The following is a 121,896-nucleotide window of genomic DNA, read 5'->3' on the forward strand; positions in this document are numbered from 1 at the left end:
GGTCTGCAAATGGGCTCAAGTCCAGAAACTGGACAAGGAGTTACATTTTTCTTTTTTTAATCGGGAGGCTGGCACTTAGGTTCCTGATGTCCATTCTGGACCTCTTTGCACAGATTGAGCAGGGCGTGCATCAGCTACCACCTGTTTCATCCCGGGGACAGCCTGTGCTGTCACTGGCTTCGGTGTGGCCTCGCTGCAGCCAGGCCACGCTCTGACCCGGCCACTCATGACGGTAACTGTGTCTGCCTCGCTTCTGGTGCGTAAATGTCCCCACTAGACCTGTGGGGTGTGGGGTTCTCTTGTCCTCAAGGCTGTCAGTGACCCACATGCCATGAGAGCCTCTCCCGCCTCCGTCCTGACTGCAGGCGTGAGGCGGCGGAGGCCTCTCTGTGCCGGACCCTGGGTGGGGTGAGCGGTGTGTCCGTGGGACCCTCCCGAAGAACACCACCCTCTTCCACCTTTTTCAGGCCTCACATAGCCCACTCCGTGCAGCACGCCCTCTTTGCAGAGCCTTTTGCCACCACCGAACACGAAAATTCTGGCATTTCTCAAAGCATGGGCTGTTGCTCCCCCCACACTTCTAGGGCCCATCCTATGGTGTTGTTACACCACCCCCGTAGGCCTTGCTGGGACACTGAATCCTGTATCCCAGGAAGATGCTCTCACATTGATACGCCCACCCACCCATTTTAACCTCATGGGCCTACCCAGCCCACCCCCGCCCGACTTCGGGCCCAGTACCTTCAGAATCCAGTCCCACCGGTGCTCTCCTGGCCCTTGCCAGTACCTGTGGGTGACAGGTGCTGTAGCTCCTTTCCTTTCCTACCAGAGGCAGCTCCTCCTTAGCCCAGTTTATGTTGCGACTTGATCTCTAACTATAGGTCTAGTGACCAGAAGGCGAGGTGAGGGCAGACCCCAGAGGGGCTGCACACTGCCTTGCAGGGCAGAGACCTGGCATTTCCCCAAGGAACCTGGGGGGCATTAACCCTTAATAGGGGAGAGTGGGCCACCTCTGTAGGCTCAGAGGGATCAAGGCAATCTAGGGATTTACAACTCAGGGTGCATCAACTCAGGCGCCCCATCAGAAATGTTCAGGGTGCCATTCTGTGCAAACCAGACTGTGCCCTTGGCACAGCAGAGCTGCTTAGGCCGAGTTTACCTTTCCTTGGAACTTGGCTGCTCCGAGGTCATCAGCTTTGTCCACCCTCCCACTACAGCCCCCCGAGGACCCCCTTCCGTGCAACCTCAGGCCTTCCGGCATCCACACTCAGCCTTCTCACTGCTCTCCATCTTCTGTGCCTTTCTCAAAGTGCTGGTCAGTTTTGGGGGGTGGCCACTAATTCTGTAGGTTTGCTTTTCCCCGATGTCTCTCTGGCACCTGAACACACTGGCCTCAGCCCCGAGTGTCCTCTCACGGGCAGGCCGTCCCTTGCCAACGGGGAACGTTTGAACAACGCATGGTCATCCTGTAACAGGGGCTACCTGTGCACCCCTGCCACTGTGGCTCAGCAGAGGGGGTGGAGGATCCTGCTTCACAGTGCCCCCCACCCACCCCCTGCACCTGCCTGCTCTGGGGCCTCCCCACTCACTGCCTGCCGAGGTGTGGGGCTCCCTGGGGAGAACTCCTTGGCACCAAAGTGGTTGTGAGGCCGGCTCCCAGGACCTACTTGTGGAACGGATGGGAGGAAAGCAGGACTGGGCAGAGGAGAAGCTGGGCTCTGATGCTGTGTCAGTTTTCTGCTGCTGCTACAACACATTATCACAAACGTAAGTGTCTTAAAACAATACGAATTTCTTGCCTTGCTCTTCTGGAGATCAGAAATCTAAAATGGGCTGTATTCCCTCTGGAGGCTCTAGGAAGAACGTGTTTCCTTGCCTTTTCCCATTTCTAGGGGTTTCCTCTTCCCTTGGTCCGTGGCTCCTTTCTTCCTTCACTCTGGCCTCTGCTTCCCTGGTGCGGTCTTCTCTCTGGCCCTGACCTGCTGCCCTTCTCCACGAGGACCCTGGTGACTGCGTTGTGCCCGCCTGGATAATCCTGGGTAACCGCCGCACCTCCTGGTCCCCAGCCATATCCGAAAAACCCCTCTCGACATGTGAGCTAACATGCCCATAAATTCTGGGGATTAAGACGTGGGCATCTTCAGGCAGTGGTTGTGCCTTCTACCATGTGTAGCTCGGAAGCTGGGTGGCCCTCCAGAATGGCTGGGGGAGGACACCGGCTCTTCTCCTTCCACGGGGGTGAGTCGCTGGGTGTGGCGGACCCTGAGTGAGCAGCGAGGGCAGTCCCTTGAGAGGGCTGGCCCCAAAGAACACTGGGCCGGCCACCGGCAGGGACTGGCCATCTTTCTTTCCTGAAGGGGTCTGGGTGGCATGTGGCACCCACCACATTCCCTCTGCTTCGACCCAGCAGCCTTCCTCCACCCCTCACCTGGCCACCGTTTCTTTTACCCCAGGACATTTGCACATGCTCTCCCCTCACCCTCGGTGTCCTCCTGTATGAGGAGCCCTGGTTCTCAGCTGGGAGAACACGTGTGCCATCCTCTCATGTCCTCAGTGCCTAGTACATGCCTGGCACCCATGGCCACTCAGAAAATGTGAAATGGAGGCCAGCTCTGGCCTCCTTGCCTCATTATGGACCTTTTTTGACACAGGAGGTATCCCTCCTCCCCTTCGGTGGCTCCCACTGTTTTCAGCACTAGAGCCGATCTCCTCATCATTGCCCACGAGGTCCTGCTGGACTGGGCATCTGTCACCCCTGTACCCTGCACACAGTGTGGCAGGCGTCTACTCCGTGTCTTGCATGGTGCCCTGGGCTCCGGCCGGCTCCAGCTCCGGGGTGGCCCTGAGGCACGTCCTTGGAGCCAGCCCTGTAAGGTCGCGTGTCCTTAGGTCCTCGGGTCCTCAGCACCCAGTTGCCCACAGCCCCACCCTGTGCCCCACCTCGGTGCCACCCCCCTTGGTTCGGTTAAGACCCAGTTAGGCAGCAGCCCCGACTGCAATCCCATGGGGAGCCCAACACCTGAAAAATGATGGCGGGCCCTTGTCCCATGCCATTAATCCTCCTGTGACTGAGGCCTTTCCCCCGGGTGGGCACGGGGCCAGGGTGACTGATGGTACCTGCTCCGCCTGTGAGGACTTTGGCCAGTGGGAGCCTTGGACGGCATTTCCCTGGTGCAATGCTGCGTGGAGATTAATGACCCCGAGCTGGGGGCTCTGGGTGCGAAGGGCCTGAGTGAGGCAGGGCCTGGATGGCTGGGGCTGCCGGGCTTGACTCCCCGCTGCCCAGGCTGCCCCGCCTGGCCCCTTCTAGGGGCTGGGCTGCAGGTTCTGCACCTTTACCCAGGTTCCCTGGATCTCCCAGAACTGGTTGCCTCGGCCTCACGCCTGAAACCTCAAACACAAATAATTTTCAATTTGCCTGGGAGTTTCAATCGCACAATCCAATGTTAAATAATAGATTAGATGCCTCAGGGAGAGAAACAGGATTTAAGAAGAAGAAATAAATAAAAGGAAAAGTAAAATTCAGCACATCGGCTCAGAGAGTAAGAATGCAGCTTTCGCTCCTGGCCTGCGTTCGCCCACCCTGCCCCATCCTGCCCTGCGAGTTCTCTTCCCTGGGTCTGTGGGAATTGCCCTTTGTGTGCCTGGGCCTGTCTCCCCAGGAGCGGGTTCCAGGCCGAAGGAGTCCTGGGCTCCACCCCCACCCTCCTGCGCCAACCTCTGCACCCCAAGGAGACGCCTGCTTGTAGCCCTGGCAACCGTCACATGCCCGGGCTGACAGGCGGACCCAGACACGGGCAGGTGCGGGAGTCACAGAGCACAGTCAGGCTGGGCCAGTGGCCAGGCAGGTGAGTGGGCGGGCTGTAGGCGTGGCCTGTGCGGCTGGGTTCCGCAGAGGTGCAGGGGGACGGTGTTTTCGGACCCCAGAGCAGTCTGAAGAGAATGTGTCCATGGCACATGACCTGTCTACAAGGTCTGTAACTGAGGTCCTCTATGTCCAGTGACCTTTTCTTCTGTCCATCCTGTCCACCCTCTCCTCCTCCACCACAGTCTGCCCTTGTCACTCCAGGAAGCCACCCCCTGTCCAAGTCCCCAGATTCCCAACTCCCACCTTCCCTCTGCCCATCAGCCCCTCCTGTGCTATTGCCCCTCCTTCCCATGGGCCACCGTTTTTCTGTCCCCTCCCTCCTTTTTCCACACACGCCTAGGCGGAGCCCAGCTCTGGCCTTCTTCTCTGGGCTGCTGGAGAAGCAGGAGGGCACACTGGAAGCACCAGGGCCAAACTGTCAGGGTTTGAATCTTGGAACATCCTCTTAATAGCTGTGTGAGTTTGGGAAAATCACTTCACCTCCTGTGTCTCAGTTTCCTCATCTGTACAAAATGGGGAGGATATAATTGTATCTGTCTTACAGGAGTGCGATGAGTATTAAGATAATATATGTGAAATGTTTCGAACAGAACCTGATAAACCAACAAATACCATGATTCTTATTGCTTTGGGAGCCTAGGCAGGAGACAAAATGGCTGGGTTGAGATGTAGGAACTGGCACCCTGACTGCTGTGGCTCAGTGGGTTGGGCACCGTCCCACAGACCGAATGGTACTTGGTTTGATTCCTGGCCAGGGCACATGCCTGGGCTGCAGGTTCAGTCCCCCGGTTGGGGGTATGCAAGAGACAACCAATCTCACATCAATGTTTCCCTCTCTTTCTCCCTTTCTTTCTCTCTCTTTAAAAATAAGCACACAAAATCTTTAAAAATAAAAGACATGGGCCCTGGAGGGGGAGAAAAGGATTCTGTTATGGGCAGAGAGAATGACATGAGCAAGAATGGGGTAAGAGATGGAGGGGATGTGAGGCTGAAGCTTTTTCTTGTTTGAAGACGGGCCCCAATGGGAGAGTCTAATGACCCAGCAGCGTGTGAGTGAGGTTCTTGAGGAGGAGGCTTAGGGCTGGGGGTCCGAGAGGAAGTGGAGGGCTGACCCCCGGAAGGGCATCGCGGGAGACGGGAACAGGGGGCAGTGCTGACAGAAGGAGCATAATTCTGACATAAGACAGTGAGGGGCTTTCTGGCCCTTCCCTTTTATTTCACTGCGGCCAGAAATACACCATTAGCTGTGCACCTTTCTGGGACGTCTGTGTGAGTGTGTGGATGTGTGTCTCTCTGTTTCCACGTGCATCTAGGGCTGTGTGGTGTGTCACAAGTGTGTGTGTGTGCTGGCATGTATGTTTGTGCCTATGAGCCCGTGAATGTGCCTCTGGGTCTGGATGTGTTTGTGAGGATGGGTGTGTCCTGAGTGTGTGTGTGGGCATGTCTAGTGTGCCCGTGCCTGTGTCCGGTGTGTGCGAGTTGTGGCTGCGGTCACAGAAGGCCTGCTGTCACCCTCGTGCGGAGTGGCGGACAAGTGCTGGCAGCTATTGATGGCTCTGTGAAGCGTGTGGTCACGAGTGTGAGAAAAGTCCAGTGAGCCCATGCCCCCTGCAGCGTGGGAGGCAGGCTGGAGGGGTTGGCTGGGTCGGGGCTGGCCAAGTGAGCGGACAGAAGGGGCAGTGCCCAAGGTCGGGTTGCACCCCCAGTCTAAGAAGACAGCTCCAGTGATGGTGGCTCCCCACACAGCCCTGGTGACCCTTGGCTCTTCCATGCACTGTGTCCTCCTTGCTAACCAGTTCGTTCTTGCAAGGCATTCCTGGGATGCTTGAGCTCTCACAGGGCGCATGTAAGGGGTAAGGTCTGCTGAGAATATTTGGGGGCTTGGTGTTAGGGCAGGCGGGTCCCCTGGGGCTGGTGGGTTTCCGAATGACCTCCAGGGCCTGCCAGAGACAGCTGGAGCGGCAGGGCGCCAGTGAACCCATGGCTGAGAGGGAGGAGGGTAGGAGACCGCCAACTGGTGTGGGTCTGGGGATGCTCCGCCCCGCATGGCGCTGCACACAGTTGGGGTGTTGCTGCCACCTTGTGGTCGGGCCGGGGATACCCAGGCCGGTGCTCAGGATCGAGGACTTAGCATCCCCTGGTGGCCAAGCAGTGTCTACGCCAGTGGAAGCCTGATCCCTGCCTCCCGACGTGCAGCTCTGGGTCCTGCTGCGAGTGGTGGAGTGAGGAGGAGACGCCAGGCGGAAATTCCCTTAGTGAGCCCTGCGTGTTCTCTGAAGAGGATGAACTCAGAGGAGATGGGGAGAGGGAGAGGAGTCCCCTGCTGGGCCCAGGGCTCACCTGAGTCTCTTGTGCCCCACTCCCACCAAGGGGGTGGGGGACAACTGGGAAGATGGAATTGGCAAATGGGAGGGGAGAGGGTGCTGAAGGACTGTTCCCTCATCCACTGCCTGCCCACCTCTGTCCTGGCCCTCCACGTGGGAGGTCAAGCCAGTGGGGACAGTGGGGAGTAGAAGGGTTTGGCTGTGTCTTGGGGGTCAGAGGTGACTGAAGCTCATATCTGACCACCTTGCTGAACCTCAAAAGTCATCTCCCGAGAGGACTTCAGGCCTCCTGGGGCTTGCAGGCCTCCAGGAGGACCCTGGGCCCGTTCTCTCCACCACTCGGGGAGCCAGGCTGGCGTCTGGGGAGGTCTGAGCTGCTCTGAGCCCACAGGGCTGGCAGGGGCTTCACGTGGGCCGCCCCAGAGCCCCCATTTGGAGGACTGAGCTGGGGAAGGCTGCTCGGGGTCAGTGGTTATTTCCCCAACTTGGTGGGCCTGTCTGACCTCTGGGATGATCCTGTGGGACCTTATGGGGTCCCTGACCCAGAGAGCCCCTCCCTCCAGACTATACCCACAAAGTACGGAGCAGATGAAATAGGGCCAGGACAGACCTCATGAGGTAGTTGCAGAGAGGAGGGGGACTGTCCACCATCCCCCCAACCCTGACACATTCTACAGGCTCACACATGTACACACCGCCTCTCCCCAGACACAGATACCCACTTACACCCCCTCACACACACGGACAGAGATGCACATGCTCAGCCCCACAGCCAGGCATCTACACAGAAACACATGTAGATGCACATGCCCAGAGACACACCACTCATGCAGACACCACCTTTACACAGACTCACACGCTTACCCACCTGCCTAGAAACACACACACACACACACACACACACACTCTCTTTCCTGGGTGGCAGTTCAGTCCGCTATCTCCAAGCCCTAGGGCCATATAAGGCTTGAGGCTGGGGTTGGGACTGGAGCTGAGTCTAAAACCACCTCAGTGAACTCAGGCAGCATGAGGTCTCAGGACTGGGCCTCTGGAGGTCATGCTGGGGGCATACGGGTGGTCCTGGTCATTGCCTGGACCATGTCACCTGCCATCACCACCCAGAAGGAAAATTCCCTCTCTGATGGATGTGTTGTGCATGTCTACCTGCCCAGCCCAGGTCTGGTTGTCTCTGAGAGACTACCCGCAACACACACACACACACACACACACACACACTCACATCCACACTCAGACTTTGGGATGATTGCACAGGGCAGTCCTGACTGTGTCTGAGCTGCAGGCAGCTCCAGCTGGGCTTCTAGGTGTCCCCCTTGCTGAGCAGTTGGCCACAGACCCCGCCTCAGGCTCCACTGAATGTGTCCGGGACTAGAGACACTGTCCGCACTGCACTCCCTCTCACCCCGTGAGCCCACAGCCGGGGGCAGCTACGTCACCAGCCCTCCCTGCCTGCTCTCATGGCCCTGGCCCTGGCCCTGGCCCTCTGAGCTGCTCGCACCTGCCACCCCACTGTGCACACTGGACAGCCTCTCAGGCTCTGGTCACAGACTCCTCCTGCCACTCTGGGTGCCTCTGTCAGGTGGCCCAGGCCACTGCAGCTGGAACTGTGCTCAAGTTCTTGGATGCATGTGGCCCGAACAGGCAGGTGGCAGCCTCAACTCCTTGCTCCACATTTACCAGTTTCCAGAGCCCATGGCAGAGAAAAAGGGAGATGGAGCTGCTCGCACCAATGCAAGCTTGGCTGGGATCCAGCAGCATGTCCCACCTCGGAGACCACAGTGCCTCCTCCTCAGGGTCCACTGCATCTTCCCTAGCAAGTGGGCATAGACGGAGAGCAATCCCCTGGGAGAGATCCGCAGACAGACCGCAGGGGGACCAAGGAGGGCACATAGCAGATTCTTGGGAGACACAGGCTAGCAGAGAAATGAGACCCAAAGTAGGAGGGCAGACAGACAGAGATAGAGCCCCAGAAACAGTCAGGCAGCACGTCCCACTACAAACAAGACCCCCAAACAGCCACTGTTACACCCACACTCAAAGCTCCAACGAGAACTTTCTACAAGACCTTTCTGGAATTACACTGGCTTTTGGAGAAGTTTCCTCTGCATGTCCCCACCCTCTCCCAGAGCTGGTTCACCCAGGGGCAGACAATCCAGACAACTTCGAGGTGGCTTTGCCAGGTGAGTGGAGCCAGGCATTGAGGGCAGGGTCAGAGGTTCTGCAGAGAACAGCGTTGGTCCAAAGCCCCACTGAGCCCAGAGGTTTGGAAAGCCAGGGATGGCATCACTCGCTGCCCAACAGTGCCACACCCACTGGGAGCCCCGTACAGGGCAACACGGAGCCCAGTGGCAGCCCCAGGTGGCAGCTTGCTTGCCTAAAGAGCTCATCACTACTCTGGTGGTCCTCAGAGGGCCCCCACAAAGAGCACTGATGAGAAGAGACCCCAAATGGGCCTCCATGGGGACAGGTCTATCTTTTTCAGGATGAGGGTGCTGGTACTGAGACAGGAGGACCCAGTTAACTGAGTCCTGGCCTCAGAGGTCCCGAATGGAAGCCACTGGGTTCCCTGCTCCCATCAAACACCGGCCACTCCTGCCCTGGATTTCCGGGCAGCCCAGCCTGCAGGAGCCTGGCTCTGGCTGCTCTGGGGAGGGAGAAAGAGCCCTAGACAGCAGCAGGAAGGGGCCAGGTGTTCCCACACCGACACACAGAGTGTAGACACTGCTGCTCTGGAAACCATGTGCTTTATTTGGAACCTCATTCCAAGGGAACCTCCTCCTGGGTCATAGAAAAGCTGCAAACCATTTGGTTTGGTACAAGGCAATGGCCAAGGGACTGTAGGAAATCCCTTACCGCTGGGCCCTCCTCTGCTGGGCCTCAGGCTTCCCTGGTCATCCTGACTCTCAGCAGAGCTGCGTGTGGGCAGCTGGGGCTCCTGGGGTATCCAGCTTACGCACCCCCTCTTGTAAACCCCTCAGCCAAGGAGCAAGGAAGTAGCTATGAAACTCAGGCCAGGGTCCCCAACCAAGGCTTGGGCCCCTGTCCCCCACCAAAGGCCTGCGCCAGCCACAGTGCCTTCTGTCCTCAGGGCCCAGGTGCTCTGGGCGCATCTAGGCTCCTGGCTGAGGAACCCCACCCTGGGGACAGGTGAGTAGGTGGGCAAGGCGCCCACACCCCGCCGCTGGCCGTCAGTACAGGTCAGCGAAGGGCTTGGAGTAGTTGAACATCAGGTAGTCCATGTAGTAGAAGTCGTAGGCGCGCTGCCGCTGCGGGGCCGAGAGCTGCGCGAAGTACTGGCGGGTGATCCGCGCGGTGGTCCGCGCCTCCTGCGAGTGCCGGTCCTTGAACTGCGGGAAGGTCAGGTTCTGCGGCGCGTGGACGAGGCGCAGGAAGAAGTTGGCATCATCCTCCATGCTCTCGAACTTGCCCACAAAGTCATAGTCGATGAGACAGGGGCTGCAGAGCCGGCTGACGTGGTCCCAGTGGATGTCCATGCCCACCGGCCGGTGCACGTCCAGCAGGTACTGGACGAACTCCGGGAAGCGCACGCCGGAGCCCGTCCGAAGGGCCTCCCGGGAGGCGTTGGCCCGGTACCGCGCCAGGATGGCCTTGCCAAAGACGGGGTGATAGTAGCTGTTAGGGTGCTCAAACTTGTCGCGGAAGGCGGAGACCAGCCTCTCGAAGGGCTCGCGGACGAAGAGCATCTTGGTGTAGGTGCTGAGGCGGTGCAGGATGCCCTGGCGGTCGAAGGTGTCCAGCCGCTTAAGGGCGCTGCTGTAGTGGACGGTGTTGTGCTGGATGTCGGCGGTGGACGAAGCCAGCCCGGCCAGCACCATGAGCACCCGCTTCCAGTTGGAGCAGCCAGCCTTGGGCACCTCGCAGTACAGCACACGGTGGCGGTCCTCCACGAAGATGCGGGACACGTGGCGGGGCATGACCGCCCTGCGGCTGCTGCTTGCACGGTACTTGGCGCAGGCCTCCCACATCACCCGCTTGCGCTCCTGCTGCCTCTGGTGCAGGCTGACCCAGTGGCCATCCAGGGCCAGGGCTGCTGTCCGGACAAAGGCACTGGCCGAGCTGTTGGCCGCGATGGCCACTGCAGCTGGCATTTTCTTGATAAGCAGCCGGCGGCGGCGCTGCCTTGGTCTCAGACGGGCCCCCAGGTGTGCTTGAAGTTGGCCAGGCACCAGCGGGTTGAGGCCTCTGGGTGCTGGGCCGGGCACGTCTCGGATGACCCTCTCTGCGGGGGCCTTAAAGTCGCCATCCTGGGAACTGCCTGGTGGGAAGTCCTGGAACAAGAAGAAAAATGGTTATACTAGGGTGGACAGGTCAGCTGGGTCCTGAGGGTCACACAGGCAAGAGCCTTGCCATGGCCGAGGTCACTGCCCCCTCTGTGACCCGAGTTTTTCCTAGACGAGGGAGAGCGAGACAGGCTGACCCTGCAGGACGTGACCTCCCTGGCCCAGCCCTGCCCTCGCCCAGCCCTTGCAGTCCCCCTTCTCTCAGCTGGCCACGTCTGTGGTGCAAATGCCATTTTGCCCACTAGATGGCGGAGGCCTCCCAGGAAGCTGGGCCTGGCGAGGAGAGAGCAGGGTGCGATGCTGATGGCTTGGGGGAGGCTGGCTCAGATTTACTGAGTCAATTAGCGCACTCCAAACAGGAAATTCACGGGCCCACAGCCTCGATCTTTGTTCCCAAGGCTGGTGGGAAGGACCGGACGCATTTTTCTTTCCAAGAATGGATTTAATGTGAGCTCCAAATTTTCTTCCCTGCCTTCACCAACTTTCCCCAGGCTGCCTGTGCTGAGATTTATCTGACTCTTAGCACTCACATTGTGGGGCTGCTGTAGCCTGATGTTGAACTTTACACCTGAAAAGAAAACAGAGAGGACAGTATTAGCGGTGGGAGAACCACGTGGTCCCCAGGGAACTGCTTATGGCCTCTTGACTGTGGGCCCCGGTAGGGAGGGCACTCCGGGCAGGCTCTGTAGAAAGGCAGTTGGGGTGGGGGGGGAGGCACCGCTCAGTATGAGCACCCCCTCCCCTATCCACATGGAAAATGGTGGTGCGGAAAAGACGGCCCCTGCCTGCCTGCCTGCGGATGCTCGTTTCTCAGTGTCTCGGCTCCTGAGGTGACCTGGAAGGCCTGGCCAGGTGTCCTGCTCCAGTGTGCCCACACACCAGCCCAGTGGAGCAGCCAGGAACCTACAGCCCAGTCCCCCCCCGCCACACACACACACGGTCATCAAACCATCGGGGAGAGGACACTGGAATGTTCTGTCCATGCTCTCTCAGTGCCCTGTCAGCCCTGCAGTTGGTGTGGACTCTCCGTGTTGAAAAATGACACACTGGCACCCACGCCTTGGCACACACCAGGCCTGGGACTGGGACCCTTTGTTCCCCGTGAACTGGGGCCTCCCCACTCACTCTGCAAAGCTCCCTGACTCAGCCACCCACTTTGTGGTTTTGGCCTCTCAGCTGGTGCTGGAGCTCCAGGCGTGAGCTGACCACATCCTGCTCTCTCCCAAAGGGCTGAGCAGAGCCCAGGCAGAGGGTCCAGGGGACACTCGCTGGTGACTGTGGGAAGGTGGAGAGGGATCAGTGCATCACTGGCCACACTCCAGAATGTCCCTCTGCTCCCAGGGTGGCCCTGTGCCTGGGCTGGGGCTGGGCTCAGCCAGTATAACAAGCACCAGGGAGGCAAACCTTTGGCAGAGGACATGACTCTGCCTCACACCTGGTTCGGTCTGTTTTGGGGAATGTCCTGGGAGGACAAGGGGGTTTCTTTTGGGAATTTATTTAGGGGTCTGGGCCTCCTTCCCCCGTCCCTGCCTGGCCATTGAGGCATCAGGGGCTCTTCCTGCTCCTGTGCCACGTGACTGGCTTCTGCTCCGAGGCTTTGCCAAAAGCCAGTCACAATCTTGAACCAACCACCCTTTGAACAAGTGGAGAGCTAGGGCTCACAGCTGACATGGTGGGGCTTGGTGTCTGACCGTACCTGACTGAGTTCTGGAGGCCCTGCCTTCCCCTGCTGTCTGTGTACTTGGCAGAGGTCCAGTGGCTGGAGCCCGGCTGGCAAGGGGACATCTAGGTCCTCTGCCCCTGACCCAGGAACTCCAGTGATTTCTCTGTGAAGCCCAGTTGTACAGGTTCAGCCACTGCTATGGCCCTGGCTTCATCCTGGTCACTCTGAAGATGTACCCACACACCTCCTTCATTCATCAGCAATTGACCAGGGGACACCTGAGGTTACCCTGGTCTGGGAAGCCTGAGCCTGCTGGGCTTTTCTCAAGTCTCAAGAGAGAGGGGATGAAGGAAGAACTTGGGCACACCACATCTTTCTAGGGCTGCAGTGTTATTCTCTGGTCCTTTTGGGCTCGAAACAGGGGTGTGCCCTTCTGTGGGCAGAGGACAGAGTGTCCACACCTTCCTGAGCACTCTCAAGGTTATGTGCATCTATGTGTGAGGTGGGTGGGCTCGGAAACAGGCCTCCTGGACTTTTCCATGGAGGTTGAGGGGAAGCTCCGCATGGAGCTGTTTGCACCCCGAGGGTGTGGGATGTGTGCAGGGTGTGCCTGACCATGAGGAGGAGCCTTTAGAATGGAGCCTTCTGAGCCTGGAGCCTGCTTCCTTCCAGCGCCCCCCCCCCCCCCCCCCCGCCCCTCCTCCTCTTCACGGCAGCCACCCTCAGTGGGAGCTTCTCGAGCTCATTTTTTTCTGGCATGTGCAGCTTCCTCCACAGACAATGATCACAGGTCCCTTTTCCAGAAGGGACCTGCCACACACTCAGTTTTCCTCCACGCTGCTGGGTTTCCTTAATTATTTTCTTCTGGTGGCGGCAGCTGGCTCTGCTAAATCACCTCTCCTCCTCAGAATTTCAGACGCAGGAATTTACTCTGCTTGTCAATCCTGTCAGCTTGTCAAGGTGCAGTGGCGCTTATTTATAGTCATTTTCTGGAGCACGTGAGTCCTGCCAGACTCACCCAAAGTGGGGCTGAGGAGCCGCTTACCAAAGGCGTCCTGCCATCAGGCACAGCCGGATGATGGTGTGTTTATTGGGGTCACAGCCCCTACGGTCGTGACCTCCCATCTGCACTGGCCCCACAGCCTGGAGGGGGGTGGGCTGGGGGCCAGTCCCACCCGATCTGTGCAGACCCGACAGGAGTTTCCAAGGCTGGCCCGTGCGGAGGCTGGTGGGCCCAGAGCCCTGGGCATGGGCTGAAGAGAAAGTTCTAGCTGGGCTGAGCCCAGCCCTGGGCGAGTCTCCTGACCTTTTGGCCACTTCTGTTTAACAAAGCCAACCTGGCTGCAAGTCCCTCCATTGAAAAGAAAAGTCATCGTATGGGGAGACTGAATTTGCCACAGGCTGCATGATCCCCGCCCTTAACCTTATGGCAGCCTGTTGGGCAATGACTGCCCCTGACCCACGTGGCCACTTTGAGCACAGACAGGATTTTAACAAAGGAAATGTAATGAGCTCTCCCCATCACCAGAGGCCCCATGTCCCTGCTTCTTGCATGGAGGGATGCTGCTCTCCACACACTGCTTGCACAAAGGCTGAAGCAAAGACCGCCCCAGCTCTGAGCAAGGGGAGGCCAGAGCCTTGTTGTGTCCTTGAGGCTGGGGTCTGTGTGTCCCGCAGTGGGCTGCACTTCAGGACCACGGACAGCTCTCTGGGAGCCCAGACAAGGCAGCTAAGAGCCCTGCCACAGAGGAAAGTGGTGTCACCAAGTCACCAGAATTGGTGCCATGAGGGACTTCTGGGGTACTTGGCCTCAATATATCCACAGCCAGCCCCTCCCAAACCCCAGAAGAAACAATCTAGATAAAAATAGGGGGCTTCCTGAGCAACACAAGCCGTGACCTCTCATCCATCCAATGTCTCACCAATGTCGCCAATGCCACCATGCACATCCCATCTTGCCCACCCCCACCCTGGGACTGGGACTCCCAAGGCCAGTCACATACATGCCACTTTCAGTGTCTGAGCTACCTGTCCCCTCCTTTCTTTTCCTTCCTTCCTTCCTTCCTTCCTTCCTTCCTTCCCTCCTCTTAATCTTCACCCGAGGATATTTTTTATTGATTTTACAGAGAGAGGGAGAGAAACATTGATGTGAGAAAGAATCCATCAATCAGTTGCCTCCCATATGTGCTCCAACTGGGGACTGAACCCACACACTAGGCATGTGCCATGACCGAGGATCGAACCTACAATCTTTTGGTGTATGGGAGAATGATCCAACTAACTGAGCCACCTGGTCAGGGCCATTTCCTCCTTTCAACATGATGTGAACAGTCTTTAAGGGAGCCCCATCCCCTTGCACTTTGGTAAAAATAAACAACCGCTTCCCCTTTCTGGACAGACGGCATCCAGAGAGTGGCTGGAATACACACAACACACCGAAAGTGAGCATCGGGGAGGATAAACCAGGTGTGAGTTATTGGGACTGCCCCCTGTGCTCTGCACTGTGAACCCTTCACAGGTTTTCTTCTGAGTCTTTGGGTGAGAAGCCTCCTGGTTACCTGCCACGGGGAGGCAAGGGCTAAGGAGAGGGCTTCACTGGCAATGGAAGCTGTTGGAGGGGAGGGTCCCTTGCCCACTCCTATTCCAGTCACAGGAGGGAGGCCTGCTGGGTTCGACTCAAGAGCCCCAAATCCTTGATGCCCAGAACCCACTGGAGATGGGGGATGAGGATCACCAGCCTTTTAGTCTGTTGGTGTAGACAAGTGACCCCGACATGGGTCAAACCAGGACCCACGTGCCCGCGAAGAGCTAGAAGTGGCTCCCGAGCCCATGGTTGGTCATGTTTAAGGTGAGTGACTCTGTTCTGGTTGCTTAAGTCCCAGCTGCAGGCCCTGGCAGGCAGTGGGGGGAGGGCCCTGCTTCTCCGGACACTGTGGGTTGGGGGCAGGCAAGGCCCTGCCGAAGGGCCAGACCCACAGAGAGGAGCAGAGATGGGAGAGAACTGACGGGGCCAGAGGAGCCACCATGCACGGTGTAAGTGTGAGGTCCTTGCACTGTGTGGACTTTCAGACTCACGGTTTTTGGATCTCTGGAGCCTTCCGGAACCGAGCTGCCTTTTCTGTGTCCTACATCTTCTCATGGTTGAGCCTGTGTGGCCACATCCACCTGTGTCATCTACCCACATGCCCACTTAGGCTGCCCCTCAGGCCAGGAACCGTCCAGAGGTTTCAGGCTGGCCTGAGTCAGGGAAGACCCTTGAAGGTGAGGTGCCCACTGCGTCTTGGCTCTCCCAAGGGCGAAATCTTGAGTCCAAGCTTTGGTCCCACCCCAGACTTCCTCGCAGTTGTTGGGACAAAAACCAGTGTGCAGCTCTCTGCCTTCCACACCCCTGTTAGAAAGCAGCAGCTCCTGCACCCTGCAACATGTGTGCTGTGCAAAAGGCCTCCTGCATGGGGCGCCCCGAAACATGTTCATCAGTGTGTGGGACTCACACGGTGGTGATGAGCCCCAGGGTGTGACGCCAGGGTGCCGGCAGGAGAAAGCACAGCCAGGGCGGGTGTTCTGCCCTTGGGGGAGACAGCCTTGAGGGAACTGCCAGGCCCCACTCCATAGGAGTATGGGAGGCTTCTGAATGACAGCCTGTTATTAGTCAGAGAAGCAGCCAATAGGATGTATACATTCAACAGTGGGGGAGGGATTTATTTTCAGGAATTGGATCCTGTAATTGCAGGGCTGGCAAGTCCGAAACCTGCAGGGCAGGCCAAGGCTGGAGACCCAGGGGGGCGCTGATGCTGCAGCCTGAGTCGGGACAGAATCCTCCTTCCTCGCTGACCTCAGTCTTTCCTCCCAGCTGACTGGATGAGGCTGACCCCTTCACAGAAGGTGATCTGCTTGACTCAAAGTCTACCGATTTAAATGTCAGTCACATCTTTAAAATGCCTCCATAGTCACATTTATACTGGTGTTTGACCAAACATCTGGGTGCCGTGGCCTGCCTAACACAAAAATTAAGCATCACAGAGGTGTTTGAGTTTCCTGGGGCCACTGTGACAAACGACCACAAATCCAGCAGCTTACAGCAGCAAAAATGTATTCTCTCTGGAGGCCAGCTGTCTGAAGTCGAGATGTCACCAGAGCTCTCTCTCTGAAGCCTCTTCTAGCTTCTGGCAGCCCCAGATGTTCCTTGGTTTGTGGTAATTGAAGCCCAGTGTCTGCCTCTGTCTTCACGTGGTTGTCTTCCCTAATGACCTCATCTTAACTCGATTACACCCGCAAAGACCCTATAAAGCCACATTCCCAGGTCCCAGGGTTGGGACTTCAGTGTATTTTGGGGGATTCAACTTGTAACAGGGGGCGATGTGACTGCAGGGGGCTCTAAGAGCACTCTGGAGGCAGGGCAGCCGTGGCCTGCAGAAAGTGAGGATGTGTTGCCGCTGTGGGGCTGGTCTGCATCACCAGTGGTGTGAGACTGTGTTAGTTCTCGTGTTCTCGGGGAGCGACGGTGTCGGTCCACCTGTGTCCAGACAGAGGCTGGCACAATGCCTGGCACACGGCAGGGGCTCAATAAATGCTTGTGGAAAAACTGATGCTGCCAGGACTGAGGGCTGGGCCTGGAGGTGAGGGTGGGCACTGGGTTCCTCCTGCAGAAGGCGGGCCCCGGGTTCTGGCTGGAGTCCACCAACCCTGGGCAGGGACTTCTCTGGCTTGGACTGGCAGGCTGGGAAGGGTCTGCACGCCCAGATGGCAGCTGCCCGCCAAGGGGCTGGATGCGGACAGGAGCTGCCCCAGCTGAAGGTCTGTCCACCTGACCCCGGCCGTGTGGTCAGAACTACGACACACCCAGCTGGCTGCCTCCCAGGCCACCTGTGGGGCGAGGGCCGGAGCCTGGTGCTGGGCACGGAGCCTCCTGGTGGCCACGCCCCGCTGGCTCTTCTCCCAGCAGTCCGGGTGGTGCCCTTTGGAGGGGCACTTCCCAGCGTCTGCCTCTGACTGTCTCATTGGGAGCTTCTCCCTTCTCCTGGGCAGATTGTTAATTTATGCAGATCAGATGCAAAACTAAAGTTTAAACACACTCAGCAATTAGAGGGCAGCCTGGGCTCAAGGCACAGAATTCAAATGGAAGAAGCCTTACCAAAGGGCCTTAAATTCTCACTTGTGTTCACAGGAAAGTCCAACTCATTAGTCTCTTTGCTGAGGCCCCCGCCACACCCCAGAGACCAGCCTCTGTCACAGCCATGCCCGCCCTGTTGCCCCAGGCAGTGGGGCTGCCCCGGACAAAGGCACTGGCTGCTCCTGGAGTACAAAGGCAGCCCTGCAGACCTGAGGGGAAGGTGGGAGTCTGGCCAGACGTGCTCCTGGGCAGGGCAGTGGGTGGCCCTGCAGGGCCCTCTCCTCTTGCCTCAGCCCCTGTGGGTGGGTTTCTTCCAGTTGCTCCGAGAAAACCAAACCCATGGTGGGGTCACACAGTGACCCCTGATCCCTTCGCCTGAAGACTCCACTCTGAGTCATAGCTTTTAAAAAGGGGTTAATATATTTTTAAAGAAAGGGTAGAGAGAAAGACAGACAGACCTGGGACAAGTCCTTGACTTCGCTGAATCTAGTTGCCTCATCTGTAAAACAGGACAAAAAATACCCATCGTGCAGGTCTGCAAATGTGCAGATGAAGTGATGCCCAGTGCTGGGCACCGAGAGCCCAGGGGACGGAACGGCAGCTGCACTTCTGGTGCTCCTGGCACCTGCCACGTCCTGCAGAGCGCGGGGGCTCCAGGACCAGTGTGAGTGGTGAGGGGGTGGGCGCGGGAATCTTCCCGTCTCGGGCTGACAGGCCCCTGACAGCTCCAGCCGCTACTTGTTTTGTTTAGCAGTTCCATTCCCTCGCTTCCGTGATTAGGATTCACGATTCAACTGGGTAGTTCCCTGTCAGCTCAGCCTGGGCTGCGAATTCCCTTGGAGCTGTCAGGGTGGCACACTGGAGCTGCCTGTCAGTCAACCAGCCAGCCAGCCAGCCAGTTAGCCGCTCTTCGCACCCAGCAGCTGTCCTGCCCCTCCCCACCCACTCACGGCCCGACATTTGGTGGGTGCGGGGGTGTCCTTGAGCATCCTCCGTGTGCCCGCCTGTCCACAAGAGAGGGGTCCTCAGCTCCTGCTTTGAAGCTGCCCTGTGAGAGCCTGGGGTGATGATAGCCGCCGTGGTCGGTGTGTATGCGGCCCCAGCACACACGTGCGGTGCACTGCGCTGCACACCCACAGGTGCACGTTGCATGGAACGGGACTTAGTGACGTCTTGCCCTGTGTTCCACTGTGCTCACTAAAGGGATGTGTCCCACCACTCTGCACCACACGTGTGTGTGCTTCCTGCTATGTGCTGTGGATGTGCCGGGTGGGGAGTTGTGTGTGTGTCCATGTCAGTGTGTGGTTCCTGTGAGTACATGCCTTTTCTGCCCATTGTGTACCCTTCAGCACACGTGGTCCGGAAGCACGAGCGGGAGCTAGTGCAGGCCGCTGCAGATGGGAAAGAACTCACCAGCAAGGCCACGGTTCCCCTGGCGGCCCGATCGCTGCCTCCCCCAGTCCGTTGGCAGCAAGGACACCAGGCGGCAGCAGTCATTCTGCCCAGCACGAGTTGCCCCTTCACTCCAGAGCACCTGCAGGCGCCGGGCAGTGTCTCAGGCACATGTGACGGTGTCTTGGCCCCCCATGAGGCAGGGAACCCCATGGCACCCCTGCTCTCATGGGGTTCCCAGTCTGCCAAAGCAAGGAGGCACCGGACGGCAATCCCAAGCACGGTGGCAGCAAAGGAGGACAGGGCAGGCGGCGTGGCCTGGGGGACTGTCAGCAGCCGAGGGCAGCAGGACAGGGTTCCCTGAGGTCGGGACTTGGTGGTCTCGTGCCTCCAGTGCAGGGCTCCTGGAACAAAGGCGTGCAGAGACTGGAGGGTGTCGGGAAATGGCAGGACCACGGGAGCTGGCGGGGGCCAGTGCACGAAGAGCCTCGTGGTCCTGGCAAAGGCCCTGGATCCTATCTCCTAAGGTCCAGGGGGAGCCTAGAAGGACTTCAGCTGGAAGTTATTTTGAATTTAAGCACCTTTCTGAGATGAAGAGCTGAAGACAGAAGCAGGGCAGCTAGTCAGTGAACATTGACATCGTCCAGGCAGCGGCCATCCGGGGCCTGGACCCGGGGACTGAGGGCAGAACTCGGAGGAAGGCAGGAAGTGCATTTCCAGAGGGATAGTCAGCAGGGGGCTGTGCTGGAAGAGGCGTGACGACTGGCCCCCTGGGTGACACGGAGCAGCCTCATTTGGGGTGTGTGCTGATTCCTGTGGTGTGTGCGCTCATCACGGCAGGTTCCAAGCTGCTCATGTGAATGTGGAGCTGGGCCCTGTGGGCTGGCAGGAGCCGGCTCCCGCCCCCGCTGCGCAGCCGGACCTGGGCTGCCTGCGAGCGGGATGAGGGAGACGCTGGTCTCTGACTTGAACAGTGCATGGACGCCGGTGCCACTGCCTGCAAAGCAGCGCAGACCGTCCTTAAGTTTGAGGTGCCTGTGGGCCTCCCAATTTAGGCGCCCCCAGGGCATGTGGCAGACGGGGGTAAACATATGTGCCCAGGAACTCGTTCCACTGCCTGAGGCCCTCTGGGGCCCAGTGAGAGTGCGGGACCAGCACTTGTCACAGGAGAGAACACAGAACCGAGGCAGCCAATTACCTGAAGCCCGGGCAGCAGGCCTGGCCCGAGTCCTGCCTTTGTCCGGAGCCCACGGGGAGGCCTGGCATCCGCTCTGAGCAGCTGAGGCCAGTCAGAGGGGACGGACGTAACAACTCCTCCTGTCTGCCTGTCGGGGCACCTAGTGACCGCTCTCCGGCCAGCTCTGCAGCAAGCGGTCTAATTTGGCTTAAACATTGGTGAATTCCCGGCGGGGGTGGGGGGGTGGGGAGGCGGTTACTGAGGAATAAGAATGAGTGAGTCACGCTGGAGCCGGAGGCAGTGGTGGCCCCACCGGAGGGCTGCCTGTGTTCAGGAGACGCGCCAGCAGCGCCGACCGGCCCAGCCTCGTGACAGGCACTTCTTTCTTGGAACGGAGTCAGGCTGTTGGAGGCCACCAGCGGGGCAGCCTCATTACCGAGGTGGCCCGGCCACGAGATAAAGATCAGCTCAGCTCTAGCCGGCTTCAGGATGAGTCGTTCTGGCTGAGGCGTCAATTACTGAGCTGGCCTGTGGCTGTCAGCACGGTCACAGCTGTTGCCTGCGATACCCTGAAGAGCCACAAAAGCAAATCTGTCCTAGCTGATGCTTCCTTAAAGTGTCCACATCCCCGACCTGCTGCGGGGGCCCCTCTCTCCTGAGGAAGGCCCCCAGGGTCCCCTGGGGAGTCAGGCTCCTGTTAAGGGCTGCCTGGGGGCTCAGGGATGGATGCACTAGTCCTTATCAAACAGCCCCAAATGGCTGTGCCCCAGTGGTCACCACTGTCCACTGATCGTATCCCAGTGCTTGGCAGCAGAGCACCCTGGCCCTACTCAAGCACCACGGACGGGCAGCTGCACTGCAGGGATCATCCTGTGTGCTCAGAGCAGAGCAGGACCTCTGACGACTCCCGGTGGAAACGGCAAGACTGGAGGTGCCTGCAGCACCCAGGAGCCCTGACAGTCAGTCCAGTTCTGCACCGCAGGCCTGGACAGCTGCAACGCAGCTGAAAAGAGAGCTAACACTCTGAAGGCAAGGCCTTGAAGCTGCAGTTGGGTCCAGCCAAGAACTGGGCCACCAGCAGCTCAGAAAGCCTCTGGTCTAAGAATTTTCCCAGCTTCTCCAAGGGTAAGGCCCAGAGTATAGACGTGCATCCTGGCCTTTGTAGGGGCTGCTGTGGGGACACTGCCTTCCCCTGACATCTGCCCAAGGCTCACGTCCTCCTGCAGGGGCTATGCACCCAGCCCGTGGCTCGTGAATGGTGCCCCGTCCCCGGGTGCCTTCTCCGTGGCTGAGAAAAGGGGGCAGAGGCGAGGAGCCTGCAGGCTGCACACTCAAAGGTCTCTCTGGAGGTGGCCGGGAGGTGGCCTGGAGAAGAGTCAGGCCTAAAGGAAGGGGAAACAGGCTAGGGTTCTTACATCCTGCGGTAGGTGAGGAATGGTGGGCCTGAACTCGGGGAGGGCAGGGAGAGGAGGCAGAGGAGGGCAGATTCTGCAGAATGACCCCATGCAGGGCTGGGGGCTCATGGACTCAGAGGTCCACCCGGTGAGGTGAGGGAATGTCTGCCCCCCCACCCTGCTGCTGTCTGAGGGAGGTCGGGGGAGGGAGGGGCTGGTGGGGAGCCGCTCCCACGCTGGGTTTGGCCATAGGAACCAGAGGCACAGACCTGCGGCTGGGAGCTCGCAGCTGGAAGCAGTACCGAGTGTGGGGAAAACAGTGTCCAGACACCACCCACGCAACCCAGCCCTGTGACCTCCAGCTTCCCTGGCCCGCACTGCAAAACAGCACCCTCATTAACTGTGCACAAGAATAAGAAGTAGGAGCAAACGCTGGAAATGTCATCCAGAATTTTCACAGTTGTCATGTGGACTCAGAATTGCCAGGCTAAGGCAACCCCTCCATGGAGATGCCCAGCCCGACCCCCTCTCCGGCTTGAGGGGGAGGTCTCCTGACGGAGGAGAGGCCCCACCTGCAGGGAACTGCGTGCGCACTGTCTGCGTTCGCCTGGCAGGGTGGGGGCTGCGGTCCCGGGAGGCCCGTCCGAAGTCCCTGAGTCCCACCCCCCCCACCAGGCTCAGCCGAGGCCTGCATGTCCACAGCCCAGCCAGGGAACTAGACCTGTTGCTTCTCAAATAGAATGAAGTCCCCGCATAATGGCTGCCTGAAGGATGGCAAGGTCTCTATGAGGGGAGAGTGGAAGACGTTCAGAGCCGTTTTCCTGCCACCTGTGAAGTCTGGCGGCTCTCAGGATGAGAGAGCCCTTGCCCTGCAGCCCTGCTGAAGCGGCCCCTCCTGGCTGTGCGCCCCCTGCGAAACCGAGGCTCCGGTCTCCACGACCCGCTGGCGTGCATTTTGGGCCCCTCTCTGCAGTCGTGAACGTGCTGCTCCAAGACACGACGTTGCCCGGCTTGTGCCCTTGGCCTTCCACGCTGTGTGTGGCGGAGATGAAGTGCTGCCGTGGAGGTGTGGGGGGGCCATCATCTCCGGAATTAATGAGTCCACAGCTGGGTGGGAGCCGCTCAGCCCACCGCAGCAGCGTCTGCAGGATCACACGCTATTCCTTCTAATGACTTGATTTATGTCTGGAGGTTTACAGCTCCAAACAAAATATTGTGATGATGGCAATAAATCACACCGGGGATGCTTACAATGGAGACCAACATGTCTCCGTCTGTAGGGCGGGGATGGCAGATGAGAGGGGCTGCGGTGTCAGGCACACTCGGGGCAGGGAGGGCACAGGACACACAGGGTGTGAGGTCCTGGGAGCTTGAACAAGGGGTTTAAATGCCTGAGGCTTTGGTGAGGATTTGTGCTTCGAGATGGCAGGGTTTTTGGAAAAGCTGGAAATCCACAGGAAAGCACTCCCCTGGGCGCCGGGGGCGGCATGTGCGTGGCGGACCGGACATCCTGAGAATGTCTCTTCCAGCGTTTTGCTCCTGTCTGTCCTGCTGCATCCCCGACTGAGAACAGGAGCCAGCTGTGGTCAGGAGCCCCACCCACACGTGCTGCCTGAGGGTTACAGCCTCCTGTGTGCCCCGGACAGCTTCTGGAGCACACTGGGGACATTTCCCAGTCTGCAGCTCTGTCCTGGGTGGGGAGAGCCCCAGGTGGGGCCAGGCTAGGATGGCTCTGCAGAGCTGAGCTCCTTGAAAGAAAGAGGACCCACTGGGCTGCACACAGGTGCCCCTGAGCTGGCCTCTCTCACTCAGTGATGAGCACAGAATCATCCCTTTCCACTGAGACCTCACCTGACAGAGAAGAGCTCTGAGCACCTGAAGGCAAGGTCAAGGTTCACCTCCACAACAGATTTAGGTGAGACCCAGCCTTGGCTCAGGAAGAAACTGGCAGCCCCGCTTCCCCAGCTCCTGTTCTTGTCCTTGGCTGAGGTCTTCTGTCAGAGATGCTGTCACCCATGCCCCCAACATCTGGGACCGGCTGTCCTCACAGGTAGCACAGGTAGGAGGTGGCAGGCAGGGTGGGAGAACACTTGAGGAGCTGCCATGGAAAGACCCAGGCCGCTCCCACCAGCCCAGCTAAAGCTCAGCTCTGGCCAGAAGTCTGTGAGAGCAGGGGCCTCCTCATTGGTCAAATTAATCCTGCCCCTGGCATCCAAACAGAGGGTCAGGGGCCAGGGTCAAATTTCAGGGGAGGGTCCCCTCATCCCAGGCGAACACAGTCAGGCCCAAGTGCCCTCTTCCCGAGGCAGAGATGTGTTCACCTAAGGGCCCAATGGCCTAATATGCAACATAAGGGGTCATGACACAGGGTGACTCAGGGATGCTGGGCACTGGGGGGAAGCGACCCATCACCGGGTATGTGGCCCTAGCCACTGTTCGTGGCACCTTCGCTGGGAGGTGTGGGTAGGGGGACCAGGGTGGGGAGGGGTGCGGGTGCTGCACAAGGGGCATCTCCCACGCCAGATATGGTGGGGCACAGGTGATGGGGACAGGGCTCATGGATGGCACACTGACCTCGGCTGGGACCGAGATGGTAAAGGGGGGCAGGTGGATGATGGTGGGTGAATACATAGTAGCTAGTGGGTGCTGGTAGGTGGGTGGGGGGCTGATGGTTCAAGGTTGAGAGGATTTGAGATGGGGGCCGGTCAAGGCCTGGGGCCAGACGGGTAGGGAGCTGGAAGCTGGAGGGGAGACAGAGGGACTGGGATCCAGATGAGCTCTATTTGCCAAAAGTGCACCCTGTGGCTGGACCTTCCCTGTGGGCAAGAGGGACAGCACACTGGGGCCTCCCTGGCTGTTTTGGCTTCCCTGATGCTCAAGGGTCCAAATCGAAGGTAAGCCAGGGCCCCCCCGACCCCCTTGAGCCCTGAGGGTGCCTCCCCTCCCACTGGTGCTGAAAGGGACCCGCACGGCAGAAGGCAACACTTCTGTCCACCTTTGATTAAAACAAGGGCAGAAAAATGTTTGTTTTATAAAGTCTGGCAAATTTTGATAATGAAACCTTTAGAACGTGTAATACTGAAACCTTTCTAATTCCAGGCAGATAAGGAATAAGGGGGTTGTATTTCAACCTTTATCACCCAGTTTAACAACATTACCGGGAAAATATATTAGGAGAATGCAAAATGTTGTTTAAATGATCAAATATGCTGTCTCGGATGGCAAGGACTTTAATTGCGACAATCAGAGTCCAAACACACTGCCCTGCCAGCTCTGACAGACTCTGGGGGAGCACGTGGCGCCCGTCGGGCGAGTGGCGGGGGTCAGTGGCGGCCTCTGCTGTCTCCCGGGGGCTGCTGGGACCCGCAGTGGCCCGGGTGCTGTGGTGCTTGTCAGCGTCCTTGCCGTGTGAAGTATGAGTCAGTTCAGGTATTAATATTAATCGGCCAACACATTAATATTAATCAGTTAGTATACACTTCCCATGACAACAAGAGATAAAGGAATCGTATTATGTGGCAGATCAGGGAACATGGAATATCTTAAGTGGATTTCCTTGGGACGCACAGCAGAAGGGAGCCTAAGCCTCTTAGGTTTGTCGTCTCTGCAGAGAGCGGAGCTGGCGTGTGCACAAAGTCACAGCAGGAAAAGCCCTAGGACATGCATTCCTCTCCAGGGACAGGGGTGTCCCTGTTTGTGAGCAGGGTGGGGGGTGCAGGCGGCCCCCATGCTCCTTCCTCTCGGGGTGCAGGCAGCAGCTGCAGAGGCTCACCAGGAGCAAGCAGGCTGCACAGAACTGGCCCCTAACTGCCCACAAGGAGAGAACACAGTGAGCCTGCCCTTCCGAATGACCCATCTGAGCCTGTGGGCTCTGAGGACACGAGGGTGGACACAAAGCAATGCTCCAGTCTCTCGAGTGTTCAGCAGGACTGGCTCTATGCTCAGTGTTCTGTCTGAGGGCAGTGAGTCTCAGGGGTGACACAGCTGCCCTGGTCCACATGGTGGGCCCATTGGGCGTCATAGCAGGGGTGGGGTGCAGGGGTCTAGGCCACACCTGTTGGACCCCATGCCTGTGTTCTAACCATTACACTCACTGCCTGTGGGTATCCAGGGCCAGAGAGCTGGCCTTGCAGAGGGTCACAGTAATGTCACAGGGTCTTGGCCCAGGGCTGTCCGCACAGGGGCTGCTGGGGAGGCCAGCCTGCTGGGGTGGGCGGGGAGGTGGCAGGTCCCCTCCACGGAGGATTAGCTTTCTACATGCTCACTTGCAGGCGACCTCCATAGGCACATCTGAGCACAATTAATGTTTGAAGCACTAATTATTTTACTTGCGTGTCTAGTCTGAAGATCCTTCAATTTCAGTTTAATTGGAGAAAAATGGTCATCAGTCACTAAACAGCGGGAGGGCCGAGAATCATGCAAACATATGTCCCCACCACAGCAGCGGGCAGACGCGCTGGGCCAGTGTGGTGGGCGGGCCTTGGGCACCCTGCCTGGCCATCCCTGACATCTGCCGGGAAGGCTTTGGGGCCGAGTTAATTAGTCGCCTTTTTATCTTTTCTATTTTGTCCCATTTTCTGCAACAGCATCTGTTGCAAGAAAACCGACTGCAAGAGGAAATGGGCTTCATTATTAAAAGGAGAGCTTATCATGTCCCCTTCATTCCCTTTTGTACTTGATACAAATCTGAGCTCATAATGAAACGCTCAGGCCCTGCTCGGCAGGGCGGGGCAGGGGGCGGGGGGCTGTAGGGCTGGTAGGGCGCGTCCACCTGCTGCTGAGGCCACTGTGCTGTCCCGGACGGGAGGCTCCGTCCGACGGTCTGAGGGTCTGGTGTCCAGGGTCTCATGTGAGACTTTGGTGCCCACACTTGTGGAAAACTAAAAAGAATGTTTTATTTTGCTTTGCCTATTATTTCCTTTGGTCCCCTGTGGGCAACCAGTGAAGAGGCAGCCGATAGGTGTGGGGTCAGGGCTGGGGGACTGCAAGGGGGCGCCTGGAGCTGGCTCCTGACAGAGCAGGCGAGTGGCTCTCTCTTCTGCCAGTTGCTGCCAGCCAAACGGCCTGGCCCGAGGCTGAGGCGGGCGGCACGAAGACAGGGCTGGCTCTGGAGGTGCTAACTCTGGGGCTTTTCCTCAGTGACAGGACTGCAGGACCAGACAGCCCACAGGGGGATGAACAAGAGACTTGGAGGGGGAGTCTGTCCCTGTGCACATCCTCATTGGTGGCCAGAGCCCCCTGCCGGGCACCCAGCTTTACATGCAGCTGAAAATATTGAGTTCAGTTGTGACCCTCCCTGACCCTGCTTGGTAACCCTCCTCTAGTCATGCCCTTGATGACCCCTGAGGCCCCACTCACTGGCCCCATCTCCTAAATGACCCATGCTGTCGCCTGCCCCGGCCCCGTTTCTCCCCCAGGTTCCCCAGTCACCTTGCCTCCCCTCCTCCGGGGTCTCAGGCAGGCCTGGTGCAGAGAACTCTGGAGCAGGGCCTGCGTCTGACCCCAACCCCGACCCCGACCCCTCCGGTCTGGCTCTGGGTGCTGCAGGATGCATTTGATCAACTTGTGGACAGATGGAGGGCAAGAGCCACCCGGAGACGCAGTGTGTCTGCTGGTGACCCCCTTGCCTGATGTGTCTATTGACCCCATTCCTTCCATGAAGCTGTGATCTGTGAGCCTGCTGGCACGGGGCCTTTCCCCTGTGGGGGCTCCAGCCTCCCTTCCCTAGGGTCTGATCCTGGCCTGCAAGACTGGGTCTCTCACCTCAGCAGCCTGGGGCTTAGGGTGGTATACCCCACTTGGCATGCAGAGACCGCCTGCAGGTAATACCCAGGCCCCCACTGGGCCCACTCTTGCACTGACCTGCTGTCCTCCTCAGTGAGGACATTTGTTGATTCTAGGTTCCCACTAGCCTTGCGGCCCTGCACCCTCCCAAGAAGCCAACCCGACTTAGCACATGAGGAAGCGAAGACACCCACAGGTTGAGCTGCACAAGGGTGCACAGCAGGCAAGTGGCTGAGCTGGGACTGGAACCTGGTTGTCCTTGGGCCCAGGGTCTGTTCTCCTCTCCACCTACTGCTTTCCCATGGAGTTTTGCTTGTGGCTGCAGGGGGGTCCTGCAGGGGCCCACTGGGTCCGGCTGCCCCTGCCTCCTCTCTCAGCCCTGAACCCCCCACCGTCCCATGGGGCCTCTCTAGGGCCCACTCAGGAAGGAGACTCCCCTGGCTGCCCGCCTCCAGTTCCAGCCAGCCTAGGCCTTGTCTGAAACAGCTTCTGGAACTCCCCCGATGCCCTCAGGTGTCTGTGAGCCCGTGGGACGTCAGCTGCCCAGGCTCATTTCCTTCTTCAGTCTCTCCTCGGCTGGCTGCCTTCAGCCCTGGCTGCCTTCCCTGAGCTGGGGGCCCTCCAGCCTCGCTGAACTGGCTTCCAGGTTGGGGAATGTGGCCTGAGTGCCACGGGCCTGAGCCATGAGACCCCTGCCCCTGCGGAGCCCTACGCAGCCCTATGCAGCCCTGACCTCCCCATCTCTATAGCGGGAAATCGCTGGCTTTGCGCGCAAAGCTGAATGCGTCTCTGGGAGGAAAGGACAGTGTGAGCAGCCTGGCCCGCGGGCTTCGTGAAGCAGCGTCTGGGAACCCCAGCGTGTGCTCAGACAGTAAGAGCCCCCAGGTGCCCAGGTCAGGGCCAGACCCCCTCTCTCCCCTTTCTGGCTGGGACCCCAGGATAGGCTGTGTGCAGAAGCAGGAGCTCGGGGAAGGGACGCTCTGGTGAAGGGGAGCCTGGGCTGCTGAGGGAACAGTACTGCAGCCACTCAACAGCAGCGGTACCGGCACCAGGCGGCGGGGGGCACCTACTGGCTGCAGGACCAGTCCATCCTGTGGAAGCTGCAGCTCTACTTCCCACCGCTGTGGGGCCCTGGCCAGTTCCAGAGCTGCTCTGGCCCTGCTTCTCCTCACATGGACAGTGGGGGTGACGGGGGACTGTGGAGAGGGCTACGCAGGCTCATGTGCGGGAGCCGGGAGGCAAAAGATCTACTGCAGGTAAGAGCCCGGGCACGTTTGGATGTTCAAGGCCCGAATGCTGAGCATCAGGCAGTGGGACGGCCCGGCTCGAAGAGCCCACTAGGTCCAAAGAAGAGCTGTGTCGGGTGAATGGAGGGCGGCATGCCCCTTGGTCCTCACTGGAGGGGATGCTGGACAGGGCAGTTCTGTCCACCACCCTCGCTCACGTCCTCCCGCTGTCCATCCTGAGGGAAACGTCAGTCTCCATCCACGGAACCACGCTTCTCCTGCACAGGACTCGTTGGGAATGTGACCTTTGCAGATATGCCCAAGGGGCAGGGGGACCTAGACCCACTTTCAAGCTGCTCGCTGCGCCCCCACCAAAAGCCGTGCCCGTGTGCCCAGGTGAAAGCAAGTTCAAAGCTTAAAAGGCTTCCTTAGAATTGTTTTTGATGTCAAATTTTCATGCACGTAAAAGGAAATATGTAACAATATAGACACTATAAAGAATAAGAGCACCGCCATGCCCCCCCCCCCCCCGCCGTGTTCACCACCTAGTTTGAGAAACGGTTTTACCAGCGTCATTGGGCTTCCTCTGCCCCTCAGACCCCTGCCCCGCCCTGGCTGGGGAGGACCGAGACACTGAAGTCTGTGTTTATCACTCCTTTGTCTTTTAACCAGTTTTTGCATTCACTTATACCCGTAAGCAACTTATTTATGTTTGCAAGGTAGCTTGGAATTGGCCACAGTGGGAGTATTTATGCCACAGAAACTGGCAAATGTTACAAACCAGGGCTTCCTTGGTTTGTGTCTTGCCCCAAAGCATGTTTACCAGCACACCTCCCGGGGAACCACCACCTTCCAAGAGCTCAAATCTCTGATGAGGGTGCAGCTGTGAGCCATGCACAGCCCACACTCCCAGAGGCTGGGAGAGCAGATCTGGGCAGGGCACCCACAGCGCCCACTTCAGCGTCTCAGAGCAAGTGATTCCACGGACCTGCCCCCTCATTATTTGCTCTGTGGCTCACAGAAGTCAAGCACACACTTACCTGAGCTCTTCCCAACCCAAAATTATTTATGACTTGGCATTCAGGGAGGAAAAGCAATTTTCTCAGAATGTCTGATGTCATGATATACAGTCCATGCCACACGCGTGTGTCAACAGGTTGCTCTACAAGTCTGCCCTGCCACTGCTATCGCCCCAAGTTGAATTAGGAAAGGAGAGTTGATTCTGCTGGGCAGGGTGCTAACTCTAGGGTCACCCAAAGGACATGCCTGGAGTCCCTTCTAGAAAAGTGCAAGTTACTTGGCCAGATCATTGCTTCCAGGGCTCTGTAGCTCAGTGAGGCTGGAGGGAGCCCCCTCCCCGCATTGCTGGCTTCATGGCTGCGGACAGGTTGCACCTCCTGCCCGCACAATGTCACTATGGACCACGCCTGTGTCCGAGTGTGCCAGGTCACACTCAAACGACACACCCACTGACAGGTGAATGGATAAGCCAGCTGTGGCGTGCCATGCACCGGCATGCTACCTTCCGTAGAGAGACAAACGACCAACACACACAGCAACACGGATGAAGCTCATGAACGTTAGCCCCAGCGAAGTGAGCCACACTGTGCTCCCTGCGGCACCTCTCGCGCATCAGTTCCACACACAGAACCAGCCTCCCGCCACGGGAGGAGCCCCGGGCTGCCTGGGGGCTGTGGCGGAAGGGCGAGTGAGCAGGGAGACAAGGGAATGTTCTCGGTGAGGGGAATGCTGTGTGTCTGGATTGGGGCGATGGTGTACACTTGTCCAAACTCACAATGAGTGTGTTTTCCTGTATATAAATTATACCTCAATTAAATCGATAAAAAGTTGTGTGAACCTACTCTAGAACTCTGAAGTGCCATGTTAAAAAAATGCTATTTCAGTTTTGCCGAGATCTTGCTTATATCTCAGAAATGAAATGGCAATACCTGGAAGGAAAAGGCTTTCATAAAACTGACCAAAAAAAAAAGGGAATTCAATAACATCGGCTACAGTCAATTTTCAATGATCCCTGAGTAAGCTAAGCAATTTGGAAAACCTGTCCCCCTCACAAAGTAAGCCTCAGGCACTCCTTGTCAGGCGTGGGACGAGGGGCCAGTGGGTGGGGGCTGCAGCCGGCGGTGAAGCTGCAGTGAGGCGAGGTCAGACGAGACTGTGGGTGCAGCGGCCGCTATGGAAGCACAGTGACACGCTCACCGCTGAGTCTCCCTCGAGACGTCACTCTCGGCTGCAGAGAGTCGCCTCACCCAAGGCCACATCTTGTTCCCAGGGGCTGCCTGCACCCAGCAGCTGAGTGACGTGGGGCATGAAGGTTCAGGCCCCCACATCAACGCTGGACCCCTCTGCAGGCCCTCCCAGCTCCAGAGCTCCACGTGGGACCAGCTGACCGCATCGCACCCGACCCCACACTCCACCCCCTCTTGTTTCCTTCCCTCCCCTGAACATTGCCCACCTGTCTCAGCTTCTCCTTCCCAGGAATCTGACAGTTGGTGCCAGTGGTCTGAGAAAGCAGATGCAAAGCTGAAATGTTAGTGTGGAATCACCTGGTGACCGACCAGCAATGGGGCCCCTAGCAATGGCGGTAGGTGGGGTGTGGCTAGCCCCCTGGCAGGACACAGTCCTGCACCTGTTAACATTTTTTCCGGTGGTGAACTGGCATGGCCTAGCAGGGGAGAAAATGTTCTGGCGTGTACAAGCGAGCCTCAGAGGGCTGGGTAATACGGGGCAAGGAGTCATTTAGTGACAACGGGACTGCAGCCTATACAGAGACTCTCGCCTTCTGCAGCAAGGGGTCCAGGCCCAGCTGCAAACCGTTCGTTCTCAGCAATGTCAGGCACCAGAGTGAGAAGGCACAGGGCCCTGGGAAATGGGATGGGGACGCCTGGATTGACACCGGCGAAGAGGAGGGGCTGTCCCCCGAGAGGTGAACGACCTAGAAACCGGTACTGGCAGGATCCAGGAGTGCACACAGAACTTGACTTGGGGGTGCTGGCTCAGAAAGCAGAACACAGAAGCAGAAGAGGGCTCAGGGTTGGGCTAGCGTTCTCCTGGGGCACTGCACAGCATGGTGAGGACCCCAGGCTGAACACTGCAGATGGGACTGTGTGCAGACCTGGAGGGCAGGGAAGTGACGTACCGGGGAGATCCTGAAGGGCCGGAAACCACCACAGGGCTATGTTCTGTGGGAGGGCACTGACGTCGAGGGAGGGACAAAGGCCTTTCTGCTTCCCCGGCTTCTGGGGTGGGGTTCCCCTTTCCTGCTTGTTCACACTCCCTCTTGTGGGAGTGGAGGGAAGAGTCAGTTCGGGCTGGTAACAGTCATGCCCGGGAGGGAGCTGGGCAAGAGATTCAGTGGCTGGAACCAAGTTAAAAGGAGACTCTAAATCTCCATGAACTTACATTTTCCTTGACCTCGCTCTCTCTGCAGATGAAATGCAGCAGGCAGAGGCGAGGCCAGCCCTATAACTTTAAGTGGTTAGGGGATTTCTGCAGCGAGGCAGGGTGGGAGTGGGGAGCTGGGCTGGTCTCCTTGGATACTGGCCATGCCCTCGAGCCCTTCTGGAATGCAGAGGCAGGATTTTCACAGACTTAATTAATCCTGACAATTTCCTCTCCTCCCACTGTCTCCTTCTCCATCCAGGGAACAGTCAGTGCACCTTGCTAAACAATTTGCACTCCATCCCTTGAGATGCCAAAGAGAACCAGTATTTACCTCAGAACAATAACACAAACGCTCCTCACTAGCTTTCTGATTCACTTGGAGTCCACCACACTTTGCTTCCAAGAGACTGCAGTTTGGAATTAATAAGAGAATGTGTTGAACTAATCACGCTCTTCTACAGCCAACTGGCTGGTGGCATTCTGCTGAAAGCCCAGGGCTGGGAGCTCGGAGTGACCGCAGACACTTTGCAAAGGCTGACAAGGGTTCTCTCTCGCTTCTGCTGCTGTTCTGTTTTCCCAGCTGATGACTCGGGGAAGGGCAGAGATCAAGTGCTGCAAAAATGTTCCAGACATGCATTTGCAGGGCCTTCTAACGCGGCCAGACCACGGCCCAGTCCCCTCACACAGGCTGGTGGTGCCCGGGGGCTCAGAGCCCTCCAACCAGCCCTGGGGAGTTTTGAGCAGTCAGAGGCTGTGATGTATTTATCCAGCAGAATGCTCTCTAGCTGCATGTCATATTCTCATCAAGAATGGGAAAAGGATAATTGGATTTAAATGTCACAACGTCCCCAGTGTAGGGTGGAAAGCACATCTCTCTTCTCAGCTACAGTTTTTTTTCTAAGTCTCATAATGAAAACTGCAACCACTTGTTGCAGAAGACATTGGGAGAAAATGCTGCAGGACTCGGAGATAAATGCTGTCACGACCTGGGAGCCAGGCATGGGGCTATCAAACACAGGCCACAGGACGAGTGCTCAGGAGGACGCAGCCGGGCAGAGAACAAACTGGAGAAGGCCCAGGGGAGCCCCCAGGAGGAACTGGCCGAGACACCTGTCCTCCAGCCGTCCTTCAGAGGAGAGTGACAAGCACAGGTGCCCCCTGGGGACATGTCCCTCTTAGAGCTCTGTCCTGTGGACTTTTTCTGGATTTTGAAAAGCTGACTGTTGAACATCACAGTGTGGGGCGGTGAGCTGTCTCCCCCGTTTGTCTCAGTTCTAATCATAGCCACCATGAACCCTTATTTCTGGTCGCCAGGCAGCCATTTCCGAGGCTGGGGACAGCGCCAAGTGCACGCCCCACTGGCCCTGTGCTCGGATGTGGGACAACAACGATGTGCCATACAGACTTTCTTTCGTGTGTGCTGGGCACCGGGCTGTGGTCTCTCGCCTCCACGGCCACAGTTCCCCGACCTCTTCACTGCGGGATGGGAGGCTGGGGCGGTGGCCAGAGTGTCTGCTGGTGCCAGTGCAGCTCTTCTAGAACAGGAAGGGGGCCTGGGCAGGGCATTTTCCACAGACGCAAGGGCATGAGACTCCACTGCAGTGCCGGAGGTCCCCAGAGCTGCCCCACTCGTCTGCCAGGTAAGTGTTCACCCAGTTCGCTCAGCAGGTGCTGGACTCTGCAGCGAGTCTGAGCTCAACCAAAGTCGCAGAGTACCTCAAAAGGGCCTCAGAGGGCCCCCGCTGTGTGACAGTGAGGCCCTGCTCTCTGGAGAGGGCAGGCCGGCAGGCCGGGCTGAAGGCACAGGCAGGTGCAAACACAGCTGAGGGAGGGAGAGGGGGAGGAAGGCTGGGTGGGATCAGAACTCACTGGGGAGCCTTTCTAAATGGCCTTGGGAAGCCCCCACCCCATTCTGATTAGGAGGTTCTGGGAGAGCCTGGTGTGTCCAAGGTCGAAAGGACCTGGTTAGACTAAGCACCCCCCCAACCCCAGCATGCTCATAGTTGATGAAGAAAGGCAGGGGCCCCGGGAGCTGGGGGGCGGTGGGGAAGGCCCAGAATGGTGTCCAGGAGGCACTGGGGAAGGCAGGCAGGGCCCAGGTCAGTGCAGAGTTCCTGGCCAGCTCTTCACTCCCAACTTCCGATCCCACGAGGGCTTGGAGCTCTGGCTCTCTGCTGTCCTCCAGCCTCCTTCCTTCCCCTCCTGGGGCCCAGCTCCCAGCTCAGTGGGCACAGTTGACAGGGATAAGAATGAAAGCCAGTCATTCAGCCTGAGGGCAGCTTGGGGTGCTGCTAGGCTCCCCAAACACAGTGGAGCACAGGTTCTAGCAGGAATTCCACTGGCTGCCTCCACCCAGACGACCTCCAAGACTGTCCCCAGGCTAAGGGCCCATGACAGGAGTGGGGTCCTTGCAAGAGAGGTCTGGGGCTGGAATATCAGCCACCCCCTGGTGTCTGTCTCAGTCACCAAATTCTTGGCTTTGTTGGGCTGAGGCCACTGTGGCCCCTTAACAGGGAACAGTCTTCTTTGTGGGTGGTGGGACGATACCTTTGAAAACACGCATCCTTAACTAGAAACAGGCGAAGGGGCGTGCCATTCCACTCACGGGTATGAGCAGAGAGTATGCTTTCCTATGACTGCTGTAGAGAGCTCTCTGTGTGTGTATGAGAGAGAGAGAGACAGACAGGAGGGGGGGAGAGAGAGGGAGAGAGGTGGAGAGAGAGAGAGAGATTGAGAGAGAATGCACTAGAACAGACCCTCTGGCTGCCCGTGGGCTGGGGAGTCAGGAGGAGGGAAGCCCTTGGCTGAGGCAGGCATGGCCCCTCTCACATCCAGTCCTCATGCTGCCGGGGGCACATTTGCTGCCTCTCCCTATCGGTCTGTGACTTCTCTTCTCCAGTTCAGTTGCTTTCACTGCGGGTGAGGCTCCTGAAGCCTGTCTGGATGTGGCCCCTCGTTCCCCACTGAGAAGCAAGGTTGGCCACCCTGGTGGGAGGCTGGGGGCCAGTAGGGGAGGGGCCCGGAGCTGTGCGCACCCTCTGTTCCATCTTTGCTCAGCCAGGCTGTTTCGGGGATTGTGTCTGTCTCTGCCAATAGCTGGGATTTTCTGATCAAAAGCCAGGCCTGGCACTGCTGCCTGCCAGCAAGCATGTACATTTAAGGGCTGCCTCCTTCTCTCCTGGGCCAGGGATTTCCCTGCCTGACATTTGCTATAGCCTCTGGCCTTGCTTGGGCCATGGTGTGGAGGACCCTCAGACAGAGCCCACTCACCCTCTGCTCAGCTTGATGTGGGGGGCGAGGGCTGTTTCGGGGACCAACTGGGAAGGATTCATGGTTGCCAATGGGACATCACCCTACAGGGTCTTGGCCCAGTCCAACCCCATCTCCAACCCTGCTCCTGGCAGGAAGGTTGCTGAAGGTAAGTCCAGCTCCTAGTGTAGTATGTCAGGCGTGGTGGCGGGGGAGGAGGGGCCGAGCCCGGGACAGCCCTGAGAACGGGAGAGTGGGTCCTGGCAGACTCTGCTGCTGGTGTCCCTCCTGGCCTGGGCACCGAGTGCTCTCCCTTCTTCCTCTCCCCTCGCCGAGCTCCTGCCACTGGGGGGACAATGGAAGGGCATGCTCCGGGAAGTTTGGGGGCTCTGGCCTGACTCGATCCCCATCCCTTCACCTCCACCCCACCCGTGCCGTGCATGCCCCGTGGGTCCCTGTCACTGTCTGCTCATAGAGCAACAACTGACTAGGAGAATCACAAGGTCAGCCGCTGAGGTCTCCACAGCAAGTGTGGAGCGGGGGCCTTGAGAACAGTGCTCCTCGATGTCGGTGTGACATACACAGGAAGCTCCCGTTCCTGTGTCACATGCTCTTTTGGTGCTGAGGCTAGAGCCAGTGATAATATGTCTGTCCTACTCCATCTAATGCAGAGGCCTCAGGACGGCACACAAGAACGATGGCACAGATTAAAAGTGACAGAAGGAAAACAAGTAAGGGGCGGTGGATAGATCCCCCTTCAGAAGTAAGGCTGAAAGTGGGCTTCACAGCCACAGATTCACAGATTCACAGATTCGCTTGGGAATGGGCCCTGGGTATAATAAAATGTTTATGGTCCTCAAGTTCCTGGGACAGAGCTTCAAAATCTTGCAATTTCCTGAGTGATTGGTGTCTTTGTTACGCTAACAAGTGAATCTTGGTGGTGCCCCAGACAACTTCAGGATGGGGGCTGGTCACCAGAAAGGTCTCCACCCGATCAGAGGGCTGGAACCCTCAGGGCCTGGCTGAGGAGGGGACAGGGGCTGGCAGCTCAGCTCCACCACAGTGAACTGAACATGCTCACGAACTGACACCTCCTAGGAGACCCTGGACACGGGCTAGGACAGCTCCAGGTTGAGCACAGCGACGTGCCAGGAGGGTGACGCGTCCTGACTCCGTGGGGGAGACACGGGAGCTCTGTGTTCAGAACCTTCGCACACCTTGACCTGCGTGTTCCTTTACAATAAAACTAATTGTAAATGTGGCACTTTCCTGGGCTTTGTGAGTCTTTCTAGTGAAGTACCAAAGTAACGGGATCCCCTGCACTTGTCTCGTGCTCACCGCCAGTGTGGCCGGCCAGGGGCCCCCACTTGCTGCTGCCTGCCGCAAGCTGGGTCTCTCGGAGGACTCTGCCCTTCACCTGCAGGGGCTGATGCTAACCCAGGGGCTGGCGTCAGAACTACACTGCCGTGCAGCCGGCGGGGAGGAACAGCACCTGGGCAGGCATCAGGCGTGAGCTTCCCAACGGCCAATGCGGAGCAGGGATTCTTGGTCTAAGGATTAGACAATAGGGTCTTCTGTGTGCTCAACCTCATCCTTGAAGAGCAAGCACAAGCTTCAGGGCCTGTTTCCCAGACCCTCTGAAGAAAGAGGCAGCAGCACACCCAGCTCTCAGCGGAACGCAGTGCGGTGGCAGGCCTGGGGGTTGAAGTGGGAGCTCAGCTGCCCCAGCATGTGGATCCGAGGCCCCTACCCCTGCACCTCAGTCTCTGCCTTGTGGTTGAGGGGGTAAGATGGCTCTCCTGTGTGCCTGAGGCTGTGAGCTGCTTCAGGTGGAAGTAGGGTCTCAGGCAGCCCACAGGGAGCATGGTGTGTCCTCACAACAGCCCTCCACCCAGGTTCTTCTTGGGCAGACCAGAGAACTGGGCTGTCCTGGCCGCCCCCGCCCCCTGCCGCGCCCCGCCTCTGCACTCTGCCGGGAGCTCCACAGGAGGAAGGTGAACTTTGTCTCCCATCATTGTTCACACACGCATGGATGCACAAAGACACATCCAATCAACTGAGGGGGTGGAGCGAATGCCAGACCCTGGGGGTCGGATGGGGTGGGCAGTGGTGTGTCCAAAGGGCAAAGACCACATGTCGTCCCAGTCCACATGTCATGATGCCCTCTGGGGAAGGCTCTATTAGTAACTTTTCACCCACCTAATGAGTCCAGCCAAGTTTCTCCCAAAGGTCTCCCTGTTTCATCCTTTCCCCACCCCATGGCTTCTCCACGGCAGCCAGAGTGCTGCTTTTACATAGTAAATTTCCCCACGAAGCACCTCAGACATGCCTCCCCCGTGGTAGGCAGCCTCCAGGGCGGCCCCCAGTGGCCCCACAGCCTGGTGACTTGCCCTTGCAATCCCCTCAGCGTGGACTGAACCTAGAGACTCGCTTTACACACAAAGAACACAGCTAACGTGACGGCGGTCACTTCCGAGAGTGAGTCACAAAGATACTGGGACTCCGAGTTTGTTCACCCTCCACACTTGCGCTGGAGGACGCCAGTTCCCAGGCTGCGAGCCGCCTTGTGGGAAGGACCTCTCGGCAGGACCCAAGGGAGCACCCTGGCCAACAGCCCGAGAGGAATGAATCCTGCCAACAGCCAGCTAGCTGAGCTTGGAAACACTTCTGTCCTCCATCAAACCTTCAGATGGTAGTGGCCTGTCTCCCTCTGAGCTTCCACTGGGCCTCCCCCTGGGCCTCCACTAAGTCCCACTGGCAACCAGGCCTCGAGCTCTTGGCATGCCCAAATGCAGGGCCTTCTGGTAGAACATGGGGGTGGGCCCTCCTTCCCTTTGCCCCACCCCTGCTAGATGCCAGCTGAGCAGCTCCCTGTGCTGGAATGCTTTGCCAGCACTTGGTTAGACACTCTTCTTCTCTGCCTCCAGCCCTTCCCACAGGACTCAGACGAGGTCCACAGGAGATGGGGCTAGTGGATGGACTAGAACGGGTCCTGCCATGGGTGTGTGAGCTTGCCTCTATCCCGAGGCTCAAGGCTCCCTCACTGGGCCAGACAGACTTACAGTGCATTCTCTCCTGTGGGTGCCCAGGTCCTCTTGACCCTATTCACAGTTTCCCAGAGAGCTGGAAGGTGTGAGGTCTGCCCCTTCTTGCTGGGCTCCTCTCCACCCCTCTTCCCAGTGAACTGTGAGCCCCAGAGCATGTCTGGGAGCGCACAGCCAGCTCAAGGACCGCAGAGGGGAGGCCAGGATGCTGATCAAGCCAAACCCAAGTATCAGGGGCTAGGAGCTCTCTCCCAGGACTGCCTGAGGCCATGGGGTGTGGTGATGGCGGGTTCAGCCCAAATGTGCCCCTTCTTTGCCTAGTGCCATGGCCCTGCCCCTTCTTTGGAGCTGGCAGCTACCCTGAAGGACACCCCTTGCTGAGGGGTATGACGTGTAGTCCTGGGAAAGGCCAAGGGGAGAAGCATTTGGTACCTAGAAAGCAAAGGGCTCCACCCTTCCATAGGAGCCTCCCCAAAGCAGCAGCCCCTGCAACCAGAGGGAGGACAGGAAGGCCACCCCTTGGCCAGGCCTGCACCTGGAGAGAATGCCGCACTGCATGGGAGGGTGTCATTATCCTGACTTCGTCCAGGAAACCATGGGCAGGACAGACTTTGCCTTCAAGAATAGCGAAACAGTGACACAAGGCAGGCTGGAAGTCTAGAGAACGATTACGATCTGTTCTGGAAATACAGCCAGTTCTGTGTGTGGGGCCAGAATCTGCCACAGGTGTGGCTGAGAGCTGGCCATGGGGCTCAGGTGCCCGCTGGAGCCCCCAGTGTCTGCTCACAGCAGTGCCCTGTGGCACTCTGGGGAGAGCACCCTGCAGGGCATCCACGGTGCCCCCTTTACAGGCGGCGTGGCCGGGTTGGGTTCCTGGCTTGGCCAGGCAGTGGGGGCCCAGGAGAGAGGTACTCCGGACGGGAAGGCACACAGGTTTGTGCAAATGGCGCATACCCACTGGTCTGGAATGCAGCCACCAGCCCGCTGCACAGGGAGGCTTCCCCAGGGAGCAGCTGCACTTGGCACCTGGTCACGGTAATTACTGCTGAACTTTAAAACCTAACGCAGCACAACCACAAATATTTAACATGTGTTCCTCCTCCCGGGGGGCAGAGAGGAAACGGGAGCAAATGGCCAGATTCACAACATGAACTCCTGAGTCGGCTCACAAAATGGATTAATAAAGAAGCCAGCTGCAGCCAGCAGCAGCCCCAGCCCCGGCACTGCCAGTGCTGCTCCACTGCTGGGAGCAGGGGACCCACCAGCCACTGACACCCGGCTCCCCCGAGGTCCACTCTAGACTCTGTGGGACACATATGTGCACAGACACTCACATGGGTGGAGGGACGTGTCCACAAGCTTGCAGGGGCCTGGGCTCACACACCGAATACACAGCCTCAGTCCTGCCCCCCAGTCCCAGGCCCCACCGGGCGGTGCTGAACAGGAGCCTGGCCTAGCCTCCGGGGTTAGCACCAGGTGGTGGTTCGGCACTGCCTCTCCATCCCTAGCTCTACAGATGGAGACTTCCAGGAGGGGATGCCCATGGAACCAGGTTGTTCCCCAGCAGGAACAGAGGCTCAGCCTCAGAACAAGAAAACACGTGGTTCTGGAGAACGAGTGACAGTGTGAGAGGACCGTGACTTGTGGGGCCATCCGGGGAGTTGGGCACAGGGCCGTCAGTGGCTCCTGAGTGGTTCTGGATGAGGCCCATCTTCCCGGCACCTGCGTGTTGGGAGGCAGCCTGTCAGGTGAGGAGCAGTCAGGGACTGTGGTGCAGTCTGGGTGCTGGTGGGCTCTGGGAGCCGAGGCCCTGCAGCCAGGCACATGGGGGCCTGGAGGCCCCACCTGCTGCCACATTTCCCTCCCGCTCCCCTGGCTCACAGCCCTCAGCCCAAGGCTCCCTCGACCCTGCTAGGGGAGCTCCCTCCTTTGTGGCAGTTGGAAGAAGTACACCCAGAACTGCCCTAAGTGGCTCCATTCTCAGTGTCCTGAGCCAGCAAGTCCCGCTGAGCCCAGCCACTCTGACCTGCGCCTCCCAAAGCATCTACCAGGACCGGGTGAGGGGACACAAGGGGACAGGGAACTCGGGGCCAGAGGTGAGGGGTCATCCCCAGCTGAATGCCCCAGGTCGACTCTTCCGGCTCCCCTCAGGCCCCAACCCCTTCCCTCATCAGGCCTCTCTCCTGGGAGCCCTGAAGCCCCAGGTGGGCAGGAGAGCCAGGGAGAAACCCTGCCTCCCACTCATGCAGCCTTCAGAACGGATGAGGAGGAGCAGCCCCTTTCACCCCTGAGGAGATTGAGGTTCCTCTGGGAGAGCAGAGCTGTCGGGAGAAGAGCAGAGTGGTCCGGCCCCGAGAGCTCCTGCAGGGCCCAGCAGGGAGCCCAGGCTAGTACAGTGACAAACTGCCGGGCAGTTGGTGTTTAATTTTCACCTTTTGCAAATTTCATTACCAGGAATTTCAGGCTTGAAGGATTAGGACCTGAGGCTCAGCTCTCAAAGTGAAGGTCTGGACGGAGTCAGGATGGCAGCAGGCAGACAGGTCAGGCACAGGATGCCCCGGGGGTGCGCAGGGGCTGTGAGCAGGGTCAGACTGCAGCCAAAGGAGATGCCCTTCCAGGCCCAGGTCCCCTCACCCCCAGCAGGTCTCTGCAACGCGCAGGGCCACAGATGTGGGGACCCAGTGGGTACCCTCAATCATTTCCACTGCCACACAACTCCTCACACACCCACATGGTGTGACACACCTGCACACGCACACTCGTGGCCCCATGACAACCCCACCCCCTCCTTCCCGCCCGCCCGTGCACACAGCCAAGTTCAACAGCCCCCTGGAACTGTGGGCAGTCACTTCCGGCCCTGTCTCCCCATCACTCATGGGGGTCCTCCTCCAGGGACCTGCCTGAAAGCAGCTGCAGGCTAGCTGTGCTCCAGCCCAGCGCCTCGCGGGCATCTGAGCAGGGCGGCCTTCCCCTCCGGGCCCCTGGAGTGGCTGCAGAGAGGCAGGGCTGCTGGGAACGACCCCAGGTCAGCCCCCCAGCCCCACCACCTCCCTCACCCAAAGCTGGGCTCTGCAACAGGGTTTAGGAGCCCTTGGGAGAGCTTGCTGGGCCACCCTCCCGGCAGAGGCTTCCATGACCTGGGGGCTCTGAGGGTGGTGGGGAAGGGAACAGGGTCAAACACAGGGTGAGGGGAGGGGAGGGGGACAAGCCCAGGATGGGCAGGCCTGGGCCTGGCCTCCACCCTCCTCCAGAGTCGTCCCTGGCAGATGGGCCCCCCAGGGGCATTGTCTGGCTTGCTCCTGCACACAGGGCTGCAGGAGCACATTTTAAAGTGTTTTCAATTATTCATGGGGACTTGGAAGAGCTGCTTGCCTGCCCAGGGCAGCCCTGCAGCCACACTTTGCAGAAGGCTGCTTGGGGCCCCTCTGGCGGTGCCCCCAAGGGGCTATGTGTGTCCTCACCTTGGATGGGAGAACCACTGGGGAAGGCGAGCCCCCTGACACTGTACCTGACCTCATGGGTAGGGGCCTGGCCCAGCACCTTCCCCTTCTTCTGAGAGGGTTCACAGGGCTGGGGCCCCGTGCCCAGGGTGCAGCCAGGTCTGGCCGTGGAGACGAGGGCGAGGCCTGAACAGGAAATCTGGGGTAGGGTTTGGGTTTGAGGGGCCAGAGCCAGCTCAGAGCCCGGGTGGCTGGTAAGCAGTAGAGTCTGGTCAAGTGCATGTGGTCGGAGACCAGGGTCATTGAAAGCCTGAAGCAAGCGAGAACAGCTGGCCTCACCCAGGGCCTGCACAGTGACTGTTGTGAGCCCCACGTGAGGCTAAGGGTACTGAGAAGGCAGGCCCAGCACCCATCAGGACATACCTGTTAGTGCCTGGGACAGGAGACCTACGTCAGGGAGCAAAGTGCAACAGACTTCTGCCCGCCCATCTCCCCATTCCCCCCCACCTGCACCTGCTCTCCCCTCCCCACTCTCAGCCCCTGTGCTTTGGATGAGGTGACACCACAAACTCCGGGAGGGGCGTGGGGTTCAGCTGAACCAGGCTGATAAGGGAGACCTGGAGATGCCCGGCCACCCCTAGGGGGAGGCTGCCTGAGAGTGAAGCCTGTGGGGGAAGTGGAGGTGAGGAATGGAGACACTCAGTCCTGATGGCCCCAGGACAGCTCCTGAAAGCGGCCCCACCTGGTGCCGTCAGTCTACGGAACCATTCCTGTCCACCCAGGACCCTTCCCCCAGAGGGGGACAATGGGTGAAGTCAGGGTTTCAGCCACCACTCCTCCCTCCCAGACACTGGCCAAGGGCGGGGATGGTGAGATGGCCCAGGCTGGGGCATCCTGCAGCACACCACCCCGGAGAGAACCCAGGAGCATCTCAGCCCTCTCCCCCCAGGAGGGGGCTGTGGCTTCTGGCTTGTGGGCAACACCCTGATGACAAACACAGGCCCACATCTTCACGTAGGCACACGCAAGGCACACACAGCCGTGTGTTCACCAGGACATACACTCCTACACACCTGTGTGTTTCCACTCACATGAATGCTCAGAGACGTGTGCAGATGTTCATGTGGCCACACACACACAGACATGCACACTCTCAGACAAATACAGGCACACACACACACCTGCAGATGAGCCCTCAGGCACGCCCCAAAGGTGAGGCGTTCACCCTGCAGCTATGCTCACACTCACAGGCACACACGTTCTCCTGAGCCCAGGGCGCACAAACGTTCCCACTAAACTGCACACTCCTGAGTGTTTGGAGTGGAAACACGGCCCGGGGAGCACCCCCGGCCTGCAGGGGAGAAGCTGAGTCTGGTCCTGCCTCTCGGTCTCCAGCAGGCTCCGGAGCACAGCCTGAGGATCTCTGGCCGGGTGAACACCAGCTGGAAATGATTAGCTGTCAGTCAGCCCTTGACTGATGCGGTTCGCTCTCAGCAAAGGGCTGACACGTTATTGATCCACTTAGTGCACTCGGTCCCCAACCCCAAAGCCTGAGCCGGGACCAGCTGAAGATCAGGAGCAGCAGGGCAGGGAAGGGCCGTGCCGGGGGAGGGTGGGTGCTGCGAAGAAACAGCTGTTTCTGCTCAGAAACCTCATCCGTGCAGCCACGCCCCTTCCAGGGTTGGTTCCTGGTCCCGAGTGCCCAGCCAAGCTGGAGAGGGGAAGGGTTGTGACCAGGGAACAGGGAGGATGGAGGGAAAGCTAATGACAAGCCCACGGAAACACTGTTCGTGAGAGCCGCCAAAACGACAAAGAGCATTTGGGCTCTTTTCTTGGACATGGCATCAAGCTTCCTTTCTGTTTTCCGACAGAATTTAGTCCACAGCAGGGACTCTGGCTTTAGTCTATCAATAAACCTTTACTGATCTTCCGTTCTTATAGCATATTTGCCTACTCATCCATTGTCTGTCCATCCATCCGTCCATCCATCTGTCTGTGATCGTCCACCCAGCCATGCATGTACACACCCTTCGTCTACCCACCTACCCATCTGTCCATCTATCCCACCATCCAACCATCTGCCCATCCCTCCCTCCCTTCCTTTCACTCAACATTTATTAAGCACCTAGCAGCACTTAATCCTGGCATCCATTATGCTTATGGGAAGTGGGAAGGTGGCTGGGGGTAAACAGAGCCAGGAGCATATCTGGGCACTGTCCTGGGGGGTGCCCAGTCTCAGACCAGGACAGATGACAGAGGGCGGATTAGTACCCCATGGGCTGGCCCAGGGTGCCCTCTGCTGGTGGCATAGCAAATGCACACCTCTAAAGCCAACACTGGCTCTAGAAGACCTTGGAACTGGGCTTCCAGGAATGGTCATGGGGGTCTGGTAAGGGTCCCTAGGGACCATCAGCCTTCCTGTCAGGCCCTATCACCTCCTGCAAAGGTTTCATTCATGGCTATGTGGACTTTGGGTTTCCTGTTGCCACAGACTAGGCATATTGGGGACAAATGGCCTTGAGCCTAGGCATGGGGACACGGGCAGGCCGAGGACAGGCAGGGCCTCTTTGGTCAGACGGAGCTTTGGCCACCCCAGCTCGGGCCGTGTCTGACCACCATTCTTCTCTGCATCCAGGTCGGGCCAGAGCACGGTGCTGGCTGCTGATGCTTCCAGCAGCGACGGGCACGGCCATCCTTGAGGGGGACTCCCCACTCCTGGCCCCAGCTCCCAGGCGAGGCTGGCTGCTGCAGGCATGGAGGGACCGAGGGGTGGCATTTGGATGGGCAAGCAGGGTCTTGCTTCTGGAAGTTCCTACACTGCACACCAGCTCCCTGCCCCCTGTGTCCTCATGGCTCTGGAGTGACGTTACCTACCTGTCATCACTGTGAGGTGCTGAGGTCACTGTGGGAGGCCCAGGGGGTTAAAGCAGGGAACAGTGCTACCCCCTCTGCAGTGAGTAGATCTCTGGTTGGCAGAGGCACTTAGGCTGAGCAAGACTTCGGCTGGTGAACGGTGGCCAATAGGATAGAGTGCAGTGTGTGTATGTGTATGTGGTGTGTGTGTGGTGAGCGTGGTGTGTGTGTGTGTGTGTGTGGTGAGTGTGGGGTATGTGTGGTGTGGGTATAGTGTGTGTATGTAGGGTATGGGGTGTGTGTGGTGTGTGTTTGGGTGTAGTGAGTGTGTACGGACACAGGCCCCTCCCCCAGGCCTGGTGTGCCCTGAAGCCTCCCCATATGCCCGGCGGGTGGGGGGGTGAATTAAAGCCCTGGAGATACTTGGATCCTGCTTCTTCAGTCCCAGCTCCCCCAGCTGACCCATGCCCAGCACTAGTAGGTGTTTGCCTTACATCGAGGGAAGTGCAAATGTTTAAAACAAAACAAAACAGAACTTTTTAACAGCTTCAGTAACAGTATTATTTTGGAGGTGTCAGACACCCACCTTGTCTCTGGCTCTAGAGAGTCACACCTATGACATCACTGGCCGGGAGGAGGCTGGCAGGCAAGGCAGGTTCCAGGCCCTGGAGCTGGAGCCTGGGGTCCAGAGCCCACCCCACCCGCCCCAGGCAGAGCAAGGCCTGGGATCCTCCCTTCTCCTCTGAGTAGCAACAGGGATTCCGGATTCAAAGGGCAGCCTGAGGCCCCAGCTGCAGCCTCCGTCTCAGCACTCCCAAGCCCAGGGGTCTGCGGCCCCTCCCACAGGACCCATGGGGCCTGAGTGCTCTCGCTGCACCCCAGCTGCTTCCCTGCAGGACACAGGGGACTGAACACGTGCATTTGTCTGAGCTTCCTCTCAACATCCCAGTGGAATGACGGCAGAGCATGAGACTCAGTACCACATGAAGAAAGAGACCTGGAGGGGATGGCAACAGGTGACAGATTCCAAGTTTCTGGACACCAGGCAGTGGGTGGAGGGCGGTATCAGATTCCCCAGGTCAGGGAGCATGTGTGGAGGACTGACCCACCTCACTGGACTGGAGGTTGAAGTGCCCATCTGCTGCCCGCCCCCACCCCGCCCCCTCCCAGCAGGAGATGGGAGATGCCCATCCACAGGACCTGCAAGGACAAACAACCCTGCCCTCAGTCTGGGAGAAGAGCAGGGCAGCTCCAAAATAAGAGGATTAACTGGCAGGCTTCAGGGGGACAGATGCCAGCGCCCCAGACTCCCTGCCTGGCCCACACATACCAAGGGTCCCCTCCACACACGCGGCCAGAGATCACAAGCCTCTCAGTTATGGGCTGAGTGGTGTCCTCCCCAAATTCACGTTAGTCCTAACCCCCCCAGGACTTCAGAATGTGACTTACAATAGAGTCCGTAAAGAGGTATTAAGTTAAAATGGGTCATTAGGGTAAGCCCTAGTTTAATGGGACTGGTGCACTGACACAGAGAGGAAATCCAAACAGACACAGGGAAGACCACAGGAAGTCACAGGGTGAGGACCATCCAGAAGTCAAGGAGAGAGGCCTCGGAAGAAACCAATCCTGCTAACACCTCAGCCTTGGCCTTCCAGCCTCCCTGAGAGACTCTTCACATTGTTCAAGCCCCCACTCTGTGCCGGTGTGTTCCCCCCCCCCCCCCCCCAGCAAACTGACACCCTCTTCCTTGGAGCACTCCAGCAAGATGCAACTCATCACCGCTCTGCAAATGAAGTCTCGCTGCCCTCCGTTTACATCAGCCAGGCACTTGCTGTCCCACTCTCGACTCTGAGTGGATTCCTAAAAGTCACTAGGTATGTGGGGACAGCCTCCAACATAAGAAAGAACAAAAGAAATAGGTGACCCCAGAGGAAACAAAAATAATCTATGAACTAGCCCAGAACTGCAAATGACTTAGTCGTGAACCGGAAGGGAGCCGGTTCAGTGAGCCAGAGGCACGTCTGCGTGAACACTGTGAAGCTGCTGGGAGGGGCTCGCCCCTCCACACCCGACGTGTGTCAGCGTGCAAAGGGCCCACCACGCAGTGTTAGGCAAAGGAAGGCAGATGACAGTACCGGGCAGGTGACTGCGCTTGTGCAAATGGCAGGAAGATAAGAAGGGTTTGGCAGAAGGTGGTCTCCAGGCTTGCCATGGGGATGTGTTGAGAAGTTGAGAATATCGTCTACGCAGGCCCACATGTGTGCCAGGTTAAAAACAGTCGCCATGGACTTTCTGACCTCTCTGCTCACTCAGACACCTTAGGACTCACAGAGGAATCCCAGTCTGACGTGGAGAGACAGCAGCTGAGTGTCTGAGGAAGCCAGCATAAGGCGAGGCACACAGCAGGTGTCCACTGACTGCTTACTGGATGAAAAGACAGATGGACGGGCGGATGGGTGGATGGACAGACGAATGGGGGATGGGTGGCTGGTTAGACAGGATCACATGATCAGGCAGGAGGCTAGTGACAGCCGGGGCAGCGGGCCCAGCAAGGAGGTGGGAGTCATCCTGAGCACACTGGGTGTCTGCGCCCTGAGATCTGCGCACTTCCCAGGGCCCTGTCACTTCCTGGCAGAGCAGACACGATGCCCAGAAAAGAAGTTGAACCTGTTGAGTTGCCAAGGCAACCAGAAGTGTGATGGGTTGCAGAACCGACAGTCCCAGGGAAGTCCTGTCTTCCATTTCCTGAATCACCATCCTACCAGTGCTCCCTCAAGGCCTGTCGCTGTCAGTGCAGAAACCGTCCCTCTACAGTGTAGAAACCGTGTCTCCTTCCTCTCCTGACCCCAGCTGTCAGGAGAAGCTGCAACAGCCCAGCCAAGATCCCCATGTTATCCACCCCTAGGCATGGCGGCCTGGGTCCGAGCTCCTGCAGGGCTCAGCTCACGCCAGCGGCAAGGCAGGGGATAGCCCAGCCAGACCATAGACTGGGAGCTTTGGGCCAGTCACAGCACACCCATGGCCTTGACCACACGTCTGCCCCTGGTGTGTGGGGAAGGGGAAGAGCAGGGGCAGGGTGTGAGGGAGCGACTATTAAGGGCAGGGCTGGGGCTCTTTACTGGCTGGAGAAGGGGGGCAGCTCAGAGGGCAACAGAGCAAACATGAAAATGGCACAGAGCAAGCATCCTGGATGAGTCTGCCGGAGAGCCGTGAGTTTGTAGCAGGTGACACACCTTGGTACCCCAGTCGGGCTGGTAGAGAGAGGGGCTGACTGGGTCTCGCAGGGTGGGGCGGAGCGCCGAAGGCGGGTTACAGAGAGCACTCTGAAGTCTGTAGGCTGCAGCCTGAGCGGAATTCAGAGGCTTGGGGCAGTGTGGGGCAGGCCTGGAGTCAGGATCCCCCTCTGGGAAAGAATGGGGAAGGGGGAGCTGAAGCAGGGGCTTAGGCAAAGAGAGAGAGCCACTCCCAGCTGTGTCACCTCCCGCAGTAGACAGGGGCCAGAGAGAGAGGATAAAAGAACTACAGAGCTAGAAGGACCCAAGCCTGGACGTTGTCATTCTGATGACAAAGAGTGCCTGTGACCCGGGATGAGGCCCAGAATCACCCTCCCCATCTCTCAGACATGCCGGGCCATCACTGTCTCCTAAACCGGCACTTCTCAACCTCCCATTGCATTCAGACCACCTGGAAGTCATGTTAAAGAGCAGATTCTGGACCCATACACCTGGGGTCCATCCTGAGAATCTGTGTTTTTAGGGAAAAAAACACAGAGCTGCCCCCCTTCTCCCACCCATTGCCGCTGCTGGCGGTCCACAGTCGCACTCTGCGTGGCATGATCCTACACATAAACCCTTGCCATTGGAAATGCAGAACCTTGGGCCCCACCCAGACCTCCTGGATCATTACCTGCATTTAACATGTGGTCCAAGTGGCTGGTTATGTCAAGTCTGAGAAGCACTATTCTGAACCAATGGCTTTCAAAGTTGTTCACACAGTGGAGTCCCCTGGGGAGCTTTGAAAGCTGTTGCCTGAGTCCCTCTCCTAAAGGTGTGGGTTTGATTGGCCTGGGATGCATCTGGGACATCAGGCTTTTCACACCTAGGCCGGCGATTCTAACCAGCTGCCCAGGTAGAGAACAGTTGCTTTAAGTAGCAGCTGCCCTTCCTAGTGCCACGTAGATGGAAGCCTTGGCATTGCACTTGTACTTCTGTGGCTGCTGTCGCTCAGCTCCGCACACCTCAGCCAGGCTCTGTAGCTCAAAAGAATGACAGGCTCAAAGCCCCAGTCCCAGCCTCTCCGGAGACAGCTTGAAATGCCTGGCTCTGCCTCGAAGCTCTGCCTGGTAGCCATGCCTTGAGGAATGGAGACCCCAGGGAGGGAAGAGAGGTAGGCAGCTGTGGCACCAACACAAGTGCCCATGCATCAAACACCACCCGGGAGGGGGTCTGCCACACTGCTGCTCCCACCACTGCTATGGGCCTCGTGTGCCAAGTACCAGCGCCTGCCAGGGTGGCCAGTCCTCCTTCCTCCGCTGGGGGAGTGGATGCTGGGAGATGGGGCACCTCCACAGACCCCTGTGAGCCAGAAGAAGCTGCAAGTGGCTAGTGGAACCTCACTTCACCCACCCACTGAACTGCACTGGTTGTTGAAATGCAGCCATGGGTCAGGGGTGAAGGGGCCTGTGCCAGGTGAGGTGGGGTTTCCTGTGCAGGCCAGGGGTCAAGTGCCAGAGACCCCAGTGTGAGCTCAGGGCTGCATCACTGAGGCCTGGCTGCTGTCCAGGGGGTGAGGGCCCACACTGGTGGCACCATCTCCATCTCTACCCCATTCTTTCTAGCTGAGTTTTTCTTCTTACGGAAGTACATCTATACAGTCATCTGTCATAAAAGTAAAGTCACTTCTGAGAGTGAGGGGGCACTGATAATACTTACACCATGCCACAGAGTAAACTGGGACTGTCCCAGACAGGCTGGGCCAAAGGGCAGAGGTCTGAGGGCTTCCGAGGGTAATGTTCACAGAGAGGCTGTCCTCCAGTTCAGCACCTGGTCAGGCCAGAGACCTCGTGCCCTGTTTGTGCAGACACAGGCCCGGGCCTGCAGGGAGGGCCTCTGGAATGGCTGGGTGAGGATTGGACAGATTACTTTCCCCCAAAAACTGACAAAACAGGAAAAAAGAAAAGCAAGCAATTGGAGAACTCTGGAAATTGACCAAAGGTTTACAGCATATTAAGAAGCAATTTTTTTTTTCAAGAAAATCTACTGACCCCAGTTTGTAGCATTTCAGCCCGGGGCTTCTTCCGTCACCCCCACCTGGTGCCTCGATGGGTGCCAACCTAACACGGGAGAGCAGGCCGTGCCCAGGTGTGCTGGTGAAAACCACAGTTCTAAAGTCTCAGCCAGCCTGGTTTGTGGCACTGACTGGGGGAAGCAACAGACCAACAGACCAGACAGAAATCTAGAGGCAGATCTGGGACGGGAGGTGACTGAGGTGGACAACAGGCGAAGCAGGTTCGAAAGGGAGATTCATAGCTGTGAGGTCGTTCTTAGAAGAGAAGGATCTCAAATCAATAACCTAAGCTCCTACCTAAGAAACTGGAAAAAAAAAGAAAGAGTAAACTCAAAGCAAGTAAAAAGGAAATAATAAAAAATTAGAGTAGAAATCAGTGAAGCAGAAAACAATAAAAGACTAAAGCAATGAAAGCTAATTCTTTGAAAAAAAACAACAAAATTGACAAACTTTTGGCTAGACTTAACAAAGAAAAAAGAGAATACACAAATGACTGACATTGGGAGTGAAAGAGGGAACATCACCAATAAGTGTAAGAGAATTCTATCAACATTTTTATGCCAACAAATGAGATAATTTAAATGGAATGGGAAAAGCCCTACTAAGATAGAAATTACTGAAGCTGACTTAAGAAGAAACAGAAAATCTGAATAGACCTATAGTAAAGGAATTGAATTAGTAATTCAAGAAATCTTTCTATAAAAAAATAAACAAATAAGTGAAAAATCCAGCTCCAGATGTCTTCACTGTAGAGTTCTACCAAACAGTTAAAGAAGAAATAATGCCAATCCTTTGCAAAACACTCCAGAAATAGGGAGGAAGAGGGAGCACTTCCCAACTCATTCTAAGATCTATATTAATTCGATACTGAAGCCATACAAACACATGTCAAGAACAGAAAACTACAGACTGCTATCTCTCAAAATATCTCACAGAATAATCCTAGCAAACTAAATCCACAACATATAAAAAGGATCATACACAAGACCAAGTGGGCTTTATCTCAAGAATCCAAGATTGACGTAATAATGTTACACACCATATTTATAGAATAAGGGATAAAACCACCTATACATCTCAGTAGATGTAGAACAAGCAGCTGACAAAATCTACCACCTACTCATGGTCAAAAATTTTTTTTCAACAAAGTAGCAGTAGAAGGAAACTTCCTCAGACTGCTACAGGCCACCCTGTACCACCCTGCAGCTGCCATCACTCACTGCTGAAAGTGGGAGTGCTCTCCCACTGAGGGCAGAATGCGCCACTTGTATTCCATGCTGTACTAGCCAGTGCAGTCAGGAAAGGAAAAAAACGCATTCAGATTGGAAAGGAAGTAAAACCCTCTTTCTGTCTTTTAACAGATTTTATTTATTCTTAGAGAGGGGAAAGGAAGGGGGGAAAAGAGGGAGAGAAACATGAAGTGTGAGAGAATTATCAATCAGCTGCCTCTCGCCCACGCCCCAACTGGGACTGGCCCGCAGCCGCCTGGTCATGTGCCCCCACCAGGATTCAACTGGCCATCCGTCCCCTGGTGGGATGATGCCCAACCAACTGAGCAACGCCGGTCAGGGCATTAAACTCTCTTTACTTGCAGATAACATGATGCTGTATTTAAAAATCCTAGGGAGTTCACAAAAAGAACTACTAGAATTGACCAATGAATTGAAGGGTACAAGATCAATATGGAAAAATCAATTGCCCCCTAACTGGCGTGGCTCACTTGGTTGGGTGGCGTGCTGCAAAGGGAAAGGTCACCAGTTCAATTCCTGGTCAGGGCGAGAGAGGCAACCGACCAATGTTACTTTCCCTCTCTTTCTCCCTCCCTTCCCCTCTCTCTATAAATAAATAAAATCTTTTTTAAAAAGGAAGCAATAAATGATCCAGAAATAAAGTTAAGAAATAAAGTTTATGAGCATCAAAAAGAATAAAATACTTAGGAATAAATTTAACAAAAGAAAGGTAAGAGTTCTAAACTGAATGCTACAAACTATTCCTAAGAGGAGCTACCAGAGACCTAGATAAATGGAGAGACATTCCATGTTCATGGATTGGAAGACTCAATATTGTTAAGAAAATACTTCTTCCCAAATGTATTGTTGGATTCGATGCAATGCTGATCAAAATCCCAGCAGGCTTTTTGTTGGCAGATGTTGACTAATCCTAAAATTCACATGGAAGTTTACAGGTTTTACAAAGGCCTAGAGAGCCAAAGTGATCTTGAAAAAGAACTAACCTGGAGGACTTATACTTCCTGATTTCATGGTGTGTGACCCTTTCTGTAAACTCATAATAATTAGGACACTATGCTATTGGAGTAAGGATCGACATACCAATGAATTGAATAGAACAGAGACACCAGAAGAAAAAACCTTATATTTATGGCCAATTTATTTTTGATGAAAGTGCCAAAGCAATTCAACGGGGAGGAAGAGATGGTCTTCAATGGGTGGAGCCGGGACGAGTAGCCAGCCACACTCGGAAAGACGGAGGTAGAACATTGTCTCACACAAAGTACAAAAATTAACTCACAATAGATCACAGACGCAGATGTAAGAGCTAAAACTAGAAAAACTTGGAGAAAAACAGAGGAGAATATCTTTATGACCTTAAGTTAGGCAGAGATTTCTTAAATACAACACCAAGAGCAGGATCCATAAAAGAAAAAAATTAATGAACTGTACCTCTCCAAATTTCAAAAGTTTTGCACTTTGAAGACACCATTAAGAAAATAAAAACAAACCACAGATAGGAGAAATTATTCACAAATCTAATAAGTTTTTGTATCTAGAAAATAAAGAATAACAACTCAATAAAAAGACAAGTAACAATTTAAAAGATGGGCCAAAGATTTGACTAGAATGTTTCACTAAAGAAGATATTTGAATGGCTAATAAGCACATGAAAATAGCTCAATATCATTAGCCATTAGAGAAATGCAAATTAACACCACAATGAGCTACGACTTCACACCCACTAGAATGGCTGTAACTAAAAAGACAGACAGTAACAAGTGCTGATGCGACTGTGGAGACGCTGGGGGCCTCACACATTATTGGTGGGATCATTAACGGTGCAGTTGTTCTGGCAACAGTTTGGCCGTTTCTTTAAAAAGTCAACATAAAGTTACTATGCAACCTGAATATCTCCCCAAGAGAACTGAAAACATACATTCACACAAAGACTCACATGTGAATGCTAATAGCAGTATTAGGCATGACAGACGAAAAGTATAAACAATCCACATGACCATCAACTAGTGAAGGAATAAACCAAACGTCCACACAGTAGAGCACGACTCAGCAAGACAGAGGAGCAAACTGCCAGTACAAGCTACAACGTGACAAATCTCCAAACATCACGCTAAGCTGAAGAAGCCGGCTGTAAAAGACTGAGTGCTGTATGATTACACGTGTGTGCAATGTCAGAAAAAGCACACCAGTAGACACAGCAAGTAGGTAGTGGCGGCGGGAGGGGCTGAAACAGGCATGGGAGATTTGGGGGCCAGAGAAAACATTCTAAAATTGGACGGTGGTGATGGGCGCCCAGCTCTGAAAACTTGTTAGACATCATTGAAATGTACATGTAAAATAGGTGGATGTATGGCATGTAAAGTTTACCTGAATAAAGCTTATTTTAGAAGGCCCTAGCCCCGCTCCCCGCCCTGTGGCAGGCATTCCCTGGAGTTTACTGCTTCCCTCCCCGCTCCCCCTTTTTCTGGCTCCTGGGAGTTCTCCTTCCCGAGTTTTTAAAAAGTTTTAGGTTCCCTTTTACTCAGGCCAGGTGGGCACAGCAGCCCAGCCAGCCCACACCACTGACATGCTGGCATTTTTTGCTCCCTGAGAAGTGCTGTGTGTTCACCTCAACGAAGCAAATGGAAGAAAGGAAAACCAGGCTCACTGGGGCAACGTCCCAGCCTGGGTGTGACCTCTGCTGCTGGGCCTGCCGCCCCACTCTCTCTAGGACACAGAAGTAGTCAAGCCACTCTGATGCCCTCCCTTTCTTGTTCTCTGATTGGTGGGAAGTCCCAGCATGTCCTTGGCCTCAGACCCTGGTTTGCAGCTGCAGAATGGAAGGAGGAGGCGGCTCCAGACACCAAGAGCTCCTGGGAACAGCACTGAAATGCCTGCTTAGGCAGGAGTGGGGGCAGACACCAGGAATCCCCCGCCACCTTGATCACTGTGAGTCCCATTGGAATGGGGACCTCTTGGTCCTAGTCTCTGCAATAAATGAGTGCAGGTGGGAAAGTGCCATGGCAGTCAGGACCCAGCTCCTCCTGGCCTACAATCTTTCTGTTCTGACTGTCCCTCCCATTCCCCAGGAAGGGGCAAGGCCCACACACATTTTGCCAGCCCTTGTATATTGTACCTGCTTGGTGAGCAGACTTGGTTTAAGCCCAGAAAATCCTTTAATTGCTGCTGCCCCTTCTGGCTGGGCTCTGGGAAGGAACGAATTCGAGCAGTGATCACTTGACTTGAAATAGTACGAATATAGTTTCATTATTTGGTCTGCTCAGGTCTCAGGCAGAGGTTACTCTACCTGGCTTTGCTGACTTGGTGCTGAGGTGGCATTTCCTCACCCACTTCTGGGCCCCCATGGCCACTGAAGTCACCAGCCTCAGCCTGGGCATGACTGTGTCCCACGCCTGCTCCTGGCAGGTTCAGATGTCAGGGGGCACCCGGAGAAGCCAGCCCCAAACTTGGGTGGGAAGTGTTTCCCACGTGAGCTGTAAGCCTGAGGCATGCACACACCTCATGGTTGTGCATGCACATACCTCATGGTTGTGCATGCACATTTTTGTACACATAGTTGTGAATGAGAGCCAGGCAGGCCAGCACTTTCCCAGAGGCCCCCGTCCCTTCACCAGCACACACGTGTGCACAAGTAAGAACGCGTCTGCAATGCACGGGAATGAAGCACACCCCAGACATCACTATGGCCAGCTGTGCAGCCCCAGGCGGACCCTCTGGCACCGTGCGTCTCACAGGGTGGCATTTCACAGCTCCGAGGGACTGTCAGAGTCACCAGTGAGCCCCTGTGTGTCTGGGATCTGAAGCCCAGGGTTCTAGTTTAGGCACTGACATTTCCTGGCTGTGTAATCTTTGGCAAGTAACTTGCCTCTCTGTGCCCCGGTTCCCCCATCTGTAAAACAGAGAAGGGTGCTGTGAGACTTCAGTGGGAGAACGTGCGTAAGGCACGTGAAGTGCCTGGTACACAGTAGGCACTCAGCACTCACTGCATCACTACAGTCAGACCACACCCCCAGGGGCCGCCTCCCAGATGCTGTCGGTGGGACTCTCTGGTTCCACTGACACCCCCAGTGAAGATGGTGGAACTCAGCGGACAATTCTTTCATTCAAAAGTTTTATTTATGTGGGAAAAACAGCTGAACTTAGATGGGTCCCATTGCCCCCAACAGCCACTGCCTGGGGGACCCTGCACCGCCAGCTGGCCTCTGACAGAGGGTAAGGGGCGCCTGGGGCTCTTCCCATCCCCACAGCCTGCAGGTGTGGGCAGGGAGCCCGGCCGCCTCTCACTGAGCCCTAAGGCCAGGCCTGGCCCTGGCCTGAAGTAGCAGCAGCAGTGAAAGGATTGGCTGCAAAGTGTCCCTTGCCAGGCCAGACCTGGCCCCTCTCCTGGGGGACCCTTGACAGGCTTGTCTGCCGCGGACAGTGTGCTGGGTGGGGAAGCAAGAAGGCCCCTGGAGCTGTCCCTGCCACATGCCATCACTGTGGGGAACAGGAAGTCATTTTCCATCAAAACCGGAGCCCACTCTGCAGCCCACCCCCCAGCTCCTTGGTGAAGGGCCCGCCTTTGTAGGGAGGATTGAAAGAAGCGATTCGCCCTTTATCCACTAAAACAGTAGCCTGCTCGTGGTGCAAACGCCTACATAGGAGTAACCGTGTGTCAGTGAAGGGAAGTTTCCATTGCCTGCCCTTCCAGGCTTCCCGCCTGGTCCTCGACCCTCCCCCACACCTCTGCTGACCAGTCAGTTGCCTTCTCGGCCCCCAGGTCGCACGCCTGCGTGATGAACAGGTGTCTGGCAGGGCTCCTGACCCTTGAACCACACAGAAGCTCCTCGGCGCCCCAGGAGGCCACGGGGGTCAGCAGGCACCTGGCAGAGCTCTGCCCACAACCCCTTGGGGTCTGGCGTGATCTGAGTCTCCTCCCCACCAGGGGTGAGGGGGAGCGATACACAGGGAGAGTGGGAGGGCAGGCCTCAGCCCAGGGGTAGGGGCACTGGCAGACCCTGTCCGTCCAGCCAACCAACAGCGGGGACCAAGCTGACACTGCTGGACTCTGGAAACACCTTCTAAAATTTGAACTGCCACTTGAAAATCAGAAGAATTCACATAGGTGTATGTTATAGATTCCCAGTTTCTTTGAAAATGGTGAAAAGGAGGATCTGGCCACCTTGGGCCTGCATCCCACATGGAACTCTTGGGGGGAGCTGTCCGTCCACTTCACCTCCCCCACCCTGCTCAGTATCCGTTTTCCGATGGACCGAAGACCCCATGCAGTTTTCACTGACACCCGCCTCATCACCCCTTCCTCTTCCATATCACCCTCCCTCCAGGGCTGGTCCGGACTCCAGGGCAAAGGTCGAATGCATTCACAAATGGTAGCTTTGGGTGGGGGGAGGGGAGTCCCAGGCTCCTTTCTGGCTGCCTTTCACTGGACAGAGCACATTAGAACACACAAGCAAAAAGTGGCAGGGAGTTCAGTGCAATCCAGGCTGGGAACCACCTGGGCTGAGAGCCACTCGGCAGGGGTTAGACCATTGACCTGCTCTGGGGACAAACCACGCTGGGGAGAAAGGGAGCTCAGATGGGGACCAGCCTATGCCATGCATGCTCTTCAGGACTTCTGGGGGCTAGAAAAGGACGTGGTCTGGCTGGCGGCCCCCCAGGCAGTGGCTGTTGGGGGCAGCAGGACCCATCTAGGTTCAGCCGTTTTTCCCACATAAGTAAAGATTTTGAATGAAAGAATTGTCCACTGGGTTCCACCATGGTTGAAATTAATTCTGGGGAAATAAGATTTATAATGAAAACAGCAGCGGATACGTAACTATGAGCTCCTGGCCTAGGCGGGGCCTGCCTGAGCTCCCAACTTCCTGCAAATGTTTTGGGAAGGAGAACACCCACCCTGGCCCTACAGCCACATGAAAGGTGTCCCCATAAACAGGAGAGGATGGCAGCTGAGGCCTCTGGGCCTCATCACCACCCCCACCCTGCCCAGGACGCCCCTGAGGGGCCCACTGCCCCATGGATGTGCACCAGCCTCTGGAGCCAGCCCTTCGGCGCCTCCACTTGCACAACTACCACCGTGACCTTGTCAGGGGTTTAAAAACAGTGGCCGTGGAGAGGACTACAACCATAGCACTGGCCCTGTCCTTGGACCTGTTCTGGCACAGAACCACTTCTCCACTGCCCTTGTTAGTGATTGGGGACGTCAGAAAGGTTGGCAGGGCCTACAAGCAGAGCTCCACCAGGCCCTTCCCCATGCTGGCAGTGGGTGGGGTCTTTGGACTCACTGTGTCCTGAGCTTACCCTCCCACAGCCCTGAGACCACAGGCCAAGGAGGGCTGAACAGGGAGGCAAGCCGGGCAGAAGGGCCAACCCCGCGCACCTTGTGCCTCTCTGGGGCTGCAGCCTTGTGCTGTGCTCCTGCTCTCCCTGCAGGTCCCCTGGGCTGAGCGGGGGCTCGGCTCTGAGGGCAGGCAGGCATTTCCCATCGAAGACGCCTCTGAGGTGAATGGGGAGAGAGGCGGGGAGGCGTGGGCACAGGCAGAGGGAGAGAAGGTCTGGCCAGCTCCACCCTGACATTGGGCTTGACGCCAGCCCAGCTGCAGTCACAGTGTCCCAGGACAGATGTAATTCTGGGGCATCTCACACACAGATCTTGGCCCCTCCTCCTCCTCTCTAGGTCCCTCCAATTTATTCTGGGCCCCGGGAGTGGGAAAGGGGTCAGCCCACACCTGAGCCCCGCTCTGGGCTCTCTGAGTCATGACTCACGTCTCAGGCAAACAGAGCCCGATTCACCCCTTGAATAGAGGGCCTGGGGGGATAATTAACCGCCGTGGAGACACCACCTGAAACTGGGTCTTCCGGAGGCTGGTGTGGTGTCGGAACCGCCAGCCCGGCTTGGCCCCCACTCAGGCCCGGTCACAATGGGAGACCCAGTTTTCCAGCTGGACTGTAATTTCAGAAGGTGTCTCTGTGTGGCCTTTGTTAACCAAGACACCAGCAGAGCCTTGGGGCTGGGGTCAGGGAGGCGGCTGCCGTCCAACTCTACTGAGTGTCGGCAAGAAAAGCCCTTGGAGGAAATGGCAGAAAGACAGAAAACTCCAGAAATGCAGACTGTGACATTAGTAGCAACAGGTGAGGGCGCCAAGCAAAGGCTTTGCAATCAGGAGAATCTGGGTTCGAATCCTGCCCGGGGCCCCTCTGGCTGCAGGACTGGGGGAGTCTGACGTACCTCTCTGAGTCGAAGCTGAGAGCAACGACGCCCCCCTCCCAGGGCGAAGGGGGAGGAAACGGGGCACTGGGACAGGGTCAGGCACCGACAAACCAGGGCTGGGACCATGTTCCAGGCACGGAAGCTAATTGCATTGTCTTGTTTTCAAAATCATCGCCGGGCACGAGGGGGGAGCTCTGTGGCTTCCAAAGCCATTTTGTCCATGGCTTCATTAGAGCCACACGAGGATCCCATCTTCTATTTTTAGTATTTTACTTTAATTCCTTTAAAACATAAGTCTTGCTCTTATTGGATATGATTGTCCCAATATTCCGTTCTGCCCTCCTTTTTAATTTCCCCACCTCTAGGAACCTTTAGCATAACAATTCTGGGACCATTTTCTATTAATATGAATTTTCAGATTACAGCAATATGATGTCTGTTTCCTAATTTAATTAGGTGATTCCTGTTATTAGTTCCTACGTGCTCATTACTTTTCATTTAGCATATTTTAATGCACCAAAGGAAGGAGAGGCTCTGGCTGGAGACCCCAGGGTGTCTTGCAGGCAGGAGGGAAACGTCCCCCCACCTGCAGGCCGGTGGAGGAACCCAGGAAATTGAGATCACATCAGGGAAGCAGATGCCGGGAGCTGAGGGCAGGTGCTCAGGTGAGAGAGGGTTGTGGCAGACAGGCTCCCACCACAGAGACGGGCCCACATGGACACCCTGAGGTCGGGGCCTCCCAGGGGAAGCAGCAGTGAGGATCCTTCGTGAAGCCCTGTCCCCAAAAACACAATCAGAGAAGGCCCCAAAGCCAGCATCCCCAGGGCCCCCCAAGCCCACTGACCCCGGTGCCCGCACCCGAGGGTTGCATATCTGATACTGCCCCCCCCTTTTGGGCATTCACTGGCCAATCACCACGTGCAGGCCCCACGGCTGCCCCTGCATCAGCACTGCCCTCTGCACAACTCCAGGGGGCACCCTTCACAGTGCAGTTTAAGTCAACACTACCCTGTAATTAGCACAGTGTGGGTGGTGCTCCTAAATGTGCAGGCCCTCCCTCAATGCACCCACCCCATCGAGGCGGGCTTGGCCATCCACGGTCCCCTCTCCATACCCAGCCCTCACATTGTCCACACAGAGCCCACCAGGGCTCCAGCTCACTGACCACTCCCTGGCACACAGCTATTGTGGAGTTTCCAAGAAAGAGGGGCAGGAAGCCAAAGGGCCACTGTTACAAGCACCCCAACCCCCAGCCCCGATTTTGAGAGCTGCGCATGCTGGGAGGAGGACAGGGCGCTTCAGAGAATGAAAGTCAGTGGGTGGTTTTCCCCAAGTCACTTTTCTTTGCCGTGGCTGCAGACAGGCGAGTGGAGGAAGGGCGGGGCGGCCCCGGTGAGCCCAGCAGCACTCGGCACTCGGTAAGAGCTTGGATAGGCTGCCGGTGCACTGGTTAGAAACGCCGGGTGCCCAGAGTCCCAGCCCTGCTGATTTTGCAATGATAGATTGCCAGCTACTTAACAGGATGGATCACTGCAATTACATGTCACTTCTGATATTAACAGTCACAACAAGGATGTGTCAGCCTCACAAGGTTTGTAGGAAATATATATGATGTTCCACAATGCCGTTAGAGAATGGTTTCAGGAAACAGACTCAGAGGATTCCAATAAAACCTACTTGTCCAGGGAAAGCAGATGGCTCCACGGGAGCCGGAGGGGCTGGCTTCCCTGGCCCAGCAGGCTGCCCCTCCCTGGACGGGGCCTCGGAGGGACAGCCACCACACTCCCGTGTTCCCCATCGCCCTCACAGGGGTGACGGCAGAGCTGCTGGGGCCTCACGGCAGGCACACCTGTGGCCCGGCCCACCAGGCTTTTGGTCTGGGGGTGTGCTCTCCGAGCCCCAGCGGGATACACCTGGACAAAACCGGTCATGGCAGGAAAAAGACGAACCCCTGACCTGGCAGCACGGCCCTCCTCATGGGCTCAGGCAGGGCTGTGTGTCTCTGGTTCCCGTGCCCCAAGAGCGAGGGCCACACCCCCTCCCCTGGACCAGAGTGGGACCCTGGAGCCAGCCGGCCGGTGGGCGTTGGGATTCTGGCTCTGTCGGTTTCTGGCTGTGCGCTGCGGGGTCCGATACTCAGCTGTGTGTGCCCTGGGGGGAAACCCCGGCTCCAAAGTCTCAAGCAGACCCGCTACCTGCTTCTGCTGGGGGTCAGTGCCGGTCCCCGCTGGTGAGGTGGAGGAGGCAGCCAAGAAACAACTGCACTCTTCCAGGAAGCCCTCCTGACCCCTCCAGCCAGGACTCCGCCCTCCATGCGTGAGAGGGAAGGCGTGGGTGTGGGACCTGAGAGTGAAGACGCAGGTGGAGGCGAGGCAGGGCCTCCTGCTTCTCGCCCGGTTCTGAAGTCTGTGGGGCTGGGCCGCGGGTGGAGGGGTGATAGGGCGGCTCCACGCCCCCTGCCAAGCATCTCAGATGCTGTCTGCTTAAAACAGAACTCGTGGTCTCCAGGCCCCTCCCCCAGACCACGCCCCGTCTGTTGTTTGCCTCATCGAGAGGTGCCCCTGACCCCTATCTGCCAGAGCCAGAAACCCCAAGCTGAATTTACCTTGAACAAAGATGGCTGCCCTCTTCACCCTCCTCATCCTCCCACCCACGTGGTCCAACTCCGAACCTGACCCCTGCGTCCACCCCACCCTGGCCCCTCCCATCCCAGGCCTTGCCATCTCTTCCAATCTCACTCAGCCCCTCCCAGCTGGTCTCCGCGTGGTGACTGTCCTCTTCCCTGCTCCTGCCTGCAGCACCGAAACATGCGGCCACTAGAGTGGGCTTTTTGATAGCCACTCCCCCCTCAAAATCCCCCCAAGCTCCCCACGCCCTGTGGCAAAGGTTTGCTCTCCTGCAAAGCTCCAAGGGCTCCCTGGACCCCAGCCTGGCTGTGTCTTCAGCCACGGAGTCTGCATCCACAGATCACACTCCAAGCCCCGGACACACAGGGAGTTCTTGCCACACCACATTCTCTCATGCCTCCAACCCTTGATCCACGCTCTCCTCCCCTACAGGCTCTGTTCAGGGCCCAGACCAGGCAATAGGAGCGTCGCAGTGGTTGGGAAGGCAGCAGGTGCGGGGGGGGCAGCAGCCAGCTCTGAAGGTGGCTCTGAAGCCCAAAGCTGCACCTCAGGTGCAGCTGTTCACCTCCCTTACCCCAGAAATCTCATCTCTCACTCAAATGGTGTAACAGCACTTAACTCACCGGTCTGAAAGCATTAAATGAGTGCCAAGTACGTGTAAAGTGCTCGTGACAGTACCTGTCACGCGGTGGGTCCCCGAGCATGTGCACTCACATCTGTAGTGATGCTGGTGGTGTGTCCACCCTAGGGAGTGTTTGGCACTTTGTCTGCAAATAGGAATAATCACGGCTCATAAAAATTATATGCATTGAAACGTGTAGAGTGCTCAGCACAAGACCTGGCACGTGGTGAATGCCTGGTGGTGGTTATTATTATCGTCCTTGGATGCCCTTGTGCCCAGAAGGAATGCCCTGGGGCAGGCTGTGGGTCAAGACAGCATCTGAGCTGCCCAGCCCCCTGGTCTGCACTCGGCCTGGCTTGGGGGCGCCTGCGGTCACAGAGCTGCCTTTCTGCCTCGGCGCCCCAGCCCCCGCCGCCACTCCACCATCCACGACTTCAGACAAGCACAGCTTCGTCACTGAAACACAGGCGGCCCAGCTTTCAGAAAAATCACTCTGCCAAAATGAAACACTAAAAAAACCCCCCACACCTATTTATAGTGTGGCTAGCAACAAATTGTATCATGAAGTCAATTTTTAAAAATGTATCAATGAGTCAACCAATCAATCCACTGGTCACTTCAGCTTCGTGGGTCACTAACAACGACTTGCTTCACCCCATTAAAACAGAATTCATCCCACTGAAGAGAATGAAGAAGGAATGACAAAATCAAACAGCACGTTGTCAGCCCCAGGGAATGAACGGAAAGATCCTGGCAACCACACCGCAAACGCCAGGCAGGCAGATGTGTGCCTCCTGAAGGAGAAACTCGCACCACAGGTGGCTCCCGGCCAGAGAAAGAAGGGACAACCAAGCCTGTGTCTGATCGAACTGCTAATTCACTTACAGGGAGTACAAAGACCAGGAGACAATATTGAACTCTACCAGGCGGACACAATCAGCAAAAATTCCAACTGTGGGAAATGCTGCAGGACTTGTGACCCAGTTAGTTTCCTCCACGAAGCAGCAAGAGAGAAATAAATATGGACTCTTGCAGATGGAGGGCATTTAAAGGCTCACCCGCCAACTGCAGTGTGTCGGCCTGACCTGGGAACTGAACACAACAAATTGGAAATAAAAGTATTTATAATATTTGTGAGACAGCAAGGCTGGACACTGGCTGGACATTTAATAATATTAAGAAATTGTTGAACATTTTAAAAAAGAGCTCTTGTCTTTTAAACTGAGAAGCATATTGAAATATTGACAGGTGAATGGACATTCCATCTGGTGCATGCCTCCAACCAGACGGAAGGAGGGAGGAGGCCAGGGATGTGCAGGGGCCCGCCTGACCGCACGGGGGTGTGGGCGATGGGCACATAGGGGTTCACGGCGCTGTTCGAATCTGCTTCTGCCTGTCCCCAGCCCTCTGTAAGGAAATGTTCCTAAAGAAAGCCAGCTTGTGAAAATTCAGGCTGCCCGGCAATGGGTGTGGAGCCTGTCTTCTGCCCCCGCCCCCCAGGGTCCTCACGTTGGGCTGTTATTCCCAGTTCTGGCCTGCTCTCTGAGTCTTCCACTTAGGGAGGGCCAAGTCTAGTTTCCTGGGTCAAGGAATGAGGTTCTTGGAGCCTCAGGGCCTGGCAATGCTGAAGAATAAAAAGTCGAACAGGTGAATTCTCTGATACAAGAAAATCTAATCTTAGAATGAAGGTAGGTTAACTGGTAGTGACTCACATTTCAAAAGATTTGATTTAAATATAGCAAACGTTTTGAAAATACAGCTTGATTTACAAGAGTTGGCAACCCCATAGGATTGCGTCTAATGCACAAGCTACGTGAGGCTTGCTGACTGGTCCCTGAGAAACCCAGCTGCTGTTAACACCTGGCAGCTGCATGGGAGAAATCTCTCTGACGCCCAGACCCCAAGGAACCACAAGTAGCTAACAGTTCCCAGCCGCCCTCCCAAGCGTGTTTCCGAATCTTCACCTGTGCACCCTCCCCCTCCCACCGTGGTCAGTGCCGCCACCGGCAGACGCCCGTGACTCTGTTCCCAGGGATCTCTCTGCCCTAGGAAAGACAGAGCAGCCTGCGTGGAGTTTCCCCTGTAGATGCCCCACTTCCCCCCGACCCCCGCCACCACCCCGCCTTGCCTGATCTCTCAGGGCAGCCTCCTGCATCTCCCACGGGTAGAAATCCACCCAGAGGCTCCACCAGGGCCCTTGGGGCCACCCACCTCTGCAACTGGATACATATACTTTGTAAGCACTGGTTTCCAACAGATAAATGTAATCAAGGTTTATATGCTCAGAGAAGCCAACAGGATGGGATTGTTTCACTTGAAAGATCAGAAGAAAATTGTAACTAATGTTGTGGAAAATTACTTTGATATTGCTTTCTTGGTACCGAATCACAATTAGGCTGCCGTGAGAAGTACAGGGAAAGAATAAATGAATAGTAACAAATCAACACAAACAGCTTGTGTCAGGAACACTTTGCTCAGGGAAAGTAACGTAAGCATTATTTAAAGTTTTATGACTGTGTTTGATGTGATTTACGCAGTGTCAAGGTTGCCCATCACCCAGCACGTGGCGAGGGTGGTCGAGCTCTATTTACAGCCTGAAAAATTCGGTTCAAACCCCAAGCTGCTCCTTGCCTGCATCCGCCCGGCTGCAGGGGACGCTGGCCTCAGCTTCCTTCCATCCTTCACACTCTGCCAGCCCGAGCCTCTGCGATCCGCCCCCACCCACCCAGCTTACCGCTTCATCCGGGAGATCCCAGCCACCAGACCCAAGCCCACCCAGGACATGGACCCTGCCTCTGGGGTGTACCACAGACAGGCGCACGGCCCCGCCCCAGCTGCACCCCGCAGACACTCTGCCTGCTCTCCCCGGCTGGTCGCACAGGAGAACACAGACAGTAGCCATGAGGCCCCTCTGCCCACATGTGCACCACCCCACACACAAAGACACACACCAAGGGTGGTGATGCCACTCCCCCCCCAGCTGTGTTTCAGGTCCCCCCCCAGCTGTGTTTCAGGTCCCCTTTTCAGGAGACCGATTCCTCACAGACAATGCACAGCTGTGGGGCCGACTGTCAGTCGGTCCTGACGGCGCTGCCCATGGGCCCGGTTCTGCTGGCAGAGTTGTTAGCCTCACACGAAGCTGCAAAGTCCCCACAGAGGAGCCAGCTTGGTCACATGTCCTTGCTGGGGAACAGCCAGACCCACTTGTGGCAGCCATCATCTGTGAGGGTCCGGCCCAGCATGAGTCAGCACCAATGACTGGCTGCCATCTCATGGGACATAGGCCTTGGCCGCCTCTCCCCAACCCTCTGTGATGAAAGACCCAACCCACAGTCATCCCCCACCAGGGCCTCTGGGAGCAGATGCCAAGCCGGGGGCCCTGACCCTGGTCTCCTCGTGCTCCTTCTGCCTTTCCCCCTGTTGGCTGCCGGCACACACTCTACCCTGAGAGTGAGTGCCAGCCAGCACTGAGGGGAACTGGGAGGAGGCTGCCTGCCTGAGCACCCCGTGTCCCCCAGCTCCTGAGGGCCAGGTGCCCCCAGGCCAGCTCTGCCCTCCTGTGCTATGTCCAGCTGGCAGAGATGGTACAGGAACCCTCTGACTGAGCCCCTAGCCCCCAGACCTCCTTCATATTGTCCGTGTCCCAGAGCATGGTATACCTGGGTGTCTTCATGGATCTCCCCCTAACAAGGCCCCAGGGACCACTGCTGAGAGGTGCAGGTGCTCTGGGCCAGGCAACGGTATTTCCCTCTCACTCCAAAGCAGAGCAACCCCGGCCTTGGCCCCGTGCCTGCTGCCCTCTGACCCTGCTGTGTTCTCTGAGGCAGGAGATGCGTCCCACCAGCAGGCACCTTGCCCAAGCTCCCTGTCCACATCCTATCTGTCAAAGGCTCCAGAACCATCTGTCCTGCTCTCCCCTCACTGCCATCGCCCCTGGCCCCAACAGACCTCCACCAGTCAAGGAGGTTTGCCCCTCTAGTAGGCCACTAGGGACAGGTGGGATAGGAGGCAGCAGGTAGGGTGCCAGCAGGAGCAGTCTCATCCTCAAAAAGCCAGGAGGTCCCCCTAACCCATCTGCCCAGGCTGGAGGGGCTGGATTCAAGTGGTCCCCATGGTTGGGCATGGGCTCAAGGAGAAATTATTCACCCTCTGAAGTCCCTCAGACCATGTGGAAGAGGCCCTGAGAGATGACAGAATCCTCTTTAAATCTGAGTTTCACCAAAGGCAACAACCAGCTGAGAGATGGGCAGCCTGGCCATCATTCCCAAAAGGAATGTGGGGAGCTAGAGGCCAAGAGGCCAAAGGTCAGAGGCCACAGCCCTAAGGCTAGCAGTCTGACATCAGACAGTGTTCCCACATGGAGGCCGATCCCCCCCAGGAAGAGGCCAGGACCCCTTCTTTTTTCCTGCCAGGGGTCTCAGCACAGATTTGGTACCAGGGCAGCCTTGGAGGGCAAGCAGGTGGCAGGGCCAAATTTGAGGACTCACCTGGCACCTGCCGGGGGGAGAGCTCCGTGGAGTCCTGCAGGCTGATGAAGAGGAGGAGGCCTGCGGCCCCGAACAGCAGGATGGATGAAAACATGCAGGCCAGCTGCATTGTTCCGGCACGTAGGGTCATCCAAGCCTTGCTCCGGGGTCACCTCTTGGGTGTGGAAAGCGAGTCCTTCCTTCATTGTCTACACCAGGTGTCCATCAGGCCACGGTCTACAGGGCAGAGGGGGAGAAAGACGGTCCATCAGCGAGGCACAGGGCCTCGCGGGCGGGCGGAGGCCCCAGTTGTTGCCAGTGACCAAGTGTGCTCCCTAGGGCCCTCAGCCCCCCAGCTTACTCAGGTGTGTCCCTTCCACCTTTTCAAGCCCAGGAAGGCTGAGGGAAGTCCACTCACCACCTGTGGCTGGGACACCAGATTTACTTCAGGGTCTCCTGTATTAGTACCCCCAGAAAAACCATGGTGAGAGGCACACCCTGGCCTCTGCCTGAGGGGGCCCAGAGTAAGGCCCTGAAGCCCAGAGCCAGGGACAGTGGCCACCCACCTGCACTGTCCAGACTCTGAGCCTCTAGACAAGTACGCAGGTGCCCCACAGTGGGTTCCAGGTATAGGCAGGAATCCAGGTCCTTTTCCCTTGCAACTGGCCTGGTGGACAAGAAGTCCTCGGATCTCCCTCAGTCCTGGCCCATCTCTGAGATGCTCAGGACAAGGGTGTTCAGAGAGCAGGAGGCTTTGAGAAGGAGCCTCCCAGGCCCAGAGGATGTCAGGGGCGGACGGACGCCCCCGCCCATCCATTCCCCCACAGCACCCAGAGCTGTGCCCCCTGATGGATGGGTGGATGGGCTGGTGGGATTGTGGACATAGCCACACTAATGGGAGCTGAAGCTCTGACCAGATCATGGTTGTCCCCGATCTCGAGGCCCTCAGGCCTGGGGCTGAAGCAGGGCAACCGGACCCATGTCTGACCCATCCCAGGCTCAGAGGCCGGTGCCAACAGCCCTCACATTCCTGCAGATGGGCCGCTGTAGACGCACGGCCTGCAGGCAACTCTCCCCTTACCTGGGCTCCTCCTGAAGGGGAAGGAATCCCCAGGACCCCAGTATCAACCTGTGACCCCAGCTGGGCCAGGCTATGGGTCAAAATGGGGCAACCCAAGGCCCGTTGCCTACAGGAAGGATGTGAGTTCCTGCAGTGGGCAGCCCGGGTGCTGCAGCGGAGCCCGCACAGGAGGCTGCACTGGGTAGGTGGGGCCCCAGGACCATCCCTTTGGAAAAGGGTCACTCTGTCCCCCCACTTTCTCCAGTTCTTATCCTCCTGGGCCCAGGGACGCCACCTTCTTTCTTTTTCCCCTTTTAAAGGTTTTAATTATTTATTTTTGGAGAGAGGGGAAGGGAGGGAGAAAGAGAGGGAGAGAAACATTGATTGGTTGCTCCCGCATGTCCCCAACTGGGCACCCAGCCAAAACCCAGGTGTGTGCCCTGACCAGGAACTGAACCAGCGACACTCTGGTTTTCGGTATGACACACCGCTCACTGAGCCACACAGTCAGGGCACACACCACCCTCTTTCCACCGAAGGAGCCTTGGCTTCACCCGTCCTGGAACAGGGCAGTGCCCGAGGGAGGCTGGGCCAAGTGGGCAGCTCCCAGCAGCCTCTGAGACACAGCTGGGGGCTGGTGGGGCCCCAGGCCAGAGGAGAGGTGTCTGCTCAGCACAGGAGTGTTTCTCCATTAGGGTCTCCTCAAGCAGAAGGAACCGGTGCCTGACCTGGCACCCAGGCACTGGGGCAGGGAGTCCCAGCTACAGTCCCTCTGAGTCCAGCCTGCGGGGCGTGAAGCAGGAGGTGGTAATAACAGAAGCCCCTCTCCCCTGCCCGGACCACAAATCCCAAGGACTGGATGGTGCTCAGGAAGGCTCTGGGGCTGAGGAGCACTAAATTGCAGGTTTTGGTTTCTCCCCTCTGCAGGCTCTGTAATTATTTTTTCACTCAGTTAACTCTAATTAGCCTGCCCCAGGCCTCTGTGCACAAGGAACATGCCTGCACACGGCTCTCTCTGGGCTGTGCTGCTGCAGAGGTGGTTCCCATGACCTCCCAGCTTCTACGCTGGGGAGGTAGTGCCGAGCTAGGCTCAGCTCTGTTCTGGAGCTGGCTCTGGGGGTTCAGGCTTGCCCCAACCTCACTGCAACAGCCCCCACCTCAGAGAAAGACTGCTGCTTCCTGCCATCACCGGGGACCCCCTGCCCTGGTCTTTCAGTGGGTGAAAATGGGCAGCCCCATGTCCCCATCCCCCATGGCTCAGACTCTGATACCCTTCATGTGGGGTCGTGGCCTCCCGCTTTGGGGCTGCCCTGGATGGAGCTGTCCTTGGGGGCCAGTGCAGGCCGCAGGCTGTGTTGAAGGACAAGGTCGCTTTCAGTGCTGCCCACAGCATGCTCACTGCCATGCGGCCCCCCAGCAGTGCACGCAGGGCCCACCAGGCCAGCCCCGAGTTCCCAGGGGAATATGAGCCACTGATGGGGGAGGTGGAGCTATTCTCTCCCACCCTCACTCTGCCCCCACCCAGCAGTTGGCTTAACCCCTTGGGATTCCCAGAGTTGAAAGAGGGGGAAGATATTATACACAATGATGCAATGGGGACAGGACACAGGCAACATGCACTACCATGTATGTTCACACACGCCTGAGTCTGCACTGGTGAGCACCTGCATGCCCACACTACTGACGGTCCACAGCAAGACCCCAGCTACAAGGAGAGTGCTGTGAAGCCCTGATCCTTCGGGCCGTGGGGTCAGGCACACTCTGCAGCTACACGGGCCTCCGGAGCCTGACCCCAGGCCAGGGGGCCAATCTGATCTTGGAGGACCTCTGACATCAGGGCATTTCATGAGCAGCTTCCTGGCCCCTTCCCTGTGTTGGCCTTGGGGGAACACAAGGACCTTCTGCACACCCGGGGGGGGGGACTGGGGCTTCCCCTGCCCAGCCCCAAAGCCTCACACCCTCCTGTCAGTGTTTGCTCTTGCTGGAGACCATCTAGCCAGCTAGCTCCCTGCTCCGTGCAAACAGGAATCAAAAGGTTAGCCTGTCTCCCCTTCTGGGTACCTGGTTGGCATCTGGCTGGGTCTGGGTGCCCCAGGAGGGGGCCGACAGCACAGAGTCTGTAAGAATCTCCTTTCTTTAAAGGGGGGTTGGTGGGCGGTCATCAATACACCACCAGACACTGCAGAGAGTATGCAACTGATCTATTGTTCCCCTGAGGGCCCTTGTCTCCAAAGTCACGGGTTATTTTCAAGGCAACAGGGAGATGCTGGTCCAAAGGCTGTTTACCTCCTTCTCCTGGGAGCCCAGCTGCTGCCTGGGTGGTGCACGCTGGGAACGGTCCCAGGCAGGCCCAGGCTGCCCAGGGCCCCATAAATAGTCACAGGCCTCTGCTCCCACCTGGGACTGGAGCATCCTCACTGCGCACTGCATCCCCCTCTGTTCCAACGACAAACAGGACACCCTTCTCCATCTCCCTGCCTCCCTTCCGAGACCCACAGACCAGGAAACTCGAATAACGGGAGCAGCGTGGGGTGGGGTACGGCAAGAAAATTAAACAGCCCACTGAGTTTCCAGAGGGTCCTGCCCTCATCACAATTCCTAGTCCTCTCGGTGGCTTTTCTCCCTGAGACCTGAACGGCGTCACCAATTTTTACTGTAAGAAAAAAAAATCCAATTAATCTTGTAAACACCTCCTGGGACACAGGACAGGGCTAAGGATTCCTCCCATTTCCTTATTGATCTGATTTTCAAATGTGTCTCTTCGGAAAATTCACTTCAGGGCACAAGCAAGGACTTGGGAATTCAGCCAAAACACACGCACCTCCAGTGGCGACAGGCCGGCAGGCACAAGCACGGACGGACGGCTCCAAGGACATGCTGGGCTGCGGCTGCTCCAAGGCCTGGGGCAAGCCTGTTCCCCAGCCACCCAGAGGGCCCCTTCCGGCTGCGGGGACCCACCCCACTCCCCAGGGGAGGCAGCAGGAGGCGTCGGGGCACGTGCTCATGGGTGCACCCACTTGGTGTACAGACCCGCCTGGGAAAGTTCTCTGTCCAGTCAGTCTCCTCCTCGCAGGGGCAGGAGCAAACAATGACGTCCCTCCCTCCCGGCTGAGGGCTCCAGGAGAAGCCGCTCATTGAGAGAGAGAGAGAGAGAGAGAGAGAGAGAGAGAGAGAGAGAGAGAGAGGGAGGCTGCTATGGCAACTTGAGGAGAATGGAGCCAGGCACTGCCGTCACCTTGAATCCGGCACCAGCACCGGCACCAAGCGTCAGCCCTGGCGGCAGAGGGGCCCCCGCTGGGGGGGCGCTGGGGCTGACCACCGCTTCCCTCCGCAGCCTCCTTGCCTGGGGAACTCGTTTGCCCCGTGTTGAAACGGAGCACACAGCCCAGTCCCCCGAGAACACCACCTCCATCTGTTTTGTCAGACAAGTTCTTCCGTGTGTGTGGCTCCTGCTTACTTCTGAGATGAGGTTCTCCTTGATTTCAGATCATTAAAATCCTGCAGCTAATTAAAACCGCTCTAATGGCAGCGGCGGCGGCAGCGCACTCTGGGACGAGCCCCTCCAGGTTTCCCCACACAGGCACAAAGTTGCAATGCTCTGCGAGGTGACGGATGGCTGCTGCCAGGGCTGGGGTTGCGGGGCGGGGCTGCGGTCTGGAACAGCTTGAGCAGGGGAGCGCTGACCTGGGTCCTGAAATACCCAGGGCCCAGCCCTGTCTTCCCAGGCCCTCAAGGCTGCACCCCACTCTTGGGGCAGGGAATTCTCCGCTATCCACCTCTCTGTTACAAGGCAGATATTCCCTTTAATCCCCCACGCTTCCTGAGTGCTAAGGCAGAGGCTGAGGTGCGTAAATCAGGCTCCGACAGCCCCAAAGCCTTGCCTTACTGGCTCCACTAGGAACACCGCCACCCAGCTTCCTGCAGGCGCTCACACAGAGGCTGGGGGGAAGCCTGCAAACACACAGCTGTGGCAAGGAGCTCCGGAGAGCCTGGCCCAGGTGCCACAGACTGCGAGGCCCTTGACAGTTTGTTAGGGGTAGAACCACACCATAAATACCACCTCTGTCCAGTACTTCCTCTATTTTCAGGGCATTTTATGCCAATGGGGCAAGTGGAGAAGCCAAGACCCTTCCCACTCCCACCATGGCAGAGTCTGGAAGGGGGTTCAGTACCCGAAATGCATGTGTGCCCCTCACTTACAGCCCTTCCCCCACAGCGTGGCGAGCACTCACAGGCCTGCTCCAGGCTCTTAGAGCCTTAGGAGCAGGGCTGGGCCTCTGCCCACTTTCGTGGTCCCAGTGCTGCTGCGCAGTGCCTGGCACAGCAAGGGGATCAGTGGCCCCTGAGGCAGCTGAACGGCAAGAGTGAATGGAGGGAGGTGTCCATGTGCCGAGAGGCAGTCCACGAACCTGGACTTTTAGAAAGGTCATTTATGTTTCAGGGAGCTGTGAGTTTGCTTTGGCCAGGTCTGGGTTAGCATCAGGTCCGAAGCGTAGCCCAAACTCATGAGAGAAGAAGAGGCAGGGAAGGGGGCTCCACCAGGAGCCTGACGGAGCCTGACAGCTCCCACACGGTGACAGCTCCCACCAGGGCAGCATTTCTGAACCCTCCTGGGCCAGCCAGACGTCAGCTCGTGGGGCTTGAGGACTAATTCATACCCCGGGAGAGGTAAATGTTGACTCACACTATCTCCATGCTCCTTAACACATGTAACATATGTGTGAATACATAAGACATTTAGATGTCAGAAAATGGATTATCTCCAAATATATAGTATCATGTTAGAGAATTCCTGAACAAAAGCACAGTTTGACTATGTCGATCGAAAGTCAATGGGAGCAGCATGAGTGTGGCTTGAGGACACCGTGCTGTCAAACAAGCCAGTCACAGGGGGACCAATACTGTGTGGTTCCAAGTGGCAGAACTCAGAGACACAAAGTAGAGCAGTGGTTACCAAAGGCCGGGGGAGGGGGTCACTAATTAACAAGCGTAGAGGTTCTGCTGGGGAAGGTGCGGAAGTCGTGGAGATGGATGGTGGTGACAGACGGTGGTGGTGGTTGCACAACAATGTGAGTGTACTCAATGCCTCTGGACTTAAAAATGGTTAAAATGGAACATTTTACATATGCATTTACCACAATAAAACAAATCCATGAAAGCAGACGGTTGATACCTAGCAGAAATCACTCTCTACCTGTTAGTTTCACTCACCCCACAGGTGACTGGGTGTGGGCCCAGGAGCTGAGGAGGACCAGAGCGGTCAAGTTCATGACCACATGAAACATGACCAGGACTTAGGGAGCTGAGTTCATGGCCCCAGGAAGGTGGGTCAGGCAGCAGGATGTCATTCATGGCATGGACACAGGCTGAGAGTGGGGAGTGATTCAGGTTCTAGGCCTGGCTGCTCCTCCAGTCACCTGTGAGACCCTCAAGATTTTATTTTCCTCGGAGTAAAATAAATGAATCTTGTAATCAGTCTGCAGCCAAAACATCCATTGTGGGTGAGTTCCCAAGTTCCTTGTAACCCTGGTATGAGACAAATGTCTTGGAGAACAAAAGCCACCTTGTTGACTTCATCTGCATGAGGCCACTTTCAGGCAGAGCAGGTGGCCCTCTGATGAGAACGTCCCTCACCCACACCCTGGCCACAAATCAGGGCTGCTGCTGGGCCCCTGTGGACCAGAGCTGCCCCACCATCTCCCTTTGAGACGACTTTGTCCTTGTGGAGGGAGCAAAGGCCCCTGACACAAGTGTTGAACTGGAAACTGCCTCCTCGGGTTCTTTCCAATCCACAACACTGTGCTCCCGAGGCCTGCCTGGCTGAGGCAAGTCCCCCCACACCCCGGCACTGAGGTGACCACTCACACTGAGCCCAGCTGGGACAGTGCCTCACTTATTGATAGAAATCATTTCCAGGCAAAAATCTAAACAGGGCTAAGGAGGGGGATCCCAATGAATTTATAGTCACCTTTGTCATTTAAAGAGCATTAATTTTTAAAGAATTTAAAAGGGCAACATGAGGAATCCTCACAGGGGTGAAAATGTGCTCAATCCTGACTCTGTGGGTGCCAGTGTCTTCACAGTGACACCGCGCTACAGTCGTGTGGCCTGTTGCTATGGAGGGGAGTGGGGTCAGGGGTCACAGGATTCCTCTGTGTTATTTCTTACAACCGTATGTGAATCAAAAGTTATCTTAAAATAGAACATTTAATTTAAAAAAAAATAAAGAACTTAAAATAAAAGCTACTGGCCTTTCAGCTCATGCATAATGGAAGCAAATTCTAATGTCGTGCACGTAAATAATAAATAACCATTTTCATGGATCAGCGCCATCCTCTGTTGTATGAGAAACATTTTAAAGTTAAGGGACTATGCCTTTAATAGGAAAATTTGATGTGTTAGCAACTACTGGTTGATCTTTGTGCATTTTTCAATTGCAAAGTGCACTTTAAAAATGCAAACAATTATTAATATTGATTTGGGCTAAAACAATATTGAATTCCAATATATTTCCAGCACTTTTATGAATTACTTTGTGGATACGTGGTGATTATGATAAAAGAACATTTGCATGCTCAATTTCTTTTCAGCAAGGAGCCTTGAAGAGGGATGCTGTGATCGGGCATCATGAGCTTCCCAGGGACGAGAGTGGCTCCAGGGCCCTCGGCTGGGCCTTCAGACTCAGCAGCTGGCACAGCCTCTCAGGACCTCTCTCCTCTCTGGGTTTTATCCAAACTGATGAGACAGGGTACAGGCAGCGATTGCCTGCTTGAGGCCTGGATTGGGACTCAGTGTCACCACTTTTAGGGAAAGCAAGGGAAAGAAGTAGACGTTTATGATGCTCTGTTAATGTTCCAGGCACTACACTAGCCACAGGTAAACATCCTACGTAGTTTCTACACAGTGATCTCATGAAGATCACTGTCCTTATCTGTCACAGGTCTGCTTCTCTGTAGGAGATGCCGAGATGGAGCTTGGGGTGCAAGGTGTGTATTAAGGATCCACACCTGTGAAGGGAAGAGGGCGGATGCTGAGGCGGGCAGAAGAAATTGAGCAGGGACTCAGGTCCAGCCACACCTGGACGAGGAGCTCTGGAGCTAGTGCGGCCTGTCTCTGGCCGTGCGGCAGGCAGAAATGGCCGCACCTTCCAGCCTCCCCTTCCTCAGGAGCTGGATGTGGGTTGCTCAGGAGAGGGCTCGACCTTCAATGAGGCTGTCTGTTGAAACCAAGGTAGATCCCAAAGGAGCTGACAGCTGGGGGCTGGCTGCTGCCCACATATTGCCTGGGTGATCAGTGAGTCCTTCTGGAAAGAGGATCTGGGCAGCGTATCTCCAAGCCCACCACTCTGTTTCACAGATGATGAAACTAAGACCCAGAGAGCTAAATATGGCCAAGGTTACACAGCAACTAAGCCACCCAGATCTGTCTGACTTGTTTCTCCCAAACAAAAGCAGGTACCAGACTGTCCTGACCTTCGAAAGTCTCCAGAGGAAAATGCAGAAAGTTTGACTGTGTAAGCAGATTCCCGCACACGTATGCATGCACCCACACACGTCCACTCCCTGGCAATTATCTCATTGCTAATGGAAGGCAGGGACACATTATTTGGGTTAAAGGTCCCCTGACAGTTCAGCCTGAAGCGCATCTCCCCGCAGCAGAGCTTGGGATCCGGCCGAGAGCAGCAGACAAGGAGGCACGATGCTGTGCAGCCTGCTTTTACTTTTAGAAAACACTGAGCTATTCACATTTTCCAGCTGCTCTGACATTCACAGCCATAGCAGGGGAAATTACAGGAAGGAAAAAATTGCATATTTACTTCTTAAAATTGAAAGTTGGAGTATAACATGAACAGAAAAGAGTGCATGAGTAAACCCGGAATGCCCTGGCCCCTAACAGGGTGCCACTGCCTTCCAGCTGCTAACGGAGATCCACAGACTCCAGAGCTGGAGGGAACGGCAAGCAGGTTTGGCTCCCTCCCAGGGAATCCCTCTCCCTGTGGCTGGCACAGGAGGCCCCAGCAGACTTGCTTTGTGTACCCTGCTGCCAATAGTGCCTGGCACAGAGTAGGTACTTGGGCAACATGTGGGAAACAAAGAGAGCCAGTAAGAGGAATGAGGAGGGTAAGGGATGCTTGCCCACTAGGGCCAGCTGGGTCCTCAGCACTGAGGCCATGTGGAATCCAGCAGGTGTGCCCTGCACGTCTGCACAATGCACGTGCACAGCTGTCCTCTTTGGGAGGAGGGTGGCCTCCCTAAACTGGCTCCAAGGCCGACCATCACGTACTCGATTCCTAATAGTCCAGCATGATTTTCCCCAGAGCTCTCCTCAAAACAAGTTGGTTTCTTCTAATCTGAAGGCTCAAAGACTAAGAATGTGGCAGAACAATCAAGTCTGTTGGCCTTATCCTGGTTGCTCTGTGGATAATTGGATCTCTTGCGGGCTAGCGGGATGGGGCTACGGCTGTGGAGTGACCTGGAAGTTCTAATGAGTGATTATGCATGAGACAGGCGCCAGTCTTCTCTGTGAGTCTCTGCCTCATGTCTCCAGCTGACCTCCTGTGCTTCAAGTTTCCTCTGCCACTCTGACCCCCAGTGCCTTTCCTTCCTCTCACCACAGGGTGCTGATAAGCCAGGAATGTAGGCCCACTCTAATCCTCCCTCCCCATTCCCTCACATCCAAGTGTAGCTCTGCCTCCTGCAGATGTGTCCTGCCTCTCTTTTCCAGGCCCTCAGTGAGGCTGATTCAGCACCATGGGCCTGGACAGCTCCTTGCATCCACACCAGCCCCTGCAGTGCAGTACATTTGCTGTTGCCCTCCTGTTCAAAACCGTCTGGGGCCTCCAGTTGCCCAACGGTCCAAGTTTGAATGTCTCAGCACGTCCCACAAGGCCCATGAGTAAACAGTCTCTCTGACCTCCCACCTCCAGTCTCATCTTTCATCATTCCCTGATGACCCTCAGGCCAGGTGAGGTACCCCTCCTGCTTGTGTGTGTCCCCTGGGCTTTCCTCCAACACAGCTAACAGAGGCTAGTGCAGAGAAAAGAGCACTGGGCTTAGAGCATCTGCTTCTCAGCATCCCATTTCCTCACTGGGAGACCCTGGGCATCATCATTTTATATCTCTGAGCTTCCGTTTTTCCAACCAGTAAGTCAGTCCCCGGTAAACTGATACCACGGGACTGTTTGTGAAGATCCCTGCTGCGGGGAGATGCTGTCCCACAGTGGAGGGGAAGGGGCTTGGGACAGCAGAGGGGGATGCTGGGTCCCCGTGCTCTCCCAGCAGGGCACATACTCCTCTACCGTCAGTCTTGCTCTTTTGGCCAAGTGGCTTTGCCGACTTCTTTGCTTATCTTGAACAATAGAGAAGGGGGTCTGGTGTTTTTATCCCCAAGTCTGCAGCCTCTTTCTGCTGTTCTGGGCCCCAGATGTCCTCATCCTTCCACTTCAAGGACACAGAAAAGGTGCTAAACCTTTATGGTCCCTGGACATGGCACTCAGCGGCATACCTGTCAGGCTGGAGCGGTGGGCCAAGGGTGCAGGTGGCACTCGGCTGACTGGAAGCACCTGGGAGCAGACGGGCTCCACATAAGCCCCACGCTGTGCCCTTGTGCCACGCTGTCATCCGAGGGTCACTGGAGCCCTGACGTCTTACACGGTTGATGAAAAGAGGACGACACAGGGGGAAATGCATGTTTTTATGATGAGACCAAGAGTGGCCAATTACCGGTCTTCAGGGAACACTTATTGGAAGCAGCCCATTTCCTGTAATAACCATTTGACGCTTTTCTAATGAAAACTGTTTTTAGAACGACATAGCCAATGACCCTCGGTAGCAGACCCAGACATTCAGTCTGATCTTCTAACATGGAAACCTGGATTTTCATCTGAAATTTCCTGTTTCTTTAATTGGCAAGCAATGCCCATTTAAAAAACCTACCGGAGTTAATCGAAACTCAGGTCCAAGCTGAATTTGGCCTGGGGCCCACCTGCCACCACCCGGGCAGGAGCTGGGTGGCCCCCATGCAGACACGTGGGGCCCGGCCCAGGGTGCGGCCTCGGCCCGGAGGACGGCCGCTGCAGCGGGACAGGAGCAGCGGCTTGGGAGCCCCACCCAGTGGTGGCACACGCTTGTGCACCCACTTGTGTCAGGTGTGCCTGTTGTGTGTTGAACTGTATTTCCCATCCCTGCACAAAAACTTCATGTGTCGAAGCCCTAACCCCCGTCCTTCAGAATGTGACCTTAGTTGGAGACAGGGGCATTGCAGAGGTAACTAGTTAAGATGAGGTGGTGCTGGAATAGAGTGGGCCCCTCACTCAGTAGGACTGCTGTTCTTATTAAAGGGGAAATGTGGACAGAGACATGCACACAGAGACTGCTGTGTGAGGATGAAAGCAGAGCCTTCCCAGCCAAGGGACACGGAAGAGGGCCCGCTGGCCCTCAGAGGCTAGGGGCGGGGCCTGGACGGACTGTCCCTCACCCCCCTCGGGAGGAAGGAGCCTTGCTGACACCTTCCTGGTCGCAGACTTCCAGCCTCCAGGACAGTGGGCCCACATGCAGAAACACGGTTGGTTTCCGATGGTTCTAAGAAACGATGGTTGTTTAAGCCCCCAGTCTGTGCTCCTTGTTCTGTCAGCCCCAGCACCCAACAGCCCCTGGGGCCGAAGGCTCAGCCCTGGCCTGCAGGGCGGTATCCTCGGAAGGGGACTGGCGTGTTGCCAGGAGACAGGCCCTTGCCTCGTTCTCTGGCTGCCATCAACCGTGTGCAGACAGTGTCAGCCTGAGCATTGGACACGAAGCCTGTGACAACCAGGACGTGTTTGCAGGGGAATAATAGAAAACCCAGCTCAGTGGGAGTCCCAGAGCACCATGATGTCACCGGGCACCCAAGTCATTCCGGTGGCTCTGCTCTTCTGCCCTGGGGGCCGGTTTTGTTCTCAGACAGCTCCTTCATGACTGCATGACAGTTGCAGCCACAGCCCAGACTACAGGAATCCTCCTCACATCCAGCAGGACAGAGGGAGCCCCACCTCCAGCCGTGGAACAGAGCTCCTGGGCCCAGAGCCAAAGACACCTCCCTGACCCCATGCCAGAGGCTGCAGGAGTACCCTGTTCTGGGGGGAGCAGACCTGGGTTACCAGAACCAGTGGGTGGAACGGCCCTCCCTGGAGCTAGCCAGGGGGTCAGCCCCTCCAAGGGGGAGGGGCGACAGAGCTGGCCAGAGTCCACTACGCATTCTCTCCTTTGCTCTTTGCAAAAGCCGCATGAGCAATTACAACCCCCATTTTACAGATAAGGAGACAGGCTCGGAGAGACCGAGTAACCTGCACAAAGCCACACTGCTAATAAGTGGAGGCAGATGTGGATTCTGGTCTTGTTCCAAAGAACATGCTCTCCACCGCTCCCAGCATTAACCCTGCCTCGTGTGACTGAGGAAGCCAAACCCTGGACACAGGCCAGCACAGACCTGTGCTGGTCAGCAGGGTGGTGGTCAAGGCCACTCTCAGCAGCCCGCCCAGCCGAGCCACATCTGGCCCACTGCACCAGCCCACCGACTCCCAGGCAAACCCTGGCCTCCACGAGAGCTTGCGGGACAGCGAGAGTAAGGGAGGCCCTGAGAGGGCCTTCGTCTCGGATGTAAACACTTCTGTGACGTTGTGTGTGCACATGCAGATGTGTCTCTGTGACTCTGTCCTGGGGAGGAGTGGGTGAGGCCCATGTACCAGGGGAGCACCTGTGCGAGTGGACATGTGCACCCATGTGCGGGTGTTTCAGAGCCTCCCGTCCCTCCGCCCAGTGAAAGCAGCCCCACCGCAGCCCAGAGAGTGACCAGGAGCAGCTCCAAGGAGTTCCCCACAGCCACTGCCTGGGGTCAGGCCTCCTTCCCGGCAGAGCAGAGCAAGGCTCCCCTTTCCACCTGGGCCTGGAGGGAAGGCGGGGGGAGGGTGGGCTGGAGGGTGGGCTGGAGGGGGGCTCAGGAGTGGCCACCCAGGAGGGCCATCTGCCATCTGTGCCTCCGCTCCACTCCCCGCTCCATCCCCTCTCCGCCTTGGGGTGCATCGCTCTGGCGACCCCTGGGAACGGGAAGCTAATTTTCCACAATCATTAGTGATGGAAAGACCTCAGGTTCTGCCTTTAATTAAAGTCAAACGTGGGGCTGGGAGAAGCGCTGTGTGCAGGCGTCCTCTTCTCACTTGCAAAAGCCATATGCAAATAATTAAGCCAGGCATGGAAGCCATAATTAAAAATTTCACAAACCCCCTCATTAGCTGAGCAGTCTGCACGGAGAAGCAGAACAAGTCCCTCCCCATGCCAGTGGCAGCTCTTGCAGACGGTTAATTGGGCCTGAGGGGGAGAGGACGGCTGTACCTCGGTGGCAGTGAATGAGCTGGCAGGGTACCTGGCCTCCCAGGTCAGCAGTGATGACCTCCCGCCTCTGTCTAGGAAGCTTCTGGCCAGGGAACAGGGCTCCCAGGGTGAAGTAGGCAAACCCAAACCTCCACCCCCACCCGCCCCTCCCAGGGTGAGGAGGCACCACGACATGGGACCCTGGTCGCAAACCTCACACCCTTCCCTAGCCCTAGCCCCCATGTCAGCAGAGCTGGGATAGAGGTGGGGTTCTCAGCTGGAGGCTGGAGGCTGTTGCAGCTTGACAGCCAGTGTGCATAGGGCAGAGGGGGCCTCGGACCAAAGCCGGCTCAGGAGACCAGCACTGTGTGTCCTGAAGTCCTTCAACCCCTCCCAGGCACACAGATGTCCCCAGGCCTGGTGGCCACTGCAGAGTGACCCACCTGAAGACAAAGGCCCCAGCTAGGATGCCCACCCTCACCCCACAAACACACTGTCAGCACCGACTTTCATCGACACCTCAAGGGCAGTGAGGAGGGGTGGGACGGCAGGGAAATGGGAACTGTTGGCCCTCACTGCTCCAGACACTCTCTGTCCAGGTCCCTGGCCTGAGCCCTCCATCTCTGCACACATCCGGGTCACCTCACCTCAGGGATCGATCCTGCCAGGCAAGTCACCAAAGGCATAATCCCACTTGCTCACCGACATTTCCAAATGAATATTCACTCGCCCTGATCACTGCCACTTGTTTTCTGTCTAGCCTGATCAATGGTGCTCCTCTGAAGGACTCGTGCTCGCCAGAGGCATTGATCACATCCTGGAAGCTGCCTGGTGTGTGCGGGGAGGAGACAGGTCTTCCCGACCATAGGGCCAGGACACTGACCAGCTCACCTCGCCCGCACACCACCGCCCTGGCTGGGCCAGAGCATCCACACCGCTGGCACCCACTCCATCAGGGTCATAGACATGAACTGATCGTGATTAAAATTCAGAAACTGGCTCTTCTTTCGAGCATTTGGGGATCTTATGTGGTGCAGGAAGTCACAGACCTGCTCAGGCCAAGCCTCTGTCTAACCTATCGGACCAGGTCCCTGACTCAGCCCTTCCAGGTGGCCCAGGAAACATTTCTCTTCCAGTCTGTCCTCTGACAAACAGGAGGGCACCAGCCTCCCTGCCAAGGTCACCAGACACCCACCCCCAGGCATCCTGCTCGCTGGAGCTGACCCTGGGCCACCACAAGCCTGGCTGACTCTCTGTCTTGGTTCTCAGCTGCCTCCAACGTGCGTCAACAGTCTGCCTGCAGGTCAGCTCAGCTCCCTTCGCTCTGTTCCCCCTCCAGGCCCAGCTGCTCTGAAAGTCAGAGCCCCCGTTCAGTGTTTCTTTTCTGTCCGTCCACATCCTCCCCATTACAAACAGCTGCCTAAAGACCTGTCCTTACAGCCACTGACACAGGGCGGTACACAAGGATGAGGCACAGTGTCTGGATGGGGAGGGAGAGGGGACTGCCCTGCTGATACCAGCCATCTGTACATTTTACTCTGGGGCCCTGTTGGATCCTTAAAAATCCATTATAAAATATTTCAGTGCACTTACCCTCAACTTAAAGAATAAACAATGGCCAATATTTGGAGTCTCCTTTGTACTCCTTTCTCCTGCTCCCCTCTCCCAGAGGAAACCACACATGTAGTAAATATTTAATGAGCACCTACTATGTGCCTAGCACTGTTCTAGGTAGTTGGGATCCACTGGTGAACAAAACAGACAAAGATCCTCCCTTCATAGAATTCCATTGCAACCAGGAGAGTTCTAGAAACTGAGTAAATTAGAAACTCATGAACAGCCTCTGAGGGTGAGGAAGGCCACGGAGCAAAGGAGAACAGGGCAGAGTGAGGGGGGCCGGGAAGGCTGGCGGCCCCAGGAACGTCTCCAGACCTAAGCATGTGGGATGGGCCTCACAGGGAAGGTGACATTTGACCCATGGGGGTGTCTAGGGAACCACCTGCACCAAGACCCTGGGGTGCAGGCATCCCTGGCACCCAGTGTGTCTGCAGAGAAACAAACATAAAGAAGAGAAGATAAGGTCAGAGAAGTAATGTGGGGGCCAGTGATGTGGGCCATTCAAAGAACGCTGGCTTTCACTCTGAGTGGGAGGGGGTGGAGAAAAAACATGATGTGACTTGGATTTCAGGTGCGACCCTCTGGCCAAATTAGCAGGCAAGGGCAGAAGCAGGGAGGCTGGGGGAGAGGACCCCTTAAGTCCTGGTGAGAAATTTCAGTTGTGACATGAAGACCCATGTCTTCCATTCTCATGGGAATTGACCCTTTCAGAGGACATTTTATTCTGATGTTAAAAAATTACATGTTTTTGTTTTGATGCTCTGATAGTATTATGTCTTAGGTTACTTGCTGGCCATAAGCTTTCCTGGTGCATTCTACATCCTGAAAAACTGTGTAACTCTTGCCCTGACTGGTGTGGCTCTGTTGACTGGGAATCATCCCACAAAGCAAAAGGTCACCAGCTTGATTCCCAGACAGGGCACATGCCTGGGTTGTGAGTTCAGGTTGCGTTCAGGAGGCAACTGATCAATGTTTCTATCTCACATCAATGTTTCTCTCCCTCTCTTTCTTCCATCCTTCTCCTCTCTCTAAAAATAAATATATAATATCTTAAAAAAGCAAAACTATGTCACCTTCACATTAATCCTGGCCCTCGAGAAGGGCAGGAAACTCAGCTGCCTGGTAGGTGTGAATGCAATAGAAATGGGACGAGGTGACACAGTGATGACTGGGGGGAGGGCCCTGGAGCTGCCAGGCTGCCTGGGTCCATGTCCTGGCTCCATTATCTACCAACTATGTGGCTCTGGGTGAGCTGCTCAGTGCTCTGTGCTCGGTTTTCTCACCCGCAGAATGGGTATAGTGATGGCTACCTTGCGAGGTTGTGATAAGGACTAAGTGGGCGATGAGGGTGCTGCTTTTGAAGGAGTACCTGGCACACGAGGAGTGCTCGATCGTGCTGCAGAGCTCCCCAAAGTGCTTCTCTCTCAGGCCAGTTCATCCACCTGGAGCTGGAGAAACAACCTTCTGCTGCCTGTCATCTAGCAAAACCCGAATGCCAGCAAGAAACAGGAGCCGTGGAGCTTCCTCGGGGGTCACCAGGGAATGTCTCAGGAGCTCAGGATAAGGCAGAACCTCAGGGAAACGTGACACCCCTGGAAAGGGCTCCCAAGAAACTGGCCCTCCAGCACTTACTGCATCAGGAAGGGGAAGTAACCAGCTGTTCTGGGCACCACGCCTCTGCAGACAGTGCTGGACGTGGGCCACCACCACGGGCGTGTGTTGTGGCGAGCAGTGGGGTGGGCATTTTTCCTGAAGTTCTGTGTTTGCAAAACTATTTCCATCATGCCTGCTGAGTATGCCAAGCACATCGGAATGATCGATTTTGAAAGTTTAATGCAGTTGGTCTTTTCCCTGATGATTAAAAATATGGTAACGTCTACCTTCAGCCTATTTACTCACCAAGCACCTTTGACGATTTCAGTTCAGATCAAAAGAACCCGGCATGCAGCTTGGTTTCACTGGCATTTAGACCCTCACAGAACTAGGGAAACGGCACCGCTGGGCTTGGCGGTGTTTGGGGCTGGTTGGATTTCTTTTACATCATTAATTACATTGTTAGCAAGGTTGAAGTCTTCTAAAAAAAACTGGCAAAATGCTAGAAGCTGAAGCTTGGCAGAGAATGATGGAGTATATTCTGAAAATATTTGTGAGGTTTTTCCTTGTATTCGCACACACAGACACACACACACACAGTCCTTGTCTCGAATTTGGCATTGCAAGAACACCCATAATGCAAATCTAATATTATTTTCAATTCAGCTCATTTATTTCGAAGAAATCTGACTCCAGTTCAGGGACATAATCAATTCTACTGGTGATCTCCAAGGCTCAGGAAAGCAGCCTTCCCTCTCCAATGGTCCCTGTCACCAAGTGTCACACATGCCTGGCTGCTTGTGCATGGTTTCCTTCCTCATCCATTCATCGTGACCAACAGCCAAATAACAGATTCGACCTCTGGCAAACTTTTAGCTTGCCAACCTCGATACGTAGTTGCTTTGGCCTTCCCAGTGAATTCCCCTGGGCGGAGTTCTCAGTTTCTTTGCCAGCACAAGGTCTGATGCCCCCAGTGCCGGTTTCAGGGGAGTTTCCAACAAGGCCAGAATCTGTACCGTCAGGATTGTAAGGTTTTGTATGGATGGGAGCCAATCCTGATGATGTGTGCTGTCACTACTTTCTGTCCTGCAAGGCAGAGAAGGGAGTTTTGCAAGAAATAATAAAACCCACCAGTTTTAGAATGAATCTCATGTGACCTGAATCCAACAGGATTTAAGGTATAAAGGTGGCTGGGCATCACTGCCCAGAACTTGCCAGCACCTCAGGGAAGGTGCACCCCATCTTTGCAGTAGAGATGCATCCACCCTTGATGGGGCCCTCGTGCATCGTCATCAGCTCCCCTAAAGGGGACAGAGGAAGCAAAACCGAGAGGCCTGAGCCTCGGGCGGGTTTGGTCTGCAGGTGGCAGTGTGACCTCCGTGGCTGGCGGTCAGCATGGGGTGGCAGGCCAGGCACCGCCTGTGCCCAGGCTCTGGGAAGCAGGAATGCGATGGCGGGTCTGCCCAGCACAAAGAGTCAGGAGTGCAGGGCACTGCACCAGTGGTGGTGGGGATGATCCCACCTGGATTTCCAGTGTGGGAGTTAGGACCACCTTCAACTCCTGGAAAGGATAAAACTAGAGATGCAATGGGCTTCTGGTCCCTTTTGTGTGCGAGCCCGTGGTAAACACAAAAATCACACTGTCCCTCAAAGCACAGCCTCACCTTAAAACAGAAGACACTTACGTTCCCGGCACATGATGGGAACTGCTGTGCATATGACAGTATCACTATTCAGTGACAGTCCACAGCACGTCTAATGCAAGTGCCACACAGCAGAGTGTCAGGATCTCTTGCATTTGAATTTCCTGACCAGGAAAATTGTGAGAAGCTTACTGTCTACAGCTTATGAAAATATAATTCGAAAAACACTTCGAACCCCCCTCCCAATAAACCTCTCCAATTACAAAATATTCTTTTGCAAGCCTCACAAAGCCTCCTCTCCCTCCCTAGAGATTAACACACCTGCTGGGGTTCGCCTGGTCTGTGCCTCCTCCCAGCTCCCCAGGGAAGGGCTGCTGTCGGCCACCACCTCTGGGAAAGGTGGTGAAACAATGCCACTTGTTTTTCCAAACTCACATCGCTCAGAGATGTTCCTTCCCTCCTCACAAGGCCGCAGCACCTCCTCCCACTGTAGACTTCTCGGTCTGAAAGCCCCACCATCCAGCATGACAGAGGATGGAGTTCCCTGAGGCCTTGCATCTTCCCAGCGCAGGGGCGAGGAAGGCCAGCAAAGGCTCTGGAAAGGAAGGCAGATTTTAGGCAGCAGGCCTGGCATGGAAACCCCAGGGTCCCTGAGCTGTGAGCCTCCATCCCCTGGCAACAGCTATGCAGCAGCTGCTGGGCCAGCTCCCTCCCACACCACCTCAGCATCCAACGCTCTGCACGCGAGGGTGGAAGGGGCAGATCCTGGGCACAGGGGGACCTCAGAGCCGTCGCTTCTGAGCAGAGACCATCAAAACCAAGTGCCAGATTTGCTCTGTGACACATGCAGGGTTATGGCCACTCTCACTCTCTCCCGCAGGCCCCATTGTTTTAGGATGACAGGAAGTGACTTTAGAAATGACCAATATTTCTCCACCGACATGAGAGCATAAATCACTACATCTTCGGCGCTTTCTCTGTGGTATCGATTCTTCTGAGAACGAAGGCAGATGGTTCCGATACGGCATCATCTAATATTCCCCCAGCTTGATTTATGGATTTCTTTGTGCATTACCTGAACATAAACCAGTTGAGCATTATTTCTTGCACACTTGTCAAATTAAGGTAAGATATTCTTGTTGACCTTTAAACCTAAAAAAAAAATCAAATGTGCCTGAGACATTTTCCAACAAGCTTTAAAATGAGCTGGGCCCTCAGATGCCAATTAAGAGGATGTAATTATGAAGGGAGCACCGTCTGTGCTTCGGGCAAAGGCTGAATTCTAGTTTTAATGCACTCATTCAATGGAGGGAGAGAAAATAAGCTGGTGATGAATAATCTCACGAAAGAGATGAGAACAATTTGGCACCATTTGTTCCTTAATTTACCCAAACGGGAAGGAGCTGGGGGAGCCGGCACCACGGCCTTCCAGAAGGAAGGAACACATCTTGAAAGGTGCAGAAAGCAGCGGCAGCGGCCAGAACCAAAATAGAGACGAGGCAGCAACTGCTGGGATGTTCCCAAACAGAAGCGGCACCGGCGCCAGCCTCGGGCTGCGCCAGGGTGCGAACGGGCTCTGGCTCCCGGCCGGGGAGTGTGTGCCTCCTGGCATTTCACTGAAGTGTCCTCTTCGGTGGCTTCTCCCACCGCCTGTCCACAGCCAGCCCAGACCCAGGGAGAGGGTCTCTGGGTGACATCCACGTGGGGCTGGCCGTTGTCTGCAAGGACACAGACAGAACGAACACACCCTTCTCCCTCCTGCTATGACCCTCCTTCTTCAAGGTGAAACGATGTGGCAGCGCCCGTTTGAGCTGGCCTTGGCATGTCCAAACCCAGAGGTGTGCCACATGCGTGTGTGTGCCTGTGAGTGCAAGGGCCTGGCCCCAGGCTGGCTTCGGCATCCCTGAGGTCCCTTTCAGAAAAATGCCCACTTAAACCTATTCTCGACACTCTCTGGGATGACAGGATCCCACTGGTCACAGCCAGCTGCCGGTGAGAGCCCCCTCTCCTTCCCCATCTGAGGTCTTGCGCATGTGCGCAGCAGCCAGCCAGCCAGCCAGCCCCTCCTCCTCCGTCTCCCTGAACACCCCAGTCTGTTCTTCCCCCATCCCAGCCTCGGGCTGGGCGCTCCAGCCCCTCTCATCTCCTACTCCCTTCTTCTCTCAGCTGCGGCAACTTTGCTCCTCCCTGGGTGACCCTGTCCCCTCTTCCCTCCAAGCCTTGCTCCGTCTCACCATCCTGACCACACTGAGGCAGACAGGCAGACAGAATTCTCCCCGTGAGTCTGGGAGGAGAAGCCCTCAGTCCTATTAGTGATTGTTTCCCTGCCATGCACACCCCTACTCCGTCAGTGTGGAGGGCTGCTTTCTGGGCGTTGGGGGGATGGAGGAGAGAAAACGCACTGGCCTCAGGGGTCCCTGACCCCCCGGGTAACATGGGGCATGAGGTGCCCAGTCCCAGACACAGGTGTTCCATCTGCAACCACATGTCCAATTAACATGGACCATGTAGCTGGCACTAGGAAGTCCTGCCTGTCCTTCAGCCCACAGTGTTTAGCCTCAGCCCTGACCCTGAGAAATGGGTCAGGCAGAGTGGTTCTGGCACTCCAGCCAGGAGGGCCGAGGCTGGTCCCGGGAGAAGCCAGGCTCTCGGCATCCAGCCACAAGGGTGCCACTAGTTCCTCCCCAAGCCTGAGGACGTCACTCATCTGCCCCAAGCCTGACCCTGTCCACTGTCTCCCAGGGCTGGGTATGCCCCTTGGAGCCCCATTCCCGTCATCAAACCATCCTGAGGGCCAACCATGTATAGGCTCTGGCCGCTGACAGACTTGCACAGGAGCAGGGAGGTGCCAGAGCCCATCCCAGAGGTCCTGCTCCCCTAGGGCCGCAGGGGACACGGTCCTCACGGGGCCCTTCTCCCGGGCCTCACAGCCCCGGCCTCACCCAGGTCCAGCTGGAAGAGGCTACAGAACAGTGCTTGAGGAAAGCAACGCTTTCATTGTTTTGTTCCAATTTGGCAGGTCCTTGAACAATCCTTTCAACATGATAGTTCTGATTCAATTCCTGAAATACTTCCATTTGCCGTTTGTCTCTATTTCATCTCTGTCCGTGCCTTTACAGGTCAATTGAACGCCCAGGGGTCAGCCAACTACAGCCTACAGGCCAACACCTGCTGGCGTATTCTCCTATTACCTATGGCTGCTTCGTATTACAGAGTCAGAGTTGAGCAGTCTCAGCAGAGGCCTTCTGGGCCACAAAACCTAAAATATTTACCATCTGGTTTTTTAAAGAGAAGTTTGCTACCTCTGACCTAAACTACAGATGTGATTTACTTGTAACATGTCCATCAGAAAGCTTTATGGCATATCCAATGAGCACTGGGAAAGGCATCCAACAGCACCCCTCGAGGAAAGCAAAGCGAAAGTCCCGCGGATCCCCAGTCCTAACTCCACTGGTCTCTCCAGACCACACACACGGGCGCAACATTGCAGTCTCACAGGACAGTCCCCGAACGATACAATCAAAGGTGCCCTTTGAGAGCCACCGACCCAGTCCAGACTGCTTTCTAGATATGTACTTACAACTGTGTAAATGGTGAATATATAGCTGTGGCTTTTTTTTTTTTTTGCACGTATGTGTTTTTTTAGCCACAAATAGTAGAGACGTATGCATCGTTCACAGTTTGCTTTTTCACTTAACAATACGTTTTGGATGTGTTTTCCAGGCAGCACATACAGATTTACCTCATGCTTTTCAACTGTGCAGAATATTCCAAGCTGTGGGTACTGCAATGTCCAGGCTCAGTGCAGACAAACATCTGGAGTGGCCGCTGAATGAGCTCTCCTCCCGCCCGGGGAAAGAGGACCCAGAACCCACAGGTCACCTCAGAAAGTGACCGTCAGCAGACGGACTGCCAACCCCTGACACACACCACATTTAAGTGAGGCTAGCCCCATCCTGGGAGCCCCCTGTCGTTGACAGAAAGCCCCCTGTCAAGGAGTCTTTGCCTGACCCTTGGGGTCTCCTGGCAGAGTCCCTAAGATCCACAGCTCCAAACGCCCCATTCAGAGAAGCTATTTGTGAGAAGAATCATTGTGAATTTAAATGACTGTCTCAGAAGCTTGACTTTTAAAAAAGGAAGATGAATCTGGCCCTGGCAAATACAAAACAGATTGAGAAGCTGGGCTTCGTGTAGTGACTTAAACAGGCATTCAGAGCTGGCACCCGCTGGGAACGCGCAGCAAAGGCGGGCATTCAGAACAGCAGAGCCTGGAGCAGGGCTCAACAGTAGCCCCACCCTTTTACCTCCCCCTCTGTCCCCGGCCCCCACCTGCTCCCCCCCCTTCACCCCATCCCTTTGTTCCACGAACCCTCCCTGAGCACTGCATGCCCTCTGTGCCAGCCCACACAGGGCTCCCAGGGAGGCAGACAGTCCCTCAGCGACGGGCTGTGGCACGAGGCCCTGGTCTGGGCAAAGGAAGGCCCTGTACCTAGGACAGCAGGTGAGAGCTGAAGGAGGGGCGGGGCAGGTACGGGGTGGGAGATGGGGAGGGCCCTCCGGGCAAGGGTCTGGTGGAATGGGCATGAGCCTTTCCCTCCGACAGGTCGGCAATTTTCTGTTTAATATGACCCATTCTGCCCCCTTCCATGCAGCCTGTGAGGGGCAAAGGGGGGGAAACTGGGGCAACTGTAACAGCATAAACAATAAAATATGTTTAAAAATAAAATAAAAAATAAAACAAGATGACCCATTCTGTCCCTGGTCTGTGTGGCTCAGTTGGTTGGAGTCTCATCTGATAACCAAATGGTGGCAGGTTTGATTCCTGGTAGGGGCACACACCTAGGCTGTGGGCTCGATCCTAAACCCCTGATCCCTGGTCCTGGGGCATACAGGAGGCAATCGATCGATGTTTCTCTCTCTCTAAAAGCGATGAAAAAAGTATGTCCTCAAGTGAGCATTAAAAAAAAAGATCTATGCTGGCTGCTGGTGGAGAACAGATCTGTGGGAGGCAGCTGTTCCGCCCACCCAGTCCACCCTCCCAGAGGCCGCCAGAGTGGCGCTGGGTAAACATCTGGCCAAAGAAGCAGGGATTCCACCGGAGGCTGGGGCAGGGGTGGAATGTGGCTGGGCAGTGGGCATTGCCTTTCTCCTGATAGTCCAGCCATAGGAAGCCAGACTGTCCCTCGTGCAAAGAGCCCCATAGACCCTCCCTTGGGGGAAGGGAGAGGAGCTCCGGGGTTGCTGAGCTCTGCTCCAGCTGAAATTCAGGAGGTGGCCAGGGAGAGAAGATCTGGTTAAAAATCCCCTTGGGCTGCTGGTCGGCTGGATGACCATGCCCACGGCGCTTAACCTCAGGGTCCTCCTCGTTAGCAGTCCTCAGGGCTTAACTGTGAGAACTTGATGTGGTCACACAGGAACGCGCTGGGTTCAGTGCTGGGCCCACCACAGGTGTTCGGCAGTCGTGCACTGTCAGCAGAGACAGTCCTGGGCCTTGCCGACCAGCAGGACGTGGGGAGCTTCTGCCCTGGAATCGAGCCCAGGCTGCTAGCCCCACAGGGTTTGTGAGTCCCCAGGGAGGGGCCAGAGGTGCTAGAAAGGGTCCTTCCTGCCATGACCTTGTGCACGTGGGGAGGCTGGCACTAGAGAAGGGGTCAACCTGAGCAAGGGAAAGAACTTTCATGCTTGGAAAAGAAGCTGTCAGAAGGAGAGGGACTTCTGTGTTAAGAATGGTAACAAGTACCATTTGTCTAATTTCTCTCCCTTCCAATTTCCATCAAAAGAATCGAACAAGTGTAAAAATGGAGTGGGGCGGAGCCTGTATCCATGGAGGGAAACTGCTCCGGGTGCAGCAGCACACCAGGCACAGACAGGCATCCTGCAAGCCCAGCGCAGGGACACAGGACAGGTGGGGGGGCAGCCCCTCACGGACCAGGGCACTGGGGAGAGGCCAGGGGCCCCCAGAGGAGGCCCAGGAAGGCTCCGGGGAGGTGCCGGGCGTCAGCCCTGTGGAGGGACCTCCAAGTCAGGCACCAATACGTCTCACAACGTAGCAAACAATTAGGGCAAAAAGGAGACTTCACAGATCCCCAGTCATAAAGGTGTTAACACATTTTAAATGAACAAATTATGCAAAGAAAATTAAGTGAGAATATTGAAGATTTCAGTAATGAAAATCTGACACTCCCTCTCACACCTTTGTGCTCAGCAAACAGGAAAGTTTTCTCAGTCTCATAGACCATTTAGACAAATGGGCTCATATTAGACTATAGAAAAAAATCTCAGTAGAAGTCATTACCTAACCATAATGCAATAAAAATAGAGTCTAACAAAAAAAGGAGAGAGATTAAAATGCTGGCTAAAGCATTGTTTTTAACAGAAAAAAAAAGATGGAAAACCATAAATTCCCATTACTAGAAAAATGCTTATTTAATCCTTGGTCCATCCAAACTCTGGAATCCTATGCAATTGTTAAAAAGAATCGCCCCATTTATCTGATACAGAGTTTCAGAAGAAAAAGATGGGGTACTAGTAGAAAAAGCAATAAATTGGGGGGATATAGCTAAGAATGTTCTAGAATTAAAGAAACATATGATTTCTTACACTGAGAACATACACACAGTGCTAAGCAGGGTGAAAAAAAAATTTTAATTCACCCATCTTGGTAAAACTCTAGAATACCAAAACCAACCCTCCCCCAAAAACCATAAAGTTTACCAGAAAAAAAAGACATCATCTACCAACAGTTAGACTAACAGCAGACATTTGAGCTCCAAGAGATGCCCAGAAGACAGTGGAGGGATATCGTTTTTCTGGTGAGCAGTGTAGGAAAATAAAGGCCCTTCTGGTCAATTATTCAAGAATGTGGGCAAAGCAGAGACATTCTGCCACCTAAAATGAAAGAATTACTGAAGGATACATTTCTGCAAGAAAAGTGATCACAGAGCATGAGCAGGATTTTTAAACCATGAACACTGGTAAAATTTGTCAGCAAATTCAATTAACTATTGACTCTACAAATTAATAATGCATTTTTGTATTAAGATAGAAAAAAATCCTTGACTAACAGTTTGACGGCAGGAAGACGGGGGGGAGAGAGTGTGTAGTATGCAGTCCCATGTGCAAAGATCCTTGATTATTTTGAAGGATGACAGAAATAACTTTAGACTTGCTAAAAGTTTTATAGTTAAATATGTATGTTAACATTTTAAGGGCACTCAATTAAATGATATGGGAAAATCTATAGTTTTCAAATCAATAGAGAAAAAATATATTGATTGGACTGAGCACAATAAAGGCGAGTAAACAGAAGCCATAAGTAAGATGATGGAAATAAACCTAAAATATTAGTGAGGACAATAAATAATAAGGGATTAAGTCCACCTAACATTTAATGATGTTGGCTATATGCCAGGCCATGGTCTAAGCATTTTACACGTGTCAGCTTATTTAATCCCCAAAACAAGCACATGAACTAGGTACCATTATTATCCTATTTTATAGATGGGTAACTGAGGCCCCAGAAGGCTAAGGAATGTGTACAGTGCCCACAACTGGTAGAGAGCAGAGCTGAGTTCCAGACCTGAGTGTGCAGGTTTCCCAGCACATTCTCTGCCACCCTTCACACCCATGTGCTCACACACATAGAGAGCCTACTGCTTGCCACATGAAGACCATCAAACTTGGTGGGGGAGAAAAACCTTTTAAAAGCAACACAGAATAGCTGGAAATAAGGCAATAGAAAGTGGAATGCCAGTAAGTACTAACCAAAGAAAAGCTGACATGATCATCTTGATTTCAAGGCAAAAAGGAATCAATAGGGGTAAGGAGTGGCACAACATAATGAGAAAAAGAACAATAATAAAAATATATAACAATCAGGAACTGGTAGGCATCTAACAACAGGACCTCAGAATATATAAAGTAAAAAGTGGCAGTTACAAGGAAAATTCACTAATCTACCGTTAAAGTTTTAGGTCTCACTCAGAAATGGAAAGATCAAGCTGATAAAAAAATTAACAAGCACACAGAAAATTGGAAGAGCGGTTTCAAAAACTAATTTTATATGTGCATGTAAGTGTGTGCATATAGGGAATATGCAGAAATATGTGTGGGCGTGAATATATATATATTCCTACAACCAGCAAATAGAGGAGATGCATTATGTTCAAGTACTTGTAAAACACTTCCAAAAACTGACCCCCTACCAGGTTACACTCTGTTATTGCAAGGAACTAATATAGCACAGGTCACTGCCTCTCACCACAGCCTACTTAAATTTCAAATAAATGATAAACCCCATGTTTCATACATTCCAAGATGCACTTTTCCATCATCATCTCTGAAGCCAAGATACATCTTACAATACACAGAATGTTAGAGTTTAACTAGTAGTGGTTTTCTCCCCCTTTCTTGGCTGTACAAAAATAACAGTGTGCATTACAATCAGCATCATTTTAGGTTCCATGAAAATATGGGAGTTTTAAAAAATGTATGGGATACAATACTATCTGACTAGAAATTAATAACAAAAGAAAAATATGAAAAGCCTTAAAATACTCTCCTGAACACCTCTCTTATATCAAAAAGGAAATAAATATAGCAATTTTACAGTATGAAAAATTATGATAATGACAACTTATGCATACCAAAACTTATGGAATATGGCCAGAACTGTACTCAAAGGAAATTTTATTGCTTTAAGTATTTTATTCTTAAGAAAAAAAAGATAATAAATGACTTGCACATTCAGCTTAAACATTAGAAAAACAGCAAGACAATAAACCTTAAAAAGGGATTAAAGATGAAAGGAGGAAGTGCAGATTTTCAAGAGTTTAATAGTAGGATGAATAAATAAATTCAATAGTAGTACCTTAGAAAAGGCCAATAAAATATACAACTGTCTGGTAAACTCTAATCATGAAAGAAAAGAGAGAGAGAGAGAAACAACTCTGATGAGAAAGAGAATAACCAGACATGCAAATTATTAAAATATAAGAATACCATGTGGAATTCTATGCTAATAAATTTAAAAACTTTGATTGAAGCATGATAGCCTAGGGAAGCAGAAGTCATACAAACTGATTTAAGAAGTGGAAAAGCTGAATAGGAAACAAGTGGAAAACAATTATTCTTCCCCAGAGGCGTTGTCCTCGGGCACATTTCCCTGGGAAGTTTCAAACCTTCAAGGCACAGAAATTTTCTATGCTACTTAAAATGTTCCAGAGGATAAAGGAGAAAAACTTCCTAATTAATTTTATGAATAACGCATAACCCTGGTACAAAAACCTGCCAAAGATGAAACAAAAATAAAACCACAGACTAATCTTGCTTGTCACTCTAGATGTAAAAATCCTAAATAAAAGATCGAGGCAGACACAGGCAGCCCCTGCCACCAACACCCCTAGCTCCGAATGCACAGAAGTGCTGGATAAAATACAATATAAAATAATTAAATACATAAGTGAGCTAGAGGAAAGAAAAGGAAGGAAATCCTTAGGTGCCAAAAATGAAGAGGTGCGAGAGCTAGCAATCGATCATCTGCCAGCCCGTGCCCCAGAGACGAACAACCGCTAGTGGACTGCAGAGGCTGGCACCAGGTACTGGTGCCCACGAGGGGCTGGGGATGCAGCCTACACTCCCCTGAGACAAGGAGCTGGACGGAGCTCCTGCACACAGCTCAGGCTCTACCAGGTAACCCACCTCACTAGAACTGGGGGATGGAAAACTCAACCCGTCTGGGGAAATACAATAATCTTAGGGGGGGTGGAATTTCCAGAAAGAACGGAAATGCCAAGCCTGCAACATGGCCGTGGAGTCCAAGTTACACTATCTATGTGGTCGTGTAAGAATCCCAACACTTTTATAACCCAGAAAGCACAGGGCTACTGTTTTTTAAAAATCACCAATCTTACATTAGTTTGGATAATTTTTGCTTTCCCAGAATATCATATAGAAATTATAATCCACTCAAGAAAATGGTCCACAGTGAGGGAAAATCAGCCCACAGGCAGTGATTCAAATGACAAACACAATCCAGGAGTTTAACAACAGGTTAATTAGTAAACCAGGAGATGTGGGGACCCAGGAGATAAACCCAACATGACCACCCGGAACGTCCACAGGAAAGGCGGGGACCGAGGTCACGAGGAAGAGAACGGGACAGGAAGTCTAACATAACACCAGCAGTCATGGAGATGCCGGCAGAGACGCATGCCTGGGGACTGAATCCCTGGGGACTGAATCTCTGGGGACTGAAGCAAAGTCGGACCCTTCCAGTAAACACACAGTGCAGACCCCGAGGCAAACACGCCAATGCCAGCGTGGGGTCTCTGGGGTGCACCAGGGCACGCTGACGACTAGGACTTGCATGGAGATGACCAGATGCCAGAGACTCTTTTAACCACTGTACATATATTAACTCATTTAACCATCACAACAACTCAAGTGTATGTAATATTGTTATGCCCAACTTACAGGTAAGAAAACTGAGAATCAGAGAGTTTAAGTAATTTTCCTCAACTGTTGGTTTAAGCATGGAGGTGAAGTCAAATCCAGGTAGCTACGTGCAGAGTTCATATTCTTCTCCACCGTGCACTCTGCCCCTCACACATGTGACTGGAAATTCAAAGGCTGATGCTGAGAACAAGGGGAAGGAACTATTTGAAGACATGATGACTGAAAGCTTTTCAGAACTTAAAAAAGCCGAAAGATTGAATAAATAAGTGCTTCAACTTCCAAGCAGGAAAAATCAAATTATATGCCAGATACTTGTGAGTGAGGCTGAGAAATATCAAAACAAAGAGAAGGAAACGCTGGAGAGAAAGACATCGCCCACAGGCCTGACAGACTCCTCCAGGCTTCTCTGAGGGGCAGCGGAGATGGTGACACCAGGGAGGAGGCCTTCAAAGGGCCAAAGGAAAATAACTACCTTCCTGGAATCCTACGCCCACCTCAACCATTTGGGGCAAAATCTTACTGAAGTGAACACAGTTCAGGAGGGCTCCACAGGCCTCCCCGGACAGAATCACTGGGGGGGGGGGGTGCTGGTGACACAGCTGGAAACGAAACCCGGAGACAAAGAGAGACAGACAGTCGATGCACACCGACTCCGAGAACGGGGAGCAGGAAGAGGAGGAGGAGGCCTCAGAAACAGGGGCGTTCAACGAATAGGGGGAAGCTGTGAGCACCAGGGTACATGAAGGAGATTGCACCACTGGATCTCACAAATATTCTACCACAGAAGTTCACACCATAATTAAAGGGAATCAGAACAGATCAAATTAACAAACAAGAAGAAAAAAGAAGAAACCCACGAACAATGAGAAAACAAAGAAACAACCCCCAATTGAAGGGAAATGAGGAAGCCTCAGGAAAAATGCTAAATGAAATAGAGGCAACTCAACTATCAGATAGTGAGTTCAAAACAATGATTACCAGGAAGTTCAATGAACTCACAATGAGCTTTCAGAAATTAGAGAGAAACTACATCAATCTCACTGCAAACTATATAAACATGAAAAAGGAAATAGAAACTCTCAACAAAGGTCAAGAGGAAATGAAGAATACAATTTCTGAACTGAAGAACACAGTAGAAGGAATGAAAAACAGGATCAATGAAGCAGAAGATCGGATTAGCAAGCTGGAGGACAAAGTAGAAAACAGCATCCAGAAAAAGCAAGAAAAGGAAAAGAAAGAGGCTCAGAAAGAATGAAGAGGGATTAAGAGAAATGCAAGACAATATGAAACGTAATAATATCCGTATAATAAGGATACCAGAAGGAGAAGAAGAAAAGCAAGGGATCGAAAACCTAGTTGAACAAGTAATGAAGGAGAACTTCCCTAATTTGATGAGAGAAAAAGTCACACAAATCCAGGAAACACAGAGAGTCCCAATCAAGAGGAACCCAAAGAGACCCACCCCAAGGCACATCATAATTAAAATGGCAAAATTTCAAGACAAAGAGAGAATCTTAAAGGCAGCAAGGGAGAAAAAGGAAGTAACATACAAGGGAGCCCCAATAAGGCTAACAGCTGACTTCTCAATGGAAACACTTCAAGCCAGAAGAGAATGGCAAGAAATACTCCAGGTAATGAGAACCAGAGGGCTGCAACCAAGGCTACTATATCCAGCAAGGCTCTCGATCAAGATAGAAGGCCAAATAAGAAGCTTCCCAGACAAAAGAAGTCTAAAAGAATACACCTCGACCAAACCAGCTCTGCAAGAGATTCTAAAAGGACTGCTTTAAGGGAGGGAGGGAAAAGAGAGAGAGAGAGAGAGAGAGAGAGAGGAACACATGTACATAAAAGACAATGAATAAGTACCTATCAATAATAACCTTAAACGTAAATGGATTAAATCCTCCAAACAAAAGACATAGAATAGCTGATTGGATAAGAAAAAATGACCCACATATCTGCTGTCTACAAGAGACCCACCTCAGGATAAAAGACCTACACAGGCTGAAAGTGAAGGGCTGGAAACAAATCTTCCAAGCAAATGGACAGGAAAAAAAAGCCAGGGTAACAATACTCATATCAGACAAAATAGACTTCCAAAAAAGGTCCATAAAGAGAGACCCAGAAGGTCACTTCATAATACTCAAGGGAACAATCCATCAAGAAGACATAAATATTGTAAATATATATGCACCCAACATAGGAGCGCCGAAATACATAAAGAAAATCTTAGAGGACTTCAAGAAAGATATGGACAGCAACACAATTATAGTGGGGGACTTTAACACCCCACTATCAAAAATGGACAGATCTTCCAAACAAAATATCCACAAAGATATTGTGGCATTGAACAATACCCTTGATGAAATGGACTTTACTGATATATACAGAGCCCTCCACCCAAAAGAAGCTAAATATGCATTCTTTTCAAATGTACATGGAACATTCTCAAAGATAGACCACATGATAGGACACAAAACAAGCCTCAACAATTTCAAGAAAAATGAAATCATACCAAGCATTTTCTCAGACCACAAGGGACTGAAGCTAGGAACCAACCCAAAGGAAAAAAACCAAAAACACTCAAAATCATGGAGATTAAATAGCATGCTATTAAACAATGAATGGGTCAAGAATGATATTAGGGAAGAAATCAAAAGGTTTCTGGAAACAAATGAAAACGAACTCACAACAACCAAAAATTTATGGGACACAGCCAAGGCAGTCCTGAGAGGGAAGTTCATAGCGATACAAGCCCACCTAAAAAGGTTAGAAACATTCCAAACAAACAACCTAACCCTACGTCTACAAGAACTCGAGGAACAACAACAAAGGCAGCCCAGAGCAAGCAGAAGGAAGGAAATAACCAAGATCACAGCAGAATTAAATGACATAGAGACTAAAAGCACAATTCTAAGCATCAATGAATCCAAGATCTGGTTCTTTGAAAAGATAAACAAAATCGACAAGCCTTTAAGCAGACTCGTCAAGAAAAAAAGAGAGAAGACCCAAATAAACACAATCAGAAATGAAAGAGGAGAAATTACAACAGATACCACAGAAATACAAAGGAGTGTAAGAAATTACTACAAAGAGCTGTATGCCAAGAAATTTGAAAACCTAGGTGAAATGGAAAACTTTCTAGAAAAATATAATCTTCCAAAATTCAATGAAAAAGAAGCAGAAAGCCTGAACAGACCAATAACAGCAGATGAAATTGAAGCAGTAATTAAAAAACTCCCAACACACAAAAGCCCGGGACCAGATGGTTTCACAGGAGAATTCTACAAAGCATTTAAGAAAGAGCTAACCCATATCCTTCACAGACTATTCCAAAAAATCCAAAAAGATGGGAGTCTCCCAAACTCTTTTTATGAGACCAACATCATCCTAATTCCAAAACCAAATAAAGACACAACAAAGAAAGAAAACTTCAGGCCAATATAACTGATGAACATTGACGCTAAAATCCTCAACAAAATACTGGCAAACCACATCCAACAATACATTAAAAAGATCATACACCATGACCAAGAGGGATTCATTCCAGGGATGCAAGGATGGTTCAATATTCGCAAGTCAGTAAATGTAATACATCACATAAACAAAAGCAAAGACAAAAACCACATGATCATGTTAATTGATGCAGAAAAAGCATTTGATAAGGTACAGCACCCATTCATGATAAAAACACTCAGCAAAGTGGGAATAGAGGGAGCATTCCTCAACATAATAAAGGCCATATATGAGAGACCTACAGCCAACATCATACTCAATGGCCAAAAATTAAAATCTTTTCCACTAAGATCAGGAACAAGACAAGGCTGTCCACTTTCACCACTGCTATTCAATATAGTACTGGAAGTTTTGGCCACAGCAATCAGACAAGAAAAAGAAATAAAAGGAATTCAAATCGGAAAGGAGGAAACAAAACTGTCACTGTTTGCAGATGACATGATAGTATACATAGAAAATCCTATAGACTCCACCAAAAAACTGCTTGACCTAATAAATGAATTTGGTAAAACAGTGGGATACAAAGTCAATATCCAGAAATCAAAGGCATTTCTGTACACCAACAATGAAACAGCAGAAACAGAGATCAAGGAAAAAATCCCATTTGAAATAGCAAAAAGAAAAATAAAATATCTAGGAATAAACCTAACCAAAGAGGTAAAAGACCTGTATTCAGAAAACTACACAACACTGAAGAAAGAAATCAAGGAATACACAAACAAATGGAAACATATACTGTGTTCATGGATTGGAAGAATTAATATCATCAAAATGTCCATACTACCCAAAGCAATTTACACATTCATTCCAATCCCTATTAAAGTACCAATGGCTTATTTCACAGACATAGAACAAACACTTCAAAAATTTATCTGGAATTATAAACAACCCCGAATAGCTGCTGCAATTTTGAGAAAAAAAGAGTAAAGTAGGAGGGATCACAATACCCAACACTAAACTATACTACAAGGCCACTGTAATCAAAACAGCCTGGTACTGGCATAAAAACAGGCACATAGACCAATGGAACAGAACAGAGAGCCCAGAAATAACCACAAGTCTCTATGGTCAATTAATATTTGACAAAGGAGGCAGCAACATTAAATGAAATAAAAATAGCCTCTTCAACAAATGGTGTTGGGAGAACTGGACAGCCACGTGCAAAAAAATGAAACTTGAGCACCAACTTACACCATATACAAAAATAAATTCAAGGTGGATAAAAGACTTAAATATAAAACGTGACACCATTAAAGTCCTAGAGGAGAACGTAGGTAGGAAAATCTCAGATATTTCACGCAGAAACTTTTTTACTGACATGTCCCCTAGAGCAAGGGACATAAAGGAAAGAATAAACAAATGGGACCTCATCAAAATTAAAAGCTTCTGCACAGCTAAAGAAAACAGTATCAAAATTAAAAGAGAACCAACTGTATGGGAAAACATATTTGCCAATGATACCTCAGACAAGGGTTTAATCTCCAAAATATATAAGAACTTACACGACTGCACTCTAAGAAGACAAGGAATCCAATCAAAAAGTGGGCAAAGGACTTGAACAGACACTTCTCAAAGGAGGACATACAGAAAATCCAAAGACACATGAAACGATGCTCAATATCGCTAGCTATCAGACAGATGCAAATTAAAACCACAATGAGATACCACTTCACACCAGACAGAATGGCCATCATAAACAAAGCAACAAACAACAAGTGTTGGAGAGGTTGTGGAGAAAAGGGGACCCTAGTGCACTGCTGGTGGGACTGCAGACTGGTACAACCACTATGGAAAGCAGTATGGAACTTCCTCAGAAAACTAAAAATGGATCTGCCTTTTGACCCTGCAATTCCACTGCTGGGACTCTATCCTAAGAATACTAAAACACCAATTCAAAAGAACCTATGCATCCCAATGTTCATAGCAGCACAATTTACAATAGCTAGATGCTGGAAGCAACCAAGATGTCCATCAGTAAATGAATGGATCAAAAAACTATGTACATTTACACAATGGAATTCTATGCAGCAGAAAGAAAGAAGGAGCTCCTACCCTTTGCAACAGCGTGCATGGAGCTGGAAAATGTTATGCTTAGCGAAACAAGCCAGTCTGTGAAAGACAAATACCATATGATCTCACCTTTAACAGGAACCTAAATAACAAAACAAAGAAACAAGCAAAATATAACCAAAGACACTGAAATATAGGACAAGCTGACCGTGACCGGAGGGGAGAGAAGAGGGAATTTAAGGGGACAGTGGGAAGGGTTCACAGGAACAAACTTAAAGGACACATGGTCATAAACTAAGGGGAGGGTGGTAATGGGAGGGAAGTGGGGAGGGTGGGGGGGGAACTGGATTGGGAGTAAAAAGGAGAAAATTGTATTTGAACAATGATTAAAATAAAAAAAAAGAGAGACAGACAGTCAGCAAAGGTGAGCAAAACAGTTGATAAGCAGCTGCAAGTCTTCATAATCCTTAATTGTATGTAATAAGAATGATTTTTAAAGTTAGGGGTTTATTGCCCTGGCTGGTGTACCTCAGTGGATTGAGTGTGGGCCTGCAAACCAAAAGGCTGCAGGTTGGATTCTCGGTCAGGGCACGTGCCAGGGTTGTGGCAACCACACATTGATGTCTTTCTCCCTCTCTTTCTCCTTCCCTGCCCTTCTCTAAAACATAAAAAAATAAAATATTCAAAAAATAAAAATAAAAATATAAAAAAATTAAAAAAATAAAATTAGGGGTGTATATTAACAATATGGTACTAAAATTAGACAGAAGATATGACATGGGAATATGATCAGAATTAAAGTTCTTTGTGTTGGAGGAAGGTGGACATTTTGATTTAATGCGGATTGTATTAAGCCAAACATGCATATTAAAAATGTAAAGGCCATCACTAAAAGAAAAAAAAATAGAATGTGTGACTTCCAAATTGGTAGAAGGAGCTGAAAAGTTAAACAGGAAAAATAATCAGCCCTGGCTGCTGTGGCTCAGTGGATTGAGCACCAGCCTATGAAACAAAGGGTCACTGGTTTGATTCCCAGTCAGGGCACGTGCCTGGGTTTTGGGCCAGGTCCCCAGTTGGGGGTGTGCAGGAGGCAACTGGTCGATGTTTCTCTCACACATTGATGTTTCCCTCTCTTTCTCCCTCCCTCTCCTCTCTCTAAAAATAAATAAAATCTTTTTTAAAAACTACAATGAGATACCACCTCACAACTGTTAGAATGGCTGTTATCAAAAAGACAAGTAATAACAAGTGTTGGAGAGGTTGCATAGAAAAAAGAACCCTCATTCACTGCTGGAGAGAATGTAGACTGGTATAGCGACCATGGAAAACAGTATGGAGGTTCCTCAAAAAATTAAGAATAGAGTTACCATACGACCCAGAAATCCCTCTTCTGGGTATCTACCCGAAAAACTGAAAAACATTTATTTACAAAGATATAGGCACCCCTACGTTCATTGCAGTACTATTCACAGTGGCCACATGGAAACAACCAAAGTGTCCTTTGATGGAGGCGTGAATAAAGCAGGTGTGGTCCATGTATACCATTAGCCATAAGAAAAGATGAAATATGACATTTGTGACAACATGGTTGGACCTTGAGAATATTATGCTAAGCTAAAGAACTCAGAAAAAGCTAAGAACCATATGACTTCACTCACATGAGGAATATAAAACTGAAACTCATAGACACAGACAGACAACAGGATGGTGGTCACCCAAGGGAAGGGGGTGGAGGGGTGGTCAAGGGTAAAGGGAGCCAATTATAGAGTGACAGAAGATGATTCGACTTCTAGTGGGGGGCACACCATGCAATATACAGATCCTGTGTCATAGAAATGTACACCTGAAATCTTTATGATCATAATAACCAATGTCACCCCAATAAATTTAAGAACAAAAGAAAAATCAAATAAATAACACAAATAAATAAAAACGACAGGTATAAATCTTCATAACTTGGGTTAGGCAAGGCATTTTTAGACATAATACCAAAGCACAAGCAACAAAAGAAAAAAGTAGTGAATTTGACTTCACAAAAGTTAAAAACTTGTGCTGCAAAGGATACTGTCCAGAAAGGAAGAGGACACCACAGAATGGGATAAAATACCAGCAGACCATATATCTGATAAGAAACTCGTATCCAGGATATACAAAGAACTCTTACGACTTGGTTACTTAGAAAATTAATTTATAGGCAAAAGATCTGACTAGACATTTTCCAAAGATATACAAATGACCAATGAGCACATGAAAAGATGCTGAACACCTTTCATTATCAGGAAAATGCAAATCAAAACCATAATGATGTCAAATACTAAGTACAAACTAAATTCCCCTTCACGCGCTCTGGGATGGCTATAATTTAAAGGCCAGATGGCAGAGAGTATTAGCAAGGAGGTGGAGGTCAGAGCCCTCGGCCCCAAGGGTGGGGATGTAGAATGGTGCAGCAGTTCTGGAAAACAAACTGGTGGGTGCTGAAGAGAGTGAGCCTAGTTACCAAATGTGGGTCATTTCCACTCTCCAAAGGAAAGAAAACGTGTTCACAAAAATCTCGTACAGGCATGTGTACACAGCAGCTTCATTAACAATAGCCAGAAAGTGGAAATGACCCAAATGCCCATCCACTGATCAAAGAATAAGATAATAAATGTGGTAAATACATTACAAGGGAATATTATTCAGCCATAAAAAGGATCGAAGTACCACAATGTAGCTGAACAGAGGAACCATTATGCTGAGTGAAAAAAGCCAAAAAGGACCACATATTATATGATTCCATTTATCTAAAGTATCCAGAATAGGCAATTTATAGACAGAAAGTAGGTGAGTGGTTGCCTGGGACTAGGAAGGTATATGTGGGGAGTGATTGCTCTGTGTGCAGGGGCTTCTGGGCGGTGGTGAAACTGTTTTGGAATTGACTGTGTGGATGGTTCACAGCTCTGTGAATATACTGAAAACCACTGGATTGTGCACTTTAAGTGGGTGAATGGAATCATATGTGGTTATAGCTCAAGAAAGGTGTGTGTCTGAGAGAGAGAGAGAGAAATATTTTCAGATTTCAGTTACTGTGTCTACACCTGCTATTCTGCCTCCCCAGATTGGACCAGAGGGTAAATGTCTGTGCTCCTAGGGCCGACCCCTCCCCTGCTACCAGCTCTGATGCTCTCTCACCTTGTTAGGAACTTGGCTACATCTTATAAACAAAAACAAAAATTAAGACCCTCAAAACCTCTTCCCTCAGCAGTTGTCTTTCCATTTCTTTGCTCTCCTTTGCAGCAAAACATGAATTACTCGGAGATTTGCAGTCTCTTCCTGTCCCCCCACAGGCCCACTTACATCAGAATGGTGTTTCCCCCACTCCACCGGGCCAGGCCACTCCTGCTAGGGCGATCCTTGGTCCTTGTCTTACCTGATCTGCCACCAGAATTTGACACAGGTGCACTCACTCCTCCACTGACCTCAGTTTTATGGCTTCAAAATTCATGTGTTGACAACTCCCAAATTTCTGCCTCCAGCTCTAACCCCTCTCTGTAACTAGGGACTGGTACACCCAACCAGATTCCAGCATCTGGGGTTGGACGTGTTAAGGACATCTCAAACACGGTACTGTATGTCGTTAACTGAACCCGGTTGTGGGGAACTCTGTCCTCTAGTTGCCCAGACCAAAAGCTTTCTTTCCTCACACCCCATCTGATCCATAAGGAAATCCTGTTGGCTCTACCTTCAAAACATATCTGGAACCTGACCCATTCTCTCCACAGCACTGCCCCCAGTTCGGCCCAGACCATCATCTCTTGCTGCAACAGCCTGCCAGCTCTCTATGTCCCTCATCATGGCAAGAGTGATTCTCTCAACAGGCGATTCAGTCACACACACTTTTGTTCAAAACCCAGCAGTTGCTTCCCACCTCACTGGGAGTAAAGTCAGGTTCTTTGCCCTGCCTGGCAAGGCTCAACTCATGTTTCCCCTGACCCCCCACAACCCCCAGCTCTGTGGCCTCATTCCCAGCTGCCCCTGCCCGCCCCCACCCACACAGCTCTGCCTCTTTGCTGTTTCTCACTCCTGCCTTAGGGCTTCTCACGAACAGTCCCCTCTGCCCGGAAAATCTTTGCCTAGTTTAGGACTTCTCAACCTTGGCACTATAAGCATTTGGGGCCAGACAATTCTTTGTTGTAAGGGCTGTCCTATGCATCACAGGATGTTCAGCAGCATCCCTGGCCCGTACCCACTAGATGCCAGCAGCACCCCCAGATGTTGCCAGATGCCCCTGGGGGCACAACTGCCCCAGGCTGAGAACCACTGATCTAGGTCATCTGCGTGGCCCATGCCCTCATTTCCCTCAGATATGGTCTTTGCTCAGGTCTCAGTTTTCACTCCTCAGTGAGGCCCACCCTCCCTCCAGCCCCATGCTAATGCCCCCTTACCCTGCTGGCTTTTCAAAGCAACTCCCATGTTGGTACTATGGAGGCTGGGATATTCCTCTGCCTTGTTTCTTGATATATCCTCCAGTGCCTGCCACACAGCTAGTTCTCAATACATATTTGTTGAATAAATGGATCAGAAGATGCAATATGGTAAAACATAATAAAGTAAAAATACCAATTTACCTAAAAATTCATCTTAAATTTATCAATAAATGAAACACAATCCCAATACATTTTCCTATTGGATATTACTGGAAACTTGGCCCAGAATTTCTAGAGTGCCCATAAAAGAATAAAAACGTGATAGCACATGAGAATAACAAGAGAAGACTCACCCTCTAAGATAGTAAAAATGTGTTCATGAGCTATAACCATTAAAATAGTGGGTTCCAGTACAATAGTAAACAGAATGAACCCAAAGAGTCCCAAAGCAGTCCCAGGACATACAAGAATGAAACAGATGATGAAGCTGGCATTTTAAAGGAGTAAGCAAAGAGTAAGTGCTCGCTAGATGATGGCCGTTTCACATCTGCAGTACGCGAATGTTGTGCAGAAATGCAGCCGTGGTAACACCTGCGGGGAAACAGCTCAGAGGGTTTTAGGTGGTCACCTCTGGGCAGCTGGCCTGCAGGGTGAGGCACAGTAAGTAATGAGGGAGAGGGCCGCTGGGTATACTATAAACCTTGTATTAGCTACGCTTTTTAAACTACATATAGTTACTTTTTAAAAAGCATTAAGCATACCCCTCTTTAACCTATCACATGATCTAAGAAATGAAGATTTGCCGGTGAGCAAAAAGGCACACTCATGCACCGCTGGGTCCTTCTGGAAGGTGATTTGTTGGAAGTACGCAAAGTCTTCAAACTTCGCACATCCTCTGAGCCAACAATTCTATTGCCAGGGATTTATTCCGAAATGACCAAGGGCTACTGCAAGGATGGTCACTCTGATATTCTTTCAAACTGAAAAACAAAAATGAAAACCACCAAAGTGTCCAAGGGGGGAACAGTTTGTATGAATGATGATAAATTCATCCGAAGGAATGCCATGCAGGTGTCCAAAGGAGGAAGGAAATAGACCTCGACCTCAGAGGGGCGTCCATAGCACATAAGGTGGTGAAACAGGCCGTGCACAGTAGGGATAAAAATGACTGCATTTTCATAAAATGCATGTGACCTCTGAGTTTATGTACATAAAGTGCTTTAAACATACGACACTTCCTCTCTGTGACAAGGTTTGGGAGCCCCAGGTCCAGAGAGGGGCTGAGTGGTGAGATCTGTTTTCCTATTTCTACTCTGGTTACAGCATTCCTGCAGGGAATTGCTCAGACTCATGAAGGCGAAGGCAGAAGTGCTGAGGTGAGGTCCCTTGGATGTGGGGTGGGAGTCTGCACAGGCCCCTCTGCTATCCCCTTATCCACTGAGCCTCAAATCAAGTGACCCAAGTGGCCTGGCATGGGCTTGTCAGTATCCAGCCACACTCAGCTGCACAGTCCCCATGGTGAAAAACCCCTTCCATTAGATGGGGGTAGGAACCCAAGACAGAGGCCTCAGCTGCCTGCAGCCAACAGCTCTGCAGCGAGGCCTGCAGTCTCAGCAGTCTCAGCGGTCTCAGCAGTCTCAGCAGTCACTGTCCCTCCCTGGGGCTCTGGCCCTCACTTTCCAGGTGGGGAAGTGTCCACTTTGCCAGCGAAGCCCTAGGTTCCAAATTCCTCCAGCCCAGAAGCCAAATGCAGTTCAGAGACATATTGTTTGGTCAGTGCGGGGCTTCGACTTTAAATTTTGAATGTGTCTCCAGGCTTTAGAAGGGAAGCTATTGCATATAAAATCTACCATCTGGTCATGCTGAACCCCCAAGCTCCCTGTGATGGCAGCTGGCTGAGTTCCACTGCCCCTTCAAAGAGGCAAGTGTCCCTGGGCATCCCTGGGCTGCACCACTCCCTCGCCCAGCTGCACTGGGGACTGGGTTTTCCACCTGAGCTGTCCCAGGTCTGGGCTGCCTCATGCTCTCTTCCCGCTTCACCAGGTCCCTGTCCACCACCACTGTCAGCTATAAAAGCAGGTGCCTGCATCCCAGTGCCCTGTCCCTGTTCTTCCCTGCCCCTTTGGGACACTGGGATTTTTGTTGCAGAAAATCCCTCCGAGTCCACCCACACCCAGAGCCTGAGGTGGCCCCTGGGACCCAGAGCAGCCCTTTGGCCCCATTGCCGTTCCCATTCTGCTCTGGGGACCGGACCGAGGTCAACACCTGGCCAGTGCCTCACCCCAGCCCTAGGCTCAGAAAGGGGACACAGAATAAAAACCAACAATCCTGGTCCTTGGGAACTCTGATCCCAGCAGGTGACATTCACCTGGCCGCTAGTTTAGGAAAACCAGAAACCCCCAGGAGCTGCTGTCATGGGCTGAGTTCCCTGACCATCTGGGCTTTACCGGGGAAGGGATGGGTCCCTTCTCTGCCAGGGCAGGGACAGGCAGAGGGAGAAGCTGCCACGCCTTGCAACAGGGCCAGGGCACTCCGGGTCTGGGTGTGTCCCATCAGCCAGTCCCTGGACACAGGATTCCAGTAACCTTGGGCAAGGAGCACCCTCCCTGTGAAGCTGAGGACAGTTCTTATCCCGGGTGTGGCTGGGAACATCAACAGCTGGTTTTCCCAGCAGCCCCCATGGAAGGTAGAGCACCCCAAGGTCATCAGGGAAGCACCCTGGGCTCGGTGCCAGGTGGGAAACAGAGGGCTGCCTCACTGGAGGGGGAGGGGCTCTGAGGGAGACCCCCTCGCAGGCGAAGACCATAGGAAGGGCTAGAGATTCAAACCCAGGAGAATGCACTGAAAATTTAGTCACATCCCGGCATTTATTTGAAACAGAACATTAATTCTGACTGTCATTAGAGTCCATTTCAATTTTGTAATAACATAAAAAGTTAAGAGTCTAATTTATTCATACAAATCTTGTTAGCATCCAATTTCCACATAATGTAACATATTCCTTAAAAAGCTGACAAAGCAGGAGAAATTAAGAACGTAAAGGAAGACATCCACGGTGCTCATGGCCACGGAGCCCAAGGTGAGGAGGGGGAGAGCAGGGTGGCTCCAGGGAGGGCTGGAGGCTGGAGAGGCAGCCTGAGCCAGGGACGGGCTGGGCCCCCATCAGGCCCCAGACTGCCCCCAGACTGTCCCCAGACGCTGTGGGGGCTCCTCCCCGCCACCTCCACCCCCCTACGCTGTCCCATCGCCCGTGGCTGCCCTTCCCGCCCCTCAGACAGCTCCTAGCACTTTCCTCGGCGAATCCATCCTCGAGAGCCCGTAACTCCTAATTACACAGCTGCGGTGTTTGCACTAGATAGCTGTCACCCTGTAATTTACCCATACACGGGTTTTAATTGTACATTAATCTTTCCTACACGCCACTCCTCTGTGAGAATCTGTAACAGCAGCAGTTCGGGCCATTTTGTTTATTCCCCAACCCAAACTAGCTGATGAATGTAATTGTGGATTGTCCCTCCCCTTCTCTGCCAGGATTACCTGAGGTATGCTGGGGCTGGAGAGGCTCCTGTCACTCGCGGGCTGCCTTTAAACACAATAGTGGACTGTTTCGTGGCTGACAAGCTTCAGAGGACAGGTCAGCAGCAACAAGCAGCCTTCCAGTCACCTGCCATGTGCTCTCTGGGCGCCCCTGCTCACATCCTTTCTCTCAAGCTCCAGCCTGCTGGGTGCTCGCAGCTCACGCTGGGGACCATTCTCCCAAGACTTGAAGGGCAACGTGTGAACCTAAGGAATCCACCAGGTTGGAGGTTCCAAAGTCACTTGGAAAACCACGAAGGAGAACTATGAATTACAAAGCCCTGGATGGCTGCCAGGGCCCCAGGAAGCTACATTTAGCATATCATTCTCCTAGCAGCGGGAGGAAACCTTAACTCCCTTTCCAAGGGAATTTGAATGGAATTTGTTACAGGAACATTGTGATTGAAATATCATCAATTGGCTTTTCATGACAACTCTGCAATAGATTGCAACTGCAGTGGGGTGCCTGTGAGTGTGAGTGTGAGTGAGTATGCGTGTGTGTGTGTGTGTGTGTGTGTGTGCATGTGTGTAGGGGGGTGGCTGTTGCGTTCTCCAGCTGGCCGAGATGGCTGTAAGAGAGCCCCATACAATATTTATGAAATCCAGATGAAGCCCTACACTGGCAAAGAGCTGATATCATAACACAGATTTCAAAAACACCCTGACATTTGCCCAAGATCAAATTCCCCCTTGCGAGAACCCAGGAGGCTTTGTGCTGACAGCGGTCTGTGCACTCGCCCCCGCCAGCGACCTTCTTCATTAAGCCCAGGTAATTAACACTGGGACGGACTGAGGGGGGTGGAGGCGACGGATACCATGTTAGTACGCGTTTCCTTGGTGGAAAACATGAGCTTTCAGTGGAGAAAGACAGGAGTTTTGATAATCTGTATTGTTAACTCCTTTCTGACATGCAAAACAGAGCTTGAGGATCTGCTCCCCGAAGGGGTTCTGACCGTGCAGATTGGCAGCAGCAGAGACAGCTGCGTGGGTCCAGCACACATCGACCCGGGGGGACCTCGAGCAGGGGGTGGGCTTGCTCGGAGCCATGGCCCTCCTTTGGGCACAACCTCTGGTTCCTTTTCGGAAGGGTGTTGCTGGCCCTGCATGTCCTGGGTTACAAGTTAGTTCCAAAGTGGTCCCTTAGGGCATCCTCTGTCCCAGAGAGCTCCTTCGACCTCCCTCTGCCAAGGCTTCGGAGACACGGGCTCCCAGGACCAGGACCCAGAGTGGGGCAGGGCTGCACGGCATCCAAGCCTGAAACCCCAGAGACTGTTCACCAGTAACAGGCAGGGGAGATTTAGTTGCTTTTTGATAAACACTTCATACTGCACATCCTAAGAGAAGCAAAATACTTGTCAAGCGTGCATCTTTATGAGCTATCCGCCTATAAACCTCGCACGAAAGGTCGGTGCTTAATGTTGCTTTGGCAGTAAATTGGCGCAGTGCACGGGCCCGCTGCATCAAATTAGCATCGACCCATAAAACGTTACTGAATGATTCCTCAAATCTGCCAAGTCTTCAAATCAATTTTGGAGAAAGTGTCAAGGTTTTAAAAAAAACTTTGATAAACCTTTCATATTAGTTATCACAGAAGAGTATAAACCTTTCTAATCTGTCTTCCCACAAAAGAAGGTGCTGTTTTTCCCAGACTGCTTCTGGCTCCTCCATCTTGGCACGCCCGCCTCCACGCCACAGAGCGATGTGTGCTGTGTGTTCTCTGTCGCCTTGTTTCGGAGCGACTGGTGTTTGGCCCACACTGTCCGTGTTCCGTCATCCCGCAGTTTGGAGAGAATTTCTAGTGGCACCAGGGCAAAGTTCTCACCCTGGCCCTGGGCTCCCAGAAACCTCTCCAGCGAACTCTGCTCACTGCTCCATGCCCTCACACTTGCGTCAACTAGACCTCAGTCTCCTGGGGGCTCAGTGCACCTCCTTCCTCGAGGGCTTCACACTGCTGATGCTGATGGTTGGCAGGGAGACCCACACTGAGTGGCCCATGAGGTGTCACCTCCTACCTCCCCATCTCTGAGGACCAGACCAGGCCTCCCTCCTCCGTGGAGCACCCAGCAGACGCCCTGGCACCCAGCAGATGCCCCAGCCAGAACCTTTGCCCTCCCTCTCCAGCCTGAGAGATCTCAGCCACCCCAGCCACACCTGCTGGCTGCATCAGAGCTGACTGTGAATCTGCCTCTCTCCCCTATGGGCAACGGCTGGGCAGAACCTTGATTTGAACCTGAGGAACCTGACCCAGAGCTCCTACCCACGGGGCCAGGCTGCTTTCCAAATAACTGTGTCAGACGTGAGGAGAAAGAGGACAAGCCACAGCCAAAGAGAGATGCTGCATCATGGTCCCCATCAAAATGTGATGCAGCAGGGGTGGATCAGGTGGTCATAGACACGGCCTTTGGCCTTCACTTGACCAGAGGGCATGTCATCCACAAAAAGGCTGTGTTGAAAAGCTGAGGAGGGCTCGGTGGATTGAGCACTGGCCTGCAAATCAAAAGGTTGCCAGTTCAATTCCTGGTCAGGGCACATGCCTGGGTTGTGGGCCAATTGGGGACGTGAGAGAGGCAACTGTTCAATGTGTCTCTCCTTTTCTACCTCTCTCCTCTGCCCTGTCTCTGAAAAATAAATAAATAAATAAATAAATAAATAAAATCTTTAAAAAAAAAGAAAGAAAAAGAAAGCTGAGGAGGCTAAATGGAGCAGGGATGGAAAGCTGTTTTGGAGCAGGGGGAGTGTTTTCAGTCTTCTCCAGAGGGACCCAATAACAGATAAGCCCCACAGGAAAGAGGTCACCCAGGGCATGCTCCTCAACAGCCAGTGCCTGGAGTGCAGGGGATGAGCATGGCCCTGGGGGCACCAGCACAGATCCTGGGGCCTGGCACTGCAGGCCTGGTCAGAAGCTGGCTTTGGAGAAGAGGGAGGCCATTCAGAGGCACAGAGCCCCAGAACAGGACACCCTTCTAGGGTATGATAGCCCCACTTCCAGAACCCTGCCCATAGCAGCCCAGGCTCCCAACAAGTCCTGGTCAAGTCAGCCAGGGTGGGAGAGGGCAGAAACCCACAGGTAGCATTTGGTCCTCTGGACCGTCTTTCAGTGGGTATTTTCGGGGTCTCACTCTGTACCAGGACTGTTCTAGGCAATGGGACACAACAGTGAGCATGACAGACAAGGTGGTCTCAGTGATCATGGAATCTGTGAAGGGAAAGAAAAAAGGTGAGTCCCAGAGAGACTGATGGACCATAGGGGTCTGTATGGTGACTGGGGGCTGGGGTAGGGCCCAGCGTCTGCAGCCCTGGTGAACTCCCCAGGTGATTCAGGGCAGGAGGCGGGGTTCCCAGCCTCACCCAGAGAGACACTGCCTACACTTCACTCACTGCCTTCCAGATTCACCCCTGCCCAGCAGAGTCAACCACCAGCACCCCCACCATTTAAGACATTTACAATTTGGAGATAGAAGTGAATTTTCAAATTTGTTGAATAATGCTTTCAAGTTCAAAACATTTTTGGCAAAAAAAATAAACTGTATTAGTCATCTGAAAAAAATAAGAGTAAAACCGCAGCGAGATACCTCTACATATTCACAGAGAGGCTGAAATGTGAAAGGCCGACCACACAAAGTGTCAGGAAGGGCGTGGAGCAACCGGAACACTCGTGCGGAAGAGGCAAGGGGCGGGATCAGCACAACCATGTCAGAGGAAGCTGCTTGACAACACCTGCCAAGGACACGGGCACCCAGCGCCTCCCTTCCAGATGCTCATTTAGTAAAATGTGTGCCTGTGCTCAAGGGACACAGGCAAGAATGTGTCTCCACAGCAGCACTGTCCATAAGAGCCCCAAACTCTGGACAATCCAAGTGTCACTCAAGAGGAGAATGGATAAACCAGTTGGGCATGTTCACACAATGGAATTGCAGTAAAAAGAGTGAACAAACCACAACTACTCACAGCAATGTGGATGAATCTCACAAATGATGGTAAGCCAGACACAAAAGTGTACAGATTTGTGATTCCACTCATATCAAGTTCAAAAGCAAGGAAAACCAAGCAATGTTATTAGAAGGAGCACAAGTGCTGCCTGGAAAGAGCCCCGGGGCCTCTGGGCTGAGGGTCATGTTCTGACTTCTGCTCTGATGCTGGCACACCAGCAGCTTCTGTTTGTGGGTGTTCACTGTATTGTACACACAGTCTGTGCACTTTTTCATGTGCATAATGTATTTGGAATAAAAATGATTTTTAAAAGATTTTATTTACTTATTTTTAGATAGTGGGGAAGGGAAGGAGAAAAAGGGAGAAACATCAATGTGTTGTTGCACATTGCACACCCCTTCCTGGGGACCTGGCCCCAACCCAGGCTTGGCAGTGAGTGGGAATCCAGCCACAAAGCCCCTTGGTTTGCAGGCCCGCACTTAAGCCACTGAGTTACACCAGCCAGGGCTGGAATAAAAAAAGTTAAATGTACTGAATGCAGAACAGGAAACGGCCATTGATAGGAAACTGCTTAGAAAGGGCAGGACTTGAGGGGACTAGCCAGTGGAATTCACATGCCCCTTCACAAGCCTTTGTCACGTCACCAGGCAAGGCCATTGATTAACATGCTTCCTTGCACCTGAGATGAAGAGGGACTGAGTCTCAAACGAGAGACTAAACTCAGGAGATGATAATAATAACACTATAAGCTGCCTTTGATTGTGGGCTGGCTGGCGGCTGGGCACATGGCTCTTAGGTGGTTTCTGTTGTCACCCCCATCTTACAGAGGAGGACACTGAGTCCCTAGCCCACATAGCGAGCAAGTGGTGAAGCTGAGATCTGCACCCGGGCACTGGCTTCAGCCACACCCCCTGCGTGAGGGGTTGCGTGAGGTGGATCTGGTTGCCATGGTTGTCAGTTGACACTTCAACTCATGGCACAGGGAACTGAGAAGACTTGAATAATAGGCATAGATTGTGCTTTCACAGGGATGAATGGTCACGAAATTGAATTTGTAGATAAGGCCAGCCCCCGGGAGGGGAAATAACAGCAATGGAGCTGGAGGCCCAAAAACTAAGAGAGGAGGTGGCAAGATGCACACTGTATGGTGGCAGGGGTAGCTGACCACGCACACAGAGGCAGAGATCCACACCTGGGTGGCTTTCCTGAGAAAAAGGCATGTTAGTGGCTGTGATGAGGGATGGCGAGGTGCTGTGACCATGGACAGCAGGCAGCCTCTGTACCCCTTGGGGGCCGCTGGCTCAGCCCCCGAACACAGTGGGGAAGGGGGCACCCAGGTGAGGTCATGATGCCTCGCTATGCCCCACATGCACACCACTCCCTGCTCTGAGCCAGTCTTTGCTGAAGAGGCTGGAGTGAGACACGGGACAGCTGAGGGGACACCAAGTAAAGCTCCTTGGAAGCAGGACTTAAATTGAACCCAGATGTGTATGTGGGAGGGGAGAAAAGAGTATTCCTGGTTTGAAGAGCAGAAGGAGCCCCAAACACAGGCCTCTGCTAGCCATAGGCTGGACGCATGGCCCACTGGCCCCACCAGGAGACAGAGTGCCTGCCTTGACCGCTGGCTCAGACAGCTCAGACAGAGGCTTGTATAACGCATGACGCGACCAGTGCAGACAGGCTGCTTGAGCTCAACCAGGCAGCCTGGTGCTGAGCTCAACCAGTGTAAACAGACAGCCTACAGCAAGAACTGGGCTCAAGCAGTGTAGACAGTGCCTGCTTTGTGCACCAGCTCGACCAGTGTGGACAGACTGCATGGCACACTGGACTTAACACCCTCAGCTCTGGGAGACAGGACCTGCTGCATGCACAGGGCCCCTGTCTGCCTAGAAGTGGGGGTCTGGGCTAAGCTTGGGCACATGGAAGTTCACTGAGCTGGAGGGAGTTTAGGAGCTCTGAACCTTGTGCAGAGACCCCAGCAGGGGGTGAGACAGGCACTGACTACATGGAAGGTGCTCTCACACTAGATTCAACCAGTGCAGACATTACACTGCATTACACACTGGCTCCACCAGTGTAGACAGAATGCACAGTTCAGCCCACTCTGCCTGCCAGCAGCAATCACCTAGAACCTTCTCCATGCCGATCTTATCAGGCAAGACCAACCCAGCCAGAGACAGCACTATTCTCACCAGCATGGTGACTTGCCCATGTTTGCTCGGCCTCCTCTGGGCCTGGCAGGAGGCTATGCACACAGAAGGGCCCCTGCCAGTGTCTGCTGGGTGCCTGGATGCTCCCCTCAGGAACACAGGAAGCAAAGCCCCCACCTCTCAGGGATGAAGGGGGGTCTCAGTGCTCACAGCCTTGGGCAGATGGGTCTTGTCCTGAGAGATGAGCCAGCCCCCACGAAGAGGCAGCTTTGAAGGTGGGAGGACTTGTCTGCCAAGTACGATTCAGCCTGTGCTCTGGGGCCTGCTGGTAGAGGGGCTCTCCTGTGTTGTCTTTCCACTGCTAAGTACCTGGGCACGTCCACTGGTCCATGGAGGCAAGGGCAGTGGCCAGAACAGGAAGAAAGACCAGTCTGATGAGTCCACTCTCCATGCAACAAGCCCATGGGTTGGAGAAATCAACCCAGAGAGGCCAGGGGTCCAAGCAGTAGATCTGTACCTCTTAGCATCCTCTTCTTGGTTCTCATCTCTCCTGTCTCTGAGTCTGGCCCAGCCAGGGAGGAGCTGGCTTAGGCCCAGGTAGAGTGAGGACAAGGTGACAGTGACCTGGGCTGTTGCCTGCAGCTCAGCAGCTACTTGGATCAGGGCCTGCAGCCAGCAGCGTGGGCACAACGGGAAGTGGGGTGACTCACAGACCCGCTGTCCTACCCCAGCTATGGAAGACAGAGCTGTAAGGACCCTGTGATGTCTGCAGGGATGCTGGGGCCTGAGCTGAGCTACAGGCAGCCACAGAGGGGCACACCAACATCCCAGGGCATTTGGGAGCTCTGAGCCTTGGGAAAAGCCCCTCGAAGAAGGCGGGAGCAGGTGCATACTCACTGCCGCAGGTCAGAGGAAAAGGAGAGTGGGCCAGCAATGAGGGAAGGGCAGGTGCCAGCCAGTTGCCAGGCTAATACAAGTGGGTGACAGGTAAAGGACTTACCAGGGCACCAGGAAGCTAAGTGGATGACACCCAGGCCAAGAGAAATGTGGGCATTGGAGAAACTTGTCTTCATGAGAGATCACTGGGCACAGGGTGCGGGGCTGTCACTTGCTGAGGCTCATAGTGGGCCAGGGCTAAATGGTGACCTCATGGGGGAAGGCAGCAGAAGACCCAAGGACTTGGAGGAAAGCTGGAAGATAGGCCAGGTAGGCAGAGGCACAGAGGCAGGCTCACATGAGCAGCTACCGGACCCCCTCCAGCCCTGAAGGACGTAACTCAACAAGAGTGGACAGGTGCTTGGTCCAGAGGGCCCTGCCTCAGAGCACTAACAGCTCCCAGCCCTGATCCAGCAGCCACAGCCCAACCACCTGCTCCATCCCCTCCTCCACCTAATCCAGCATCGAGCCCTGGTGAATTCGTGTCCACCCCTTCTTCTTTAGGGCATGGTCACCTTCTTCCAGGATTACTGCAGCTCCTTCCTCACTGGACTCCCTCCTCTGCAGCAGCTGGTAGAGGTCAAGTCTCCGGTCCCCTGACCCCCGCCTCTGACAACTGTCATAGCCCTATGGGGCCAGAGCTCCGCCTGTCTCCAACCACATCTCCCCTCTTTCAGTCACAGCTCCTGGACCATGTTCCACACTCCTTCTCGTTCACTCACATTCTGTGCCAGGCAAGCTCTCTCTGTCTCTTCCTCCCACCCCTCCCTGCTTAGCTCCAGCTTCTTCAGGTCTTCAGCCGAGAGTCACCTCCTCAGGTAGGTCCTCCTGACCTCAGTGTAGGCCAGGACCACTCTGTTGTGGGTCTCGTACTCTCCCCTGGCTGTGCCCTTCTTGTGTTTGTCATCAGCTTGAATCTCACGTGATCGCTTGTGTGTTTAGTGATTGTGTTGCTGCAGAACCTGCATCCATGAGTGACAAAGGAGTGATGAGGAACTTTCTGTCCCACAAGACTACAAACCCCACAAGGGCAAGGGCCAGTCTTAGCTTCTCTCCTCTGGTGTCCCCAGAGCCTGGCACAATGACAGACACCAAACGCATGCCCAACACGTGTCCCTTGATGGCAGAACAAAGGAGGCGGGCAGTGGGCCTGACTCGGACAGCGTGGGACGGAGGGTCCGTTGGCTCAGGTTTCAGCATTGACAACTCCCATTTAGTTCAAATACATGTCACCTACCAGAGCCAGCTCTGGTGGCTTGCCCCAGCCGTGGGCAGCATGAAGCGCTGAGCTGCCAACCGTGCATGGCATTCAGGGTGGGAAGCGGGAGTGCCGAGACCCCGGTCGCTGGCCTGGGATCACAGCCGAGTCTCCACGCGCAGCACCTCACCTCCTGAATACAGACACTCTGGCTTCCTGCAAGGTGGCTTTTGAGATGGCATCAGGGTGGCTTGTAGGTGTCAACGTACTTGAACATGGGCTTCCTCATGCTGTCGGTGGCCAAGGCTGCATTTACGGCCATGGGTGCAGACTAGAGCTCCAGACCACAAATGACAGGAAGTGTGTATGGGGTGAAAGTCACAACATTGTCCCACGACCAATTTGTAAGTCTCATCTTCTGCCACAGTGATGTACCGACAGTGGGGTCATGCATCCTCCAGCCAGGAAGGAATGAGATGGTGTGTCCTGTGTCCCTTGCCATCTGAGCTCATGCAGCTCTGGCCCTTGACTGTCCAAGCCCAGAAGTCTCCTCTGCCTTTGGGCAGTCTTTTCCCAGGATGGAGGGAACACAGCTGCTGTGGAGTCAAGCAAGTCCTGGCTGTGACTCCCAAACAGAGCCAGGGAGCCTACCCTGGCCACACTGTCCCCACACAGGCCGCCTTCCCCAGTGACTTCCTGGGGCTCCAGGACAGCACTGCCATAAACACACCCAGAGAACCATCCTCCATTTTCCCGTCTTAATTTCTTGGTGCCCCACAGCAGGGCCACACTGCTCTCTCTGGGACAGCACTTCCCACATCCCCTGTTTGTGCGTCATTGTCTGCGGGTTGGCTGAAAGGCTAGCCACGTGTTTCCCAGAGTATTTACTGACTCTCACTGCCAAGGTTGTTCATTAAAGAGATGCCATGAACTTGAGCCCATGCTCCTGTCCACAGGTTCTGTCCCTGCTCCATATGTGTCCACCGGGGCTGCCACATGCTGGTAAATCAGGGAAGCGCAGCCAGTGCCGTGAAGCTGGTGTCTCCGACGCCAGGCCAGGCAGGCGATGGGGCAGCACACCTCCCCTGCCAGCCCCCACAAGGCTCCAGAGCTCACCTCCAGGGCCTCCAAAGAGATGCATCAGCAAACAATGGTAAAAGCTCTAAGTGACCATCTCTGCAATCCGAAAACCGCAAAAAGCCTTTCGGGCCCATGTCGGCACGAACAGGGAGTAAAGAGCATGATGTTTTCAATCAGGAGAGTCTGACTTTCCTCCTTTCAAACTGGAAGTACACTCTGAGATGAACCCACCAGGCATACGTTCCCAACAACCATACGGCAAAAAAAAAAAAGTTTCCCAGACTTATTAGCTTCCATAAACAGAGCTTTGAATAAATGTTTAAAAAATGAAATTCCCTTGATACTCTGTAATCAGTAAATGTTCATTACGGAAACACAGCAAATATGCCTGAAATTTCCCAAGTGGCACTCTGGCTACAAGATTAAAAAGGCATCCCCGACGGCAGGCTGAGTTACAAGGCAACCTCCTCGGTCCCAGTCCAGGGGAGCTGGCCACACCCAGGAGGTCAGACCGCCGCCCCTCCCAGCGGGGGCAGAGTCAGAAGATGCTCCTTTCTCGCCCACACAAGCAATTTATAAATGAGCCCCAACACTGGCTGATTGATGTCTCTCTATAATAATTAATCCTCGACCTTGCTTTAAGAAAGCCTTGACTTTTTAATTTGGGGTCTTTTAGCAATCAATACCTAGGGAACATAATTCACTCTTGTGGAGTCTGACTCCAGGTAAATAAAATCAATAAGCAGTGCCATCTGTGTGTCCCAGGATGAACGGGCCAGGCGATGGGATGGGGTCCGACTTTGAGGTTTTCTGTGTTCAAATGCTGTTGAGTTATTGATCACCATATAAGGCTCTATCTCTTCAGGTCTGAATTTTCTCTCTCCTGTGGGCCATTTGCCCAGAGGCAAGTCCGCGGGAGGCTCTAGAATGTTCTCCCGCTCGCCCCACCCAGGGCTCCCCAGACCCCGTCCGTCGGTACACAGTGGCCTGTACGGATTAAAAGAGGGTCTCCTGGAGGGACCAGAGTGTCACACCTCCCTGCAGCCTGTCTGCTTTGCCTTTGGGACAGGGACACAGGGTGAGCAGGGGATGCCATGAGGACCGGATATTTTTAAAAGGACTCGGACACTCCTGCTGTGGTAGGGCAGGACTTAGGAGAAGTTCTCCGCCTCACGGGCAAGGGTCAAGGTGAACTCAGATGTGACAGCTTACCCAGAGAAAGAGGACTTGGTAGTGCATCTTGTAAACACCCCGGAGATTCCGAAGGGGCTAGTCTGCCGCTTACCCCTTCGCCACTGCCCCTCCCACCTTCCGCTCCAGACAAACTGGGATCCCTTTCATTCCACTGCATCTCGCTCCTGCTCTGCCGCCGGGAGTAAATTCCGGCCAAGCACACAGGGAGGGCCCCGACGCCCGTTCTCCCCAGTATAGCCAGTCCCGGCTGAGGGGAGGTCCCAAGGAACCGGGGTCCACCTCACAATCAGAGACTGCTGCGGGACAGCGAGCCCCAGGACCGGGCCCGCACTTCTCGGTCAGGTCAGACAGCTGGTGCCCACAGCGGAGAACGCTGTGCGGCTGCCGCACCAGCTCCGAGTGGGGGTCACTGGGTCCGGAGACAAGCGGCACCTTGAAAGTTAGGGCGGGGACAGTCCGGCGCGGAAGGAGGGAGAGAAATCACCTCCGAACCAAGCGCCAGTAATGGCACTGCCAAAACCCGCACAGGCGCTTTGGCCCGGCGCGGCCGGCCCGGTGAGGCCAGAACTGGTGTGCAGAACTAGAAGCCGGCAGCTGGGGTTGCTGCTGCTGCTGCCGGCGCCACAGCTTGGCTGGGCAAAGCGGGTTTTTTCACCGCCCACCCGAGCCGCCCGAGACTCCGACTCCCGCACTCTTGCACACACGCACGCACACACCTTCACCAATCACGGATGCACACACGCTCGCCTCGAGTACAAAACAGGCCAGTGCCCTGGAGGCTATGGGTGGGGACGCGCGCGATGGAGCGCCGTGGCACCTTCCACCGCTTGGTAGGAAGCCGAGGCAGTCTCTAATTCCTCCTTGGTCCCTGCCCACCAAAACTCGCCCCCGAGTCCCAGTCCCGAGCGCGCGGGAAAGCCCTGGGCGCTCTAGTCCGGCCCTCTCCAAGTCCGATGCTGCCTCCCCGCGCCTAGCACCCGGAGCTGGGAAGAGGAGCATAGGATCCGCAGGGATCCAGGGAGCCGGAGGGGCGGCAGTTCACGGACACGCGGCAAGTGAAATCCAAGAAGCAAAAGTCTAATTAAAGTTCCCACTACAAGAGCGGGTTCCCACTACTGGAACCGGTCTCCAAAGTGCTGCCAGACCAGAACCCTGCGCACCTATCTCCGCCCACCGTTTCGCACTCGCATCGCGTTGGTTCACAGGGACCGGGCGCAGTGCAGTCCTGGGCCCTCTCAGGACCCTTCACGGCGCCCCCGCGGCTGTGAACCTGCACAGGGCGGGGCCAGGGGTGGTGCGGGGCGCAGCGCACTTACCTGACGCAGCCGGCGCTCGCTCACGGGGCTGTGGGCGCCTCCAGCCCCGGAGTGGTCCTCCGCGGCGAATGCTTGGCTCTGGGGTTCCCGGGAAGCGAGGAGGACCTCCGCCCCAGCTACGTTAGGGCTGGGTGCCTGCTCCCGCTCCCAGCGGTGGGTGACGCGAGCAGCGTGGGGCCGGCGGCCGGAGCGCATAGGAGAGGGTGAGGGCGCGGCGGCGTGTTCCTCCTCCGGCCCGGGTCCCGGTCCGTCTCCAGCCTCCTACCTCCCACCGCCTCCTTCTCCTCTCTCTATCGCACAGCGCTGCGGGAGCCGGATCGAGCGCCAGGAAGGCTCCCAGCGAAGTGCCAGCGAAGCCTTCCGCAAGGCTGGAAATAGCGCCGCACCCGCCCGGCGCCCCGCCCCCGGTCTGGGCCCCGCCCCGCGGTGGTGCCCGTTACCGCGGTGGCCGGGCACCGAGGGAGTCACTCCTGGGATCTGCTGGCCGCTTCCGGGAGCTCACCGGCGCCGCGCCCACGCGCACTCTGGCTCCGCGGCCCCACGGGCTGAGCGCTGGGAAGGAGCCGCCGCTGGGCGCGGCCGGGCAGGGGTGGGGGGAAGTCGCGCGGCTGCCGGCTTCCCTGAGATCTGGCCTCCCGACTGTCACTTATCTCAGACGACGGTCAGAACGCTGCCACTGCCTCCGAGGGTCGCACGCCCGCGCCGACTCGGGGAAACAACAAGGCGTCGCCAGAGTGAGCCATGCCCACAGCTGGGCAGTGGTGCGGGCCCAGGACCCCACGCTTTGGGAGTGGGGGCTGGCGAAACACAGAGGATTGATTCCGAGGACGATTCTAAGAAATCCAGCCTTACTGAAATTCAGCCAAGGTCTTGGGCTGCTTCAGCCCACTGTCCATGGCAATGACCGAATTCCTGGGGCTATAGATTCAACCAAAAAAGTGCCCCATGACCCAGGCTCGCCCTTGCGGGCTATCTCTTTGAGTTGGGAAGGGGACACACCAGATCCACAGCCACACAGTACAAGCACAGAACAGGGATGCGAAGGGGCGTGGGGCTCTGATTTCAGTTCTTGGTCTTGAGAAGAGGTAGCTCCCCCCAACCCCACCCCGTGCAGGGGGCAAGCAAGTGCCGGGAAGGAGGCTGGGCAGGCTTCTCATAGGAACTAGGTAAAGCTATGTAGATCAGTCACCTTTTAGTTATGAAGGGACATCCAGTATTTTTTTTAAATCTTCAGAGGAACCTTTAGTAAATAAGGTGAAGGGGTGCTTACCCTCCTCCCATTTTATCTGCTGCTTGATTGGCCTTGTGACTCCATCCAGCTGACAGAGTGCAGGATGAAGCAGGGACTCGGGGGAACTCGTGGCCCTTGAAGAGCCAGAGAAGGCATGGCTGGGGCAGCCCTGGAGGAGAGCAGAGCCTCTCCAGAGGAAGAGTTGGGCACTCCCAGAACCAGGGCTCTGGTAGGCCTGGGTGGCACCCAGACTCTGCCCCAGGCAGCCCTGAGACCATATGTATGTTGAGGTGAGCTCGAGGTGCTCAGAGACAGAGCAGGAATGGTGAGATGGCAAACTGAAGCTTGCCAGCATTATCTATGGGTCTTCCTTAATTCCTGCAACAAGGACATAGGCATTACCAGTACTGGTTTACAGATGAGGAAATCCAGGTATGAAAATGCAGAGCCAGGACCAGGGGCTGCTGATTCCAAAGTGAGGTAAGTGCAGTGCTGGGGTTCTCCCTCACAGACCCTGAGCTCAGAGACTGTAGCTGCCTCAGGGCACTGGCCCAGCCTGCTCCACTGGCTGTGGGGGTGGGCCATGCATATGGCTGAAATCATGCTACTCAGGTGCAGATTGTAGGGAATGTAATGTAGAATGTAATGTGTCAGGAGGAACAGGACAGTGGTCCTTATCCAACTCACATCCAAAAGCTGTCAAAGCAGAGTGGGAGGAAAGAAAATGATGAGCAAAGGTGGGGTGGCAGTAAAGTGAGCAGAAAGCTGTATGCCAAGTGCACTGACCCTGTACCTGCCTCTGTGTCCTCTTGTCCCCACACCTGCAGCCTTCTCACCACCTGGGGTCAGGGCCCCTGGTTAGCCGGGGAGCTCTTCAGTACCACGCACACTCCCTTGGGCCAATGCACACGCATGCACACACTCTCACTAGGCAGTGAGAG

At 54.2% G+C, this 121,896-nt stretch overlaps 1 protein-coding gene and 1 long non-coding RNA gene across 4 annotated transcripts; one reads left to right on the top strand and one right to left on the bottom strand.

Moving 5' to 3' along the window:
- Positions 1 to 8,903: 8,903 nt before the first annotated feature.
- On the bottom strand, positions 8,904 to 120,099 carry CHST8 (carbohydrate sulfotransferase 8). Of its 2 annotated transcripts, none has more exons than XM_028529954.2 (4): positions 119,725 to 120,099; positions 65,722 to 65,937; positions 11,039 to 11,076; positions 8,904 to 10,496 (listed from the first exon to the last, which is right to left on the bottom strand). In XM_028529954.2, the coding sequence occupies exons 2-4, from the start codon at positions 65,849 to 65,851 to the stop codon at positions 9,396 to 9,398; spliced, it is 1,269 nt and encodes a 422-aa protein (XP_028385755.1). In that variant the 5' UTR covers positions 65,852 to 65,937; positions 119,725 to 120,099; the 3' UTR covers positions 8,904 to 9,395. The 2 variants fall into 2 exon arrangements, with proteins under 2 accessions (XP_028385755.1, XP_035867958.1); XM_036012065.1 differs by lacking the exon at positions 119,725 to 120,099 and adding an exon at positions 69,582 to 69,882 and having other exon boundaries at positions 8,906 to 10,496.
- LOC118497508 lies at positions 32,734 to 36,166 on the top strand. 2 transcript variants are annotated; one of them, XR_004900033.1, is made up of 2 exons: positions 32,734 to 33,296; positions 35,016 to 36,166. It is a non-coding gene; the product is annotated as an uncharacterized LOC118497508 (long non-coding RNA). The 2 variants fall into 2 exon arrangements; XR_004900032.1 differs by having other exon boundaries at positions 35,381 to 36,166.
- Positions 120,100 to 121,896: the final 1,797 nt, after the last annotated feature.

Source organism: Phyllostomus discolor, chromosome 12 (assembly GCF_004126475.2).
Source record: "Phyllostomus discolor isolate MPI-MPIP mPhyDis1 chromosome 12, mPhyDis1.pri.v3, whole genome shotgun sequence".
Classification (NCBI taxonomy): domain Eukaryota; kingdom Metazoa; phylum Chordata; class Mammalia; order Chiroptera; family Phyllostomidae; genus Phyllostomus; species Phyllostomus discolor.

Coding starts and splice junctions, on each gene's coding strand:
- CHST8 (XM_028529954.2), bottom strand. CDS start 65,851: ATGACCCTACGTGCCGGAACAATGCAGCTGGCCTGCATGTTTTCATCC. Junction 11,077..65,721: donor CTCCCCCCGGCAGGTGCCAG/GTGAGTCCTCAA, acceptor TTTTCTTTTCAG/GTGTAAAGTTCAACATCAGG. Junction 10,497..11,038: donor GGCTACAGCAGCCCCACAAT/GTGAGTGCTAAG, acceptor TTCTTGTTCCAG/GACTTCCCACCAGGCAGTTC.